This window comes from Urocitellus parryii, chromosome X (assembly GCF_045843805.1).
Source record: "Urocitellus parryii isolate mUroPar1 chromosome X, mUroPar1.hap1, whole genome shotgun sequence".
Lineage (NCBI taxonomy): Eukaryota > Metazoa > Chordata > Mammalia > Rodentia > Sciuridae > Urocitellus > Urocitellus parryii.
This window is the reverse complement of record NC_135547.1, coordinates 107,379,349-107,523,527: the sequence shown is the minus strand read 5'-3', so window position 1 is coordinate 107,523,527 and position 144,179 is coordinate 107,379,349. Positions and strand designations below refer to the sequence as shown.

Here is a 144,179-nt window from a genome sequence, read left to right as displayed (position 1 = left end):
CAAATCCCCAAGCCAAAAAAATGAAAGAAGGAAAAGTAGTGAAGAAAGGAAGGAAGGGAGAATAAAAGATACAGTGGGAGGGAGAGAAAAAATAAAAATTTCGATAGCTGAAATATATTCTGTAGACTGAAGCATCCCTGAACTTGTGGAACAACCAGTAACAAGTATATTTATTCAAACTTTAAAGCTGAAGTTTTGTGGATAAGCAATTCTATGAATATTGAACATCTTTTTAAATAAGAAAATCCCACACTGATTGATTTTTTCGAAAGCCTAGGTTTGATTGAAGTATATCTCCATGAAGCATATCAATTGATGTAAAGCTTTTATTTTTTTTTAAGAGAGAGTGAGAGAGGAGAGAGAGAGAGAGAGAGAGAGAGAGAGAGAGAGAGAGAATTTTTTTAATATTTATTTTTTAGTTCTCGGCAGACACAACATCTTTGTTGGTATGTGGTGCTGAGGATCGAACCCGGGTCGCACGCATGCCAGGCGAGCGCCCTACCACTTGAGCCACATCCCCAGCCCAAAGCTTTTAAATTTTAAAAAAATTTTAACTGTTTCCTCATTTTTGTGTGTGTGTATGTGTGTCTACATATTTAGAAAAAAATACACAAGCCATTATTTTATTTATTTTTTGAAGTATTTATTTTTTAGTTGCAGTTGGACACAATCCCTTTATTTTATTTATTTATTATTACATGGTGCTGAGGATTGAACCCAGGGCCCCCCCAAACGCTAGGGTGTAGTGAGTACTATACTGCTGGGCCCACAACCCCAGCCCACAAGCCATTATTTTAGACTAAGCTCTGTGCTACCCTCCAACAAACCATACTAAAAATCAAAATAGAGTTACTTGTACTAAAGATCCAAGTCACCAAACTAAAACTAAGTAGTTTTCTTGGCCTTTCCAGAAATCAAAATGACAGCCAAATTTCCAAAACCAACTGTCAGTATGACAATGAAGTTCCCTCTACTTTAATCCTTATAATCCTTACAAAAAATAACTGAGAAAGTAAGCTGCTGCTAATCAATTAGTTATTTTTCTAACGTTCTGGCTGCCTGTCTCCACTTTACAAGGGAAGTAAATTTGAAAATGTCCAATCCACTGTACTCTGTCTATAAAATCAACCTCTTCTGCTCAGTTCATTGGATCACATTCTGTTTTCTAGAATTAAGTGTTGCCCAATTCTAGAATCACAAAATAAAGACTATTAAGTTCTCCCAATTAAGGGGTAGGAATGTAACTCAGTAAGTAGGTAGAACATTTGCCTAGCACAAGTAAGCCCTGGATTTGATTCTCATTGTTGCACAAAAAATCCTTAAACTATGTTTTTTTTTTTTTTTGTTATTCTGTTTTTGACAACACTTGTAATCTTCTCAAGGAACAGAAATACGAATAAGATCACTTTAAAAAGAGTTTTCTCTGGTATTTTTTCAAAATAAATTTAAAACAGCCAACAATTCTGTCAAAGTCTGGCTTCCACAAACCCACAGAAGCCCCTTGAGCCTTGAATTTGCATTCCTATTTAATTTGTTCCTGAGTCTCTGCTGTGACTATTTAGTGTGGGAAAATACAACTATTTTAACTAGTGATCCAAAAGAAACAATATTTTTGGTCACAATTCCTCTAGAACTGGAGTTAATAAAACTACATTTGAACTTACTATAAATTTGCAGTGGGTATTGGTGAAAAGACTAATACATACATCAATTGACAGAATAGGATATGTCTAAATAGACCCACACCTATATAAGCAATCATATATAGTTGTCAATGGACCTTTATTTTATTTGTTTATATGTGGTGCTGAGAATCAAAACCCCAGTGCCTCACACTTACTAGGCAAGCGCTCTACCACTGAGCCACAACCCCAGCCCAGCAATTGATTTTTTTTTTCTTTTTTCTTTTCTTTGTATTTTTGGTACTGGGAATTGAACCCAGGGGTGCTCAACCACTGAGCCATATCCCCAGACCTTTTTCTAACATTAATTTTTTTTTGGTTGTAGGTGGACACAATACCTTTTATTTTATTTTTATGTGGTGCTGAGGATCGAACCCAGTGCCTCAGGCATGCTAGGCAAGCACTCCTCTTCTGAGCCATAATCCCAGCCCCCAACAATTGATTTTTAACATAAAAAAGATCAGTTGCTCTTTAACAACATTAAGAGTTTCAATTTTTTAAAAAAGGCTGTTAAAAAATAAAATAATAAAACAGATTAGGATAAAAATATGCAACTGCATATCTTTGTTTTTGCACTAAAGATTGAACCGAGGTCATTTAACCACTGAACTACATCCCCAGCCCTTTTTAAATTTTTTTAATTTTGAGACAGGGTCTAAGTCCTTAGGGCCTTACTAAATTGCTGAGGTTGGTCTTAGAATTTGCAATCCTCCTGCCTCAGCCTCCTGCATTGCTAGGATTACAGGAATGCACTAGCAAGCTCATTGTAAACTGCATATCTTATAAAGAATCAACTATATTAAAGAATAGTCTAATTTTGATAATGAGAAAACAAAACAAATCAATTTTAAAATAGGCAAAAAATTTGAAAAGATACTTAACCAAACAAGACATATGTATGTCAAACCTGTAAACAGATGGTTTAACATCATTTGTTGAGGGAAATGCAAATTAAAATCACAATGAGCTACTACTTTAACACATCTATTAAGATATCTAAAATTAAAATGACTAAACATGGGATGGGGGAAGATGGTGAAATGAGAAAGACATTATTACCCTGTATAAGGGAATGATTGCACAAATGGTGTGACTCTACATCATGTACAATCAGGGAAATGAAAAATTGTGCTCCATTTGTGTAAAACATAAAATAAATTTGTTTTTAAAATGAGCATACTGTTGGTGAGAATGTGGAACAACTGGAACTCTCAAAAATTTCTGTTGGAAACGTAGAAATAATGCAACCACTTCAGAAACTGGACCTTTAGCTGGGCATGGTGGTGCACCCCTATAATCTCAGTGGCACTGGCCACTGAGGCAAGAGGATCATGAGTTCAAAGTTGGCCTCAGCAACCTGGCAAGGCCCTAAGCAACTCATGAAGACGCTGTCTCAAAATAAAATATAAGAGGGCTGGGGATGTGGTTCAGTGGTTAGGGCCCCTGGGTTCAATCCCTGGTACCCAAAATAAATAAATACAAAGAAATTGTACACTTTATTAAACAAACATACACCTACCACATATATGATTCAGCTATGCACTCCTAAGTATTTGCCCAGTGAAAAAGAAATGAAAGCATATATCCACACAAAGACTTGTATACAAAGGTTTGTAACACTTTCACTTGTCAGTAGTCAAAAACTCTTACCAGAATTAAAGATTCATGTTGCTCACTGGGAAACAGAAGTTAGTGAAAGGAAATAGGTTTATTCCAGGCCAGCACTGAGGAAAATAGAGGAAACTCTTTTCTCAAATATCCATCTTCCAGGGGCTCAGTGACGCAAAAAACTTTTATGGGAGAAAATGGAGTAAAATAAGACAATGAGCAGGAAATCTATGGGCTGGGTGGGGCTTTCCTCTCCAAAGTACACTTGTCTCTGTATCCTCTTCTCCCTCTCAGGAATGTGGAAAGGAACCTTGCTCAACCTCCTGAGGACAGCATCTGCATTCTCTTTTCAGACAGACAAATTGCTTTTCTGCAAGTCAATTCATATGAACTGAGGAGAGGAGAAGGCCTTACCAGAAGGGCTCCATTTAAAATTTAGAATACCCTGGGCATTGTGGCCAATGCCTGTAATCCCAGCAGTTCCACTCAGGAGGCTGAGGCAGTAGGATCAGGAATTCAAAGTCAGCCTCAGCAAAAGCAAGGTGCTGAGCAACTCAGTGAGACCCTGTCTCTAAATAAAATACAAAATAGAACTGGGGATGTGGTTCAGTGTTCCAATGCCTCTGAGTTCAATCCCTGGTAACCTAAATAAATAAATAAAATTTAGAATACTATGTGAAAGGGGTGGGTACTTAAAAGATTAGGGAAAAGATTGCAGAGAATGGTTGGAAATAATGCTGTTAAACACTCTTCCAAGCTGGGCGTGATGGTACACACCTGTAATTCCAATGACTCAGGAGGTTGAGGCAGAAGATCACAAGTTCAAGGCCAGCCTCAGCAACTCAGTGGGGGCCCTAAGCAACTCAGTGATGCCCTAAGCAACTCAAGGAAACCCTGTCCCTAAATAAAATATTAAAAAGGGCTGAGGTTGTGGCTCAGTGGTTGAGAACCCCCAGATTCAATCCTCAGTACAAAAAAAAATAATCCTCTAGACAGAAGTACTCTATTACACTAGAGCACCTGCCTAGCAGACACAAGGCCCTGAGTTCAATCCCCAGTACTATAACAAGCAAACAAACCTGGAAACAAATGTCCATCAATAAGTGAATGAACAGGGGACAGGGATATAGCTCAGTTGGTAGGGTGCTTGCCTCGCATGCACAAGGCCCCCTGGGTTCAATCCCCAGCACCACAAAATAATAAATAAATAAATGAATATAAAAAGTAAGTAAATGAATTAAAAAATGTGGTGTATCATACAATGGAATATTATTAAACAAACAATAAGAAATGGATTCTTGGGCTAAGGTTGTAGCTCAGTGGCAGAGCACTTGCCTAGCACATGCAAGGCACTGGGTTTGATACTAAGCACCACACAAAAATATGAAAATAAAATAAAGGCATGCAGTTCATCTACAACTATGAAACAAATTGTTTTAAAAAATAAATGGATTATTGGTACATACAACAACATGGATGAGTCTTGAAATAATTTTTTAATGAAAAGAAAATGTCAAAAAATGAGTATATACTATATGATTCCATTTAAATGAAACTCTAGAATATACTAACTAATCAATAGCAGCAGAAAGTATATCAGTATTTGCTTTGGGATGGAAGATTCAGGAGAGGTTTACAAAAGGATACAAAAAAGCTTTTGGGAATACAATGTTTATTATTTTGATTATGGTGATGACTTCATGTGTGTATAAATATATCAAAACTCATGGGCCTGGGGATGTGACTCAAGCGGTAGAGCGCTTGCCTGGCATGTGTGCCACCCGGGTTCAATCCTCAGCAATACATACAAACAAAGATGTTGTGTCCGCCAAAAACTAAAAAGTAAATATTAAAATCTCTCTCTCTCTCTCTAAAAAAAAACTCATAAAATTTTACCCCTTAAATATGTGAAGCTCACTGTATAACCATTATATCTCAATAAAGTATTTAAAATAATATACCTTTTTATTTCTTCAACAGAAATGTTTATTTCTGCACTGTTAAATTTGGCTTCAGTGCAAGAGATTCAAAGCAATAAGCAAAATGAGGGACATGGTCAAACAGCAGCTGATTCATGAATTAAAAGAATATATAAAAAAAAAACTTGAATCAAGTAAAAAGATAGTATAGATAGAGGAAACAATTTTAGGAATAAATGCAATCACTCTCAATTTCATAAATTATTTCTTTTTTTTTTTTAGAGAATTTTTCCAATATTTATTTTTTAGTTTTCAGCGGACACAACATCTTTGTTGGTATGTGGTGCTGAGGATCGGACCCGGGCCGCACGCATGCCAGGTGAGCGCGCTACCGCTTGGGCTACATCCCCAGCCCCATAAATTATTTCTAAATATATTATGCTAGTAGCCTATTTTGTTCCTTGAAGTTTTTTATTATTGTTTAACACTTTGAAAACAGAAATACCCACATCACATCTCAATAAGGAAGGAGATAGCAATCATTGTAATGAGTCACCAAGAATTCTAGCATGTTTTCCAAAGTAAATTAGGACTAAGAGAAGAACAAAAAAAAAATCTCTTTCAGTATTGAGGGTTGAACCTAAGAATGTTTTACCACTGAGATACACCTCCTGCCCTTTTTAGTTTTTGTTTTCAGACAAAGTCACTCTAATTTGCCCAGGCTACACTCAAATTTGCAATCCCCCTTCCTCATTTATTTTTTTATTTATATATGACAGCAGAATGCATTACTATTCATATTATACATTTAGAGCACAATTTTTTATATCTCTGGTTGTATACAAAGTATATTCACACCAATTTGTGTCTTCATACCTGTACTTTGAATAATAATGTCCATCTCATTTCACCATCATTTCTAATCCCTTCCCCCTCCCTTTCCCTCCCACCCCTCTGCCCTAACTAGAGTTCCTCTATTCCTCCCATATTTCCTTTCCCTATCCCACTATGAATCAACCTGCTTATATCAGAGAAAACATTGGGCATTTGTTTTTTGGGGGAGGATTGGCTAACTTCACTTAGTATTATCTTCTCTAACTCCATCCATTTACCTGCCAATGCCATGATTTTATTCTCTTTCATTGCTAAGTAATATTCCATTGAGTATATAGGCCAATTTTTTTTAATCCATTCATCCACTCTGTAAAAGGATTGACTTATAACCTAATTCCATGTCAAGACCACTCAGCGTAACTCTTACTTAGAAGTAATTATACTTCCTAGGTGCTCTACGTGAATTGTCAAATATTCATTACTGCGATTCTGTGATAAGTACTTTTTTAATTCACATTTTATAGGTGGTGAAGCCATGAGCAGACAGACTAAATGACTTGCTGCTCCTCACTAGGCAACTGAGGTGGGATTTTAACTCTGGCAGTCTGATTCCAGAGTCCTTCCTCAGAACTAGGATACTAATCATTTCATGTTAGGATTTTTAATTTTATTTAATTTTTTTTATTTTTTATTATTAGTTGTTCGAAACATTACAAAGCTCTTAACATTTCATATTTCATACACTTGATTCAAGTGGGTTATGAACTCCCAATTTTTACCCCAAATGCAGATTGCAGAATCACATCTGTTACACATCCACGTTTTTACATATTGCCATACTAGAGTCTGTTGTATTCTGCTGCCTTTCCTATCCTCTACTACCACCCTCCCCTCCCCTCCCCTCCCCTCCCATCTTCTCTCTCTACCCCATCTACTGTACATCATTTCTCTCCCTTGTTTTTTTTCCCTTTCCCCTCACTTCCTCTTATATGTAATTTTGTATGACAATGAGGGTCTCCTTCCATTTCCATGCAATTTCCCTTCTCTCTCCCTTTCCTTCCCACCTCTCGTCCCTGTTTAATGGTAATCTTCTTCTCATGCTCTTTCTCCCTGCTCTGTTCTTAGTTGCACTCCTTATATCAAAGAAGACATTTGGCATTTGTTTTTTAGGGATTGGCTAGCTTCACTTAGCATAATCTGCTCTAATGCCATCCATTTCCCTGCAAATGCCACGATTTTGTCATTTTTTACTGCAAAGTAATACTCCATTGTGTATAAATGCCACATTTTTTTATCCATTCATCTATTGAAGGGCATCTAGGTTAGTTCCACAGTCTAGCTATTGTGAATTGTGCTGCTATAAACATCGATGTAGCAGTATTCCTATAGTACTATTGAGATATGGTTTGTACTTCCAGCCATATTTGTTTATTTATGTTATTTAACATGATTTGTCTTTCATCTTTGATTATTTTTACCCTTTACTGTACTACCTCCCACTATTGGTTTTCGGTGGGGTTCTTTTTTTTTGGGTTTTTTTTTTTTGGAACTGGGGGTCAAACCCAGGGCTTTGCGAATGCAAGGCAGACGCTTGGCCACTGAGCTACATCCCAGCCCCCGCTGTTGGTTTTCATTGTTATTTTTCATTTCCTCTTCCTGTAATGTTTTGCCAAGGATGTTTTGAAGAGCATTTGGAATTCTGTTTCATTCTTCAAGTCTGGGAAGTTTTCTTGTATTATTTCATTGAATAGATTCCTCATTCCTTTGGTTTGGACCTCTATACCTTCCTGTATCCCAATGACTCTTAAGTTTGGTCTCTTTATGTTATCCCATATTTCTTAGATGTTCTGCTCATGGTTTCTTAACAGTCTCACTGAGCTGTCTATGTTCTTTTCAAGTTGAAATACTTTGTCTTCATTGTCTGATGTTCTATCTTCTAAGTGTTCTACTCTGCTGGTAGTACTCTCATTTGAGTTTTTAATTTGGTTTATTGCTTCCTGCATTTCTAGGATTTCTGTTTGTTTTTTATAACCTCTATCTCCCTGCATAGTTGATCTTTTGCTTCTTGGATTTGTTTATGTAATTCATTGTCAAAGTGATCTTTCATTGTCTGATTTTGCTGTCTAATGTCTTCCTTGAGACTCCAGATCATCTGAAGCATGTATATCCTGAATTCTTTATCTGATATTCCATCTGCTGCAGATATTACCACTTCTAAAGTTGAGTTGAACTGCATTGCTCGTGGTCCTTTCTTTCTTTGTCTTTTCATACTGCTCACGTTTCTTTCTGCTTTGTGAAACTGTTGTGTTATTGATTTTCCCCCTATATATTTATATTGCTCTTGTATAGTTGCAAATCTCCCTTTTGTGGAGAAAGACAATGTTAACAGTTCCCAATACCAATAATACATCATCTAAGCACACGTTTTCCTTATTACTACATTTATAGCTAGACTCTATGTCTACAAATGTTGGTTTCCATTATCATTTACAAATATAGTCATTAGTTTCATGAAAGTCATACCATTTCTGGTAGCTTGAAAAGAATAACTGAATTTCAGGTGTGGGATGTTATGTTTGGGGGAAAAGAGTGGGGGTATGGGGTTAATCTAACTTAGTAACTTTGGAAAGCTCTAACCAATAGATGGGTAATTTATGGAAGACTGAATAGATTCAAATTCCTATCTGTATTTATAAGATTACCCTACTCATAAATAGTAAAATTTAGGGAGTTGCAAGTGGGATAGAGGGAGTAAGAAGGAGAAAAACAAATAACAAGGAAAGAAAGAGAAAAAAGAGAGTGGGAAAAAGAAAATAAGAGAAAAAAGAAAAGAAATAAAAGTGGGGAGGGAGGTGGGGCATATGCTATTCTTCTATATCATATTATTCTGGTGATTCAGTTGTTAAAGACCTTTTTCATGCACAATTCATGGTGTCACATATGTTGAGGTTGTGAGGACCAGAGGGGGAAGGGTAGAGGAGACTGGATGAATGGATGAAAAGAGAGAGAGAAGAGAAAAAAAGAAAGAAAAAAATGTCTCTCAGAACTCTGTTTTCTTTTCTTCCAGTTGGTGGTATTGTCTATTCCTAGCGTGATTCTCTGGGTTCAGGGTGGCGGGGGTAGTCAGTGTGAGAGGACTTGAGCTTCCAACTGTGGCCTCTCTACTCTTATTCTCTGAGATGTAAACCAGGTAGGTGCCTGATCCACTGCAGAACCGAGCTGGTAGCCACGCCCACCGGTTGGTGGGTTTTAAGGGTTGGTGGGATTTTCCAAGATGAGTTCCATCAGTTTTTCTCATAAGGTGTTTGATGAGGAGGGGGGTGTTGGGGAGACCTTATGTTTGTCCAGAGCTCGGTCAGGTGACTGCACGGGTGGGCGGCGGCCCCTTCTCCAGTTGGGGTGGTCTGTCTACGGTGAAGGCGGGCGGCTGTCACATGGTAGAATTTTTTAGTTATCATTCTCTCAATTCAAGTGTAATTGAGATAATTCAGATCTGAGAGAACATTAAATTAATAAATCGTGGCCTTACAACCAAGCAATTGAACTCCCTCACCCAGGTAATTGGTTTTTTTGCCCCTCACCTGGTCTTCCATAACTACCTCTTAATTTCCAAAGAGCAATTAACAAATCCATTAAATATTGCCCAACAGAGACAAGATTCACACAAAATCTAGTTCTTTATTAACTTACGTTAGCAGTCTCTGCAGGTTAGAGCATTGGCTGAACTTTGATTCCTCCTATAAAATACAAAATGAGAAAGACATAGGTTTTTCATTTTCTCATAACCTTGAAGTGGCTTTACTAAATGACCTTCATTAAAAGGTGACTAAAAGTAATAATCTTTTACTTAAAATAAATATTTAATGCTTATAATAGAAATGTAAACAGAGCAATGAAGTGTGATTTCTCAATATGTTCTTCCTCACTGAAGGACATTTAACTAGCTTTGATCCGTAGTCACAATAAACAGAGTGCTAACCTAATATTTCTAACAATAAGGACACACAGACAGGAAAGACAAACTATAAAATAAAACTTATTTGGAAAAGAAGCATAGCACCATTACATTTCTAATACTAAAGTTTTTTTTCCCATTAACTGAGGAAACATAGCTTTATGAAAGTCACCAGGTTGATCTAGGGGTGTTAACTTTCTTTGGATTTTAATAGAATAATTTTTTTAAAAAAATTGTTTTGTAGTTGTAAATAGACAGAATGCCTTTATTTTATTTACATATTTATTTTTATGTGGTGCTGACGATCGAACCCAGTGCCCCACACATGCTAGGCAAGTGCTTTGCCACTGAGCTACAGCCCCAACCCCAGAATAAATTTTTTTTCAGTTGACGTGCCTTTTTTTTTCCCCTGAATTCCAAAGTCAATGAGCAAGTTGATATTCAACTTTGAGTGAAGGGGGAAAAAAAAGGTATACCACTTATAAACAGCTGATAATGAAGGTATTGCCTTTCTTTGTTGTGCATTTCACAATCAGATTACATAACCTTTCAGGATATGGCAGAAGCAACATATTTAAATAACATAGGCTAAGTACATAAGAATACTTGGTTTTTCAGCAAGGGTGGTTTGAAGTGGGCCTTGTTACTTCCTGTCTTTCCTCTTAGGGAGGAGAATAGAAAGAGAAGGGAGAGAGAGACAGGGATGACAGAAATGTTCTTATAGGTTTGCTCAGAGAAAGTCATGAATGTGCTCCTATTCATCCCCCCAACTTAACACCCACACCCACACCCACATTACATAAGGAACCCCATACAGATGAAAGAAGCTCTTTATATTGCCTTGAAAATGACACAATAATTGTGTGCTTCTCAGCTGTCTTTTCCTGTATTTACATGCCCAAAGCCACACAGAATTTCCACTTCTTATCAAACCCCAACCCTTCCTCATCCCACACCCACATTCTCTTAATACCATTTCCTTGAGAATCAACCATTGTGGATGCTGTTGCCTGGTTTCTAATATTGTTCACCTTTAAACCAAATATATTACACTCAAGGAGAAACATGTGTCAAGCTTCAAGCAAATATTTGCTGAGAGCCTGCGTAGGCCCACACCTTTACCTAGTGCCAGGTGGACAAAATACAGAAAATGCTCTCTTAAGCAAGAAACTATAACCCTGTCTTTTGTCAGTAATGAGGGATTATGCTCTCTGCTTAATCACCTTAGCCTTAAAGTTTTCCCTATCCCTTCCAGATAAAACAAGCCTGAATTGTGTCTCCACCTTATTTTTTTATTTATTTTTTTTTTTGGTACCGCGGAGTGAACTCAGTGGCACCCAACCACTGAACCACATCCCCAGCCCTGTTTTGTATTTTATTTAGAGAAAGGGTCTTACTGAGTTGCTTAGTGCCTTGTTTTTTGCTGAGGCTGGATTTGAACTCATGATCCTCCTGCCTCAGCCTCCCTAGCCACTGGGATTTTAGATATGCACCATGGTGCCCGACTGTGTCTCCATTTTAAAGAATAAAACTTCTGGAATTAGAAGTTCTGAGACCTGCACTTAAATTCTGGCTGAGTTCCCTAATAATTTATACCACCTATGTAGACAGGTCACTCTTGTTCATGATTAATCACCCCCATTTTGATACCATTAACTTCATTTCAGATGATGATATCTGTAGGGCATGAAATAACATGTGGGGCATGTTGCATCAGGAAAGAGGAAACCTAACTTGCTACCCGCTTCCCGGTCCTGGGGCCACATCTGGCTAAGATAGCGCCTGGCGATTAGCCAGAAGGCTTGCCGTGGGTAGTGATGAAAAATCAGATGACCTGTAGGATAGGCTCAGAACCCTTCCGCACATTATGACCTGTAGGATGGGTGTACACGTGAACTCTCCCCACCCTGCTGGCCTTTATCCTGATTGGCTCCTGTACATTATATTAGCTGTGTGTGTTTTCTCATTAAATGAGGTCCTGCTTTGACTGGTCTTCCTGACTCGTCTGATTGTCCTCCGGGAGAGGAGGGCTGGGTGCGGGCGGTCAGTCGGCCTTTTCCTTTCTTGGTTCGTCCTGGTCGGGGTGTGCTTTCCCCATCTCTCCCACAGGTCAGGTGGAAAGGGGGGTGGTGGCTAAAAAACCCAACAGATATCTTTTTATAGCCTTATTTTCAAATTTTGGGTTGGGTACTACTAATGCCACAAAACCAGGAAGGAAGATTAAGCTAGTGGAAAATCATATAATTATTGAAGAAAATGTGCACTTCTGGAACTAAGGAATGAATTGATATTCCCAAACTATGATTTTATCTAATCATAGAATCAATTTCTTTTATTACCCCTCAATTAACTTTTACTCCTGAATTTTGCATTAGGTTTTCATTTTAAGCCACACTGAATTCTTTCTTTTCTTACCCAAATCTCCAGAGTAAAATTCATGTATGTGTGTCTATGTATATTACACATACATACCTCAAATAAACCTTATAAACCCTGCCTTTTGTCAATTTAGAATGATGAGAAGTGTGATACAGCAGAAGCTCTAGAAAGTGGTAGAACTTTCTCAAGAGGTGTGCCAAGGACACAAGGAGAAAATACTTGTTTTCTGTGAGAAGACCTTTCTGTCTTCAAAAGTTTTAGGTGTTCTGATGGTTTACAAAGGACTCTGCAAAAGAGCAAACGTACTGATGGAGAAGCAGGGGCAGCAAACACATCTTAAAACAAAAAAGTAGCCAGGCTTGGTGTTGCACACCTGTAATCCCAGTAGGTAGGGAGGCTGAGTCAGGAGGACTGCGAATTCAAAGCCAGCCTCAGCAACTTAGCAAGGCCCTAAGCAACTCAGTGAGACCCTGTCTCTAAATAAAATATTAAAAAGGCCTGGGGAAGTGGCTCAGTGGTTGAGTGTCCCTGAGTTCAATCCCTGGTACAAAAAAGGGGTGGGGGAGGGATGAATTAAGCATTTATTTAATTTTTTTTTAAGAGAGAGAGAGAAAATTTTTAATATTTATTTTTTAGTTCTCGGCGGACACAACATCTTTGTTTGTATGTGGTGCTGAGGATCAAACCCGGGCCGTACGTATGCCAGGCGAGCGCGCTACCGCTTGAGCCACATCCCCAGCCCTGAATTAAGCATTTAGAAGTCCTATTGCTTCCCAAGATCAATTCAGGTATGAAACTAGCATAACAGGTTTTCCTTCAGACTATACTGAACTGAGTACAGTCAGGGTGAGATCATAAAGCCATATTCAGCCTCTCCAGATAAATAATCAGCATCCCAACCCTTCTGCCTTACATTGGAGACATCTCCACATAGTCCCAAAAGTGGTCCTTGCCTTTAGGTGCTCAGAAAGCATAATAATGGTATCTACAAAATGTCAATATTCTAATTCCTGGAAACTGTGAATATGTATCCTTACATGGCATTAAGGTTACAAGTTGAATTAAGGTTAATAATTAGATGACCTTATGATGGGAAATTGATCCTAGATTATCTGCTGGGCCGAATGTAATTATGGGCATTCTTAAAAGTGGAAGAGAGTAATGTGATGTGAGAAATACTGGGCTAGACTCACAATGCTGTCTTTAAGGTTGACCTGAACCAAAGAAAGTAAGCAATCTCTGTGGTTGAAAAAGAAAACATATTCTCCCCTTGAGCCTCCAAAAAGATAATGAAATCTTCTCAATACCTTGATTTTAGCCCATGAGATCCATTTTGGAATTCTAGCCTCAGAAGTATAAGATAATAAATGTGTGTGTGTGTGTGTGAAGTCACTAAATTTGTGGTAACTTTCTACAGCTGCCATGGGAAACTAAATAGGTAGCATATGACCTGTTTGGGTTTTTTTCTTTTTTTACTTTCTTGGATTTTGTTTGTTTGTTTGTTTGTTTTTTGAGAGAGAGAGAGAGAGAGAGAGAGAGAGAATTTTTTTAAATATTTATTTCTTAGTTTTTCAGCGGACACAACATATTTGTTTGTATGTGGTGCAGAGGATCAAACCCGGGCCGCACGCATGCCAAGCGAGCGCGCTACTGCCTGAGCCACATCCCCAGCCTCTTTCTTGGATGTTTATAAATTTCTTGCTTTTTATATAAAGGAAAAGTGGTTTTTCTGTTCTTCCTTACTTATCTTATTCATCTTAGGTTATGAATGAACAGCTATCCTTTCCCAGGTCTTTCTTTAATTTTAAGCTTTATTTATTTATTTGTTTGTTTGTTTATTTATTTATTTATTATAGCACTGAGGCTCCAACCCAGAGCCTCACCTGTACTAGGCAAGCAATCTACAACTGAGCTATAGCCCCCCAGGCACCCCCCACCCCAGGTCTCCTCAACTTAGTAAGACCCAGTCTCAAAATAAAAAAAAGACTAGGGCCAGGCATGTGTGTGGTGGCACATGCCTGTAATCCCAGCACTTTGGGAAGCTGAGGCAGGAGGATCACAAGTTCAAAGCCAGCCTCAGCAACCTTGAGGCCCTAAGCAACTCAGTGAGACCCTGTATCTAAATAAAATACAAAATAGGGCCGGGGATGTGGCTCAGTGATCAGTGCCCCTGAGTTCAATCAATCCCCAGTACCAAATATAATAAATAAATAGATAAGAGCTAGATGTGTGACTCAGTGGCAAAACACTCATTGGTTCAATTCCCAGTATTGAAAAATTCTATGGACAGATTCATATGGATATAACTCAATATAAAAGTTAAAATTTTTTATCCATCTAGGGGCTGGGGTTGTGGCTTAGTGGTAGAGTGCTCGCCTAGCATGCATGGGGCACTGGGTTGGATCCTCAGTACCACATAAAAACAAAATAATGTGTCCACCTAAAACTAAAGATACATAAATAAATAAATAATTTTTAAAAAAATTTTATTCATCTAAATGAAGAAATATAAAGAAAACATACAGAGAAGTTGAAACCATAATGAAGGAAAAAATATTGGCCCAAGACTCCATAGCCTATGTAAACTCTGTTGGTAATTTTTAAATATTAGTAATACATGTAAATAGGCAGATTGGTACAAGATGTTAAGTGAAAGCGTTCGTCTTTCCCTTCTTCCACATTCCCTCTCTTCAAAGGCAGCGAATGTTTAAAGTTTCTTCTGTTTTATTCTAGAATTCACACACACACACACACACACACACACACACACACACACACGTACATACACATGCATGCTATGCTTTGGATGTCTAAAACTCAAGTTAAAATCATATTGCCATTTTTTAAAATTTTGCAGTACTGGGAATTGAGCCCAGGGGAGCTGTACTATTGAATTACATCCCACTTTTCCAGCCCTTTTATTTGATTTTGAGACAAAGGTTTCTAAGTTGCTGAGGTTGCCCTTGAATTTAGGATCCTTCTGCCTTAGCATTCAGAGTAGTTGTGATTACAGCCATGCACCATCACAAGGTGGTGCCCGGCTTATACAGCCATTCTAAAAGTTTTAAGAAGTGAGGTCTTAAAAAAGTTCTAGACTGTGAGGACTTCACCCTCATGGTGTCTTTATAAAAATCATTGATGTTGTTATGAAAGGTTGGGTTTGGGCCCCCTCTTGCCCTCTTGCCTCCTGCCACATATTGACTCAACAGAAGGCCCTTGCTAGATGCTGGAACCTTGATATTGGACTTTCCAGCCTCCAGAACTGCGAGCTAATAAATGTGTGGTCATTAAAATTACCCAATATTGGGTATTCTGTGATAACAGCATAAAATGGATTAAGACAACATATATACACACACAAGGGTTCATTCGTGATAAACCTGCTGTTAATTTATTTTATAAGCCTTTCATAATTTCACATATATAGTCTTCCTTATTTTTAGTGGTTGTATAGTATTCCATCCAAAGGATATTCCATACTTTGTCTAACCAGTCTTCAATGATAAATGGTAGTCATTTCTTCCCCTCTCCATACAATAATGTTATAACAAACATCCTTTTGAACACACCTTGAAAACTTTTGCAAATATATCTCTAAGATAAATTCTTAGCAATAGGATTTCTGGATGAAAAGCACGTTTAAATGATTGGTAGCTAGTCCCATACTGCCCTTCATAAATGACTGCCAAATAATTCTATCAGTTGACACTCCCTCCAATAGACCATAGTGATGCCTGTTTCCTCACACTATCACTATCACTAGATACCATAATGTATTTAAAAATGTATTGCTAATCTTATAGGTGTTGCATAATGTTTCATTATTTTGATTTTCATGAACAAGGTTGATGCAATAATATTTTTGCAAATGAGTAACTATTTGGTGGATCACATGCTCATTTGGAGGAATAATAAATCAATTTATATGAAAGCAAATACACACACACACACACACACATACATATACATATACACATACACTGGAGATTGAACCCAAGGGCACTTAACCATTGAGCCACATCTCTAGTCCTTTTTGTATTTTATTTAGAGACAGGATCTCACTGAGTTGCTTAGAGCCTCATTACTACTGAGGCTGGCTTTGAACTTGTGATTGTCCTGCCTGAGCTGCTGGGATTATAGGCATGCACCACCACACCAGATGCTAATATATAATTTAAAAATTAATTAGCAACTACAGGGCATGGTGGCACATGCCTGTAATCCCAGCAGCTCTGGAGGCTGTGGCAGGAGGATCAAGAGTTCAAAGCCAGGGGGCTAGGGATGTGGCTCAAGTGGTAGCGCTCTCACCTAGCATGCGTGAGGCACTGGGTTTGATTCTTAGCACCACATAAAAATAAAATAAAGATATTGTGTCCACCTAAAATAAAAAATAAATATTAAAAAAAGAGTTCAGGGCTGGGGATGTGGCTCAAGCGGTAGTGCGCTCGCCTGGCATGCATGTGACCCGGGTTCGATCCTCAGTACCACATACCAACAAAGATGTTGTGTCCGCTGAGAACTGAAAAATAAATATTAAAAAAATTCTCTCTCTCTCTCTCTCTCTCTCTCTCTCTCTCTCTCTCTCTCTCCCTCTCTCTTAAAAAAAAAGAGTTCAAAACTAGCCTCAGCAAAAGTGAGATGCTAAGCAACTCAGTTAGATCCTGTCTCTAAATAAAAAAATAGGGCTGGGCATATGGCTCAGTGGTTGAGTGCCCCTGAGTTCAATCCCCTGTACAAAAAATAATAATAATAATTAATTAGCTACCAACAACAGACAGTCCTTTAATCTCCTTGGGCCTCAATATTCTCATTCTCAGACTCAGCATATTGAGCTAGATCATCTCTGAAAATATATTTATTCCATGTCTGAAAGTTTAATTGAGAAAAGAAGAAAGGATCAAAGGGAATCACAATTATAAATAGTAAATAAAACTATAATTTGTAAATATGAAATATTTTAAAAGACAAAAATGATGCACAGTGCCAGGACAGAATTTTAGTCATCTCTGATGTTTTCAGATACTTTTACTTTTTTCGGGGGGGGGGGGGCTGAAAATTAAACTCAGGGAGTCCACATCCCCAACAATTAACCACAGAGCTACATCCCCAGCCATTTTTTAATTTTTTTTTAATTGTGAGACAGGGCCTCACTAAGTTGCTTGGTGTCTCAATAAATTGCTGAGGCTGCCTTGAACTTGGAATCCTCTTGCCTCAGACTCAGGAATCATTGGAATTACAGGCCTATGCCACCACACCCAGCTCTCATTTTTATGCATTAACTTTTAAGTTAGATGGTATCATATAAGATCAAACCAACGTATTTAAATAAGAGGGAACTTTCATTTAAAAAGTATTTGTTACCTGAGGCAGAAGAATCAATTGAGTCCACGAGTTTGAGGCCAGCCTAGGCAGTACAATAAAATTCCATCTCATTAAAAGTAAATAAAATAAAAATCATATTCAAGGGGCTCGGAATGTGGCTCAAGTGTTAGCGCACTCTCCTGTCATGCATGAGGCACTGGGTTCAATCCTCAGCACCACATAAAAATAAAGTAAAGATATTGTGTCAATCTAAAACTAAAAAATAAATATTTTAAAAAATCATATTCTGGGGCTGGGGATGTGGCTCAAGCGGTAGCGCGCTCGCCTGGCATGCGTGCGGCCCGGGTTCGATCCTCAGCACCACATACCAACAAAGATGTTGTGTCCACCGAGAACTAAAAAATAAATATTAAAAAAAAAAAATTCTCTCTATCTCCCTCTCTCCTCTCTCACTCTCTCTTAACAAAAAATAAAAAAATTAAAAAATCATATTCAAAATCCCACTCATAAATTGATAAAAATCATAATTTGGAGTCATAGAATTTCCTGTTTTATAATAGTATCATTGTGTTTAATAAATTGCTGTAATAAACCTATAGATAATATTAATTTTTAAAAAGTAAATAAATAATATAAACATTATTTGTTACTTTTCAGAGTCCCTTCTGATTTTACTGTTTATATTAGATTTGGAAAATGAAAAAAACCCAAAATAGTGAGACCCCGGGAAAGGGAAGTGAGAAGAAAGCCATACATTGAGACCATTGATCCTTTCCCAATACATTCTTTCCCAGTGACAAAACAAACCCTGGGAAAGAGGCATGTGTCTATCAAACCTAGAAAGGCAATCTCTGGGAAGAGGCCAAAGCATTAATCCTTCCATAAACAAATCCTTTCCAGATGCCAACCACTGACCCCAGGCCCTCCATGAGGTCCAGTAAGATAAATCCCAGAGACTGACCAATGACCTTAGACTCCCTCCCATTTTGCCCAGTAAAACAGACCCCAAATTCCTGAGCACTAACCCCTTCACTGATTGATAGAAAAAAAACAAATTCCTGGGTGCCCAAGAAAACTGATGCTCAATAGACCACCTCTCAGGCTAACCTATATAAGACCAGGCCCTTCCTTTGTCCAGGGGCTCATTTTTCACTGGGAAAGTGGGTCCCACCACGGCAATATTTTGTCTCTGCATCCCCTGTTCCTGTGTGAAACTTCATTCCTGAATAAAGCACTCAGCTGATATGTGAAGTTTGCTTTCATCCTGGTTTTTTTGTGCTAACAGTTTATGCTATAATTTTTTTGAGGCTGGTACCAAAGTATGTACAGATTTTATTTAACATTAGTTTATATATTTATTTTCAAATTTATATGGTCTTCACATTTGTAGAGACAGGGAATATTAATCGATTGCCTAAATATATTACAATTTGTCTAGCCATTTCTCCAAAGGAGTATTTCAAATACTTTCCAATTTTGAATAGAATACGATGTGAAAATGGGCTGGGGCTGTAGCTCAGAGGCAGAGTGCTTGCCTAGCATGTGTGAGGCACCGGGTTCAATCCTTAGCACCACATAAACACGAAATGAATAGAATAAAGACATGCTGTCCATGTATGACTACAAAAAAAAAAGATGTAAATGTCTTTGCACAACTGGGTCATTTTCTCTTCTTTTGAAGTATATCCTTGGTATATATGGCCAACATTCTATCAGCAATGTATAAAAAATACCTTTTTCCCACAACCCTGTTAACAATGACCCATTCAAGTTGATTTATATTTACTAATTTAATGTAACTAATGTAATTTAATGTAACTAAGATGACACTTCACAGTTGCTCTAAGTCATGAAATTTAAAATTCTCCTGGAAGCTTAACTTTCGAATAATGATTACTTACTCCATATATTTCTTGTTGTATAACTTTACATTCATATTCCTTGAACATTGCTTCCATTAGAGTGATTATTACTTTTAAAAACCAGTATCTCTTTCTCATATATTTTGAGACTAAAACTTCTGTTCCTACATATTAAGTAGGAATATGATTCTTGCTCAGTTGCTCTCATTTTATAATTTATATGTTGTCTTACAATATTCTTTTAGCACAGACATTTTTATTACTTTAATTATCAAGGAATTTTACTCCTTCTAAAGCTAATTTAAGATCTGTGATTTCATTTTCTTCTAGTTTTGTTTATAGATGTTTTTAAATATTTATCACTTTAACTAATTTAAAAATGTATTTTGAATGTAACAAAATATATTACTGCATATTTATTTTTCTCCATATTCATATCCATTTTCCTTAACCCAATTATTAGTGATTCATTTTTATTCCTTAATGTCACCTGATTTGCCATATATTCATCTTAAAATGCTTTTAGTCTGTCTCCAGAGAAGGGCCCTAGGCATTCCCAGAGAGGAGGGGGAACTCACTCAGTACTAGCAAAGTTCTAGTCCTGAGAACTGAAAAGAATTTTAGCATGAACCAGAGAAAAGGTAGACGGAGGTTTACTTAGGAAGGGGGATACACATTCAAGGGAGAATGCAGGCTGTCTCCAGAATGAAAAGTAGCCTTGATTTGGGCTGGGGGGTCCAATATTTATAGAAAGGCTGTATCAGGGACCAGACTGGAAGTGGATCCAGAGTGGAGCTGCACTCCCGCCAGTTTTCCTGTGCTTGCCTATTTCCCTCATTATACAAGCACACTGGCCAAGGACAAGAGCCAAGGCTTAACATCTGAATCTCAATTTGCTTAATTCTGCATTTCAATGGCTTGATTCTGCATTTTAATGGCTTAAGGGTGTTTCCCTAAAAATTCTGTATTTCTCTCTCCTTATCCTAAATCCCTACCTCAAATCTACCTTTTATATGTATTCTACTTCAACATTCCATTTTTTTTTTCTAGTTAAGATAGTACCATGGGCTGGGGATATGGCTCAGGCAGTAGCTCGCTCGCCTGGCATGCGTGCGACCAGGGTTCGATCCTCAGCACCACATACAAACAAAGATGTTGTGTCCGCCTAAAAATTAATTTTCTCTCTCTTAAAAAAAAAGGATAGTACCAGAAAATTGTGACAATTGTTTAAAATTTGACACAGTAAATCTTACACTTTTATCTTTTTTCTAAAAATATTGCTTGGTGGCATGTTTTTCATAAAAAGTTTACTACAAATACTCAAGTTCTGTTAACTACTCTGTTGAAAATTTAATTAATAATGTACTGAATCTATAAATTAACTTGGGAAATATCTCTTTATCATACTATCTTCCCAAAGAAGAATGCATATATTTTTTCTTGTGTTCAGAGTTATCATTTCTGCTGTTTGAGTTGCCAAATCTTCCTTTAAAAATTACAGATGTGTCTCACTAGATTAGTACCTAAAACTTAATGTTTTTATTATTTTCTACATTTTTAAAGCATGAATCAAATCCAGACTTGTTTTGACCATATAATCACTGAATATTTTGTTGATAACACAGCATTTTCCCATTCATTATCTCATTTGAGCCTCCTACAAATCCTGTAAGATAGGTCCAGTTCCAGGCATGTGACTTCAGAGAAGAAGATTTGTAAGAAGTTAGTCCAGGGTCGTTTAGCAAATGACTACTGGAAATGAGTTTTAGGACTCCAACCTAGACATCTTCTGACCTTCTTATTGAATTGCATAGGAAAACACTGAAACACTATTTTTTTTTGTTGTTATTATTCCCTATTATAATTTCCTTCAGAGCAATTCAAATTCATGAAAAGTCACATGGTGGAATTAAGAGCACAACATCCTGGCATGATAATTTATTAATGCTGTGTTAATCAATTAGCAAGTCTCAAACTCTTTGAACCTTAATTTTCTTAGCTATAAAATTGAATACCACTTGTCACGTCTACTTTGTAAGGCTTCAAAGATAAAATGACACAAATATACAAAAGAACCCCCAAATGTTACTTAGCAAAGTCACCAAATTTCTCTTAATCTATTTTCAATGTAGAAAATTATAAGTTATCTCTAAGGTTTCTTCCAACTCAAATATTCTGTCATTCAAGACTGCTAATTAGAACAGTCATTTATATTTAAAGATACAATATTGGGCTGAGGTTGTGGCTTATCAGTAGAGCACTCGCCTAGCACATGGGAGGCCCTGGGTTGGATCCTCAGCACCACATAAAAAATAAATAAATAAAATAAAGGTATTATTTCCAACTACAACTAAAAAAAAAAAATTAAAGATGCACTATTTGTACTTGATAATTGCAATTTCCACCTCTTACTGAAGGTGGCAATGCTAGTCTCTATAGAGAAAAAAATATTGTACAATGGAACAGCAACCTTATTATTTGTTAGATTTCCACAAAATCCTTAGTACCTCTTGTTAACATTTCATATGATACCTGTATATTTTTTTTTCAATGGAAATGAAGTGAAGCTCTGTTTTGTGTTAGAATGTGTTGTTGTTTTAAAGGCACACCACTGGTGTGACACTAGTACTGAGGTTAGAATTTCTGTCCAGTTATTTTTGCAACTCTTCCAAGATAATTTTTTTATGCTTTCTTGCCATGTTATGACATTCTTGTTGGCTATCATTGCATCCACGTTAGTTAAGTAGGTTAGAAGTCATCCTGCTTCCCTGTCCCTTTTTATTACCTATGTAAATGGTAATGTCAAGTATTTAAAGCAGAGAAGAGTTCATGGAAAGGGTGTAAGGTGCTCAGGTCTATCTACATGTACTTGGTATACCTTATTAAGCAGAATTAACCTTTGGGCAAAAATTGGGAAGGTCATATCATTTTTCCTCCAGTTCCTAACTTTTCTCTTGGAGCTCCTGCCTAACCTTTTGCCCAGTTCTCTCCTATCAGAGAGAACCAGATTTGAGAGGCAGAATGTAGAGGAAAGAGCATGGCTTTGGCATCAGAAAGCCTGTGTTGTCATCTTTACCACTCTTAATTTGATTTACTCTAAAGCAATCATTTGAACTCTGAGCCTTGGTTTTCTTGCTTAGAAATTGAGGTTAATGGTAGCTAACTGAAGACTGCCAGAAGATATGACAATTAGGAAAGTATTGCATAATTTATCTAAACATAAATATCTAATGTATTGCTCCTTATAACAATTTGTAAATAACCTCAGGGCCTTCGCACATATAGCTGGCTCTGCTGGAATGACTTATCCCCTATTTACTCTCAGGATTCTCACTTTTAAAAATTGGTTAGCATTACCTTCTTAGAGTCTCTATAGCACTTATGCTTACTTTTGTTTAGTCTTTACCATATGTTGCTATTCTAGTTTACCTGTTGCATCTCTCTCTAAAGCAAATGGAGTCTTTTGAGAGCAGAAACTTTGAGGATGTGCATCATAGTATGTCCAGAAAATATGGGATGCCCAATAGAGAACTAATACAGAAAGAAGCTGGTGAACAGATGGGTAAAACAAATACTGGTAAAATAATAATATAAAGCTGACTATGAGATGTGTTATGGGGGTTCAAGGAGGAACAGGTCATGTAGGTTTAGGGAATATACTTTATAGAAGAAGTGGAATTAGAGATAGGCCTTGAAGAATGAGACCATTTTGATGGACAGAAACAGGAAAAGGCAGAATCCCAGATGGCTGGAACAGCATGGTGTAAAGCACAGAACAGGGAAAGAGCAAGATGTCTCCAGAGAATGGGAAGCACTCTCCTTGGCAATGGTTAGAGTACACATGGGGAAGTTGTGATACATAAGGCTCCAAAGATAAACAGGAGCTTACTCTGAATTCAGAGATGAGGAAGTGCAGAATTCAACCTCCTACTTGGCATATGTGAACTTCTTCCCTTAAGTGCTGGAAGTGAGCTCCTCCCCTATTTCTTCTAATGCATAGGCCAGGGCATCTTTTCCTCCATTAGTAAATAGCTTGCATCAGGGACTTGTCCTGGGACTATCAGAGTGAACCTCTGTTCACAATTTGATTGCCTCTTACTCCCTACTGGGTCTTGTGACTTCATGACACTGATTCTTATCTTTAAATAACCAAGATCAACCATATAGATAAGGGCCTATTCTGAATTAGATATTTTAAATCTATTTTTTAGTTGTAGATGAACACAATATCTTTATTTATTTTTATGTGATGCTGAGAATCGAACCCAGTGCCTCACAGTAAGAGGCAAGCTCTCTACCACTGAGCTACAGCCCCAGCCCCCTGAGTTTGATTTTTAAAAATAGTTACTTGATTTACCATGTAATCCACACATAACAAATGAAAGTAATGCCAACTGAGTCATGTAGAGAATAGTAAAGTGGGCAGGAGTGTGGGAAAGCTGAAAGAAGCTGATTATTGATCATAATCAATAAAGAATGGAGCCTTTCAGTAGGGGAGTGGGGTGGTGGGTGGCAAGTTTTGTAGGACAGAAGAGGCACTATTAGTGGCAAGATCAGTCTTTTTTTTTTCAGTCCTTAAGGACCTTTAATAAACTTATGCATCTCACTCTAGTCAATCCTGATCAAAGCAGAACTTCTGGTGCCTTAATTGGTCTTGCCCTTTTAGTCTCAGACCAGTGCTTGCTGTTATATTGACACCTTGCCTCTGACCTCTAGTATGTTGGCCTGATATATGATTGCATACTTATGTTGCTTTCCTAATATGCACAGCACTTTTCTCATTCCATAAAGTATAGCTCTCCTCTGGATCAGCCAGCTCTCCACTGTGGGGCCATGTCATGGCCTAGAGATTTCAGCTATGGCACCATATTGAAATAATAGTATTGATCCAGAGCAAGCCCATACCCACTGTGTTCCTTTAAACTCTGACATTTTGACTGGTAACAATCTTAAAAGTCAATCCTATAGACAAGTTAGTCCCTCTGTTTTGTGGACCCATCTCTTCTAACTCTTTATTAGTAGTCACCACTACTACCATCCCTGCTAATCCAAACATGAGTATTCAAGACATGAAAAGAAAAAGGTGTACTAGGTGGCATTACTAGCCTCATTTTTCCAGCCCTACTGGCATGCACCTACTTGTCATGGTGTCATCCTGAGTAAAGTTTACTTTTCTGCCCCTTGACTTTGGGCTTAGTCAAATAACTTACTTTAGAGAATGATATCTGAATGAATTTCCAGTGTGACAGTTACAAGTCTAGGCCTTAATGGGCTTGCATGTTTCCACTTATTCTTTTACACTTTTGCCATCACCATGTAAACACATCCAAGAAAAGCAATCTCATTGGTCCAAGGAAGTTGAGAACACATACCCATATACAGTCTGCTGTAAGAATAAAGGTCACCCTCATTGCCAAAACCTCAAGTGGGAACTCCCAGCTGAACCCCACCTAGATCAGCAGAACTCTAGCCAACAAGCAAATGCACAAGATCTTCTTTCATACTCCATCTATCCCATGTCACCACTATTGACCAGATCATGGTGATCACTTGACCACAGGAAGTAAGAAAGGGTTGAGATAGTCAGATCTTCTTCTTCAAGGTTTGATTTGCAAAATTGATCATAATCAATAAAGGATGGAGCCTTCTAGATTTGGAGACTGTGGTGTCATTTGGAGCCCTGTGCTACCTGAGGAATGGTTGAGAAACCAGTCTTCAGAGTGAAGTAGGAAAATAGAAAAGATGTTGAAAGAGTTTTAGAAAAGAGTGTGCCAGAGGGAGTTTTGTTTTTAGTTAGCGTAAATTGTTAGTGATTTTGTTCCTTGCAACTGAAGAACTAAGATACTTTCCATAATGACAGAGGAGGAAATGTTATCACTGTTTACTAGTGATGAGTGCTTGTTTCCCCAAATGCTGAAGTATAGCACCAGAGAAGCACTCCGAGGCAAGTGGAGAGTGGAAAGTGGAAGGCTTTATTAAAGGACAGCAGAAAAGACTTCTCCCCGGAGGAAGAAGGGGACCAGAAAGGCGAAAGGCGGAATCCGTGGAAGGGGGAGGTCTTCCCTTTTTTATAGCTAAAGTCTTCTTTCAGCTTTCCCACATTCCTGTTATCCTTTGTTTCCCTTTATCTTTCAGTGTTAGAATGCAGGTGGGAAGGCCCAAAGGGTAGGAGATAGGTGGGCTGGAGGAGTAATCTGGGCAGGAAAGGGCCTGGGGAAGCTTTTGATTAGCATTTCCTTGTTTGCTGCTTTAGGATGGGTTCCAGGGCATTGGGGACATTGACATTTCAATTTCCCCAAGTGCTGCTTTGCTTTCCAGGACTCCATTCTCAATAATGGCCTCCATTTTCTTTATCTTACTTGAGTTAGACCCGATTTACCTAACTACCTTAACTACCTATCTTTAAATCTGGCTTCAGAAAGATGGCATCCAGGTGCATAATTAGATGGTATTCCCATCTAATTGACATAAGCTTCAAATTCCCATCAAATATGACATAAGATATTTACCATTGCTTTCATAGACAAAAGCAAGTCATTGGTTAGGTGTAGACTCAGGGCACACAAGATGTTAGGGATTGGATATGAGTTATCCCCCAAAAAGCTCAAGTTTTAGGTAGTGCAAGAATGTTCAAAGGTGAAAGGATTAGACTGTGAAAGCTATAGCCACATTGGTGAATTAATCCATTTGATAAATTAATAATTTGAATGGACAACTGGGTGCTAACTATAGGCAAGTGGAGCATGGCTAGAGGAAGTAAGTCACTATGAACATGTTTTGTTTTGTTTTGTTTTGTTTGTTGTTGTTGTAATTGGACACAATACCTTTATTTTATTTATTTATTTTTATGTGGTGCTGAGCATTGAACCCAGTGCCTCACACATGCTAGGCAAGCGCTCTACCATGGAGCTGCAATTCCAACCCAGGATGTGGTCTTATGGACTATATCTCTCCCCATTCCCTTCTTCTAAGGTGCCATGAACTAAGTAACCTTTTTCCATCATGCCCTTCCACCCTTATATTCTGCCTTACCTCAAGCCCAGAACAATGGAGTTGGTCAACCATGGACTGAACCTCTGAAACCATGGCCCAAAATAAACTTTTCCTCTTCTAAGTTGTTCTTGTCAGGTATTTTGGTCATAGCAATGAAAAGCTGACTAACATAGAAATTGGTACAGAGAAGTAGGGTCATTGCTATGACTAGCCTGGCCATGTAGTTGAGAGGCGTTTAGAACTGGTTTGTGGGAGGTTAGAAATGTTTGGAGATTCAGGCTGGAAAAGGCTTAGAATATTGCAAGCAGAACTTTCTGGGTGATTCTGACAGAAGCTCAGAACAGATTGCCCACAGGAAAGAGAACAGTAAAGACTGCACATGAGATTTCAGATGATACCAAGGACTCTATTGAGAATCGGACTAGAGGTAGTCCAAGACTTTTTGTAAGGCTAAATTTAAAGGTGATAGACAAATTAATTTGGTGGAAGAAATCTCAAGGCAGTGTAGCATTCAGTGGTAGCATGGATATTGCTATTAACTTTTAGCTAGGTTTAGTGTGATAAGTGGAAGCAGATAACAGAGTGGAAGAATTTCAAATATTTATAGTTTGGTCAGAAAAATGTGCATAATATTAGGGCCAATGAAAATGAAGAGATTACCACCACTAAAGAGAAACTAAATGTTTTTCACAGAAATATGGGAAAATGCCTTGAGGGTATCTTATCAAACTGCAAAACCCTACCTGTCACAGACTCAAAGGTGTAAAAGTAAAAAACTCCTTTGGGAAGAGACCTTGGGGCAACCTTGCATGGGGAAATCTAAAAAGTTGCTTCCCTATGATTTGTTTCATTATGTTCAGATGTCTAGCACTCAGAGGCCATTGCAGCTATGATCTGAGGGGTGGCAACTAAAACAGGCAGCAAACCTTGATGTCATCCATATGGTGCTGGTTCTGCAAGAATGCAGAATGCTGGAGTTAAAGGGTCATGGAGATTTTCACTGTGATTTCAAAGGAAGGCTTGGGAGGCCAGGCAAAGTGTAACAGGGTCAGAATCCCTGGGGGCTACTGCTAAGAAGGCAATGTGTGAAGCTGTGAGATAAACTGAAACTAAAATGGAGAACCCAGGAATTAAGAGATGCCAGGAATGCGAAATGCCAGCTAAGGAAAGCTGTAGGAAGGGAGCAGAACCAGATCAAGAGACAGATCATGTGGGCTACAACTGGCAAGGTTGTAGGGCTGGGGCTGCCCAAGCCCTTTGGAGATCACATCTCACTGCCATGTAACGCAGAGTCGGACATGGAGCTACAGGTCTTAATATTTGCCCAGCTGAGTTTCAGTCTTTTTTTTTTAATATTTTTTTTTAGTTGTAGATGGACACAATACCTTTATATTATTTATTTTTATGTGGTGCTGAGGATTTAACCCAGTGCCTCACAAGTGCCAGGTGACCACTGAGCTACAACTCCAGTCCTGGGTTTCAGTCTTGCTTTGCTTCCATCCTTTATTTTTATGTCCCTATTTCTCCCTTTTAGAATGGGAATGTTTACTCGGTTCCATTGTATATTGGATATATGTAACTTGCTTTTGAATTTTATAGGGACTAACAGCTAAGAGTTTCTCTTTAGTCTCAGAGGAGAATCTGGACTTGGAATTTGGGTAATGTTGGAACTATTAAGATTATAGGGATCCTTGGAGATGGAATGAATGCATTTTTCATTGTGAGCTGGGCATGAACTTTTGGGGGCCAAGGATCAAATGTTATAGTTTGGAGATGAGGTATCCCATGAAAAGCTCATGGGTTAGGCAATTCAAAAATATCATCCAGTGATGCCGCAAAGGACACCACTTGAAATGGGGTTTGTCCCTTTAAGCTTCATAATCACATAGCTGTGAATCATAATTTAACACTGGACATTCTGTTTCTTATTCCTGAATACATGCCATTCTGGATCCATATTGATACTGCCAGTTACAGGTACTGAGTCCTGCTTCCCCATATGTTGAAGTTTGAACATTAGAGAAGCATGCTGAGGCAAGCATATAAAACAGGGTTTATTTAAAAAGAGGTAACATAGACTTGTCCAGCGAGGGAGAAGGGGGCCATAGCTGGTATCCTGATATCCCAAGAGTCGAGGTGTTCCACCCTTTTTATATGTCCTAGGATTCCTTTGTTCTCCTGCTTTCCCCCCTTATCTTTCTCCTTCCTGCATACCAGTCTAGGCCCAGGAATGCTCAGTGGGGTGGCCAAAAGGTGAGAAATAGGCTGAAGGGGGAAGGGCAGGATGGAGTAGACAAAGACACATTAACAACCTTATAGCTCCCTGTAGGGAGGGGAAATTTCTGGGACAGGTTACCTTGGCAACAGGTTGGAGCAGGGGCAGGTTTTTGATAAGATCCCTCAGGGGACAGTCTCCAACTTCCCAGACTCACTCAAAATTGGCCTCCTAGATCCAACCTGACTCCATTTACCTATCTATACTGACTACCTAACTACCTGTCTAATATCATTGCAAGATGCTCAGATCAGAGGTTTCCAATGCTTGAAACAACATGGGCTCTGTAACCATGTAATATGCAGGTATCCCAAAGTGTGTACACATAGACACTACATCAAAGCAAATTCTCTTCAATGGAAATAGATAGCATATCACCCTATCCAGAAGGAGGAATCAGGAGTCATACAAACTTATGTTTTCTACATTGTACAAATACTAATTTACAAACAGAGGTTGTTTCCCCTTTAACCATGTTCCTCTTATTATGTTGCCTAACTTCAAACCAATGATTGTGACATCACCATTTCCAGGCAGTCAGACACAAACTACAAAAGAGAAAATTTCCATTTGTGGACAAAAGTGCTGTTAACCAGCAATTGGGGGAAGGGGCATGAAGGGGAGGGAGAAATTAAGGTACATTTGAAAATGTAAATAGAAAATAAACTTGAAATTGTTCTTAATGGTAGGGAATTGGGAGCCAATTGTCTTTAAAAGGAGAAAAAACTATTTTATTCTCCATAAGTTAGTGACTTCATGTTGTGCTAATAGTTTACAAAATAGCTAAAATAGTCTTAGCTTTTAACAATATAATTTATTAATTTAAATAATTATTAATAAGTTAATTATAACCAAAAAGCATTCCAGTAAAATCAATGTCATTATAAGCAAGGAAATATACCAATGCAAGCAATGTGGCCAACAATAAGGAAGGTTAAGTCTGGGGAAATGGCAACTGAAAGGGGAAAGTGGTGATTTCTCAACCAAGGTAATGAATGCCTAGCAATAAGCAGTCAGATGAGGATGAGTAAGTGACAGAACCATCCATATCTATCAAAATAATCTCTTTAAAATAAAGTCTTTAAAATACACTTTATTTTGAGAGCAGTTTAAGATTCACAGTGAAACTGAGCAGAAAATACAGAGTTTTCCCCACATGGACCCTACCCCCAGAAATGCATAGCCTCTCTCATTATCAACATCTTATCCCAGAGTGGGTGCATTTGTTACAATCAATAAATCTACACTGAGGTCTGGGGTTGTGGCTTAGAGGTAGAGCACTCACCTAGCATGCATGAGGCACTAGGTTCAATCCTCAGCACCACATAAAGCAAAATAAAGACATTGTGTTCGCCTATAACTAAAAAATAAATATTTAGGAATTGTAGTTCAGTGGTAGAGTGCTTGCCTCCCCCAAACCACATATAAATAAGCAAATAAAAAATTTAAAAAATTTAGAAAATATAAATAAATATTTTAAAATAAATAAATCTATACTGAAACATCATCATTCATAGTTTGCATTGGGGTCACTCCTGGTGTTGTAAATTCTGTAGATTTGGACAAATATATATTGACATGTATTCACCATTATAGTATCATACTGAGTATTTTACTGACCTAAAAACCTCCTGTGCTTCATTTATTCATCCTACCTCTCTTTGCATCCATGATTATCAAAGACCTTTTTCCTGTCTCTATAGTTTTGCCTTTTCTAGAATTTCAAATAGTTGGAATCATGCAGAAGGCAGCTTTTTAGACTGGCTTTGTTCACTTAGTAATATGCATTGAGTTTTCTCCATGTCTTTTCATGACTCAAGAGCTGATTATTTTTGTACTGGGTCACTGAGCCACATCCCCACCCCTTTTTGTGTGTTTTATTTAGAGACAGGGTCTTTATTTAGAGACTAGGGACTCCCTAAATCCCTGAGGCTGGTTTTGAACTCAAGATCCTCCTACCTCAGTCTCCAAAGCTGCTGGGATTACAAGGGTGTGCCACCATGCCCAGCTCAAGAGCTAATTTATTTTTATCACTAAATAATGTTCCATTGAACAGATATACCACAGTTTGTTTATCCATTTACCTACTGGAGGACTTCTTGTTTGCTTCCAAAGTTTTGGAAATTAGCAATAAAGCCACTGTAACTATCCCATGCAGGTCTTTGTGGGGACATAAATTTTCAACTCACTAGGTAAATATCAAGAAGTGTGATTGCTGGATCATATGGTAAGAGTATGTTTAGTTTTGTAAGAAATCATCAAATTGTCTTCCCATGTGTCTGTAACATTTTGTGACCTCACCAGTAATGAATGAGGGTTCTTGTTGTTCTAAATCCTTTCCAGCATTTGATGTTCTTCTACAGTTTTAATCCCCATCTCTAACTTCAAGAGATTAATGACAAGGATGAAGACCTAGGTTTTGTAAAAGTGGTGAGGAATGGGGCATTGAGACAATGGAGTACTGAAAGTATAATAGAAAGTTCTCTGAAAAAAATTACTTTTTAAAAGTCATGGCTAAATTATTTATACATATTATGTTTATATGTATTCATTATATTAATTTATACAAATAATGTTTATAATATCTTTGGGGAAATAGTATTGTTGGTTGATTATAGGTTAGGTATGCTCTTTTTATTCTCATGAATAGTGATAAATACAAAAGACATACGTGTGCATCTCACCACCTGGTGACCATTTATTTAAGTGACCTTGAACAAATTACCCTGATTTTTGTCCTTATTTATTTCATCTCTAGTAAGTATAGTTGAGCTACACAATCTAGGGAGCTCCTTCTGATTCTTTAATTAATAAAAACTAAATCCATACATTGCTTCACAAAGCAGAAATGCCTCCCAAAACAAATGTGATCCCAGTGGAATATTTCAAAAAGGTGTAGTACTTTCCCACTAAAAAGATAATACACTTCAATTAAAATCATCATTCCTCTTTCCCTACATGCCATTAAGTAGTGAATGATACGTTTTCTTCATAATCAAGTCTAAATATGAAGTCTAAATAAATAAAATATAAAGTTGTTTTCAGTAGCACATTGTTTAAAGAGCAAATGAATGACTGTGATCTCATTGATTCAATCCATTGGATATGCACTTCATTCTTACTATATTACTTGTGCAGGAGGCTGAATATTCTTTCCTTTGTATGATTTGAATGTTGGATGAAGTATTGAAATGTCAATGCCTCAAAATTATATAAGTAAAATAATTGAATAGTGGTTAAGGCTTCATTCTGGGGGGGAGTGTACTGGGGATTGAACTCAGGGGCACTAGACCACTGAGCCACATCCCCAGCCTTATTTTGTATTTATTTAGAGACAGGGTCTCCCTGAGTTGCTTAGGACCTTGCTTTTGCTGAGGTTGGCTTTGAACTCACAGCAAGGCTTAATTTTTATCAGCATCCATGTTGCTTTACTTCTATCTATATAGTGGCAAAAGGCAAGAAATCAAAAAGTACATCGTTGTCTCTCTTTAGTAGCCAGTGGTTCCATCTTAACAGAATCAACTATGATTTTAGGGCATTCCTGGTATCATTCTTGTCCCAGAACCTTATTAGGAACAGGTTTTTGAATGGAACATGTCTCAAATTGTACTAGTTACAAGTTTTCCAAAAATATTTGGGCGATTATAAAGTTTCATATTTGTAATTTTCTGAAAAACCCAGTGCCTTTGTTATAACCAAATATGACCAAGAATTAAATTATGGGGGCTGGGGTTTGGCTCAGTGGTAGAGTGCTTGCTGAGCGAGTTCGAGGCCCTGGGTTTGACCCTCAGCACTATATATAAATAAATAAATTGGGGCTAGGGATATGGCTCAAGCGGTAGCACGCTTGCCTGGCATGCGTGCGGCCGGGTTTGATCCTCAGCACCACATACAAACAAAGATGTTGTGTCCACCAAAAAACCGAAAAATAAATATTGAAATTCTCTCTCTCTCTCTCCTCTCCCCCCCCTCTTAAAAAAATAAATTAAGATATTATGTCCAACTACAACTAAAAAATAAATATTAAAAAGAATTAAATTATGAAGAATAGAGATCACATCAAAATTATACTGATCAGGCTATTTATCTATTGCTGCATCAAAAATGACTTCAAGTTGGGCATAGCGGCGCATGCCTGTAATCCCAACGCCTAGAGAAGCTGAGGCAGGAGGATCTCACATTCAAAGCCAGCCTCAGCAAAAGCAAGGTGCTAAGCAACTCAATGAGACCCTGTCTCTAAATAAAATACAAAATAGGGCTGGGGATGTGGCTCAGTGGTTGAGTGCCCCTGAGTTCAATCCCTGGTCAAAAAAAAAAATGACTTCAAGCCACGCATGGTGCATATGCCTGTAATACCAACTTCCTGGAAGGCAGGAGGATCACAATTTCAAGGCCAAACTGGGCACTTTCAGAGACCCTGTCTCAAAACAAACTTAAAAAGGGCTGGGGATACAGTTCAGTGCACAAGGCCTTGGGTTCAATCCATAGTACCACCAAAAAAAAAAAAAAAAGAAGAAGAAAACTCCAAAACCAAGTGAGTCTGTGGATTCACTGGACTCAGCTGTGTAGTGTTTTGTTGCAGGTGCTATCTAAGGTCATTCAGTAGCTGGGTTGCTCATTCGGCAGCTGCAGTTGGCTGGGAGCTTGGCTGGAGCTAAAATATCCAAGATGGTTTCATACATTTATCTAAAGTTGGAGCTGGTTACCTGGGGTGTCTTTGTTTTCCCCAACATGGCCTCTTATTTGGTTGCAGATTACACTGAGTTCCAAGAGGGAAACATTCACTTCTGCACAAGTGCTATTTTCTTTTTCTTTTTTTTTTAATTTTTAATATTTATTGTTTTAGTTCTCGGCGGACACAACATCTTTGTTGGTATGTGGTGCTGAGGATCGAACCCGGGCCGCACGCATGCCAGGCGAACGCGCTACCACTTGAGCCACATCCCCAGCCCACAAGTGCTATTTTCGGTTCCTATCATGTTTCCTATTATCCCACTGTCTATGCATATCAATGGTCCAAGTCAGAAGGCCATTGTGGGATGGCACAATAAAAGGACTTTATTACTAGAAAGCATGAGTCATTAGGAGCCACTCATTTGGTTTTTCAGTCTACCATATTTATTCATTCTTTTGATAATCACTTATCATTCTTTTGATATCACTTATAGTTCCTGGGATCATAATAATGATCAGGACAAAATTGCTGGCATCAAGCAGCTTACCTCATTGCATTTATTGGGGTGGGGTAAAAGAGAGTGGCACAAATAAGCCTCCTTAACAAGTGCCCAAGATGATTCTGACATAAACTAATGTTTGAGAACCTTCTTCCTTAAGCCTTCATCTACCATTTTTTAAAATTTAAAATTAAAAAAAATTACTTGCCAATGGATCATTTATTTATTTATTTGTTTGTTTATATGCAGTGTTAAGGATCAAACCCAGCACCTCACACATGCCAGGCAAGTGCTCTACCACTGAGCCACAATTCCAGCCCCTTATCTACCAATATCTTAAGTAGACGACTTGATTCTTAGCAGAGACCTGAGGTTTAGGAAAAAGGGACATTAACAACTCATAAAACACAGAGCTCTTTTTACCTCAGGGTTTTACTACAGTTTTGTCAAACTCTACCCAGAGCCTAATTGTTCTCAAAGTGGGGTCCCTGTATCAGCAGTATCAGCACCACCTGGGAATTTGTTAGCAATGCAAATTCTCAGACCTCACCCATGAAACAAATTGTGGGGTTGTGGCCCAGCAACCTGGGTTTTAACAAATCCTCTAGGTGGTTCTGACACAAGTAGTTTGAGAACCACTGCCCAATCCTATTTTTTTTTATGAGTTCAACATTGTGTAAAGTGACACACAATTTTAGGCAGTCACGTTTAGATGATTAACATGCATGTGAGTGGATTCTCCAATCTGCAAGTGGAAGAGAGAGGCTCCCAATTTGGCTATTTTTTTTTTTCAATTAGCAATAATCGCGCCTCGGATAAACCTCATTGGCTACGATACTGCCACTGCGCAAAGCTCCAATTTGGAGCTTTGTTTTTAACAAATACATTTAAATTCTTCTTTTTTTTTTTTTTTTTTTTTTTTGTGGTGCTGGGTATTGAGCCCAGGGTCTTGTGCATGCAAGGCAAGCATTCTACCAACTTGAGCTATATCTCCAGCACCCCTATTTAAATTCTTTTTTTTTAAGAGAGAGTGAGAGAGGGGAGAGAGAGAGAGAGAGAGAGAGAGAGAGAGAGAGAATTTTTAATGTTTTATTTTTTAGTTCTCGGCGGACACAACATCTTTGTTGGTATGTGGTGCTGAGGATCGAACCTGGGCCGCACACATGCCAGGCGAGCGCGCTACCGCTTGAGCCACATCCCCAGCCCTTAAATTCTTAATCTGTTTTTAACTCCCTCTAATTAGCAGAGGCAGATTACTCCATATATCTGCTTAAAGCATTTCAGTTCTATAAAATAATAAAGTGCCTGGGTTTTTATTGTAAATCTTTCTAGCACTAACTTTCCATGTTATGGTTTTCCTATCCATACCAATTCATATTCAAGTCAATAGAATAGTCAGGAGGAATTAAGGTAAGGCTAGTTTTCCAAATAGACTAGACTAGAAAAAGTAAGTGCTACAGCTCAGGAGAACCTGAGATCAAGAAGCGATGCCAGAAACAATAACAAAAAAAGATTCTCTAGGGAAATGTAGGCTTTTTCTGCTTATATAAATTCTGTGTAAGTTAACAAAGAACAGGAAAAACTAGAGGAATAAGCGAAACACCTAGAGACACTCTAAAGGGGCTTAACTTTGATTTCCTGCTCTACTAGGCAGAAATTATCATAGCAAGCCTTAGATGACTCAAACTACTTAAATCATTTGCCTGAAGAACTTTGGTTCTTCACCTCTAGATCTCTTTGGTAGAAAACAGAAATGACAGGGATACTGCATCTTGCCTTTCATGACACAGGCATTACATCAGTCAAGTCACATTAACCCATCCACGTCAGTATCAGTGACATTTTCCCTATTTTACACATGAGCAAAAGGAAACCCTGAGAGGAAATGAGTTACACAAGGTCAAGAAGAGTAAGAGTTGAATGGCAGGGCCAAAATCAGACCAAGTCTTTACATTTCCACTTAAGTGTTTACTCCTCTGCTACTTTGCCTTCAGATCTGCAGTGCATGGTGGGGAAATAAAGGTGGACCAGCATCCCATCTTTTCTCTTTTAGTCCATTTTCCTTCAGCTTCCATTGCCTCCATCTGCTGTAAAAGGTTTGCTGCCCTAGGTTTGATGTCAGGAGGCTGAAATTCAAGTCCCGGTTCTGCCACAGAGGAGGGCTGGTCTCAAACAAGTCTATCACTTATCCTGTTTGGGCCTCAGGCCATTGTTTCTTCCAATTCTGTCTCAGTAATAGTATGAAAAATGGAATCAGAATAGGTATTGGTTGATTTTTACATTTATGTAAAATTTGGGGGGCTGGGGTTGTGGCTTAGTGGTAGAATGTGAGGCACTGGGTTTAACCCTAAGCATTACATTAAAAAAATAAATAAAGTTATTTAAAAAATTAAAAATATATTTTGGACTGCAGCTGGGGCTTGAAGGGGTGAGAAAGGGCAAGCAAGAGAATAATTCTAAAAGGGTAAGAGAAAATAGATTTATGGGAGTTTAGAGTAAATATTTAGAGTGTGGAGTTTAGGCAGGCTAAGGTTGATTCTTCCACTTAGGATGCTTCCTTTTGTCCCTTGTCTTTTAGAGGGCACTTAGATGTGTGTAACTCCTGAAAATTCAAATAATATTTTGGCTTTTCAGTTTTGTTTTGGTGAAAGGATTGAGGATGTGGGGTACACACTGCTGTAGGAACCAGAGGACCAATAAATTTAAGGATCTATCATGTACATACAGTGCAACTTATTTTGAAATGACTGAGTTCTGATCCCCACTGTGCCGCTAAACAAATAATTTGCTGTCCTAGTAGAATCTGAGCCAAAAGTGTGTGAAAGTTCAAACATGGTCAGGGCCTTTTTTTTTTTTTTTTAAATAAATGGATCAATGTGATAGATTTGGCGCTTTGTTTTTACTGACTTCTAGAACCAAGGAAATCTTTATTTATATATCACCTATTCAATTAATGCCTTTCACAATTTTTAGAGGCAAGTTGACCTAGTTCCTCAACATTTACCTATATGCCTTTCTCTTTTTCCTCTTTCAAGAAAATTCAGAAATACTTACCCATCTGCCCTTCTACCTCAAAGCAAGTCAGTTTATTAATAGTTATCAAGTCCAGTAGCTCCACAAGCAGGCTTCATTTGGAACACCAGAATCTAATGGCTAAAAGGAGTATAGGAAAATTTGCTTCCAGAACAACTGTGGTGTAACTAAATAAATAAATGGAGAAGTAAGGTGGTATAGAGTAATGCAAGAGGAGGAAAAAATAGAAATGATGTTCCAAAAATACTGGGAGATTTGGGAAAGGGATGGAAAGAAATGAGAGAGCTTTTGAAAACTGATAAGCACATATGATTTACTAAATCAATTTAGTGATTTTTCAACCAATATTTCTTAAAAGTGATACACTAATATAGACTGTATAGAGCACGGAAAGACAAAAAGTGTTTAGGAAACATAATACATACAAATATATATAAAATGTATCTATATATGTAACTTATATATTTATATAATGCATGCACGCTCACATACCCACAATCCCCAAGTTGTTTGGAAATTATTTCACATTATGGGTCTGGGTCCAACATTTGAAAGCCCCTAGAACACACGACTCAACAGGATCTTGGCAAGGTAAATTCAAGGTCAAGTGAGAATCCCTTTTCTCTCCCCTTGACGGTCCAAAGCAGTTAACGAGGGGAGCGGAAATGGCGTGTGGGGGAGGGGACACAAGACAGAAGCCCAGCCTGGAGCAAGGGCGCCTCAGGACAGGGAGGTGCTGGGTGTTTTCTGTGTGGTTGGTCAATTGAGGGACTCGGGGAAGTTGCTTTTGAATGTTTCCCTTAAATACTAAACCGAAAGAATTACGGTATTTCTTGATTCTGAAAAATCTACAAAGGTGAGGGATTCGCATTGCTCCTTGCAGTGGTCCCATGTGGGGCCAGTCCCAGTAGGCGAGATTATAACTATTATTAACAGGGGCCAAGTGCGGGAGGTGGGCGGGGCGTGGGAAGCGCGGGAAGGTCGGACCCCCGGGAGATTCCCACCGAGATTCACGTCGTTCTCCGCATAGCCCACCGGGAGGAACAAGCAGTTCTTCACTTTTGGACCCATTTGTGGGCTCGGGCGGACTTTTGTTCTTTCTGCGGGTCAGAGGAGCTCCGAGCCAACGGCTAGTACTCGCCTCCGCCCCAGACACTGCAGCAGGCCAGCCAGGCAGCGGGCTCCCGGGCCTCCTCTCACGTGACCTGCTGCGCGGGCCACCGCCTCCGCCGCGCCCAGACCCCGCCCCCACGACGTCTCACCGCCCTCTGACTGTCCGAATGTTCTGTTTCTTTCCGTGTTCGCTAATTGGCCAGCCCAGCAGACAGCGCCCCCCCCTCCACCACGCCCCCGAAGCCGTGGGGGAACGCTCTGGGGGGCGGAGTTTGGGCCGGAGGGGCGGGGTGAGAAGGCTCCGCGCGGGTAAAGGGGCTGCCTCCAGCGCGGTCCGAGTGTTCAGCAGACGCTCGCCGTCTTAGCCTCCGGTCTCTTCGCCCGCCCCTCCCCCGCCCACCGCGGTCACCCGGGAAACCGGCCGCGATAGCCGGCCGACTTGAAGCTGGTTTCATGGCAGCGGCGAAGAAAGCAGTTTTGGGGCCATTGGTGGGGGCAGTGGACCAGGGTACCAGCTCGACACGCTTTTTGGTGAGCCTGGGGTGATATCTGAGGAGGCGCTGAGCCGGGGCGGGAGCCTGAGGACGCTGGGGCTGGGTATCGCGTCCCCATCCCGCTCCTCTCGCGGCCCTGAATTCTGATGGCCGGGCAAGGGGGGAAGGCCGAAGAGGGGCTTGCCACGCTGGGGCTGCCCCGCCCGGGCCTGAGGAACTCAGCTTCCCAGGACCCCGGAGGCACAGTTGAGCAGTTGCAGCTTTGTTCGTAGAGCTGGGTCACGCACTAATAGGGGGACTCTTTGCCCAAATAGAACGAGGATTATCTGAGCATCCGACGCAGAGCGGCCCGCGTGCAGCAGGGGACAGGTGGCCAAATTGACCGCTGCAGCGGTTTTCCCCAGCAGCATTTGGCCTGAGAGGCACAGGACGTCCTTGGATGGAGGGAAAGCTGTGTCACGGCTGTGGTAGCTCAACCCAGCGTCCTTTCCAGCAGTAGAAAGAATTAAGTATTAGCGTGATGATGCGTTGTCATTCTCTCCCACAGAAATTGCAGAGGGTAGCAAACTGAGGGGGTGGCTGAAAAAATTAGGAAACAGTCACACTACACTGCTTTTTCAAGAATCTATTCAACTTCAAAGATTCGAAAATTTTGGTTTGGATACTTTACCCATTATAAACAAATATTGTCCTCTCAGTGCTTCCCAGCATAATGTGTCAGGGAAATTCTTTGTTTCTTTATTTACCATGTATAACAGTAGAGTTTTACCATGTAAGAGTGCTATTTAAGTAACTCTGCTACCATTAGGAAAGTTACTCTTAATGTAGAATTGAGTTCATGCTTTCAATGGACATTTGACTAGCCTGGCAAGTTGATGTAAATATTTAGTGATTATTTAGCTCCCTCTTCATGGTACTTCGAATCATTTTTCCTGTTTTATTTGGCATGTATGTGTGTATATATGCATTGTGTGCGCGCGCATATATTATTCTATTTAGCTGGCACTTGACAAAAAAATGCATATGTGCTTTGAAACTGAGAAACTTTCAGTCCACTTTTAGTTTGGATCTTATTTAATAACATACCCTGGTTTGAGCTGCCACACTGACAAGGCATAGTTCCATGTTTTCTGTATTGTGTATCTTTTGATCACCCAAGCCAGGTTTCATTTTGTCTTAAATTTATATAAATGTTCTAATCCTGAATCTTAAGTAAGTCTGCTTAACTGGATTTGATTAATATATAAAATACACAATCATTATTATCTTCCCAACTTAAGACCATTAAGATGTGTGGGTTGAGTTTTAAAGCCATATTCAAAAATCGCTGACAAAAATGCCTGTAGGGGTCAGGAAGAGGGCCAGCAGATTGGAGGCTAAGGGGATAGCCAGTAGCCAGTAACTGCTAAGTAGAAATGCAAGCACAGGGCTGCTAGATCTTCAGATTGTTTAAGAAAGCCAGTAGTTTAGAGTTCTCAGTGAACTCTTCCAGTTTTGGGGGAGGGGGTACTGGGGATTGAACCCAGAGGCACTTGACCACTGAGACATATCCCCAGCCCTTTTTTTATATTTTTCTTAGGGACAGGGTCTCACTGAATTTTTTAGGGCCTTGCTAAATTGCTGAGGCTAGTTTTGAGTTTGGAATCCTCCTGCCTTAGCCTCAGGAGATGCTGGGGTTACACGTGTTGACCACCCACCCAGCTGAACTCTTCAAATTCTTAAGTGATGGCAACTATTTTTTTAAGCATGGCAATTGTTCTCAAGTTTATACAGTGTTTGCCCTATGTTAAAATGGATACAATATTTCACAATTTTGTAAGCTTCCTTTTAAGGAGTCAGCCTGCACATGCTTGCCTTCCTTTTTTAGTTTTTCATTGTTGCTGTCCATGTAGCCTAGTGATGGTGGTTATCCACTACAGGTTGTTCCTAGTCCTTATGATTCTGTTGCCAAAAGGCATCTGTCTACACTGATAGAGAAAGAATTGATCAACTTCATAATGCCACAATCATTTGTTCAGCATGTAACATGAACAATATGAACTTTGAAAGACTGGGTTCCCTTTACCAATTTCCACAGGGCATAATCTCAGGCAGTAAGCTAAGTTGCAAATTCAGAAGATTCCCATCCTGCTTAGAGAATGATGTATAAAAGTTAATCAATAAAATCATCTGTTCCTTGAGAAACAACCAAGAAATAACTCTTCAGAGACAGATAAAAGACTTAAGGATCATAAGTGAAAGCGGAAAAACTTGGGAATGGTTTAGCAAGGGAGATTTTTCCCTTTGGTTATAAGGAAGAGGTTGCTAAACCACTCCCTGTGAAATGCAGATAATAGATTTGCTGAACCAGTGCTTCAATCACAAGGTGATTCCCGGGAGTTATTCCAGTCATATTGTTCTACATTGTAATTATGACTCAGGAGAGAATATAGTGGATAAGAACTGTCATAATGAAGCTTATGAATTTAAAAGCATTTAATTTCCTGGCCATTATTCATCAATTTGCCTTAGGTTTCACAAGACCAATAACCTCTTTCTTCTCCCCTTTTCTTTATTAGTAATATTAGCTTTCTCCCACAAAGAGAAAAAGCCTTATTTGTGCTCTTTCATCAGAGTAAAATGCCTCCTCCCCTGTCCCCATATCTGCCTCTTGAAATTCTATCCTCTCTAAATACTGACTCAATCGCCACTTTTTAGTAAAAAATTCCTTAGTTGGATTTTCTCTCCCACCCTATAGCACTTTTTTATACCTCTATTAATAACTCTTTTAAAAATATTTTTAGTTGTAGTTGGACACAATACCTTTATTTTATTTATTTTTATGTGGTGCTGAGGATTGAACCCAGGGCCTCACACATGCTAGGCCAGCACTCTTACCACTGAGCCACAACCCCTGCCCCATCTATTAATAACTTTTATCACCTTCTCCCTTGTATTTGTATACCTTCTATACTTAGGAGCAGAGGCCTCCTTTTAAAGTTTGTTCTTCTTTGAATTCCTTAAAACATCTTGATCAAAATGACAAATGAACACATTTTGTTATAGAAAGAACTTCATACATGTTTATTGAATAGATTTTTTAATTTCTCTTAATAGGTCAACCAAATTTTATCCCTGGTTTTCTTTCTTATGTTGCCAAAAAAAAAAATCTGAAAACTTTCTGACTTGGATATATTTGATTAGTTAATTTATTTTAGTGTTAGACCTGTAATTTTAAAATATGTTCATTTCTTCATTAGGTGGAGCCCTATGCATATGTTTTGAACTGGAGGAAAATTTCCACCTTGGCTTATAGGAAAGTGAACTGAGGTTGGCACATGGTTACTCAGATTTCAGAATAGGAACTTCCTGGAAAGAATATTAGTGTAACAGGTTTTAAGGAGGGGCCATTTCTTTTTTTTTTTTTTTTTAATTTTTTTTTTAAGAGAGAGTGAGAGAGGAGAGAGAGAGAGAGAATTTTTTTTTTTTTAATATTTATTTTTTAGTTCTCGGCGGACACAACATCTTTGTTGGTATGTGGTGCTGAGGATCGAACCCCGGTCGCACGCATGCCAGGTGAGCGCGCTACCGCTTGAGCCACATCCCCAGCCCGAGGGGCCATTTCTTTATGAGACAAAAGTTTCAGCTTTAACAGTCAACTTCCTTTTTTAATTTGGTAACTTAAATTTTCCCCATTACAGAAAGGCTTGAAATATGTTGTGACTTGAAATTTATCAGGTATTGTGTTGGGGACTTCTCCAGCATTATCTCATTTAATGTGATGTAGATGGTATTAGTAAGCTCCTTTGCTGTGGCTGAGGATAGTGTCCAAGGTCACAGAGTAATGTTGGAACTAGGATTTAAGTCCAGATCTATCATACTCTGAAACCAGTCCTCCTTACTACTGCCTTGGGATCCCCAGCTACCTGGAGTACTGTGAAGAGGAGATGGAAGAATGGGGAAGACTATCTCCCCATCTGTCACTCAAGTGTCAGTTTTTTTTAAAATATATATATTTTTTGAGAATTTTTTAATCTTTATTTTTTAGTTTTCGGAGGGCACAACATCTTTGTTTTTTTTTTTTTTTTTTTTGTATGTGGTGCTGAGGCTCGAACCCCGGGCCACACGCATGCCAGGCGAGCGCACTACCACTTGAGCCACATCCCCAGCCCCTCAAGTGTCAGTTTTGATTATGGGATTAGGGTTACAAATGAATGGCTCTTCACCAAGAAAAACATACTTGCTAATTGGTTTCACAAAATATAAAAATGTTGCTTTGGATAAGAACTTCAGGTTAAGATCATCTTGTGACTCATATTCAGCGGGTCCTGGGCAGGGCTTAGGTGTGTCACCATGGATAATGGTTGCATAATCATTCTGTTCCAACAGCCAGTGTGTATGAAGAATGACTAGAATTGTAGTTCTGTGCTTGTTTTGGCAGGAAACATTGCCTTGGCCCCAGATGTCTCACCATACCTAGAAATCTCATAAGGTTTATGGATAGATTTCCACCTTTGTTGCTTCAATTTATTTAACACATATTTATTAGGTACCTGTTATGGGCCAGAGACTGAGAAACAGTAAGTTTCTTAAAACGAATGTGGCTTGCAACTGGAATGAGACCACTTTTATAACAACTGGAACTTGTGATTCTTTTGTTATTTTTTTCTCCACTACATTGGCTTGTTTTCTTGCCCATTGTATTATACAAGGTGGCATGAACACATTCTCCTCAGACAGCTGCCACCTGCATTTTTCCTCTTGTCTCTCAGGCCTAAATTTTTATTGATTGATTAATTGATTGACTGATACTGGGGATTGAACTCAGGGGCAGTTGACCACTGAGCCACATCCCCAGTCCTATTTTTGTATTTTATTTAGAGACAGAGTCTCATAGAGTTACTTAGTGCCTTACCGTTGCTGAGGCTGCCTTTGAATTTGCAATTCTCCTGCCTCAGCCTCTCCTTAACTTCTGGGATTACAGGTGAGCAACACTGTGCCCTGCTCTCAAGCCTACTTTCATGTTAAAACATTTCAACTTTGAGCCCCTTAAGGATCAAAACAGTGTCTTTATTTCTCCCAAAGGCATGTAATAGGTGATTATATCATGAACTGACCTCAGCAGTGAGGGGGCATGTAGGGCTCAAATGTGTTGACTAGAAGTCTTGTATTAGAAGAATAGCACAATAAAACTTGAAAGGGTCTTTGAACATAACATATTTGGCAAGTATAACTGTTAGATACATGCATACCATATTTAATATGATTTCATGTAGAAGAAAAATATGTCTTGTGATGTTTTCTTTTTCTTAATTCTGTGGCTTGTTGGAAGATGCCATTAGGACTTTTCTGGTAAATTTTGCAATGTGAAATATTTGTAGTTTGTATTTGTATTCTTGGTCATTCAAATTTATGCAGTCATGGTGTTCTTGAGAGAGTTTACATTCCTGAACAATGTCTTATCACATAGTGAAGTTTGTTGTGCCATAAAAGACTAGTCTAGTGGGGAAGTCACATGGGGAGGGAAATGAATGTGCAAGTTTATGATGGGATGACCGAATTAGTAATAGGATGAGAGAGGCAAACCTATAAGACATTTATTTAGTTAGGAGAGCATTTTGTCTGTCCACAATTCTCCTTATGAGACTGGTAAGGCATGCATTTGTTTCAACAGGTTAATTTTTTAATACATTTATTTTATTTATTTTTGTGTGGTGCTGAGGATCGAACCCAGTGCTTCACATGTGCTAGCAAATTTTCCTCCCACTGAGCTACAACTCCAGCCCCTCAACAGGTTATTTTAAAACGTATTGTATAAAAACAAATTTTCTTGTTTCTTTAATTTTTAACTACTTCCCTACTCCAAACCTAGAATTGAGTCATAATTTAGGCATGGGGTGAATATACACCTGGTGACTTGTACCACTTATAGGTACTAGTGGTAATAAAATACAATAATGTAACAGTAATGGTAGCAGCTACAGTAATAGTAATATCACTTGAGTGTATACTGTGTATCTGCACTTTACTAAATTCTTTTCCTACATTAACTTCCCTTGTTTCTTTTTCTTTTTCTTCCTCCTCCCTTTCTCTTCTTCCTCCTTCTCCTCCTGCTGCTGCTTCTCCTCCTTTAGCCCAGGGCCTCCCACATGCTGGGCAAGTATACTACCACTGAGCTAAAACCCCAATTCCTCTTCTATTTTTAATTGTCCTTCCCCCAAAACAAAATCTGGAATTAAGACATGATTTACGGTGATGAATCTAGAACTGACATATTGATGTTGGTGGTGGTTGTACTAATAATAGTAATAAGTAGTAGCAGTAGTAGTACCAACTATAGTGATAACATTTATATATAGTATGATGTGTATGCATGTGTATATACATATATATGCATACACAATATATATATATATATGTTTGCTCTGTGCTAAATAATCTTCTTAAATTATTTTACTCAGTCCTTTTACAGGTGGAAAAATTGAGCCTCTTAAACTGTTGACATGGGCAGGACTGGGGGCTTGACCTTCCCAAATCTGTGTGCCTCTGAGCCCTGTGTTCTTCACCTTTACATTATGGCAGACATGAAATTCTCATCTGCCTTCCTGGCCCACATGAAATTCTGAGAATGAATCTCTTTCTTTAAACTTATGACCTAAAAATAGAAGCAACTGACTGCTGGACATCTCCACTCTAACAGAGCAACACCTCAAATACACAATATCTAAAATGAAGTTTGCAAACTCATTACCTATTCCTGTCCTGCAGCTACTGCTCTACCCTGTCCCTTGGCTTGGAAACATTGCTTACTTATTTGTGCTAACCTAGAATCTATCATCCCTGAGTGTTCCTTCTTTTCCTGTGTATACTTCTGCATTTACATTTCACTCTTCTCAATCCCTATTTCTGCTGCTGTCCTAGTTGGAGTCTTGTGCAGCTCACCAGGATCTCTACAGACACACTTTGACTGCTCTCCTGGCCCCAGCCTCACCTCCCTAAACAGTAGCTAGCAGTGTGTACCCTCGCCCACTTGTACACCCTGTATATCTGTACTTTGTCTCCCACATGAATTCACTTCTGTTTAATTTGAAGTCCTACTTTAGAAGTTACCTGTTTGGGGAGCTCTTCTGACTCCCACGTCCTAATCAGAAGATGACTTTTCTCCTCTTCATAGCCCTTGGCAGCCCTATGCAATTATAAGGCTTATTTGTATTCACTGCCACTTAAGGGGTGATTAAGTGGCAGTGAATACAAAAAGTATTGAATTAGTATTTAAAAAACATGGTGCTTAGTTCTGTTTTTCAGTATTGTCTAACCTCCTGGATCTCACCTTGTAAATATGAGAGTATTATATTAGGGCTTTGGGTTTGAGTTGGTGGTGTCATTTAATTTTCACCTTGGAACTCCATTGCTAACCATTTTTTTTCCTGCTCCCTGTCCGTCTTTCCCAGCTTCTGGAGGTGCAGTAAGCACATTCTGAAAATGTGGGCCACAGGATTTCTAACATGCCTACTAACTCCCATGAACTGCTGTGTCTTAATTATTCCTTTTAATTTCTTTAAAAAAATTTTTTGTAGTTGTAGACGAACAGAATGCCTTTATTTTATTTGCTTATTTTTATGTGGTGCTAAGGATCGAATCCAGTGCCTCACACATGCTAGGCAAGTGCTCTGCCATTGAGCTATAGCCCCAGCCCTTAATTTTTTTTTTTCTTAAAGATACTCTTCTAGTCTATATTGTTGTATATCAGAAGCTTTAAGTGACCTTTAAGTTTGGTGAATTTCAAACTTGAAAAGTGAGTTAAAAAGTAAGGAGTATCTGTAATTCTGCAATGTTTGGCCATTGCCATCAAATGATTTTTAAAAAATATTTATTTTTTAGTTTTAGGTGGACACAACATTTTTATTTTATTTTTATGTGGTGCTGAGAATCGAACCCAGTGCCTCACACATGTTAGGCAAGCACGCTACCACTTGAGCCACATCCCCAGCCCCCATCAAATGATTTTTAAACAAATGCCCATGCTAGGCATTTTATAAAACAAATTATACAGCTATTGTCATCTTTAATCTGCATGCTTTTTGAAATCTTAATGAAACCCAGCTCGTATTCTTGCTACTGGGCAATGTGTTCTCATGTGGAGATAGTTACTCTCCATCATAGAATCTTTTTTTTTTTTTTTAGAAAGAGAGAGAATTTTTAATATTTATTTTTTAGTTCTCGGGGGACACAACATCTTTGTTGGTATGTGGTGCTGAGGATCGAACCCGGGCCGCATGCATGCCAGGCGAGCGCGCTACCGCTTGAGCCACATCCCCAGCCCCTCCATCATAGAATCTTGTGGAAACATCATTAGCTTTCTTTCTACCTTTTTCCAGCTGCAGACAAAAGGACATCCAGGAGGCTTCATTATAACCCTTAATGTAAACCAAGATAATGTAAGAAAAAAGTACTCTAGGAGTTTGTGCAATACAATAGTCATTAGCCACATGTGGCTAGTTCTGGGCTGGGGAGTGTAACATGGTGGGAGAATGCTTGCTGAGCATGTATGAGACCCTGGATTTGATATATATATATATATATATATATATATATATATATATATATAATGTATGTGTGTATATATATGCTAGATTTCAAAAACAGCATTAAAAAGTGAATGATCTCATTAATAATTTTTTAACATTCATCACATGTTGAAATAATCATGTATAGGCATATTGACTTAAATAAAATGTATTATTAAAATTAATTTCACTGGTTTCTTTTTACTGGTTTTATGAGAAAACATAAAATTACACATTTGGATGCCTATAATCCTAGCTACTTGAGAGTCTGAGGCAGGAGGATTGTAAATTCAAGGCTAACCTGGTCATCTTAGTTAAGACCCTGTCTCAAAATAAAAATAAAAAAGGATTGGAGACATAACTCAGTGGTATAGCACTTGTGTGAGGTCCTGAGTTCTATCCCCAGTACCTAATTACATATTTGACTTGGCGTTTATAGCTTGCATTATATTTTATTGGAGAGTGCTATATTGAGAAGTTTCAGATTCTGAAAATATTAAACCTATAAAGTATCCCACAAACTTGGTAGTGTACCTGCCTAAGGTTCAGAGCTCTATAAAGTAGGGTTACAAATACTGTGTTATTGGATGGCTTCATGTTTTACTTAATACAACAAATAGAGCTTGCTAAAATTCTTCTGTTTTCTGTGTCTATTTCAAACGCCTGTGAATTCATGTTTAGCACGAGGTCCTGAAGTTCATTTAGCTAAAACTAGGAGATGATGGAAGAGGGATCCCAGTTCATTCAGAGTCCACTCTGTCTGCTATGAGGTCTTTATTAATTCAACCAGCAAAAAGGGACACCTCATGTCCCTTGACCCAAACTCCTTTGGGGAATTTAGAGTTAAAAGGGAGCAGCAGTGATATGAATAAAAATAATATAATTGTTGTTGATAATTCTTTTATTTGATTTGATAATTTTTCTTCTAATAAGTGCTTGTGACAGACCATTTTTTAGAACTTTAACAAATATTTGTGGTGCACCAGTTCTATGCAAGATACCTTTCTAGGTCTTAGGCATGCTCCAGTGAATAAAACAGAACAAATGGAGCTGACATCCTAGATCTCATACCTTAATGCAAAGTTATAATTGCAGGGATGTTACTTGGGGTTCTGCCAGGTGTCTTTTATTTAGAATGTGTTGGATTAACCTTTGACTTGCAAGATATTTTATCTCCTCTGAGAACTTTAGAATTTGCCCTCTGGGTTTCATTATGTTTATCCTTTTTTCCCAGAAAAGAGGGTGTGCATATGAGGAGGGAGGGAGGCAACAGGTCACAGTGTGTTTTCTCTTTCTTCATCTTTTCTTTTTTTTTTCTTGCTTTAATTTACATTGGAATTTTTTTTATTATTTTTTTTATTGGTTGTTCACAACATTACAAAGCTCATGACATATCATATTTCATACATTAGATTGAAGTGGGTTATGAACTCCCAATTTTACCCCAAATGCAGATTGCAGAATCACGTCGGTTACACATCCACAATTTTACATAATGCCCAATTAGTAATTGTTGTATTCTGCTACTTTTCCTATCCCCTACTATCCCCCCTCCCCTCCCCTCCCATCTTCTCTCTCTACCCCATCTATTGTAATTCATTTCTCTCCTTGTTAATTTTCCCATTCCCCTCACAACCTCTTATATGTAATATTGTATAGCAATGAGGGTCTCCCTTCATTTCCATGCAATTTCCCTTTTCTCTCCCTTTCCCTCCCATCTCATGTCTCTGTTTAATGTTAATCTTTTCTTCCTGCTCTTCCTCCCTGCTCTGTTCATAGTTGCTCTCATTATATCAAAGAAGACATTTGGTATTTGTTTTTTAGGGATTGACTAGCTTCACTAAGCATAATCTGCTCTAGTGCCATCCATTTCCCTGCAAATTCTATGATTTTGTCATTTTTTATTGCTGCATAGTACTCCATTGTGTATAGATGCCACATTTTTTTTATCCATTCATCTATTGAAGGGCATCTGGGTTGGTTCCACAGTCTAGCTATTGTGAATTGTGCTGCTATGAACATGTGGCAGCATCCCTGTAGCATGCTCTTTTAAGGTCTTCAGGGAATAGTCCGAGAAGGGCAATAGCAGGGTCAAATGGTGGTTCCATTCCCAGCTTTCCCAGGAATCTCCAAACTGCTTTCCAAATTGGCCGCACCAATTTGCAGTCCCACCAGCAATGTACAAGAGTACCCTTTTCTCCACATCCTCGCCAGCACTTGTTGTTGTTTGACTTCATAGTGGCTGCCAATCTTACTGGAGTGAGATGGTATCTTAGGGTGGTTTTGATTTGCATTTCTCTGACTGCTAGCCTTTGTTGAACAGGTAATTTTCTCCCACAGGAAACCTAGACATGGTAACTCTTTAACTAATTGAAAGTGATTTCACTGCTATAACTACAGTGATTTGGGGAGTTAATTTTAATTAAAATATGCATTCTAAGTGCTTTGGTACTCAAGTATAGGGACTACCAGGTGAAAATATATAAGAAAAAAATCTGCCAATTTTTTTAAAAAAAAGTTAATGATTCAGTAGCACTAAAATTAGGGAGGATTATGTAGCAAGCAGTTCTTTGTTAGCATTCATCCCTTGATTCTCATGTTTTATCTCAAGGGTCAGGAGTTTATGATAAGGATATCACAGAGAATGCTTGGTTGGTTGGGGCCAGTATATACTTAGCTGATTGTGCTGTTTCCCTCTCATGATAGCTAGAGGCATTGCAGCACTTCCCTTCAAAGGAATCCACACAGTATGCATCCTTGCCTGTGTGTCATGTGACCCTTCCTGACTATATCTCCAACATGAGTGAGGAATGAATCCTTAAGCCATAGCTATTAGTATTGTATCAGCTCACTTTTATTATTAAGTTTTCCTATTCTTAAAAGGAAGTTCATACTATTAGTTGGTTGATGTATTAAATTTCTTAAAACCAGAGTCATTTTGGTTTATTAAGGAATTTTCTCTTAAATTTACCTTTACCCTCAATAAGTTTCATTTCTTCTAAAGGAAAGTTATTTCTTTTGATTTCATTCAGGTTTTTTGTTTTATTTCCTTTTCTAAGGAGAATTTAATTCTTTCTTTTTCTTTAGTCTCTATGTTGCCTACTCTGGCCTCAAACTCCTAGGCTTAAGTGATGCGCTCACCCCAGCCTCCCAAGTGGCTGGGACTATAGACATGTGCCCTTGACCCTGGCCAGGAGAAGTTATTTCTGATGCTGTCTAATAACTTTTACAATTCCATGTGAAGAGAAAATCTTGTGTAGCATTTAATCTGATTGGACTTTTTAAAATCTGTGAACAAGAACTTCAGTTGCTGAATAAATTTAGACATGTTTAATATCTTCTTGCATTTTTACACTAATATTGCAATATGTTTTTTCAGGTTTTCAATTCAAAAACAGCTGAACTACTTAGTCATCATCAAGTAGAAATAAAACAGGAGTTCCCAAGAGAAGGGTATGTTTCCTAATTTGATTTGTGAAGACAAATTGTGTTTATTGGTTCATTTTACCCTTCCCTGTAGATTTGTAAAGTAACCTTCCCTGGGCACCCTCCTGAGAAGACTTGAGGGATTGGTATTAGTCAAGAAAAAAAGTAATAACTTTAGGTCAGTAAAAAACGTGGGTAATTCGTGGTTTATGAAATCAGTGACACAAAAGGAATGAATAATAAAATAATAAGACAAAAGAGAGAGAGTGTGTGTGTGGGGGGGGCAGTGGTGATGAGGGCAGGGAGAGAAACTGAACAAGATATAACCTTCCAGAACATGCTCCCAGTGACATACTTCCTCCAATTAGGCCCTACCTCCTAAAGTTTCCCCCACTTCCCAGTAGTGCCACCAGCTGGGGACCAAGTCTTCAACATATGAACCTTTGGGGACATTTTAGATCCAAATTGTAGTAATTATTAAATATCTGAAATTTTATATTTAGTTTTGTGTTCCCATCATTGCCATATGGAATTTTTACTAATATGAGTGTAAGCTTTTTAAAAATAAAAAGCATGTATATCCTATCACTAATATGAAATAATCCTTTTTTATTTTTTAAATATATTTTTATTCTAATTTGTTATGACAACAGAATGTATTACAATTCATATTATACATATAGAGCACAATTTTTTATACTTACTTTTTTAGTTGTAGTTGCACACAATAACTTTATTTCATTTATTCATTTTTATGTGGTGGTGCTTAGGATCAAAGCCAGGCAAGCACTCTACTGCTGAGCCACAAACCCAGCCTAGAGCACAATTTTTCATATTTCTGGTTGTATACAAAGTATACTCACACCATTCGTGCCTTCATACATGTACTTAGGGTAATGATGTCCATCTCTGAAATAATCCTTTTTTTAGAATAACATGTGAGAATTGTAATTAAATATAATGTTGTACATTATTTAAAATTTAATGACACTCATGATACAACCCCTTTAAAAGCCATATGGTAGTTTCTTGTAATGTTAATCATATATCTGCAGCATTTCAATCTTATAAAAGCATATAACTATAGAAAGACTCACACACAAATGTTTATAGCCATTTTATTCATAATAGTCCCAAACTGGAAACTGCCCAGATGTCTGTCCTCAGTACAATGGATAACAGTGGAATGCTATTCAGCATTTTTAAAAAGTGAGCTGATACTTTCAACATGGATGAATCTCATTGAAGTAATGGATGTTGAAAGAAGTACAAAAAGTATATACTGCATGGCTCACTTTATCTGAAATTCAAAAGTAGACTAAATTAATATAGGATGATAGAAAAGTGATTGCCTATGGGGTATCTGATTGAATTGAAAGGAGCATGAAAGAACTTTCTGGGATATGGATTGGGGGAATAGCTCAGTGGTAGAATGCTTGCCTAGCATGTGAGAGGGACCCCAGGTTCCATCCCCAATACCCAGGTGTGGGGGAGAATTTTCTGGGGTATGATAATTTTTTTTTATCTTGTCTGGGGTATTGATATTTTATATATATATATATATATATATATATATATATATATATATATATATATATATATAATATATATATATAATTTGTCCAAACTTGGCCAATTGTCAACTTTAGATACATGTGTTTGAGTCTAAACTTTACCTCAATTTGAGAAAAAAAGAAAAATACAATGTCTTAACAAATTGTATTATTTTTTTCCCAAGAAAAAATGTTTTGTTTTTTTGGTACTGGGGATTGAACCCAGGGGCTCTCAACCACTGACCCATATCCCCAGCCCTTTTTATTTTATTTTTAAATTTTTATTTATTTATTTTTGATGGTGCTGAGGATGGAACCCAGGGCCTTGGGCATGCTGGGCAAGCACTCTACCAACTGAGCTATATCCCCAGCCCCTTTATATTTTATTTTGAGACGTGTCTCATTAAGATGTTTAGGGCTTAGCTAAGTTGCTGAAGTCACTTCGCAGCAAAAGGCAGCGTCCCTGGATGGGCTCAAACCACCAACCTTTCAGTTAATAGCCGAACTTGCTAATGGATTGCATCACAGAGACTGTGGTTCTCCTATTTTTAAAAGCATTCCTTTGTTAAATATTTAGGAGCATTAGAATGACTGTCTATAGGCCTGATCCTAGTACAATTTGGAAAGAGGATACCTGGTTCTTGGAGGGATGAGAATTAAAATACTGGGTTTTTGAAAAAAAGAAATGTTCCACACAAAGCTTAAAGCTCAGGAAAGGGAAACATTTAATCTGGCTCCAGGAAGGCAGAGAGAAAAGGTGTTTGGAATTCCATTGCTATTTCCAGAACCTCGAAGTAGAATTCTTTTAGTATGTATCATTTCTACTTTGGCCTTCCTTAAATTGCTTGTTAAATTGTTTGTTACTCCCAGCCTTCTCTTCCTTCTCATTTTTTATTAGTCTTCTACCCTTCTGAGGTGCGGGACCTTACCAACATTTTACTGGGATTGAGTATGAATATATGGATCAATAATTCATCTACATGAAATAGTTATTAGAAGTTTAAAAAATTTCCCCTAAATTTCAACAAAACATTTTGGGGAAAAAGTGTGGCAAATAATATTACTATATGCCAGGCGTGGTGACGCACCCCTGTAATCCCAGCAACTCAGGTGGGGGCTGAGGCAGGAGGATCATAAGTTCAAAGCCAGCCTCAGCAATTTAGCAAGGCACTAAGCAACTCAGTGAGACCCTGTCTCTAATAAAATATAAAATAAGGCTGGGGATGTGGCTCAGTGGTCGAGTGCCCCTGAGTTCAATCTCTGGTACCAAAAAAAAAAAAAAAAAAAAAAAAAATATATATATATATATATATATATATATATTACTAATGAGTTCCTTTTGATTCCAAAATATATAATTTATAAGAATAATGTATTTTCATCTACTTAGAAGTAACTAATGAAACATGAAGATAGTTTATCAAAATTCATCAAACCCACAGAATATAAAGAATTGGGGAACTAATACGTCTTATTTTTGGACTTGAGGTCTCCTTTAAAATGATTGATTGCTGTGCAAAGAATAATAAAAATGTAAGGGAAAGCTTTTCTTTAAATCATTTCTTTAGACTATGGGATATAGATATATTTTGTTTATACACCAGCCGCATTCATAAGTTAACATTTTTGTAGAAATTAGTTACAATTATATTGCTTTCTTATGGATTAACCAAACACATCCTTTTTTTCAAAGATGGGTGGAACAAGATCCTAAGGAAATTCTGCAGTCTGTCTATGAATGCATAGAGAAAACATGTGAGAAACTTGGACAGCTCAATATTGATATTTCCAACATAAAAGGTATTTTAATGGAATATTATATTTTTGTGGTATGACTCTTAGTTGGATTCATTAATTCATTTTTCAGCTCACAATGAGTACTTATGCAGGGCCAGCCATTTCTTTGGAAACTTGAGGTTACAACTGTTATGAATAGGAAGATTTAAGTTCCTGTTCTGGAGCTTTTATTTTGGTGTGTGTGTGTGGGGGGGGTAAGACAACTAAAGCAGACAAATAGAAGCTAATTTCAGATACCAGTAAACTCCATGCAGAAAATAAAAACTTAAAGTGATGTGGTGGGGTATACCTAGAGGGGCTTACTTGAAATTGGGTATAAAGGAGGCTACACTTTCTGACATTTCCAAGGCCATAAGGGGTCAACCAGTCATGTGACTATTTGGGAGGAAAGAATGTTTAAGGCAAAGAAAGTGACATATGCAAAGACCCTGAGGTGAGAGTGAGCTTAGGACATTCCAGGGTCAGAAAGAAGGCCAGCATGTCAAGGACAGTAACAGAAGGTTCAGGTGTGAGAGTGGCTGAGTAGGTGTTTCAGTAGGAATTAAACTCAGGAAAGTGGGTAGGGCCTTGTCAGCTGTAGTTAGTAATTTGTTATTCTTAGCATCATAAGGAGCCATTAGGAGATTCTAAGCAAGGTGGCTAGGGATGGCTTGCACTTGAAAGACAATTCCCCAAATGCTCTGTGGAAAGTAGACCATATATGGGTTTAAGTGCAGATACAGGGAGACCAGTATAGAGGCTGAAAGAGGATGGTGGCTTGACCAACAGTGGCAACACAGAGGTGGGGAAGAAGAGCCAGAACTTGCTGATAGATTGGATATTAGGTATTTGAGAAATGCATCAAAGGTGATGCTTGTTTATTTTTTCTATTTTGTAGTCCTGAGTATTAAATTCAGGACCACATGCATGCTAGATAAGCGGTGTACCACTGAGTCACACCCCCACCTTAATGCTTGGGTTTTTAAAATTTTTTCCTGGAGGTCCTGAGTAGATGGGACCTGGATAGATAGACCTCTTATTAAAGGGAGAAAAACTAAAGGAGCAGGTTGGGGGAGGGGTGTTTGAAATCTAAATGCTTTGCTTATAAAATTTCCTTGCAATAATTACTTGAGGGCTGGGGCTGTAGCTCAGAGGCAGAGCGCTCACCTGGCATGCCAGGTGTGAGTCATTGGGTTCGATCCTCAGCACCACATAAAATAAAATAAATTATTGTGTCCACCTATAATTAAAAAACAAATATTTAAAAATAATTACTTGAAAATGTGAGATTATCCAGGCACAGTGTCGCACTCCTGTAATCCCAGCAGCTCAGGAGGCTGAGACAGAAATAACGTGAATTCAAAGCCAACAGTGAGGCATTAAGCAACTCAGTGAGACCCTGTCTCTACATAAAATGTAAGATAGGGCTGGGAATGTGCTCAGTGGTCGGATACCCCCCGAGTTCAATCTCCGGTACCCCTCCCCCCAAAAAATTTATTATAACAGTTCTGTCTGAATTCCTAGTATTTTATTACAATATCTACATTTGATTTTCACACACAGAGAGAGAAAATAATCCAGTCATCCAAGATTGATATAACAGCATAAAGGGTAGAAGCATGATGTGGTAATTGCTTTTTTATAGCTATGTTTTTCAAGTTCACCATTCAAGGATAGTTCTGATCTTCTTAGTTTGGCCATAGTAGTGGTGCCTTGATTCACATCATCTTAGCTCTAAGAATTGCCTTCACTCCTGAGACTTTCCCATATTTGTATAAATAGAAACTCATTTAAAAATAAAGACTATGCATAATCACATCATTTAGCAAGTCTGTAGAAACCTATCGTATACAGTGTACACCTAGGTATACAGTGGGGGCACAAATAGAGTCATGTAGCTAACAGTCAAATGGGGGAAACATGTTAATCTTATAATCACAATGAATGAACAATCAGAACAATAGTAGCTTCTGTTATTACAGAGTTTTAATAGAAACACGTAGGTACAATTTGAAATTTTATTAACAGGTTTTTTTTTTTTGTTGTTGTTGTTTGTTTGTTTCGTACTAGGGATTGAACCCAGGGGCGCTTAACCACTGAGCTATATCCCCAGCCCTTTTTTTGTATTTTATTTAGAGACAGGGTCTCACTGAGTTGTTTAGGGCCTCACTGAATTGATGAGGATGGCTTTGAACTCATGACACTACTGCCTCAACCTCCCAAGCTGCTGGGAATACAGGTGTACACCACTGTGCTTTGCTATTAGCAGTTTTTAATATCATGTATCTTTTGTGGTATGGGGAATTTAACTCAGAAGTCCTCTACTACTACATCCCCAGACCTTTATTTTTTATCGTGAGACAGGGTCTCACTAAATTGCTGAGGCTGGCCTCAAACTTGTGACCTCCTCCCTCAGCCTCCCAAGTCACTGGGATTATGGGTGTGTGCCTCATATGGGGATCATTCATGTTTTAATCATACACTTGTCTTATCCCTACATCTAATTTGGGGTACTTCAAACTTAAGAGTTGCAATCACTAAATTTTAGATGAGTTGTACATCAAAGTGATTGCTCTTGATCATTTCTTAAAGCTATGTTTACATCTCTCATGTTCTAAGCAGTGCAGATAAATAATAGGCAATCAGAAACACTGTCAAAATAGTCATTCCCAAGACATAGGTGATCTACGTGGCTTAAAGTCATGTTCAGAATGTGGAGTACAGGGGGACTGACTATGCATTGACATTGTTATACCTTCCTTACAGTTAAGTTGGGCTGTAATATGTTATTCCTTCTGCACCCACTCGGGTGCCACTCATTTTTCCACTTTTTGTGTGTGTGTGTGTGGTTTATATGAAGATGTACACAACTGCCCAAGGGACTTGTCTTCTACTTGCACTAACTGGTCTGTAATTGAACATGAAGCCCTCTTCTTTACACTCCTCTTTCTTTGGCCAATGTGAAACCCCTACCTGAGCCAAGGTGACCCAGCATTTTTTTCTCTCCATAATTACCAGCCTATGGCCAGGGATGAAAAGTGTCTCACAAGCCCTTCTATACAAGACCAGTTGTGTTAATCTTTTCTTCTGATAATTTATTGAATTGGCATTGCCAATGGGCAAGCTTTCACTTTCCTGTGTAGAGATCTAAATCTCAAATTGTTAAAGCTCTAAAAGATCTTCACTAATACAGACCAATTTCCTCGAGCTGCAATGAGGGAAGGGGACTTACTAGAGATCATGCTGCTGTTTAGTGTTCAATAGCATTAAAGTACAGCTCCTGTAATTCCTAGACCAGTGCATTTTTTCCCCTGAGCTATGCTGATGATAATCTCAAAAACCATTTATTTATATATTTGCTGTGTGGCAGGTAAATTGGCTTTGCCAGCTGATGAGTGATGCATTTATTATCTTACCTAGTAATTATTAACAGAGCTCATCATACATATCTGGTTGTATTTCCTTCACAAATTCCTGCTTCATTGGTTTTAGTTGTCTTCATCTTTCAAAAAGTCTGTTGATTTCAGATTACTATGAACAATGTCCTCAAAATTAAAATTCATTCTCAAATTTAACTGTACATTCTAGCCCAAAGCAAGAAAATATTCTGCTTCTTTCCTACTAAACTTTCAGTCAAGCACCTGTGTCATAGGACTGAAAGAATCAGTAAGTATAAAGAATTACAATAGCAAATATTCCCATTCATTCTCTTTCATGCAAAAAAGCAAAATAAAACATAAACTGTGTTAGTAACAAAGGCTCAGAATTCTAAAGAATTAAATTCTCTTGTATCTAAAGCAGTTACTTTGTTCTGAGAAAAGGAAAACTCACAAATCCATTCCTTCACTGCCTTACCCTACCCAACATTTACACATTTCTGTCACTCCCAGCCTTCTCTTCCTTTGCATTTATTATTAGTATTTTTTATTTGTTGATAGACCTTTTATTTATTTATATGTGGTGCTGAGAATTGAACCCTGTGCCTCACACATTAGGCAAGTGTGCTACTGCTGAGCCCCAGCCCCAGCCAAAGTTCATATCTTCTGTATGAAACTGTATAAAGTTTTTGGGGTTTATTTTTTTAACCTGTTAATTTTTGCCTGCCTCTATGTGGTGCAGATGAACTATGGTGGAGAATTACAAAACTTGCATATATTATTCTGAGAAAGGGGATGAAAATTAGGAGCCATTAAAAATGGCATATACATTGGGATTAATAGTCATGAAAGTTTTTTTAAGACATAGATTTTAGGGTAAAATAGGAAGAGGTTTGGAAAAACTCAGTCATTGCAAAAGACCTGTGTGCCTTGGGGAGAAATGGGTAATAAAGATGTGCTGGCTGAAATGGGTAATAAAGATGTGCTGGCTGAAAGAATACTGAAAAGCTATTTTGCTGGACTTTGATTGTCTGCAAGGAAAGCAATTTTACTTGGCATGAAAGAATAGAATTAAGATAGAGGAGATTGAGTAGTCGGGGAGGATCGCATGACCAAAGAATCAGATGGAAATAGCTGTAGATTAGAATCTGTGTACAAGTCCAGGAGGAGCCAATAAAGAAGGTAGCACTATTTGATGCCTGTCCTAATGGTGACTCAAGAATTGTAGCTAAGGGAATAGCCAGCTGGTTTACAGGAAAATTAATGTAGTAAGGAGAAAATAGGAGACGTTATTTTACCATTATAATTTATTCTGATTTTGCATTGAAAAGTTGTCACTAAATTAACAAGTTTACAAAACTCCACTGTAGCAACCTACTGCCAAAGTCCCACTGTTGTACCCACAGAGCTTCTGGGAAATTCCTTTATGTGTCTGCTTAACTGTGTCCCATTTTCTGCAACTATTATGTCACTCTCTCCTCAGTAATGATGATAATGGCAACTGCAGTAGGTAACATTTAGTACTTACTATGTGCCAGGTATCTGTTTTAACATGTATCGACTTACCAGTATAACCCTACTAGTAAGGTAGGAACTTTTTTGCCCCTTCATTTTACAGGAGACAAAACTATGACAAAAGAAAATAGGAAACTCAGAATTGTAATTTGAACCTCAACTGTCTGGCTTCAGCGCCTAAATTCTACTGAAGAGCCCCAAACCCCTGCAAATTTTTTTTTTCTTTGTAGAACTAGGAATTGAATCTATAGTCTTGCGCATGCTAGGCACTGAGCTACACCCCTAGCCATTTTTATTTAGTTAATTTTTTTGAGACATTTGAGACATGGTCTTCCTAAGTTCTCCAGGCTTGCCTCGAACTTTAGATTCTCCTGCCTCAGCCTCAGCCTCGAAATTAGCTGAGATTACAGGTATGTCACCTCTCCTGACTGCCTCAAACTTTTTTTTTTTTGTACCAAGAATTGAACCCAGTTACACTCAACCTCTGAGCCATTTTATATTTTTTATTTAGAGACGGGATCTTGCTGAGTTGCTTAGGGCCTTGATAAATAGCTGAGGCTGGCATTAAACTCACACTCCTCCTAACTTGTTGCTTCTGAGCCACTGGGATTACAGGTGTGTGCCACCATGCTCAGCCCTGCTCCAAACTCTTTGATACTGCTTTTGCTTGGCCTCATTTTAGTATATAACTTTGCCTCCTACTGCACAGAGAAAGGTGAGTCTCTAGGACCTTAATTCCTTCATTTCTTATTTCTGTACTTAATGTGTGGATTTTGTGCCCCCCTGTGCCCCATTTCCTTAATCATAAGGGAAATAGATTCTGTCCCACTTGGGGCTCCTCCCTCTGCCTGTGCTATTCATGCCACCTCCTGTCTCTGCACATCACAACCATGTCCCTTTGAATTTCAGCCTCAGTCCTCATTTTCTCTCCTTTCTTCCTATAATTGTTCTATTTGTACAACCAACTAACCCAGGATCTCTTACCTTTAACTTATGCCTCTAAGTATCTTTGGGAGAGAAGTTCAGTCATCTTTGTACCTTGTACCTCTACAAAAGGTGTCAGATGAAGCAAGTAAATCCACATTGGATAAATGGTATTAGAACAAGAGAACTGATGGTCATCCTCAGCTCTGAGCTACTCCAAACACTGCTAGAATAGTGTATTTTATTCTGCGTCTACAGTTTGAATGATATGGACAGATAGTTGTATATTCCCAGGAGCTGTAGTAAAGGAACTTGTCATGTGGAAACAGAGGCAGCTGAGGAAATTGGATTGTTTAGCCTGGACAGTGGAAGGGAAGACTTAAGCTACAAAGCAGCTACTTGAAGTTTTTGAAAAACTGGCATATGGAAAGAAGATTAACTTTATATTTTAAATATCTCCAATGAATATGGCTAAGATCTGTAGGTGGAAGCCACAAGGAAAAGGGTTTTTAAATTTTATTTCTGTGGTGCTAAGGATCAAATCCAGGGCCTCATGAAATCTTAAGCAAATACTCTACCACTAAGCCTCAGGATTTTTTTTTTTAAATACCAAAGTTGACTAGTAGAGATTGGTCTGCCTTGAGAGCTGTAGTATCTTGTTACCAGAAGTACAGTCTGTGTGGTCACATGACAGATGATTTTAGAGGAGATTTATGCATAAAAGTGTAACTGATTATATAACCTTTAAGGTCTGTCCTCATCTTAAATTCAGGAAGTGCTCCATTCTTTGGCTCAGAGTGTTCTGGGATGCATGTTAGAATGACTTAGGGAGTTATAAGAACTAATACAATGTTCAGATCCCACCCCAGATCAGTTAAATTGGAATGTTTTGACCAGGGCTTAGACGTTGATTTTTTTTTTTTTTTAAGAAGCTCCCCAGTTGATTTTAAACTACAGCCAAGTCTGACAATCTCTGATTTACCAGAATCAAATGGATCTGAATAAGATGGTAGAGATTTATACTTATAATGTTATTGTAAATATATAGCACCTGAGTTATGTGTAGTTAGTATAATGTAAATGCCATTACATATTGTTTGCGCCTAATTCAAACTCTTAGGTTTTGTGACACATTATTAAAATATGGAAGTAAAACTTTATTTCAAACCAATGATAATATGAGGTTGCTCAGCATGAGGGATTTTGTCTGGGCTACTTCTTAAAATTTAGGTATGCACCCACACATTTTCATACATATACACAACCACACACATATGGGAAGGGAAATTTTTTATACCAATTGGTAAATAAATGAATGAGGTGAATGTTGGTCTGCTCAGAATAATAAATTAGGTATTATAATCTTGGAAAGTTATTGCATTCCTTAAAGCAATCTCAGAGCCTTTCCTTTGGGTACTTAACTGACTATCTGTGTGCTAGTGTTGAAGCTACAAGGCATATGTAGAAATAAAAAGAAAAACTTGACATTATGTGTTTGTTTTTCTTAGGGCCACTCAATGAAAACAAATTTAATACCACTACAAATCTTCCAAAATTTTGGGGGGAATTGTTTGTTTAGTTGTGCCTATAAAAAACGTTGAGAACTGTTCTCCTAAAGCTAATTTTCTACTCTCTTTAACTTTTGCTTTAAAGCTATTGGCGTCAGCAACCAGAGGGAAACCACTGTAGTCTGGGACAAGTTAACAGGAGAGCCTCTCTACAATGCTGTGGGTAAGCCATTATGCTTGGAGGTCAAGTACAGGGCCTCTTCCACTTACAAATGTGGTCACACCAAAATATCTTGCTAAAAAAGTATGTAGTCATGTTTTATATAATCTGGGATGAGTAGAAGAATTCTGAATATTTATTTATAATATTATTTATTTATAATATTTATAATATTCAGATCATATTTATTCACACATTGAATTAACTTTTTCCCATATTCTTTCCTTTTGTTGATTATTTGTATTACAAAAATGGGTGACTATTACCAGAACTGTTTTATAATTCCTGTTTTTATGATATCTAAATGAGATTCCACATCTTCCTACCCTCAAATCAAAATTACAAATGTTCATAGTCACCTATCTATAAAGTGCTTGTGTACTTCTTCTTTCCTTTAAGAATCAGATTTACTTTTCTGAGATTATAAAAAATGAAATATCATAATTTTAGCTGCTTATGCTACAAATTTTGCCATTTTGGCATGGGTTAAACAACTCAAATCTCAAATATATTAATTTTAGATATCACATCTTAGATATACATGACCATGGTTATTTTTCTAGCATGTAATAATTAGTGAACACTGAATGATACTGCCACTTCCTAAAAGGAAAATTGTGTTCTAAGTCTATAATCATTAAAACACTTCTGTCAGAAATAGCAAAGCACAATTTTTTTTAATCAGTAAAATAACAGGTTGTAGGATAGGGAATGAAGTAGAAATTGTCAGAGATGGGATTGATTTATAGAGTAGGCCTTTATTTTCCTTTTGAGAATGGCTCTGGCTATGTTGCCCAGGCTGGTCTGGATATCTTAGGCTTTTGAGCGCTGGGACTACAGGTCTGCACCCCCACCCAACTAGAGTGAGCTATTTTTACTTTATAGTTATTTTAGTAATATAGTTACATTAGTTTTGATTGGGATAAAGCAATATTAAAGCAAACGATATGTGAAAAGGGTATATTGTAAGAGTACCATAAATTCTTTTATAAAGAAGTTAAGATATTGGGCTGGGGTTGTGGCTCAGTGATAGAGTGCTTGCCTAGCACGTGTGAGGCACTGGGTTCGATTCTCGGCATCACATATAAATGAATAAAATAAAGATCCATGAATAACTAATAAAATATTTTAAAAAGAAATTAAGATATTAAATGTTAATGTTTATAAGAAAACATTTAGTGTATGTTCTATATTTGTGATTAAAAAATACTCAAAAAATTTCAAAAAATTGTAACCAAAGATTCTATCACATAAAAGTACATTTTTTAAAACCTTTTTTTCTCAATGTCATGAGCAGTTTTTTTTTTTCTTTTTTTAGGTTGAATCTTCTTTATTCTAGCAGTTGGTTATTTTCATTCTTGAATATATGAAGTAATTGTAGGAGGAGCAGCCATTTAGCTCATGAAGACATGAGTTTTGAATTATAATTTCCTATCAAAATTTTGAACATACTTTATTTTTTGATCAATTTTTCACTCATAATTGTAATGATAGTTTAATCCAAATGAAAGACTTTTAACACTTAGGGTAAAAACTGTTTTTTTATATGAGCTGGGTTTTTTTAATAAATAAAACAAAACTATTATAATTTTAATAACTGGTATTTAGGGGAATATTTTTCGTATATTAATATTAGCTAACTTCTGGAACTAGTTAGGGTTTGTTGTAACTTAGGATCTTTAAAATGGGGAGTACCCCTTAAATGATTAGGAGAGTCATAAGTTAGAAATAATGATATTTTTATTTCTGGCCCCTGGAGATACACATGCCTGGAGGCCATACTCATAGAGATCAGATAACTTAGGCAGGGAGAGATAGGAAGGGACCTATGGGCCAACACCATAATTGTATCCAAAACTTTTTCAAATAGATTGCCTGTGGGGAATTCTGTTTTATGGGTTTAATGCAAGGACAAGTTTAAAGAAGTCATTCTTACTGAAAGGTGGTCACTGGCATATTTGTACAGACCATGTGGGGCATGAGGGTCAGTGGGGCCAGTCAAGTTGGCCATATGTACTGTCCCTTAGGGAGGTGGACACCAGGAAAAAGTGATATAAGGCAAATATCTGGATCACCTATGTCCAGGAACCAAGATAAGGTGTTGAACTAGAAATGTGTCAAAGGTGACTAAGCCCTGTATGAGAAAGTTAAACATATTTAAAATGGATGCTGAGAGAACATAAATGATAAAAGAATTCACAGTAGAATTTTACTTTTTTCCCCTAGTGAAAGGAAGGGCCTATTTAGGGAACCAGAAAGTGCCTATTAAATTCTAAATTTTGAATTGTAAAAATGGAACTTTGGAATTTTGATACCAGAGATGGGAACTCCTGACCCAGTGACAATAGAAATGAAACTGGGTCAAAGATTATGAACACACAGTCAAAGCTTTAATTGGGAAGATAAAAGCAGTGGTAGTTTCTCCTTGAAGAGAAAGGGGAACAGCAACTGATTAAGAGAAAATTCAGGCTGAATAAAGAAAGGAGCTAGCATTACATTGCAAAGCTGAGGTAGGACTGCTAGGGTGTAGTATTTTTCCTCTAGTCATAAGTATGGTCAATTTTTTTGGAGTTTCTTGTGGAAGATCCTTGGAGACATCTTGGTATCATCTTGTTTCTGTGGTAGAATTTGATTAAAAGGGTAAGGAAGGGCATAGTTCAAACATTGTTGAAGTTGGGGACAGTAGGGAAAGATTTTAGGAGGTAATAGGTTATGGATAAAGGTCCAAGAGTGTATTCCCTCTTGTTCCTACCTATCTCAATTTGAATTATCATATTTAAATAATGCAACTAGGTTAATTGAAGTCAGGTTTACAGTGAAGATTTTAAGTAAATACTTTTTCACAAAAGTTTTCTATTGTGTGCTTTTTATTTTCTTTTACCTCTGTACCTCTCCTCTATTCTGTGTTCTTTGGAATATTCAAATGTACCTATCACAAATGAAGAACTTTCCTTTTCTATACTGAGCTACATCTATGTTTTGAGAACCTCTAATATGTTTGATATTATTATATTATAAAGGATCTAAACTTTATTGGTTGTTTTGGCAAGTACTTTATAGTTTTGGAAAGGGAACAACAGAAAATTAGGGAGTAGTTGATAATTGTGTCCTGTTAAGTGGATGGGAATTAGAACAAGTCCATATCAGTATGGATTTTTTTCCATGCCTGTTATAGTAGAGGTTCATCTTAATTTGGACTTTACAGCATGTATTGGATGGCATTAGGAAAAGGGAAAATTGAGGAACAGCATGACCAAGCTTTGAAGTTAAAAATATGTATATATATTTTACCAGAATGAAAATTGATCAGATTCAAGCATAGGTTGACTTACATATTATTTTTAATAGAACTAATAGTGATGATAATGCTCAATAAGTCCTAACTGCTATTATAGTAGGATTGTACTGACCCTGTGAAGTAGATTTACTAGACTTATTTTATGAATTAATTACAGAAACCTGTATAACTTATTTAATATCATGTAGCTTTTAGTTGAAGTTAAGCCCAAAATGTGTGTTCAAGTTTGGATAGATTTGGATCTGTAAGAGCACACTGACAACCATGCACAGAATAGTAGACTTAATACCTTGGACAGCTTGGGACAAAAAGGGTCATGAAGGAGAGTTTAACATGCCATGGGTGGAATGTGTTATTTCAAACACATCATTCTACTGAGAAACAGCTAGAAAAATGAAATGAAATTCAGAGGGACTAGAAAGAAGGTTACTAGAGAAGTGATAAGTTATGGGACCAAGATAGAATAGAGAAAGGGAGCCCTGAGAGTTAAGCCTGGCCTGATATTTGGGGTTGCTTATCCCCTAATGATATCCATGGGTTCTGAAAGGAGGATCTGAGAGGCTAAGCAGCACTTTTTATAGATAGGAGTGAAAAAAATGGAGTCAGGTGCTGCCAAGAATGGGGATGAGTATTGGTAAAATCCCAGACTTAGGATTGGGACTGTGAAGAGTCAAATCCTAAAGATTAAAATAATATGAAACTCTGATTGAATTAATATTATTTGAGATTGCTAATGCTACTAGCCTTTCAGAAACAGAAGTAAACCACTTCTTGGTAAAAGACAACATTACATAGATTATCTCTAAAAATTTCCATATGTAATGTCTACTTTTCAAAAATAGCCACACATATAAAACAAGACAGGAATGAAAACCAACATGAAAGAGTGATATTAAAGCTAAACTCATAGGAAATTCCAATATTAATCATCAGATTTTTTTCTGGTACTAGGAATTGTATCAGGAGCACTTTGCTGCTGAGCTACATCCCACTTTTTTTTTAAGAGAGAGAGAATTTTAATATTTATTTTTCAGTTTTCGGCAGACACAACATCTTTGTTTGTATGTGATGCTGAGGATCGAACCTGGGCCGCACGCATGCCAGGCAAGCGCGCTACCGCTTGAGCCACATCCGCAGCCCCCATCCCCACTTCTTTTTATATTTAATTTTGAGGCAGGGTGTTGCTAAGTTGCTGATGCTGGCCTCGAAATTGCAGTCCTCCTGCTTCAGCCTCCCAAGTCACTGGGATTACAGGCATGTGCCACTGCATCATCAGATTTAAAATAATAATAATAATAATAATTAACATGTGCAAGGAATTAATTGATAAGATTGATATTCTTGACAAAGAATTGGAAATTAATTAACAAATGGAAATTTTAGAGCTGTATTAAGAACTCACTTGATACATTTTACATCAGAATAGACACAGCTGAAACAAACCAATGAACTGAAAGAGAGATAAGAAGTAAATATCCAGACTGAAACACAAAGGAAAGTTTAGAAAATACAGAAAAAAAATCCAAGTGAAATATGGGCTAAGGTGAGAAAATCTAACATTGTAATTGGAGCTCCAGAAAGAAGGGAGAGAGAAAATGAGGAAGAAATAATATTTGAAAGAAAATTAGAAAAAGTTTTCCAAAATTGGTTAAAGATATCAAACTGCATATTCAAGAAGCATTATGGTGCCCAGACAAGAAAAATACTTAGAATATCATATATAAACATATACTGACATCTGAAGACAAAAAGGAAAATGTTAAAGTAACCACAGGAAAAAGAAACATAATCTTCAAGATAGCAACTCTGGGGAGTTTTAGGTGATTTCTTAATGGAAACAATGCAAAGTCATGATGTGATGAAATAATCTTTAAAGTGCTGAAAGAAAAAAAATCTTCCTAGAGTTCTAGATCCAATGAATATATCATTCAGAAATGAAAGTAAAATATAAAGGCCAAGACAAAAACAAAGTACTGTAGACTGGTAATTTATAAACAACAGAAATGTGTTGGTCACAGTTCTGGAAATCTGTAAACTCAAGAAGAACAAAGGCAGCAGCAAGTTTGATGTCTGATCAGGGACTTTTCTTCATAAACTGCCTTCTGTGTATTCTGACATGGCTGAAGGGTCAAGGGAGTTTCCTCAAGCCTTTATTTTAGGCTACTGATCCCATTCATAAAAGTTGGCCCTTGTGATTTAATCACTTCCCAAAGGTCCCACTATGTAATACTATTGCTTTGGATGTTAGGTCTTAACATACAAATTTTTGGGAGACCACATTGTTCATATTGTAGCACCCACTAAAGGAAAAGCTTAACAGTGTTAAGAACAAAACTAATAATCTCAAATGGAAATGTGGAAATTCAGGAAGGAATGCAGACCACTAGGAAGGGTAAATATGCAGATTTTGACTGTATAAAGTGATAACTCATTTTGATGCTTAAAACATTTTAAGAATTAACACATTTGGTAACAGTTCTATGTGAAGGGAATTTGGTAAATGAATCTATAGTGTTTAAAGGTCCTTGTGTTATCAAAGATGCATGTTATAAGCATTAAAAGAAGAGTGAGATATAATAAGTGGAATGATATTTTAAAAGAAGGAAGGGAATACGAAACAGGACAAGTAGCAATTTTTTCTTTTTTTTTTTTGAGACAGGTTTCTGTAAGTTGCTGAGGCTGATCTTGAACTTGACATCCTCCATCCTCAGCTTCCTGAGTAGCTGGGATTACTTGTGCACACAAGTAGCATATAAATCTAAATATGTATGTAGTTATATGTAAAATGACAAGATTCTCTGCCATAAAATCTAGCAAAAGATTCAATTAAAACTGCCAGTGAGGGCTGGGGTTGTGGCTCAGTGGTAGAGTGCTTGCCTAGCATGCATGAGGTACTGAGTTCGATTCTCAGCACCATGTACAAATAAATAAAATAAAGGTCAATCAACAACTAAAAAATATTTTTAAAAAGTGCCGGTGAGTTGCTTAATCCAATGAGAATGAAGAAAAGGAAATATACAGCTTGTATGTTTGCATATTGGATATGGTATAAAGTTGAAGGGAAAAAAAAAACCAGAGATGTGAGATTTCTATCCTGAGATACTGGAAGAAAATTAAGTCATATATAAGGGATACCAATCTGGGATGAAAAAATAGGAAAAAGTAGCTGTTTTGGATGAGGTAAGTATTAGACTTGAGATCAAAGCTGATTTTTGGGCCATTAGAAATTTGGTTGTTCAATATGTAGACTTGAAAGTTGATAATAGATGTAGTCATATCAATTTATTTTATGTGAATTCACTGTAGAATGAATATAAAATTATGCAATGGAAATTTAGGTGCCTTTTTATGTTCCAAGTTCTGTGATGACCCCTAAACAAATAATGACAAACCAGGTATACACACCAACCAGAGGTCCTTGCCTCTGTGTCTCAGAAGTTCCTAAGGATATGAATTTTGAATTTAGAAGGAGAAAGGGGAACAGAACAGGAGGAGAGAGAAGTAATTAGTTAGAAAACCAAATCACCAAGTAATTGCAAGGATAGATTCTACATCTGGTTTTATTTCTTCAAAGAAAATACTAAGGTGTCATATCTTCATGTAAGTCTTCAGTTAAAAATACCATCATAATATAAAAACTTTAGAATCTTTATTCTAAAGGTGGGATTGATGGAATCGGATTTTATTTTCCTTTCCTTCTTTCTTTCTTTCTTTTTCTTTCTTTCTTTCTTTCTTTTTTTTTTTTTTTTTTTTTTTTTGTCATGCTGGGGATTGAACCCAGGGCCTTGTGCATGTGAGACAAGCACTCTACCAACAGAGCTATATCCTCAGCCCTCTGGAAACAGATTTTCACATACATTTGTCTTTGAGCTACTTTGGTTTTATTTATATCATAGTATGTACGTTTCCCTCCCCCTCCCTCTCCCCCACTATCAGTTTGAGCTGCTATAGTAAAAATATTATAGATTGGATTGCTTATAAAGCAGACATTTACTCCTCACAGTTCTGTAAGCTACAAGTTTGAGATCAAGGTTGTCAGAAGATCCTGTGTCTGGTGAGGCCCTGTTCTCTGATTTGTACATTTATACATTTCTACTTGTATTCTCATGGTTGGTAATAGACAGCAAGAAAGCCAGCTTTCTTCTATCTTTTTGTAAAGGCTCTACTTCCATTCATGAAGGCTCCACCCTCATGACCTGATTATCTCCCAAAGGGCTACCTCCTAATACCATCAAATTAGGGTTAGGATTTCAAGATGTTAATTTTGGTAGTATATAAACTTTCAGTCCACAACACTCTCTTTGTATGTTTTTTTTCTTCCTTGTCTCCTCCTCTTGTAAATTTCTGACACTTTAGGTCCATCCTCTTCATTTTTGTCTTTTAGTAAATTAAGTAACTGATGAACAATATTTATTACAAACAAGAAAATGAGAGGAGTAGTTAATGTTTCTCTTTTTTTTAAACAAAATTACCTTTTATGTGGCCTTATACTATGACTCTGGTGTCCTTGGTAAGCAATAAATACCTTCATCCCCAGTATGATAACAGGGAAATCAAGATAAAAGAATTCCAGGGTACTGTGGATAGGATGTGGATGTTGAGAGGAAGTTGAATATTGAGAAAAGCTATTTGTTCTTGATTGCAATAAAGGTGTGTTTGTTTACTGATATCTTTTCTAACAGATAACAATTATAAGTATAGGAGAAAAGTTTTGATGGTCCATTGAAGTACAGATGGTTTGCTTTAGAAGTTCTGTGTATTTTTTATAGTTTATGCGTTAATTCTGAGATTAACAAGGTAAATTCTAGTGCCACTGTGCCATAATGCAGCCATTTACTATGATGACTTCATTGGTGGAGTCACAAGAGCTTTGGGGCCCTGAATCTGAAGCAGGCCTTTGACTTCTCTCCCCTTTCTTCAGTTATCCTTGTCTCCCTGTAACTTTTGTCTTTCCCTTTTAGCATTATCTTCACTGATACTCTTTTCCAAAAGATTTCTTATGCTCACTCAATTTTCTAAGCCTTTTCCTTCCAAATTCAACTTTTATTAGTGGTCTACATGCCTTGCTGTCTTCAAACCATACACTAAACTGATAAACACAAAACTTATCCAAGTGATTCAAATGCAGAGTGGGAGAAGTCTTGAGTCCATAATATTTAAATGTGCACACACACACACACACTTATTTCATTAATGCTACCAGCAAAATGTTCAAACTTAACTAGGATTTTTGAAGAATTTCCCCTTATTGGCCAGGTTGGGTCACTCACCACTGCAATTGTTTATTATACATGGTACACTTAGTACAATATGACTCTCACTATGGTAGCTTTCTACAGACACAATTAATGTTTTAATGTAAAAATATCAGTCATAAAAAATCAGTCATAATAAGGGATAATATCCAGTGAGACAAGAGTCACTGGTTAAACACTTTTGGTGTATTGAAAAACCATCCACAAAAATAATTTCTTTGTAAAACTTTTTCCTTATTTAAATGGTATTGAAGTTTTTTTCTAACATGTTGGATTTAAAGTTCCCTATAATATAACTGTGCAACTGTTAAATTTTAAACATTGTTCATTCTTGCCCTCCTTTTTTGACTTATCAGTTAATTCTGAGCCAGTTATTAAACCTCTCATCATCTGTGAGATCTGAATGAACCTTGAGCTCAATGCTTTTATATTTTTTTGTAGAACTGGATTGTTTCAAAAAATTAGCAAGAAAGAAAACCAGAGATGGCAAACCACCTAAAACTACTAAGTGCACTTGTGTGCATGTGCGTGCGTGCGTGCATGCGTGTGTGTGTGTGTGTGTGTGTCTGTGTGTGTGTGTGTGTGTGGCGGGGGGGCGCTGTTATGGTCTCTTTGGAAGGGAGAAGATATTTTATCTTTGTAAAATCTAGGACATTCAGCTTCATCAAACTTTATTCTCAATTACTTCAAGACTTTTATTACCTAATTCTTTGAAAGCTTTGTAACTCCTTGAATCCTGAGAAAAGTAATACTACTGTATTTTGTAGTGATTGAATTCTTCAACACTGGCTAGTTTAAATTTTAAAAAAAGTCTTAGCGTTCAACATTGAGGTCTTTAATCTTTAATATTTCTTTTTATCCCATTTAAGACCCACATCATAGATATTTAATTCTGGATTCAAGAGTCTGAGTTCAAATTCTGGATTTTCCACCTCCACCTATTCTATATCTTTTCCTTTGACAGTTAAACTGTGAAAATTTAAAGTTTGGACATTGTAGGCGTAAGGTGAAGATCAGTGAGTTAATTCATGTAAGGTACTTTAACTCTGGCAGATTATAAGGTACTTCAGTAAGTATTACCCATGGCTACTGTTCTGAACTAGCCAATAGCCTTTAAATTCAGAATGCCAAGTAAAGTTTTATAACTGGATCATTTTCCTAGGGGAAATGGAAAGCCTATCTGGGGTCACCTACACTTGGGCCTGTCATTGGCATTTTGGCTTTTATATACCTAAGAGCCAAAGTAGATTCCTTTCTGCCCCATGTGCATGTGTTTATACACACACACACACACACACACACACACACACACACACACCCCTACCTCTTGAGGAAATAGGTTTTAACTTACTCCTTACCTCCACACTTTCCCACCTATTTCTCAAAATGTCATCAAGTAAGGGACAGTCATCAGTATAGTGTCTTAGCCCTCACAAATGACCTCTTACCCAACTTAATAATTTAACTTATGGCAAGTGGTAAACAGTAGTTAGATCTATTTTACAATTATATTAATGGGGAAAACTCGATAAGATGGTGTGCAACTGTTGGTCCTGGCTTAAGATGTGTTTCCATAAGCTGGAGTCTCCCAGTCATTTCTTTTCTTTTTTTTTTTTTTTTAAAGAGAGAGTGGAGAGAGAGAGAGAGAGAGAGAGAGAGAGAGAGAGAGAGAGAGAGAGAGAGAGAGGAGAGAGAGGAGAGAGAGAATTTTTTTTTTTTTAAAGAGAGAGTGAGAGAGGAGAGAGAGAGAGAGAATTTTTAATATTTATTCTTTAGTTCTCGGCAGACACAACATCTTTGTTGGTATGTGGTGCTGAGGATCGAACCCGGGCCGCACGCATGCCAGGCGAGCGCGCTACCGCTGAGCCACATCCCCAGCCCAGAGAGAGAGAATTTTAATATTTATTTCTTAGTTCTCTCGGCGGACACAACATCTTTCTTTGTATGTGGTGCTGAGGATCGAACCCGGGCCGCACGCATGCCAGGCGAGCGCCCTACCGCTTGAGCCACATCCCCAGCCCTCTCCCAGTCATTTTACTTCTTTTCAAGCTAGAAGTTCTTCAGGACAAACCCTCCCAGTGGAGATTTACTATTTGCCTTTGTTTCTGGTCAGCTGAAAGTAATTTAGATGATATCTAGTGGTTTGATTTTTGGCTTTTATTTTGTTTCTTAGGTGCTTTTTACTTCTATTGTTCTGACAATCCCCAAATTATGTAAATTTGTGAGGTTTATTATTTTAAATACTCCAAAATAATGTCTTTCTCTGTACTATTACTACATAATTAAACCATGGTTCACGTGGACTAAGGCTACTACATTTCTCTTCACTCTTAAAACTTTTACCAGTACTAAATCTGACATGTGTTGGGTATGACTTTATTTAATACATACATGTTTCAGATCATCCAATTTTTTAACTTATTCATTTGATAGTCTGGACCATTTAATTCCAATATACTTACTGTAGATAAAGGACATATCTTCTAGAAGAAGGTGTACGATTGTCTGGACTCCCTGGTATCTATTTTCCTTCAATTGTTTTTTTCCTAATCACTTTGGAAGTTAGCAATTCCCTATTCTTTTTAGACATGCTATTCCTTTCTGTGGAGGTGGCCTTTACCTCCAGCTACCTTACTAGGAAAGTGCTTTCTTGGGGCTATGCTTTCCCAAAGGAACCCTTTTGTGTCTTATAGCAGATGGCCACAACAGATTGTAGCATGCTCCTTAGCATTCCTTTCTAACATCCCTTGGGGATGTACACCCTCATAACATCATGCATTGTTTCAATTCAGTGGTCAATAATCAACTGAGCCACTTTTCTAACTATGATGCATGCATGTGGGCAGGTAGGAAAGAGTCACTTTGAATAAGAAGCAGATATTTACCTGGTCTTCATCCAAATGGAAATACTATTGAACCAGATGTTCAGACTGCCTTTCCTTTTTTCCCCTTCTACTCCATATCTCTTCCTTTTCTACACTCAACATGTAGAAAGATTTTCATTCTGATGAACTTGCCCAACTGATCTAAAGTTCCTAAGTGGTCAAAAAGAGTAAATAGACCTTGAACCTGGCCATCTCTAGCATGAACTGCCATTATTTCTCCTAATGCTCCAGCTGCTCCAGTTTCTCCTGGCCCTTCAGTTCCAGTTGCCGTTGTTCCCTCTGGTGCTTCAGTTCCAGCTGCTGGTACTTCCTCAGGTATTGGTGCTCTGGCTATTGCTTATGTCCCAGCCTTCCAACTCAGATGTGTTGGGGGAAATTGACTGCTGCTGCCAGATCTGGATCTGTCTTCTTTTGATTGTTCTCAGAAAGTACTTGCACAAGCACCTTAGTCCTCCAGCTTGGGGTCTTCTCTTTGGCTTTTGATCTCTTATTCTGCAAATCTAATTCTGTTCATCTTAGCTTCTTTAATGAGTTTTCTAATTTTTTTGTTTTTAATTCAATTAATTATGAGCATTTGTGAATTGCTTGGTAGTTATCAACCACTGACATGTCTCCTTGGCAATTTTACTAATTCATTCCATGCATTTTAATTGCCTTAAAGTCTTTGGCTATAAAAACAAAGTAAATATTATGACAGCCTTCTGTGAGCATGGAACAATGGAAAGAGAAAGACTTCAGAAACCATCAAGTCTGGTCTCCTTATTTTCTATTTAGGAAATCCAGATCAAGAGGGTAAAAGACTGGTCTAAGTCACAAAGCTATTGGTGACAAAGCCAAACAAAGAACTTGTAGTTCATGATGTCACATGCAGTGTTTGATTCTTTCTGGTGAGGATTAACACGCTGAGCACCACTATTGTCAGTCATAACTACAAACTTTCACGTGAAGAATAAAAGTCCAGTTACTAGAGTGATCCTTGTTAAGGAACAGTAGAGTTACAGAGCCACTGGGACTCAGGGAGCCATCAAAATATCTTAAGAGATTGAAACCCATCTAATATTATAAAGAACATGTCCTATGAAAGAGGTTCTCAAGTTTTAGTAATATATTGGATATCTTGAAATCCTCTTACACAAAAGTACAGAGGTTCAGGTTTTATCTAGGCCTGTAACCAGTATCCTGGTGCATAGGGCCTAAATATGTGATATGAAAGTTTTTCAGGTGGTTTTGGCTTGCTTTCTAAATATGAACCATTGCTATGGAGTCTACCAGTATTTTTCAAGATAGGACACTTATTTAGGTCTGGGCCCATTCCCAGACCTACTATCCCACAATTTCAGGGAATGGGGCCCATCATGAAGCTTCCTGGTGAAAGGTATGTCCATTATTAAAATATGAGAAAACACTGGTCTAAGAGGCTTAAGTCCTTAAATAAAGGGGCTAGAGCAATGGCTTTCAAATGTATTGTTCATGTCCTTTTTTTTTTAAGAGAGAGAGGGGGGGGAGGGGGGAGGGAGGGACGGAGGGAGAGAATTAAAAAAATTTTTTTTTTTTTTAGTTATCGGCGGACACAACATCTTTGTTTGTATGTGGTGCTGGGGATCGAACCCGGGCCGCACGCATGCCAGACGAGCGCGCTACCACTTGAGCCACATCCCCAGACCCCGTTCATGTCCTTTTGGCAAGAACTATATTTTACATTGTGGTTCAGCAACCCACATAACTAAAACAAAAGTTTCATAATATTTATCTTATCTAGTGCACTGAACTCAGTATTTACCATTCTAATCTATCCTATTTTGTTTTTAAATTAGGCAATCAGACCCACTAAATTGATTTTTAAACTCATACCTCACTGTAGTTTGAAACACTGAGGATTGAGATGTGCCTGTTAATGTTACATATCACAAATTTAAAATTTTTCGAATTCTTCCACTTTACTGTTTTCTATGCTAGTAATACCTGCTAGGGTTGGTTGCGTGAGAGGAAGTTCCACTTTTTTTTTCCCACAGTCATACAGTATTTTCACTGTATGTACGTATAAAGTGGATTGCCCTTGTTCCCTGGGCATAAGAGATCTTGCCACCTCTATGATGATATCACTACCATATCACTCAGTATAAAATAATAGAAAACTCCAATTAAGTGAAGTGGGGGAAAAAAGAATTACTTTGCTAATACAACTAGTCATCTAAGGGTAGCATAGTGCTATTAAGTGCTGTTTGATTTCAAATTCAGAGATCCCCCTCAAGTCTGTCTTTTCCCAGATGGCTCCTGATGGGGCACATTGAAATCTCCCTTCATGAGGGTAGCAGGCCTACACCAGACACTGCATACTTAGCTGGGAAGAGTTGTGCTTTCAGACTTCCTATAACTTTCTCTTGGGCTCTTTGATCACATATTTTCTTCTGAATCAACCCCTGAGATCCAGACCCAATATTGGAGCTAGAGGTAGGGTCAAAGCTCAGGTAAACCATAAGGCTAAGGGTGAAGGAGACCTGATTTACTAAAGAGAATTTGAGGTACTGGTTCTAGACTTAGGAGGAGTAGATGCTGGTTAGCAAATGCAGATCTCGTCTATAAGCCATCTGTTTTCATAGTCATCTTTTCCCTCTTATTTTCTTGGTTGTGATGAGTCTTTTTCTTGCTGCTTTTTATACCTATGGAAACCATTATTGTATCCTAAAGTCCCCAACTTAAATCTCATGGGAAGTAGCCTCTGCCAGAATCAAGCACAGGGCCCTCAAGAGAAATGACAGTTTAAGTAACTAGAAAGAATTGATTAAAATGTACCACAGTTAAGAATGGATTTTAAATGAAGAGAACAAAGTAATATAGTTAAAAGTAAACAAAACTAGACTATAATAACTGTCAGTATTCAAATGTGTAGTGGGTAAGCTTGTATTATCTTCCCTGGAATCCTTTAAATAGAATATAGGCCTTGAGTTTTTTTAGGAGGTCCTAAAAATATTGAGTGACCATTAATAGATTTAGTTAAGCACAAGACTTAAATATGACAAATAAAGCTCATTCAATTGTATTTATTACCTTTCACAATTGTTGTATGTACTATTTAATGCTTTCTCTTCCTCAAGCCTGATGTCATGAAGCTTTCTACTAGGGGATCAGAAAGTATTTGATAGCTATTTAGTGAAAATAATGTTGACCTCTTAAAATGGCCATTTTTGCCCCTTGCAATCCAGCATAGGGAAAGAATGGTGTCTTTTACATGATTCCATTAACCATTTCAACTGAAAGTTTTTAATGTAAATAAGCATTTCATACACGAGAAACTCAATATTTTGTTCTTTCAATAATAGGATCAGGTTCTCTTTGTCACAGATTGCTACCGAATTTTCTGAGATACACATATTATCCTGGGCTGTGCATTTTACACTGCCGACCAGACTGCCTAGCTCTCAGGTCTTCCTTGCATTCATATATGCGTAGAAAATCCATACTCCAAGCACTTCTTTCATATTTTTTTCTATGAAAAGAATAAAAGAGGCCTAAGGTTTGTATTGTTCTCCTAACTTGGTTTATAATTTAGCATAAAAGCTTTAAATTCTCCTTCATAAATTTATCCTCTCCTAACAATATGCCCATTCATTTCTAATTTTCTAATTTCTGTCTATTAAAAGCTATAGCATTTCAATTGCTTATGTAAACTAATCAGTCTCCTATCCTTGAAAGTGATTTCATTATGAAGTTTTTAATGAAATTTTTTTATATATATTATTGTATTTTGGTCCATAGTGTGGCTTGATCTAAGAACCCAGTCTACCGTTGAAAATCTTTATAAAAGAATTCCAGGAAATAATAACTTTGTCAAGGTAAGAGATCTCTTTAAAAGTATACTATATGAATGTTTGTTTAAAAAAATGTTTGCAGTTTCACCAGAAAGACTATCTGGGCCTTATATCTTTTGGCAAAAAAGATAATTATTTTATACAATTTATAGAATATTTCTTACAGATAACTGAGGCCAAATCAAGTCTTTGCCTTCCTCTCTTCCTAACCCATAGTAGGTTTGAAAATAATACTCCAATTGAAAGGCTGGAGGGGATTATAATGAGTCTCAGTGGCTTAAGCCATATTCCCCAAGGGGTGCTTTCTGTATTTAAGCCATGTTTTCTGAATTCATCCATATTGTTTCCTGTCTGGATTCAGGGGGAGAAAGTAGAAAATACTCTAGCACTTGGTTGAATACCTTTTCCATTTTCTTCATATGCAGAAGGCTAATAAAAATTGCCAAATTTTCAGTCCTTGTGTTGATCTCTCTCTTAAGATAAATGAAGGGAGAGAGAATTTGGGGGCAAGACATTTTTCTTAGGAAGGTCAAGATCAAGTTCTTCTAGAATCAAAAGGAAGTTCCCTTTTTTCTGTTTTTTCTTTTTATATCCTCTTTTTTGTTGTCAGTGGGACACTTAAGGCATTTTCTTTTGCTTCTTGGATCCAAAAATAGTGATCAAATCCCATTATTTGCAGTGATCTAGCAAACCATTCCATGCCCCTCTCCCTACCCAATAATTTCAGGCTCCTCCTGAAAAACCCCTTGCCCATTTCCTATTCTATTCTTTTTGTCACTCTGCCTAACCCTCACTCCCACCTGCAGCTTCACTCTGCTTCAAGGGATGCATGTTTTTCTTCTCTACATTGCCATTTAGGCAACTTTTACATTTCTTGCCTTCATCATAAAAATGAGATGTTATATACTATCTCACTTTTGACTTTGTGGAATCTTCCTGGGTCATCCTATGGCATGACCCTTGGTCCTTCAAGTCAGATAATAATTTTTCCATAAGTTATTTTCTTCCATTATTTCTGAGCATTGATCCTTTTTTCTAGGAAAGCTAGGAAGCCTTGAGTTAAGATCTTTAACTCGTAGGTTGCATTGAAGTAAATTCTTTGGTTTTCTTATGAAACATGAGATAGAAGGGGAAATGTTATCACTTTCAGCAGTTAGGTGCTAAATGAGAATAGAGATCGAAGGGAAAGATACTTGTATTATTTTTAGGTATGAATTTTCTTAACCACTTAACTTTAATCAGCATTTGCAAATAAATTTGATAGTAAATATTCCAACAGAAATAAGAATTGGACCTGATCCATTCTCAAGGAAGATTGATAAGCCCATATGTAAACTAATCACTATCCTATCTGTGACTGTGATTTCATTATGAAGTTTAGCCTTTATTTATTACCTCTAGCCTTTTATTCAATCCACATTCCTTCTGTTCACTGTACTTGCTGACTTGAACCAGCTACTTTGTGACACAGAGCAATTCTGTGTCACTTTACTCTGGTGTGGCTTTGAGTTCTATTTTAGTTTCCAGTAATTTTATATTATTATATTATTTGAATATGTGTATGTGTGTATATAAACAAATGTATTATTATTAAGTTTCGTGTTGGAAAAAATTAAATTTTCCAGCTATAGTCATTTTTATGATTCGATGTAGTTATGATTTAATGTAGTCTCTGTGAATGGGTTAACTATCATTTTTGTGAAATATAAAATAAACTGCAGAGTTTTGGGTTAGGTTCTACATATGATGGTAATGTATTGCAGAAGTTCACATCTACATTGTCAGTATCTAATTATAGGACATCATGTCATTTAATTTTCTCTTTACTTTGCTACGTGGATGTTCTTTGAACTCAAACATAATCACTCTGATCTTTGTTCATGAACGTGCTTCCTGTGCCATGAGATAGGAAAAGTATTTCATTCATAATACAATGGGATTGCCTTTAAAACCAGTGAATATTTTGTGATTTGTTGAGTTCTTTGGTTTGGAGGTTTTATTTAAAACTGTTATAAATTTAATTTTCTGACCGAACTTCATAACTGTTTTAGTCCAAGACAGGCCTTCCACTTAGCACTTACTTCAGTGCAGTGAAACTTCGTTGGCTCCTTGACAATGTGAGAAAAGTTCAAAAGGCTGTTGAAGAAAATAGAGCTCTTTTTGGGACCATTGATTCATGGCTTATTTGGGTATGTTTAAATACAATGTATACGTGGAGGATTTTTTTTCACAACATTTTTAGACTGCCTTGCCTATGTATTTTCTACCACATTTTAAACTTTTAGTTAGCAGCATTCCTGACAAAAACCACTCAAGGCAGCAGAACATTTCAGTCTCCGTTTGAGAGTCATTTTTGTCTACTTTCTCTTTATTTTTTCTTGCCTTATTTCAGTGAAAATGGTGGACAACTATCAAACCATATCTCATATATCTATTATTTTTAGGATAAGTAATTTAGATATAGCTTTTCTCTTCTTTGCCACTAGCCATTTCTTAAGAAGAAATAGCTATTTAACACTACAAAACACTTAGGGTACTTTTGTCATTCGCTTTCAACATCACACAGATGTCTTTTGTGTAATCAAGCCATAATATGAAGGTAAATCAGAGTGGAAATTTCTGTTAATCTTTTTGCCTATGCTGAACATGGACAAGTAAAACTTAACATTTCAAATATTTCCAACAGGTATCTTAAAAGTACATATCCTGTGGTGCTTCTCCCTCTCCCTCATTATATTATTTTAAAAATATTTTTATATACCTTTATTTTATTTATTTATTGTTATATGGTGCTGAGGATTGAACCTAGGGCTTCTTATGTGCTAGGCGAGTGCTCTACCACTAAGCCACAACCCCAGCCCTCATATTATATTATTTTTATGATGATTTTCCAGTATTTCCAAGAGTAATATAGACAGTAGTATAATGAACAACTTTAACTGTGAGCCAGGGACAGTGATCATCAACCTGTGGACTATTTGTTTCAAAGATACCCATATATTCTTTTCTTCCTGCAGATAATTTTAATGCAAATCCTAGACATAATATTTTATTTGTAAATATGCAAGGTTACAAGGGAACTTCAAGGGAATTTTGTCCCAAATCTCACTTGCTGGATCCACAGAGCAGGTCTTTCAGAACCACTTCTAAAATGAGGTGCCTTCTCCTATACTTGGATGGGGCAAGTTGGGCTTTGTGCTCTGGGCCAGGTGTTTTTCCATGTGTGAGTCATAATTGAATGAGTAGCTCTGACAGTGTCTTGAACTAGAGTGAGACAAGAGTAAGAACTGTGAACTGCAGGAGACTGGAGGGAGCACATCTTGGTTTTACCCGGGTGGGATGCCATTTACTCACTTTTGTTCCTTCTCATCTCGTATTGCTTCTGCATAAAGGAAGATAGCATTGCTTCTAGTTCCAGTGGGAGGGTATTAACATGGAGAGTTTAAAACTCCACTTTCAGAATATGTGCTTGGGTCAGTACAGATACAGCCCAATGCCAATTGTCATAAAAAAGAGAAAAATAAAGCAACAGTGACATGGGGCTCTCAAAAATCTTCAGGAGGCAGATATTTCTATTTATTTCACCCAGCCAAATTTAACGAGACTCTGAATTTTCCAAAGATAAGATGAAAACAAAACTGATTTTTTAAACCATCAATTAACTGCAGTTGCACTATTACAGTAAGCCATGAGCCACATGAGGCTGTGAATACTTTAAATGCGGTCAGTCTTAATTGAGATATGCTATGAGTATAAAATACTTAGCCCAAAACAAGAAAGTAAAATGTCTCAGTATCAATTTTTTAATTGATTACATGTTCAAATGATATTTTGGATCCATTGGGCTAAATAAAATCTAGGGTTTTATTAAAATTAATTTCATGTTATTATGTTTTTAATGTGGCTACTAGAAATTTTGCAATTATGTACGTTGTTTCTATTTCATTTCCATTGGACACTGTTGAAAACTAAAAAGCTATATAATTGAGACATTTCTTTCTTTTGTTTTATGTGCTCTGTTGCTGATTGTGGCCCTTAACAATGTGTGAATTAAGTAGCAAGTAAGTACAAATTTAACCTGGCTTTTTATCCTGTCTAGAGTTTGACAGGAGGAGTCAATGGAGGCGTCCACTGTACCGATGTAACGAATGCAAGTAGGACAATGCTTTTCAACATTCATTCTTTGGAATGGGATAAAGAGCTCTGCGAGTGAGTTGTGTTTTGTCCAAAGGATAGCTTTCCCAATACTTTACCTATTTATAACCTAAATCACACTATTTTCAGATGTCAGTGAAGCACTAAAATTTAACAGTTGATATGAGGCATGCATGTACAATAAAGAGGCCAAATTAACTATTCTTCATGGATTTGGTCCTTCTAGAAATGTTCTTTGGTTTTGTGTGTGCCCTTAAATTTTTATTGGTTCTATTGCATAAAGTTAGATTATTGAATATTCAAGTATATTTTCATTACTCTCTATACTCAAATATATCCATTTTCTAATTTAAATTTTTCTTTGAACATATACATATGTTTCTAGATGTTTATTTAAAATTGTTATATACCCAAACTTACTCTTTTTCAGTTTTTTTGGAATTCCAATGGAAATTCTTCCCAATGTTCGGAGTTCTTCTGAGATCTATGGCCTAATGGTAAAAAAATGAAATAAAATAAATGGAGGAGGGAACTTTGTTTTTTAAAAAACTTTACCATTCAGAATTCAGCAGCCAATATTGTTGTATTATAGTTTGGAGATTTGTGACTTTGCTGTGAAAGTTGGTAGTATGTTAGCTAAGAATTTAGTATTATTTAAATAGTTTATAACTAAAAACATTAGAATTCTTCTTACCAATTGATTTTATATTCATAAACTTTAATTGGCTTTTCTTTGAAAAATATTAGTATTTTTTAAGTATGAACAGTGGTGTGGGAATGTTTGAGCCAGTTTATTCTTTCAATCTAAATAACTGTTTTGTAGTTGTGATGTCTGCTTTTAATTTAGAGAATGACTGTTCACATTTTAATGGTGTTCTTTTTTCTGTTGAATCTCTTTTAATAGCCAAAACATTGTTATATATTATATTCTTAGCCTGAGAAAAATTTATGGAAGAAACTGAAAACAGAGAATCTAGTCTTGAATTGGGATGACTAATGAAACTGATATCCATAATGGACATTTTTACTTTTGTTTTCATTGAAACCCAGGGAAAAAAAGTAGTTTTAGCAAAAAGTGTGCTTAGCATCATTGAGAGTCTATGATAACAAAGGAGGAATGAAAACCTCTAAGAGGATTGAACTGGTATTTGAGCACAATATCGTGGAATTTATGATAAAACTTAAAAAATAAGTTTAAGATGAAGTGTAAAAAGATTGTGTAGACATTTCTTGAAAATTTTAGAAAATCCATTTATAGAGTTACTAATCATGGAGTTGAACACTAAGTGCTCTGGACAAAGCTTGAATAAGAATTCTGAACTGTTTCATTTATTATAAAGCTTTAAGGCAACACAGAATTCTTTTCATTTTTTTTTCTGTTTTTTTATTCAACATGGAATTTCTTAAGGGAGACATAGTCACTGCTTATCTATAATAAAAGCACTTTTGTGGTTTCATAGCTATCACAAACTGGATCAGAGAAAAAGAAACTACTCTTGAGAATTAGTTTCAGAGAATGATTGAAAGAAAACATTTAACTGGCCTAGTTTTCTCTTGCATTTAAAATATTGTGCTTCTGTCCCTTTTTCCCCCGTGCTGACTATAGAAAATCTCTCATAGCCTGGTGAGTAGGTTGCCCACCAATTATGCTACCCATTCATTTGGAAAAGATACAGTGCATTTCCATTTATATTTAGACAAGTGGAAGTCTATTTACTTAATATATGGATCTAGAATGTTCATGACCCTCCAAAAATATTATAAGCTTTAGTCATATTTTAGATTTTTTTAAAAGAGTTTAATTTTGTTTTTTCATTTCTTTAAAAAGTTTTCCATAGACTGAGAGTGATGGTTCTAAAATAAAAGACTTAGGTAGTTTCCTGGGATGAGAGATTCTAATATTATCTGTTACAAAGCACAGTTGTGATGTGCTTTGGACTTTAGCATAAAGTAGGGAAATTTTGATACAGTTTTTAAATGTCCTGAACATCTATCTTACATGATACTTTAAGCAGACTTTTAGACAAGTTAGTTGGAAATGCACTGTCACTTTTTCTGCATGCTTCATCAGAAGACACTCCGGGAATCCTCTAAATGCTCCCCACTGTGAAGAAAAAGGAGTGCTTTACATGCCTGAATACACAATAGATCCTGCTGAGAGTTTGATAATTTCAAAAGTACAAGTGGACTTCTTGTATTTAAATATATCAAGATTTAAATTCTTAGGGGTGTAACTCAGAGGTAAAGCACTTGCCTAACACGCACAAGGCCCTGGGTTCCATTTCTAGCACCACAAAACAAACAAAGAAGACATAAAACCTAGGTTTTCTATTGATTTAGTTTAAGCCTTTTTATGGAATTTAGGCTTTACTTAGTATCCAGGTTCAGATTCTCAAAGAAATATACAATAAATAAAAGTAGCAAGTCTTGGGGCTGGGGCTGTGGCTCGGCCATAGAGCGCTTGCCTAGCATGTGTGAGGCACTGGGTTCAATTCTCAGCACTGCATATAAAAAAATAAAGGTCTATCAACAACTAAGAAAAATATTTTTTTTAAATAAGTAGTGGGTCTTTAATTTAAACAGAAGGCATGAAAGAAATAGAATAATACCAGATATCTAGAGGGCATTTTTTCCTTGTCATCATAGCTATATGAGGAAGGATTTTATTCTTACCCTCACTTTAACAGATAGGGTGCCCAAAACTCCCAGGATCCAAGAGACTTGCTCACAAATGGCAGAGGAGTGAGTCCAAAGCTTTAATTTGCTCTTCCTGGTACATCATTATTACCTCAAGGATTATGTTTCTTAATCCCCCTAATTCCTTAAAATCAATAAAATGTGCTTTGTATTAGTGGTTTTTTGTTTGTTTTTGGCAATGCTAGGGATGAAACCCAGGGCCCTGCTCATGCTAAGCAAAGGCTTACCACTGAGCTAAACCCCCAGCCATAGTAGATTTTTTAATTAAATTTATAGTATCTACAACCAGCCACTTCAATCTCAGTATTCTTCCTAGAATGTTGGCCATATTGATCAAAATAAAGTCCATTATTCATTTCATAATTTAACTGTTCCTTATCTAAATTTGAAGAATGATGTTTGCTATGAACAAATATCTAATACTTGTATACTCTTTGTTTCTTAAGAGCAACTTGAATAGAAAGAAGAGTTGATAAAAATACAGCCTTCCCCCAAAATATACTCCATGTTGGTTTGATAGCTGTTTAAAGGATATATTAATCATATAATTTTGTAATAAGTTGAGGCATAGAGAGGTTTCAGCAGCCTGCTTGTGCCCTAACACCAACTAACCAGGAATAGAGCCCATGTCTCCCGACTACCAGTCCAGTGTTCCATGTTCATTCTCCAGCACCACGTCTGTTCTCAACGTTCTAGGTATACTTCTAGTATCTGTCTCTGTACTACTCATGTAGTTGAAACACTTGCTTTGTCTTGTCTGCCCACATCCTCTGGCACGTTGCTCTCTCTTTATGTCTATTCCTGTTGCAATAATATTAGCAGAGTCAACAGTTTGTGACTGTTCATAATCCTTTTTTTAAATTTTTATTAGAAAGCTGGGGCCTTGGAAGGTGTGCCAATATCTGGGGTAAGTTTTGTCACCAAACATCTCCCTGATGCTTCTCCTTTCCCACTCTCCTCTGTGTAGTGGTTTTCTTCCTCTATCTTAATCAGTCAGCCTCTCCCTAAACTGGAGAAAACCAGTGAGAGTCACAAAATTGGCTAATTTTTGTTCTTTTTTGACAGTGTGAGTCATTGAGAATCTTTTGAAGAAATTAATTTTACCTCTCCCTTCCCATACCTATTATATTGTAGGGTATGGGTATTAACAAATGTGGGGAATGGCCAAATGGAGGACATGCAGGAAGCATAGGTAGAACGATAAATAAAAAGAAATTCTGTCACTCTTTTAAGAAAGAAATTAGTAATGTTGTTTTAGTGTTCTTTACTATCATTTTATACTTTCAGTGTCTGGGGGACCAGTCTGCTGCTTTGGTGGGACAAATGTGTTTCCAGGATGGACAAGCCAAAAACACGTGAGTTTAAGAAACAGACTTAAAAACCATTGTGATGTGTGTTTGTTTTTCTCCTTTGGTGCTTTACGGAAGAAAAACTTTTTAAAGTTCATCCAGACTGCAAATCAATACCTTACTCTCTCCAATATGAATATGTAGTTTTTAAATTATTCTTATTTATTTTATTTTGTGATAACGAAGATTAAACCCAGGGGTGCTCTACATCTCAGAGTTGCCCAAGCTTGCCTCAAACTTGCTATGCTTCTGTCTCAGCCTCTGAAATTGCTGAAATTAAAGATATGGGCCACTATGCCCAGCAAATGTGTACTTTTTATTTATTTATTTATTTATTTATTTATTTATTTATTTATTTATTCATTCATTCTTTTTACCATTTGTTTTTCTCCGTCTCCTTCAAATAAAATGCATTACACCATATGCAAACACACTGGTGCAGTTTGGAAAGATCTGAGTTTATAGTTTATTACCTTTTTCTCCACAGGAACTAAATTTAGGTTCATAGTATTCTTTTTTTTTTTTTAAGAGAGAGTGAGAGACAGAGAGAGAGAGAGAGAGAGAGAGAGGAGAGAATTGTTTAAGTTTTATTTTTTAGTTTTCGGCGGGCACAACATCTTTGTTTGTATGTGGTGCTGAGGATCGAACCCGAGCCGCACACATGGCAGGCGAGCGCGCTACCACTTGAGCCACATCCCCAGCCCCGTATTCTTTTCTTTTTATGGGAAGATTGGTGGGGCAGGAGAGAGGGCTGGGAAGAGGTGAGGTAGAGCCATAAAATAAGGTACAATTTTGAGCATATTACTTCTACTCAAGTTTTCAATGTAATCACAAGCTCATATTTTTAAGGTTATTTTCCTGGCACTGTGCTTCCCCTACTCCTAATCTAAAGTGTCTTCTATGACAAGAAGTAGAAAGAATGAAGGAAGTAGAGAAGAGTATTTTTCTCCTAATCTTATCTCCTTACTACTTACCCGTGTCGAGTCTGGAACTAGCCTCTTACCCACTTTAGGGTAAGAAAATGGATGCTCAGAGAAAGGTCATAGCCTTGACTTAAAGGCAGAGCCAGATCTCAAGCCCACATCTTCTCAGTCTGGTGCTCTTTCTTTAACACCATTAATTGTATATGAAGGTAATCTTTTAAATTTTAAAGAAAACACTTGTCAATTACATGTATTTATGAACAGAAATAGATATGTCCCAAAGGCTGAAATAATACTGATTATAACACAGGCTCAGCCAATGGCTATTGGGTTATATATAATGTTCCATATATTTAAATGACATTATATCATTTCATCCATACATATTGTATGATTATCATTTTGTGGATTGGGGAACTAAGAATTAAATAAGAGAACTAATTTACGCAGCATCACACATTCAATGAGTGTGAAATGTATTATTTGCATCCCAGTCATCTCATTCCTTAGCTGGGGCTCTTACCCTCCATACTTTACTGTCCATGTGTGGAAAAGATTTCTATTTACCTAGCAAGAGGCAAAAGACTCTTTATATTTAATGGTTCTCATGATGATGTATTAATTTTCTCATCAGTTTTTACTTCAGTGAATAATGGAATGGCTGGGTGCAGTGGCTCATGCCTATAAACCCATTGACTGGGAAAGCTGAGGCAGGAGGATCACAAGTTCAAAGCCAGCCTCAGCAACTTAGCAAGGCCCTAAGCAACTCAATGAGACCCTGTTACTACTAAAATATAAAAAAAGGGCTGGGGATGTGGTTCAGTGGTCAAGTGCCCCTGAGTTCAATCCCTGGTATAATAATCATAATTATCATCATCATAATAATAGAATGTCTAACAATTTTAATAAATGTACTTATAGCCCAGTGGTCCAGCAGGGTCATCAGTCCTCACGTAACAAGTATAGCATTATTTATGTGAAAATTTGTTGGGGATGGGGAAATATGAAAATTCTTTGCAGGTCTTGGTAAGGTTACGATCAAGGAGCACTTACGTCAGCTTGAGTAAGGGAACATATTCTCTGAATCCTAGTTTCAGGCAGCTGTTTGAGGAGTCATAGAAAATGAAGATATTTTTGCCTTATTTCCTCCTCTGCCAGGAACACTAATGCTAGGAAATCAGATGCTGTCTCTGTATGTCAAGTGCCTACCATAGTAGATAACACATGGTAGGGACTCAATGAAATAGCCTATTTTTCCTTCTTTATTTCTTTTCCCCTTAAGCATTATCAGCCATATCCTTAAGTGTAATCAGTGAAGTTAAGGAGTGCATGTTTGAGTACCTCTGTTGCTACTACAGGTTGGAGGAGGGAAGTAACAAATTGTAAAACCCTAGATTTCATATTTTTTTTTCTCTGAGAGAGAGGACACAGATACACAATTATATATCAATCAGAACTTACCTGCTATAAGAAAATTAGAAGTAATGCTTTTAGATTTCTTTTTCTATTTTCTTTCCTTGGGGGTGGGTCAGTAGTAGGGAATTGAACTAAGGGGCACCTTGCCACCAAGCTGCAGCCAGAGTCCCCCTTTTTTTATTTTCAATATTTTAAGGCAAATTCCCACTAAGTTGTTGAGGCTGGTCTTAAACTTTCCATCCTCCTGCCATAGCCTCCTGAGTAGCTAGAATTACAGGCATGCACCATCACATGCAGCATGCTATTTAAAGCAAGAGAAGGGTTTTAAAGCAAGAGAAGAAAAGTCACAAAAGATTGTTAGGGGCTGGGGATGTGGCTCAAGTGGTAGCGCGCTCGCCTGGCATGCGTGCGGCCCGGGTTCGATCCTCAGCACCACATACAAACAAAGATGTTGTGTCTGCTGAAAACTAAAAAAAATAAATATTAAAAATTTTTTTTTAAAAAGATTATGTTAGTAGCAAGATGTTTTACAGAATGAGCAATATTGGAGAGTGTAGAAAACATTGAACAATGATAATAGGGACATTGAAGTCTTAGTTTAGAGAATGTAGAGAACCTTAGAGTAACGTAGTAGAAAATGGAATTAGGGTCATGTTATGAAGCCCCAAATTTCAAGCCAAGAAGCTTTTTCTTGATACGTAGTGGGAAACTTTTGAAGTGTGTAGAGAGATGGTGGGAACTTTCAGTTAATTATATGGCAGTCCTGGCTTAAAGCAAGGAGAAACAAGAAAAAAGAGACAAAGAGGCCAAGGAAGAAGCCACTATAGTATCCCAGTGATGAGGATATGGACTCACCAGAGGAGGACACAGAAGGAGACTGTAGGTAGATGTGCATAACACTGCAGAAATTAATTATGGAGTCTAGGTCTTGGGACAAAGTGGTTAGGCTTAGCCAAAGTAAGGAATAGGTCCATGTAGAAAAATTTCTGTTAGGAGTATTACTGTTTGTGGTACAGGTAGGTAATATATCACAAATACTTAAAACTGTGAAATAAGTTTGATATAAAGGGCTGGGGATATGGCTCAGTGGTAAAGTGCTTGCCTGGTATGCATGAGGTCCTGGGTTCAAATCCCCAAACACCCCCAAAAAAGTTCAATATAAAAGTTGAGATTTTTAAAAAATTTCCCCTATAAAGAAGTAATAGGTATAGGTGACATTACCAAGAATAAGTATACAGGTCAAGGAGATATTTAGGACAATTAGGCACCAGAATACAGAACTCAGAAACGTAGAATACAGTATTCATTAGTGTGGAAAACCACAGTAGGGATATTTAAAACTGAGGCATGGTCAGCAATGCAGAGTACTACAAAGAGGTTATGGAGGCTGAGAACTGAAAACAGACCATTGTATGTAGAAATTAGATCTTTATTTGGTTATCTCCAGAAGGAAGTTTTAGTAGAATGCTCAAGATGGAAGCTAAATTGTAAATGGTCACAAGAGATGTGAGTAGAGACATGATGGAATGTGTTTTCCAGAAATGCAACCATTTAGGAATAGTGACAGAAGTACAAAGTTTGTGGTGTTCACAGAATTATTGAACATTTTGGGAATTTTGGTTTTATTTTTAAGTTATAATAAGACCACAGAATGTTCCTTTGGAGTCTGAGCAGAGAACAGATGGAAGTTGTAAAATACATGGTAGATAGATGATGGGCAGAATGAAGTTCTAAGAGGCTGGAAAAATTAGGGTTGAACAATTAGTTAATCTTTCCCATTCTCAGCAGGGAGAAAATGACAGGCAGCACAGAATTTAATGGAAAGCCCATCACTGATTTAGGGTGGGAGAACAGATTGTGGCTGCTTCTAATTTGTCTTTCAGTTTAGCTGTATTTCCCAATCTTTCTAGAAAGAACATGGATTCTTTGAATATTAAAATACATTTTTCAGGGACTGGGGTTGTGGCTCAGCAGTAGAGTGCTTTCCTGGCACATGCAGGGCCCTGAGTTCAATCCTTAGCACCACATAAAAATAAATGGAATAAAGGTATTGTGTCTAACTGAAAGTAAATAATAAATGTTTTAAAAAATTACATTTTTTCAGGAAGACAACCTCCTCTCCCTAGGGACACTGACTAGTATAATACTGTCTTTTACCTCCCTCCCAGCTTTGCTCGAGGCTACTTGCCCTGCCCCTGTGTGCCATCTTCTTTACCTTTGCAGAATTAGAAAAATCAGATATATTTCTGGGATATTTAAAATGGTACAATGTTGAGACAAGTTATGTAGACCACATAAATGCTGATAGCTTCACATGTGTTTGATGACTGAGAAGACAGAATAATATAATTTAAGAGGAAATTAATTGCCCGTGTACTGCTTTGAAAGCTACAGTCTAAAGGTACCAAAAAATCTCTTCATACATTGATAAAACTTATAATTACTAAGTATATTAATTGAAGAATTCACTTCAACACTTATACACAACTATTCAGTATAAAGAGTGTTTAAGCCACCAGGTATGGTCGTGTATGCCTGTAATCCCAGTGGCTCAGGAGCCTGAAGCAGGAGGATTGAAAGTTCAAAGCCAGCCATAGCAATTTATCAAGGCCCTCAGCAATTTAGAAAGACGTTCCAAAATAAAAAAGGGCTGGGGATATCACTTAATAGTTAAGCACCCTGGGTTTAATCCCCAGTAACCCCACCCAATAAAGAAACAAACAAACAAAGAGTGTTAACTGAAAAAAAATTAAAAATAGGGTGTTTAAATTGGTACCTGCTTTTCCCTTAAAAAGAATGGAATTAGCTAGGCATCATGGTGCATACCTGTAATCCCAGCCCCTGGGAGGCAAAGGCAGGAGGATTGCTAGCTCAAAGCTAGCCTCAGTGACAGTGAGGCACTAAGCAACTCAGTGAGACCCTGACTCATTTAAATAAAATACAAAATAGAACTGGGATGTGGCTCAGTGGTCAAGTGCCCCCGAGTTCAATCCCAAGTGTCCCCCCCACAAAAAAACCCGTGAAATGAATGACACATGCTTGTAATTCTAGCCTCAAACCGCTGAGGCAGGAGGATCACAAGTTTGAGGACAGACTGGGCAGTTTAGCAAGACCCTATTTCAAAATAAGATTATTTTTGAAGGAGTGTGGGTTGTAGCTCATTAGTAGAGCACCTCTGAGTTCAAATCTCAGTACCAGTACCACCCCCCCCAAAAGAAAAAACACCATGAAATGATAACTAAATTTTATTTTATTTTATTTATTTTTTGTGGTGCTGGAGATTGAACCCAGGACCTTTGCATACGAGGCAAGCACTCTACCAACTGAGCTATATCCCCAGACAAGATAATACAAATGGAAGAAATGATTTACAGTAGAAGGGGTAGAGAGAGAAAAGGGGAGGGGAGGGGAGGGGAGGGGGGATAGTAGAGAATAGGACAGACAGCAGAATACATCAGACACGAGAAAGGCAATATGTCAATCAATGGAAGGGTAACTGATGTGATACAGCAATCTGTATACGGGGTAAAATTGGGAGTTCATAACCCACCTGAATCAAACTGTGAAATATGATGTATTAAGAACTATGTAATAGGCTGGGGATGTGGCTCAAGCGGTAGGGCGCTCGCCTGGCATGCGTGTGGCCCGGGTTCGATCCTCAGCACCACATACAAACAAAGATGTTGTGTCCACCGAAAACTAAAAAATAAACATTAAAAAAATTCTCTCTCTCTCTCTCATTCATTCTCTCTCTCATTCTAAAAAATGTATCCTACTTAAAAAAGAATTTTAAAAATGCATATTAAAAATAACTATTAATGATAGAGCTAAGCTGGTGAACTCCATTGGTGAGTGGCTGTTAAGTGATAATGTTTTATTCCACATGACTTAGTAACATAACTGCAACGAAACACAGAATTTGTTGTAATTTAATATTTTTAAGTAAACACAGCCATGGGTGATGACCAAGTACTAAATACTATAGCTACATTTTTGTTCCATTATACCAAGTAAATTTTCTTCTAGACTGATCTCTGAAACATTCTGCCATAAAGGGTATATGATACTTGGTAGCTTTCAGGACTTGCCTAAAACTTTAATATAATGAGTTCTGTTGTACTAAATTAAATGTCAGTTTAGATCATTTGTATTTTAAATACTTTATCATTTGTTTTAAATAAAATTGTCATACTCTTCATTCTTCCTTCCACTTATAGGTATGGTACAGGATGTTTCTTACTATGTAATACAGGCCATAAGGTTGGTTTTTCTTTTAAATAAAAAGATTGATGACAGTCTTCTTTAAGTTCATATGAATAATGCTTGAATATAATTTGCTATTAATTGACTTTTGAGACTTAAGTTTTTACTTAATCTTTATCAGTGTTTAACTTAGAGTTCAATAAAAATGATGAAACTCATGACATTTGAATGATTTTTGTATAGGAAGAACCATTTATGTTCTTTCAATGTATGTGTATGTGTGTTTTTTAAAAAATATTAGTTATTGATGGACCTTTATTTATTTGTTTGTTTATACTTGGTGCTGAGAATCAAGTGTCTCCCACATGCTAGGCAAGCACTCTACCACTGAGCCACAACCCCAGCCCCTATGTGTGTGCTTTTAATTGTGTTAGTTGAAATCTAGACACTGATCTTGGGGCTGGGGATGTGGCTCAAGTGGTAGCGCGCTCGCCTGGCATCTGTGCGGCCCAGGTTCGATCCTCAGCACCACATACAAACAAAGATGTTGTGTACACTGAGAACTAAAAAATAAATATTAAAAAATTCTCTCTCACTCTTTCTTTAAAAAAAAAAAAAAAAAGAAAGAGGGCCATCCTTCCCAACAGTCCCTATCAGTAGATGGACTAGACACTGATCTTGTCAGATTTCTAATACAAATCTAATTTGGAACAAGTAATAAACTTGTTGCACAATTCAAGTGTTTTTAAAAAAATATTTATTTAGTTGTAGATGAACACACGGTATTTTTAATTTATTTTTATGTGATGCTGAGGATTGAATCCAGTGCCTCACACATGAGAGGCAAGCACTTTACCACTGAGATACAGCCTCAGCCCCTCAAGTGTTTTTAATACTGATGATTTTGACTAATATTTTTTAAATTGACCTATTGATTAAATTATTTTGAAGCTATCATTTTAAGATTTTCTAATTATTTTTATTGAGATATAACTGATAATTAAAAATTGTATACATATAAAGCATATAGCATTATGAAACTATGTCAGTTTAGATTTTAAAAATATGCTATGTTTTAATTTTCTCCACATTGACGTGTTTTATTTTTCTTTCTGATAGTGTGTATTTTCTGAACATGGCCTTCTGACCACAGTGGCTTACAAACTTGGCAGAGACAAACCAGTATATTATGCATTGGAAGTAAGTTCTTTTCAATCAATATGAATGATATGACAAACATTTAAATAAAATGAAAATTATAGTGTTTTCTAATATCTTTTCTGCTAAATATAAATATATAGGGCTCAAAAATTTCCTTTTCTTCCCCTTTGCCTTTGATTGAGTGGAAATATCCTGGGACTGAGCTGGGGATCACTACTTCTAGGAGACCTTGATTATATTGTGTCCTTAATTATTATACCAATTAATTGTGTCACCTTGGGAATATTATTTGACTCTGTAATGTAAGTTTTGTTTCTACCCTTGAAGTTTAATGAAGGGATTGCCTTACTTGAAAAAGTCTATTTTTATAACTGCACAGTTTTTTAAAGAGAACCCCAGCGCATATAAAGACAGAACAGATTTCTTCACCTGTATCCTCGTTAAAATCAGTTCTGTGTAAAATTTTTTGTTTTTTGTGTAACATTTGATGCAGAAAAGAAATTGAGGTAATTTACCCTATTCGTTACTGGAAGTATTTGTTTCAGACACTTGTAAATTTTAGATGAATATATCAGCCAAATCCTATAGGATATGGTAAGTTTGTGTGAGAAAAATTAGAAACATTTGTTTATAAAGTCAAAGAAGCAATATTCTTTTTGTAAAATCAGATATATTTCTTATGAGCATTTCTACACAAATAATTTAGGAATGGCTACCTTGTAACATTGATAATACTATTGATTCGAAAACTTTTTAAGGTCCGTTTTCTAGAGTGTCTGATAATAATTTGGTTAAAATTTCAAACTTATAATTATAGTTTTAAAATATTTTCTTGTTCATTAGGCTTAGAACATGAAGAATATTACTTCATTCCAGGTTTTCTACACATTTCCCTACCCCCACCCCCTATAAACAGTGTAATCTCTCCCTCTAGTCTCTTCCTTTGGAGAGAAGAATTTTTGAAATACTTGCTCTGTGTATTTAAGGTATCTTAACATTCCTCAGAACTTAAGATCCTATGAGCCCACTTCCTCTCTTTTCCTTCTATGGAGAGTACTTAGCATGACAGTAGCAACATAGAATATGCACTTGATCAGTTTTACCTATGATGATGATGATGATGATGATGATGATAATGGTAGTAAGATGTTCTCTTTTTTTCCTTGCACAGGAGACAATTAGCAGTTAGAATTAGTTTCCTTAGACTTGGCAAAGACCTCAGGGATAGGAGACACCTGATCTTAACTTCCCACCCAATAGGAAAGCCTTCTCTTGGTCTCCTTACCAACTTGTTTGAAGATGGCACCCAAAACTACTTTTGTAATTTTTTTTTATTATAACATTATAATTATACATAGTATTTGGGTTCATTTTGACAAAGTTACACATGCAAGAAATTTGATTTCAATTCTTGTCCCCCTCTTTTACTCCAGTCCCCACTCTTTTCTCCTCCTCTATGCTACTGATCTTCTGTTCAACCTTTTATTTATTTTTGATTGGCACTTTCTACATATACATAAACGTGAAATTCTCTTTGGCACATTTATGTATCTATATAACATGATTTTGTTAAATTAATTTCATATTTTTTCAAAACCCTTTCCCTTCCTCCCTCCCTCCCTCCCTCCCTCTGGTTCTGCATCTATTCCACCGATCTTGCTGTCTTCATAATATTCAATCCCCTTCCCACTGCCTTCTTTCCCTTATTTTGCTCTAGCTTCTACACAAAAACACTTCTTAATACATCTTGCAGTGGACCTAGTTTGTTTGTCAAGTGTTCAAACACTTGGAGGCAGCTATCAGTTTGTGTGAGTCTTGCTCCTCCAGGATAAACTGCCCCAGTGCCTGATATCACATGATTTCTAGATGCTTGGTAGTTCTGAGCTCCCTGTAAGAAATGCATTCCGATTGGCCAGTCAGTGTCTTCCCAAACAGAACATAAAATCCTACATGTAATCTGACCTGTGCTCAATAGTGTGATTTTTGCCTCTTAAAGTATAAGTACTATTTTTGATAATCTAGTCCATGAGTTCATTAATTTAGTCTAATAGTTCCTTCATACATTGGCCTGGAAATATGCTAAAATACCTACCTCTCTTTCAAATGAATCATTGTCAAACCATGTCTACTCCATTGTATGTACAAGATTTTTTTATTATTCTAATTTTAGGTCTTTGTTTCTTTCTGTTTAATTTCACAATAGATATTTAAGCTTATTCTGATATAGTCTGAATTATTTTTCATTGTTTGGTCTATTACTCTTAAATTTTGTCTCATCTGGAGACTTAACAAGCATATGTTTCATGATTTTCTTTCAATTCATGTAATATTTTTAGATTTATAGAATTTTAAGACTGAGAGAGACATTACATTGGATCACAGGACAACACACTTAGTATACTCTCCTTATTGTTTTACACACAATCTAAAAATAGAGAAGTGAAATTGGAGTAACTTGGTCAGTATAATTTTTGACAGGCAGTGAGTAGCAGATAGATCCAGGATGCAAATTCAGGTTAATGAACATCAAGGTTTCATTGCATAGGACACCCCATTTACTATCTCCCTCTTTCTAAGTTTGGATATGTTAGGCATCAGCCTGAGTCCTGTGTTGTTTTCATTGCAGACTCACATGTGTCCCCCCACCCTTTGTCTGCTAATTTAGCAGTCTCAGCAGGAGCAACACACACAGAGAGGAATATGTTTACCTTGCTAATTTTAGTTGATCAAATTATTTTCATTAATGTTTTCAATAAATGAACATTAAAGAACTTTTAAAAAATTAAACCACATTAAAAAATAGGAAATAATGCTGATAAAACTTTTTCTCAACAAATTCACACCAATTCCTTTTTTAAAAAGTGCTTACAAAATATATATTGAATAATCAAGTCTTTAACTTGACAAGTTGTCAATAGGCTTGGAAGTCTGAGATATTAAAATTTTACTTTCTACCCTCTTTAAAAACTGAAACTGTAGCTACCCTTCTTTAGTCAGTAAGCCTGCCTTGATTTTCCCTCTGCTGGTTTGAAAGTAGCATGATGCAAATCTATTTTGCGGGGGTTTAGTAATCTTTTTCTCTTTTGTTTGTAGTTTGAAATTTTTAAGATATTATTTAACTGTATTTTTTTTCTATCAGTGTATATAGTTATTTAATATTTTTAATCTCCCAAGGATTAAATTAGAGAACCTCAAATACCTTACCCCCACTATCTCCACCAGCAATCAATATTATAAGTTTTCATTTCCCTATTATCCTTCAACATAGAATAATTACTAATATTTGCTTCACAGTGAAGTAATTCATATCTACTGACTTGTATCCATTTCTGTGTCTAGTATCATGTCTTTGATTTTGCCCCTTTTTTGTCCTCATCCACATAATTTTTCTTGCTAAGGGACATCATTTTATATTTCACTTATTAAGATTATAGTATAGTAAGCCTATTTTTTTTAAGTTTGTCTTTATTTTGCTCTCCCTCTGAAGTGGGTATAAAGTCCTAGATTTAACAGTTTTTCCCACATCCCTTCTGGCTGTTTTTATGCTAATGAGACCTCCTGTCATTTCTAAATGTGGTTCCTTTGTAGATAATCTGGTTGGTTTATTGTCTGAGAGTTTTTAATATTATCTCTTTATCATTGATGCTCTATAGTTTTACTGTGATGTGCCTGGGTTTGGATTTATTTTTATTTATCCTGTTAGGTGCTTGGATCCAAGTCTGTCTTCAAATCTGGAAAATTCTCAGCAGTTATTTCTTCAAATATTGCTCCTCTACCATTACCTCCATCCTCTTCTGGAATTGCTATTGGATGAATGTCGGAACCTTTCAAACCATCCTCCATGTCTCTTAACTGCCCTTTATATTTTTAAAATCTCTTTGTTTCTCTGTGCTGCATCCTTGGTGAGTTTCTCAGTAACTATCTTCCATTTCCAAATACTTTCTTTAAAAACAAACAATAAACCTCTTTTGTATTGTAAAACTTAAGATACATACAGAAAAATTCATCTAAACATCACTGTACAGCTTAACAAATTGTTATAAAGAGAAGATCATGTAACCTGTGCTCAGGTCAGGAAATAGAACACTGCCAACACCTGGGAATTCCTATAAGCCACCCTTGCTCTTCCCTGAGATAAATCCTGCCCTGCCTTTTATCATTAATCACTTCCTTACTTTTCTTTATAGTTCTAACACTAAAATGTACAACCCTAAACACTAGAATTGAGTTTGCATGACTTTAATAGTTTATATATTAAAAATGTAAATGAGATCAAGAAAGAGCTCGTGCATGCATGTCTGAGCCAGATACTGTGGCTTCTTTTACTCAGTATTTGTTTGTGAGATTCATCCATGTTGTTAGATATAGCTGTTTTTTTTTTTTCATTCTTTCCCATTGCTACAACTTAGTATGTATTCAGTGTTGATGACATTCAAGTTTTTGATATTGGCTCTTATAAAAAATGCTGCTGTGAACATTTTTATATATGTACATGTACACATTTCTGTAGGGTTAGAATTTCTGTGCCATGGAATGTATCTTCACTTTGAGTAGATACTGAAAACCATTTCATAAGATGTAGTAAGTTGTACTCTCACCAGCCATTTATGGGAACACTAATTTATTCATCATCTCCGTTTAGACTAGGATGTATCCCAAGTATTACATTTCTAAATTTAATTCAGTATGTTAACTTACATGGTTTTTATTTGGTTATTTTTCAGATCAATCCGATTTTGTTTCATTCCTCTTTTCTTTTGATTATAATTTCATATGTGTTTTTAATGGAAGTCATGCCTCAATTTATCTCTTTGAATACGTTCAGCATATTTATTTTAATGTCTTTGTCAGACTAAAATGATTTCTATTCCAGGTGTTCAGTTTTGTTGGCTGATTACTTACCATAGATTTCTTCATGTAGTTTAGAATTTTCAGTTCCAGCCTCCTCATAGCCTTAGTCAGCAAGAATAGACAGTTACTTTATTTTTCCAGCATCCATGCACAAGTAGGAGAGCGCCACCTAGCCCGTGGCTTCAAGCATTGAACCTGATTCTGTTTCTTGTCTTGCACAAAGCATTTTGGACACCTTTCCTCTGGAGGAACCAGTTCCTGGCCATTTTTCCTACTCCATGACACAACCAGAAAAATAAGTCAGAACCCATCATGCTTCTGCCTTCAGTCCTGCTCAGTGGTACATTTTCTCTTCCATCCATGTAGACATTATTCTGTATTTCATCATGTGTTGCTTTAGTTCTTTCTCTGTTCCCTTTGTGTTTAGAATAAATGGGATTTTTGAAGTACAAATTCACTATCTTTGTTGATATAAACATCTGCATCTTCTTTTTTTAACCCCAAAGAGGACTCTTCATATTTTTTTTCCTCTCAAGACCCTGTCAGGTGATTCTAAACATGACATTTTAACATCTCTGATTTCTTATTTTTATATCTGTATAAGGAAATTGGGGCACATGATCCTTAAATTATTCTACAACTTTAAATTTGTCCTACCCTTTCTAGTTTGGAAAATGTTTCCCAGGGGTGGAAGATACTGGAGCAAATAGAGCAATTGAGTGGTTCTGCTTTCCTCTGTCATCTGCTAATAGTACACTATCTTCCTGAAGCCGTGCTTTCCCTTTTCCTTGTTCCTCTTCATTTTCTAAGTATTGCTTCATAAAACAAAAATCCTTTGGCGGGTTGTGGGGGCTTCAATATAATTATGAACTTGAACTTACTTAGGATATGAGACTTCCATGTTTGGGATCTGGGATTCCTGAGGTCAGGGTATTTGTCTGTATTGTTCATTCCTCTATCCTAGCAGGCTGGCAGACAGACAGTAAATATTATTTAAACACCAAATTCTGTTTTTATGCCATTTTTCTTTTTAAATATAACCTTCAAAGAGGATTTTTTTAATATCACCTCATTGGTTTATTTAAATGTCTTTGCTCATCTATTCTTTGGTTTAATTTATGATTATAGTATTAAGATTTCCTTTGTGAGAGCTTTTCATTCTTCTTGAGCTAACTTTTGCATTTTAGGTATAATCCTATGTAGTAGTCATTTATTGCTATATAACAATATCATCACAAACATAAGTGGCTTAAAATAACACATTTATCATCTCTCAGTTCTCATGGGTCCAGGCACAGCTTAACTGGTTATGCTGTTCAGAGTCTCATGAGGCTGCAGTCAAGGTGTCGGCTGAGGCTGTGGTCTTATCTGAGGCTCCATCTGCTTCCAAGCTCAGGCAAGCTATTGGCAGAATTTCATTCCTTGTGGTTGTAGAACTAAGAGCTTCAGTTTCTTGCTGGCTCTCAGCTGGAGGTGACCCTCAGCTCCTAGAGGTCACCTAGAGTTCCTTGCCACGTGGGGTTTCCCAACAGAGCCTCTGCTTCCTCTAAGCCAGAAAGGGAAGGGTTTTCCAGCAAGGCAGAGCAATGATCTTATGTATCATAATCACACTTACATCATTGCATACATAGTATCACCTTTGATGTGTACTGTTGGTTAGAAGAAACTCAAAGGTCCCACCACACTCAAGGAGAGGGAATCACAAAAGAGTATAAACACCAGGAAGTGAGGATTATGGGGACCACCTAAATTAAGAGTTTGTCAAAATTTATAAACATTATTTATAGATTTTCATAATGTACTTTCTTGAGAAGTATACCTTCTGATCAATAAATGCCATTTTGAATTTTAGTTTCCTCACTTATTACTGAAATATCAATGAAATGGACTATGTTTCAAAATTATGTCGCCCCAGCTCAACTCTGTAATCCCCTTTTCTCTGTGGTTAATGTTGCTATGGAAGCTGGGCACAGTGGCACATACTTGTAATCCCAGTGCTTCAGGAAGCTGAGGCAGAAGGATTGAAAGTTCAGGGCACCCTACACAACTTTGAGACACTGTCTCAAAAGAAAAAAAGGGGACTCAGGATGTAGTTCAGTGGTAGAACCAACCCCCTTCCAAATTCAATTCCAGTACCTCCAAAAAAAATTCCACAGAGCCAGACACGGTGGTACACAACTTTAATCCCTGCTACTTGGGAGGCAGAGGCAGAAGGATCATACATTTGAGGCCAGCCTGGGCAACTTATCAAGACTGTGTGTGTCTCAAAAATGTTTAAAAAGGCTGGGAGTCTAGCTCAGTTGTAGAGTACTTCCCTAGTATGTATGAGGACCTAGATAGAATCTCCAGTACCACCCAAAAAAAAAATGCTGTGGAGTTAGACTTTGCATTTGTAATCTAATATATACAAATTAAGTACAGTGTAAATTATACATGTAGGATACATAGTACTTCAGTATGCACAAAATTGTGTTTACCATGCCTAATGAGTGGTTTTAAACAATTTTAATGATAATCTTGATTTTACATTATTATCTCCACTCTCACCAACTGCCTTTTGAGATGCAAGTCTAGCGCATTCTGAAGTATTCTTCTTTGTACATATACTGTTGTGACAGTGGCATTCATGTCAAGGAATTTTGGAGGAATCGAGTTCATGCACTTGCTATGATGTTACATCAGTGCTACTTGATTTTTTTAAAAATTTTTTAGTTGTAGTTGGACCCAATACCTTTATTTCATTCACTTATTTTTATGTGGTGCTGAGGAGCAAACTCAGGGCCCCAAGCATGCTAGGCAAGCTCTCTACCACTGAGCCACAGTCCCAGCCCCACTATTTGATTATTTTCAGTCTAGTCTTCCCATATCCTTTCATTTTCCAGACTACATTGTCTAATTTTTATATAATTTATTCCTCATATCATTTAATTTATTCTTCATTATACCCTCTCAGTTCCATTGTGTCTTCCTTAGAGTACAATTGTGTGCATGTTTCCCAGGGGGTCAAGACTCATAACTAGGGCTGCTTCATTTTTGTAGATACTGCACCAAAGTATTGGATTTTTATATTTTAGGTTTGTGGTAACTTAATTAATAACAAAGTGGACAGTTACATTCTATCACATCATTTTAGGTTTCTGTTTCTGTTTTCTTGTCCAGCTTCAAAATTTTATACCTTTCATTTTATCCCCTGCCTCTGATTTCAGAAAACTACATTTTTGTGTGAATTTTAAAGGTTTCTCTCATTTTTAGTAATTTCTGTAAAAGCTAAACCATACTGTGTATTATATCCTGATACCAAAATTTTATACTTCTTTCAGTTCAGTGTTTTTAATCTATATTTTATTTTCTTATATTCACTCTATTTCTTTGATTATAGCACAATACTTCTATATCTCCTGATGACCAAATTTAACACTTTTCTTCTGAAGTCTTGGCAGTGGCTTTGTATTTTGTTTCTTTTGTTTTAAGTCAAAGTAATGCCCTCTGCTTGTCAACCGATTATCAAAACCTTGATTTTCATTTTGCTAAAGCCATATTGCCTCCTCTTTTTTTAAAAAAAAAATGTCTCAAGTACATAGTATTCTACCATTTTCAGTGGAAATATGGTATATCAGCACTTGGTTTCCCAAAGTTTTCCACTAGCTAATAGGCGTGGAATCACCCTGCTAGACTTCTAGCAAAGTAACTTTTAAAAATTCATAGTTGAATTTAGTTCAAAATTCACTCTACTTGCCCTAAACTATTGAAAATATATGTGTTTCTTGGTTAGATCCGAGTTGTGCATAGTGTCTTTTGAGAGCAGAAGGGGAAAAGACGTTTGTTTTATGAATGAGGTCTAGAACTGTGCTGCCCAATATGGTAGCCACTAGCCATATCTGGCTATTGGGTATTGGTAATGTGGCTAGTTTGAATTGAGATGTACTGTAAATTTAAAATATTTACCAGATTTCAGACATAGTACAAAAAATAAAATATCTCAGTAATTTTGTCTTGACCTTGCAATCCTCCTGCCTCAGCTTCTCAAGTCACTAGGATTATAGGCATATACCACTGCACCCAGATGTTTAGTTTTTTTTAATGTGGTAAAAATTTACCTATGGTTCTCATTATATTTCATTGGATAACACCAGACTAGTAGTATTTGACAGCTACTATCTTTGAATTGTCTGCTCCAAAGGAAATCCAAAGGTAAAGTCTCTCTAAAAAAATTTTTACTTAGTACTCCTGAATAGTCCCACTAAGTATCTAAATGTAAACATATCAAAGATGGGAAATATACTAATAAGATTCACTGGGAGTAGTGAAGTAGGTTAAGGTTGCTACTTAACTGAATTGCTTTTGTCCTGCCCTCTTGTTTTTTTTTTTTTTTTTTTAACTGGGAGGAAGGTTTTTTGTTTTGTTTTTGCCATGCTGGGGATGGAACCCTGGCACTTATGCATGGATAAGCACTCTATCATTGAGTTGCACCACAGCCCAGTCCCAGTTTTAAAGCTTCATTATCTTTGTACTTTTACGTAAATATGCTCCACATATAATTATTTGTAGTTAAAAAGCCATTGTATAAATAGAACAGTTATGGTATTCTGTGGCTTTGTAGTAACATATAGTGACTTCTTATAGAATGTATGAATGAAGAACTTTATCAGTACATTCATCCTCTGATTTGTATATATCTTGAAAAATGACAACAAGAAGGGATGACATTTGTAATTCAGTTAATTGAACTGACAGGTTTCTACATTTACTATCATGTGACATTTGATTTGGAGTGACTCAGTGGTAGTAATTTACATTGAAAATCTATATCATCAGAGCAAAATATTTTTTAAAATTCTTGTTGATTCACGCTGATACTTTTTCTGCCCTTAATGTCTTTTTTATAATAGTTTTAATTTTTTAGCTATAGATGGACATAATACCTTTATTTTATTTTTATGTGGTGCTGAAGATTGAACCTAGTGCTTCACATGTGCAAGGCAAATATTCTACCACTGAGCTACAACCCCAGCCCTATAGTAGTTTTATTGAGATTTAATTCACATTCCACAAAATTTACTCCTTAGAAGTATATAAGTTACTGGTTTTTAGAATATTCACAGATTTTTACAACCATTATCACATTATCCTCAAGAGAAACCCCATAACTGCCATCCTTCACCCTAAACAACTACTGATCTTTCTGTCTCTATGGCTTTGCCTATGCCAGATATTTCATATAAATGGAGTCATGCAGTACATGATATTTTATACCTGGTTTCTTTTACTTTGCATGTTTTCAAGGCTTCCCCATTGTTGTACTTTATTCATTTTACTGGAAAAATAATATTACATAGTGTTTTCACATTTTTATCCATTCATCTGTTGATGGAATTTGGCTGATATCTGTTATATAAATATATTTTTTGGTGATATTAGGAATTGAACTTGGAGCCTTATACATGGTAGGCATTGAGTTACACCCCTAGCTGATATTTATTGAACACTTTAACAAAGTTAGGGCTGGGGTTGTAGCTTCAGTGATAGAGTACTTGCCTAGCATGTGAGGCACGGGGTTTGATTCTCAGCACCACATATAAAGAAAAATAAAGGTCTATCAACAACTAAAAAAAGAAATTAACAAAGTTAATATTTTTACATTAAGAACCTTCACATGTATTCTCATACTGAGCCTTACAGTAATTTTGTTTAAGTACATATTGTGATAGTCACTGTCATTTTACATGTAAAGAAATGAAGTGCAGAGCTGGGTGCAAAGGTACACACCTATAATCCTAGCAACTCAGAACACTGAGACAGAAGGATCATAATTCAAGGCCAGCACAGGCAACTTTTTAAAAAATATTTTAGTTGTAGATGGACATAATAGATATTTCATTTACTTATTCATTTTTATGTGGTGCTGAGGACTGAACCTAGTGACTCACAAGTGTGAGGCGAATGCTCTACCACTGAGCTACAACCCTAGCCCCAGCACAGGCAATTTAGCAAGACCTTGTCTCAAAAAAGAGGCTGGGAATATAGCACAGAGATAGAGTACCCCTGAGTTCAATCTCTTGTCCCACAAAAAAGGAAGGAAAGAAGCTCAGAAAGCCTAAATAATTTGTCTAAGATTACATAGAAAAGTTAAGTTCTAGAAATGGAACTCAAACTCATTTTATCTGACTCTGAATTGTATTTTTCATCCTTGTGACACAGCCCCTACCTCCAAATCCATTGGTGATTGATTGGTCTTAAAGAATAATTACTTTGGAGCTAGTGTCTTTAAACTTTTTGGGGGGGGGGTATTAAATATTGAACCCAAGGGTGCTTTGCCACTGAACTATATCCCCAGTCCAAAAATAATAAAAAAAATTATTTTTGCAGTGCTAGGGATTGGACTCAGGGCTTCATGCATACTAGGATTTTTTTTTTTTTAAATTTTGAGATAGGGCCTTGCTAAGTTGCTGAGAGTTTCACTAAATTTCTTAGGCTGTCCTTGAACTTTTGCTCCCTGTCTCAGCCTCTCAAATCACTGGGATTTTACATCCACCACCATGACCAGCTTTTTGTTTGATTTTTATATGCTATTGGATGTGGAAAATGGATTTGAAGAAACTTATTTTGACAGTACTGGGGAATGAACCCAGTGACACTCTACCACTAAGCTACATCCCAAGCCTATCTATCAATCTATCTATTTTGGTACTGAGGATTGAACCCAGGGACACTTAACCTCTGAGTCACATCCCCAGCCCTTTTAAATATTTTATTTAGAGACTGGTTCTCATTGAATTGCTTAGTGCCTTGCTAAATTGCTGAGGCTAACCTTGAACTCACGATCCTCTTATATTAGCCTCCTGAGTTGCTGGGATTATAGGCATGTGCCACTATGCCCAGCTATTTTATTTTCTTTTATTTCGAGACAGGATCTCTAAATTGCCAGGCTGACCAGTCAGTCCTCCTGCCTCAGCCTCCAGAATAGCTGGGATTATAGGCATGCATCATTGTACCCAGGTTGAAGAAACTTAATGCGGCCTCTCCCAATAACTTTGTGAATAAAATGGAAATTTACTCTAGGTGATAGCATGCCCCAGTAGCTTAGCAACAAATAAAAAATGGTAAAAGAATCAAACTGCTTAAAAGATTTGACAGGTCCAAGAGTATCTGGAGGGCTCATTTTTCCCTATCCCATGAAAAACTTTTATTAGTGAACTATATTTATATTAGAAGTATTATATTCATATTAGAAGACCTAATTTATTGTATTTATGGAATTCCCAAGGTTGAATTGCTTGAAATTTATCCATTTGCTAGTGCCATATACAGAGAATAGGGTCAATAAAAATGCTTTGTAGTGCTAACGTATATTCTGTCTTGGATTTCTATTTTCCCTCAGGGTTCTGTAGCTATAGCTGGAGCTGTTATTCGCTGGCTACGAGACAATCTTGGTATTATCAAGTCCTCAGAGGAAATTGGTGAGTATGTTCTAACAACAGGTTAGAAAATCTGAAAAATGAAAACTTCTAATATTTTATCTCTGCATAGATTGCATTGCCACACAGGTGTTGAGGTGGGCCCCTATTATAGATTTGACTTAAACTATATTGTGAAGGTTTCTTAAACAACAAATTGATATAGTTAGCAGTAGTTATTAATAAACTGGAAATGGAAAGGGAGGGCATAAAAATTACCCAAATATAAAATCAAACACCAGAGATTGCCCAAATTTGCAGGTAAAGCAGTCTACTTACATTTATCTGATAAGAAAGAACTTTAGCTGTATGCTGTGACACATGCCTCTAATCCCAGTGGCTGGGGAGTCTGAGATAGGAGAATTGTGAGCTCAAAGCCAGCATGAGCAAAAACTAGATGGTAAGCAACTTGGTGAGACAGGAAAATACAAAATAAGTTGGGGACGCGGCTTAGTGGGTGAGTGCTCCTGAGTTCAATCCCGGCACCCTCCCCTCCCCCAAAAAAGAGCTTTAACCACTAGATTACAGTGAACATTAAAACTCTTTACTAATATGGTTGTAGTCAATTGATGAATAATTAGTTTGAACTTAGCTACTCACTCTCCACTTGTATAGACACTTGTATAGACAATCAGAAATATTTAGGCACAGAAGAGGCCACTTTATCTTCTAATCAGCAACCTTAAAAAAAAACAATAGAAAAGAGCTAAAATACCTTAAGGAAATGATTCCAGTTCCTTGATTTCTTGAGCTGGGTTATATTTTAGTGGGGGATGGGTTTCAGTGTAAAAAAACCTTTTTGTTGCTCCTAACATACTTCTATAATTAGGAACATTTGGCTATCCCAATGAATTGGAAACTAAAACCCTGAAATAATTTTGAAAATAGGTATATTTATTCAAAATGTAGGATATTTGTGTGATTTTTGATCTTTTTCTTTTTCTTTTAACTATTAGAAAAACTCGCTAAAGAAGTAGGTACTTCTTATGGCTGCTACTTTGTTCCAGCATTTTCAGGGTTATATGCACCTTATTGGGAACCTAGTGCAAGAGGGTAAGTATTGCTATAGTTAACAATAATTTACTATGTATGTCAAAATAACTAGAAGAGATGATTTTGAATGTTCCCAACAGAGAGAAATGATAAACATTTGAGGTGATATATATGCTAAGCATCCTGATTTGATCATCACATATTGTGTGTGTATATTGAAATACCACACTATACTCCATCCACAAATATGTAAAACTATTATCAATTAGAAAATAAAGAAGGTAAGTATTGACAATATGGTCTACTTTTTGGTGTTTTGTTTCTTTTAACAAATTAGTTAATAGTTTCCTATTTTCTTTTAAATTAATTTTTTAAGAGAGAGAGAATTTTTATTTATTTATTTTTTTAGTTTTCGGCGGACACAACATCTTTGTTTGTATGTGGTGCTGAGGACCGAAACTGGGCCGCACGCATGCCAGGCGAGCGCACTACTGCTTGAGCCACATCCCCAGCCCTAGTTTCCTATTTTCATGATTTTAAAATGTTAAGAAAACCTTTCCTGTTTGGAGACTCTAACTTCAGAACTTTAAACTACAAAAAGTTATAAATCAGTATACTATAGCTTCTGCTATATTCATATTCATGATAATACTGTTATCCTTTTTCTTCAAGGCATCTACAAGTTGTATAGCAAAGGGCCATCATCTAAATGATTTGATTTTGCCTTACTGCCATCTATTTAGATGGCTCATGAACTTTTCCATATGTGAATGCAGGAGTGTGTACTATAAAGACTTTCCAAGTTATTTTATGATTATATTGAATTTTCTTTCTCTGAATGTTTCTGTTCACCAAATTCACTCTTTGCATATTTGGGACATTTCAAATGGATGACTTATTCATAACACTTTAATCTGAAAATGTTTTGTGTATTTTTAGGATAATCTGTGGACTTACTCAATTCACCAATAAATGCCATATCGCTTTTGCTGCACTAGAAGCTGTTTGTTTTCAAACTCGAGAGGTAATAAATATTGGCCTGTTTTCTTGTAAATTATTCTCTATTATGAATTTTAAAATGATATATTAATGCCTGAAATTTGTTAAATGCCAAAAGTATGCTTAATAAAAAAACAGAACTAGTATAAACAAATCTAAATATGCTTCCCTCCTTTCCCAGCTTTTATTACTAGGCATTTTATAATTTCAGGGAGTCTGAGTGGTACATAGTAAACAGAGGAGACAAAACAGACATAGACTTATCAAGCCAGGAAACTAGGGTGCAGAACAGAATCATATGGCTTGCTGAATATCATAGTGCAGAGATAAAATGAGAGAAAAGATTGACTGTGACCAGATCAAGGAGGGCTTGGAAAATGAATATAAGATATCTCAATTTCATATTGTAGGCTTTGGAAAGTTCCTTAGGGTTTTTGAGTGGAGGGTTGCTATTTTCATAGATGTTACTATGAAGTAGTTTCATAATGTTAATTGCATTGGTTTATTTAAGATTTTGGATGCCATGAATCGCGACTGTGGAATTCCACTCAGCCATTTGCAGGTAGATGGAGGAATGACCAGCAACAAAATTCTTATGCAGCTGCAAGCGGACATCCTGTATATTCCAGTAGGTTAGTAAGTCTTCATTCCTTTAACTCCAGAAGTAATGGTTCCTTCAGAAGAACTTAGGCATACATAACTGCAAAACTGTTGATGTATCTTTTGCCCCTCAGTGAAGCCCTCCATGCCTGAAACAACTGCACTCGGTGCTGCAATGGCAGCAGGGGCTGCAGAAGGAGTTGGCGTTTGGAGTCTTGAACCTGAGGATTTGTCAGCTGTCACGATGGAGCGATTTGAACCTCAGATCAATGCTGAGGGTAAATATAAAGAATGAAACTTTGAATGGTATTCTGTGAAAATGACTTCAGTTTCAGGGGGTTTGCCTTTCTGTTTACTTTTTAAGTTAAGGAACAAAGTAAAATAGCAAAAGTTACTATTTCAGATGTGGCTGCTAAGCCATATTGGGCTATGCTAAATAAGTGTGGAGGAAAGAATTGTTTCCTTTTAAAAAACTTCTAAAATCACTTTATTTTTTTTCAGTTGTAGATTTATACAGTGCCTTTATTTTACTTATTATCTTTATGTGGTGTTGAGGATCGAACCCAGGGCCTCACACATACTAGGCAAGCACTCTACCACTGAGCTATAACCCGAGTCTCTAAAGTCACTTTTTAAACCATTCATTTCTACACTGTTTAGGAGAATAACAAAGTGATAAATGAGATATATTAGCCACCCACCTCTAATGTGTATACCAAGTCACCCTCAGTGTGATGGCCTGGCTCCTAGAATATGATTAGCTGATTTAAGAGACACTCTGGTAATGTTTTAGCACAACAGGACTACCCTAACAAAGAGTGGCAGCAATTTAAATAAATGAGCATTAAATATCAGATTCACTGTCCTCAGCAATTAAACTAGACCAAAAGCTCTGCTCAACATCTTTATTAAAATATAGTGATACTTTTCTTAAAGATGTGAATAGGAAAATATGATTTTATTTATTAATTTGATTTTATAACCTTTTATGCATAAAAGCATCAAAGTGGATTTTGAGCTTTTGGAAAATAAATTTTCAAATGCATTTTTCTTGAATTTTCTAGAATTTATACTAGAGTTTCATATATAATAAAATGAGTTATAATACTATAATTTTATAGTCAGACATTAGACCATGTACCAAGATGTAGAAATTTGTTTCAAAATCTGATATTCTGTCGGAATTTTTAAAATTTTTTTTAAACTTTTTTTAAAATAATTTTTTAACCTTTATTTATTGATTTTTATGTGGTGCTGAGGATCAAACCCAGGGACTCGCACATGCTAGGTGAGTGCTCTACCGCTGAGCCATAGCCCCAGCCCTGGAATTTTTAAATTTTTGTAATACTGGATAAAATATGAAGTTCAAATTTTTTTCTTCTGAAAAAACATACCAGCTTAATAGGCAGATAATATTCAGAACATGTATGTGGCCTCTAAATGCTTATCCAACTTTTAAAGCAAGGAATTTTTGAGCAAAGGATAAGATGATTGTTTCCTTAGGTGAGCCATCTTTGCCATCATTTAAGGCCTTAGCCTGGAGTTGATCAGTTCTGCCAGCTTTCCTCCCTTTGACTGATTTCTTCCCACTATCCCCCACATACTAATAGGCACCTACTTCATCCTTTCAGCTAACAGTTATTTAGAGCCAACTGCATGTCAGAGATTGTTACTTTCATGAGGCTACAAAGATGTAAAAGACCAAATCCTTTCCCCTCAGGAGACTCACATAAACTGGGAGAGGTAGACCAAACCATAAAAATTCACTTGGTAACCAACATCTTAAGGGATGTGCGAAGGCAAGGGTGGGCATGGGGTTACAAGTGGGACATTGGAAAACTTTCTGAAGCTAGTGATCTTTGAGCCTTATCTCCTGGGAGTTTCAGGTTTCAGGAGCTGTGAAAAGGCTGGGGAGGCTTGACAAAAGGCTAGTCTTACACATGATTTGGTAGACTTTAGAGTATAGCGTCAATGTTCATTTTTGTTTAGTCCTCCTGTTGTAGATTTTCACCTTAAGAAATCTTGCTTTCAGATGTCAGGGGAGCCTCACAGGAATTCACTTTGAATCTTGTGAGAAATCAGTATTTGCTAAATCCTTTAACTGGACCAAAAGCAATTCTAGTTTTTCCACATCATACTAACCCCTTCTCCTCACATTAGTCCCCTCTCCCTGGAGAGGGGAGGAGGGGGAGGGGGAGAGAAAGAGAAATCAAATGGGAAATGGGATTCCGTTTTCAAATTGACCACCACTTATTTCTGAATAGCCCTGTCTTCATAGCAAGTAGTCTGTCTCCCAATCTCCCTTCACCCTGCGGTCCCATGCTGAATTTCCCATGATGCTTTTTTCTCTACAACACTCTATAACATCTAAGCACCGCCCATTAACCTACAACCATGTGCTCCCAAATCTGAGTCCTCACTTTAGTGTAATGTGTACAACAATGTCAAGAATACAAAGTGATGCCAGGCACAGTAGCACATACCTGTAATACCAGCAACTCAGGAGGCTGGGGCAGGAGGACCACAAGTTCAAAAGCATCCTCAGCAACTCAGCGAGACCTGTCTCAAAAAAGGGGTAGGAATGTAGTTCTGTGATAGAGCACCTCTGGGTTCAATCCTCAGTACAAAAAATAATCATAGTAAAATGCAGAGTGATAAGTATGACACAGAACACCTCTGCAAATTATCTTTCATATCTGTTTTCTTTTTCCTCCTTTCAAATTCTAGAAAGTGAAATTCGTTATTCTACGTGGAAGAAAGCTGTGATGAAGTCAATGGGTTGGGTTACAACTCAGTCTCCAGAAAGTGGTAAAATATTTTCATTGTTTATTATTTCTATATTTTCTAAGTATATTAAACAATTTATCTACGTATCTGGCCATTCACACTTACTTAGCCAGGCTGTTCTGAAGAAAAGCATTATATGTCCAAAGTTTCTAATATTTTGAAAGCACTTTAAAGTTCTTAACATAAAATGGAAATTATCAGGTTAATGTAAATTCTTTAACTCTGTTCTGTCATATCTTTCCTTATAAGTTTATTCCTGGCACTTCAATTGATAATTAAATATTCCCAAAGTAAAATTATTTCTAGTTTATTCTTAATGAACAAAAAAATCAACTAGAATCCTCTCTTTCTCTCCCTCCCCTTTCCTCTCTCTTGTCTTATCTTACCTTTTTGGGAGGCTATCTTTATGAACTGAACCAGTAGAACCTATTTTAATTTCAGAATATATTCTACTACTTCCTATCCCGATTCAAAGTACTTAGGAAATTTATACAATGGGAATACTGTAGAAACAGGAAGAAATCTACCAAACATTGTAAATCAGAAGTATTATAATAGATTGAGATAGGCTTTTAGCAGAAAATTAAGGACTATTTTACTTTTCAAATCATTTAGGCAGGAAGATATTTAGCCCAAGTAAACCATTTAGATTTAAACAGCCTCAAACTGCCTTTAATTAAATTCTATGATAAATACAAGAGTATAATGAACAAAACAATGGCCAATAATATGATTAGGAATATATTTTAATGGAGAAGATTTGTAAATGAAATATTACCTGCCTTGCAACCCCCAAAGTGAGTATAGAACCACTTTTGAATTTTTTAAAAACAATTTTTGTAGTTGTAGATGGACAAAATGCTTTTATTTTATTTTGTTTTATTTTTATGTGGCACTGAGGATCGAACCCAGTGCCTCATGCATGCTAGGCAAGTGCTCTACCACTGAGCTACCCCCTAGAACCACTTTTTAAAAATATTTTTTAGTTTTCGGTGGACACAACATCTTTATTTTTATGTGGTGCTGAGGATCGAACCCAGTGCCCCACATATGCCAGGCTAGTGCGCTACCACTTGAGCCACATCCCCAGCCCCCTAGAACCACTTTTAATGTATCTGGCTTTTAAGACAAGCCTCTAGAACAATCTATCACCACAGCTCCGTGTGTGATCTGTATTTTCAGTCCTGATGTTCCTACTTTTGGAGCTTTCGTTTTTTTTCTCCAAAATGAGCTTGATATCCTTTTTGTTCTCAGATTCAGCTGCCTTTTCCAAGATGACAGCCAAGCCTTTCTTTCAAGACTGCAATTTTGAGATCCTTTACAATTACACTTCTTAGTCATACTTATTTTTTTTTAGCATAATGCTAGTTATGTGAGATGTATGTATTATATGTGATGTTACATTATATACATATGTTATGTGAGATGTAATAGATGTGGTACCTGACTTCTTTTTTAATTGTCCTGAATTAATGAGAAGTTGGGTTATAAGATTTCTTTTAGTAGGTGAATTTTTGTTAATAGCACAATCTTCCTGTCTTCCTCCTTGTATGCCATACCTTGTACTCTCACAGTTCTCTATATTGGTAGTTGAAGATATAACTTTTAATTGCAGAATTCCCCCCAAATCAATTTTCCCATTTTTATGTACCTATTTCCCATTTCCCATTGTTTATATACCTATCAATTAATTTAAAATGCTAAGAAAAAGTTGGTAAAAACAAACAAAAAATTACATTTCTTCAGTTCTGCTTATCAGCATTGATGACAAAAGTAATTTGAGTTTTTGAGAGTTTTAGATTTTCTTTTGTTTTTGTTTTAGCTAGACAATAGTAGCGTTAAGGTCAAAGTTCTAAAAACATGATTTAATATGTGGGGTATTTCTAAGCTGTTTATTAATAAGCTCCAAATAATATTTAATTAATAAATTGCTAATTATATTCTTTTAAGCTATATAACTAATATAATGAGCTATGTGATAATAGAATTACAAAGGGCCCTATTTTAATAAATTCGAAAGGATGTTAGAATTGCTTTAAATTATGGGAAGAGTATTGTTTGCTTGATTTCCAAAGCACTTTGTCAACATTAGAACAGTCATTTATTTTTTGCTTGTAACTATATTTGAATGCATTATTAATATACATTTGTTATGTGTTTTAGATGTAGAAGTGATTGGAGGTTTGATGTTTTTTAGAGAAGGTTTATCACAAACAACGACTTGGTTTGGGCTCCAACCCACCATAATGGCATTTTGAAAGCAGGTCAAATTGGTTTATATATATTATACATATCAAATAGCAAGCATATTACATATATAACTATATATACATATACTATATATTATCTAATATGTATCTGTATATTACTAGTATATGTATATAATGTAATATCATATGGGTATATATATATGATAATATCAATATGTATATTAATTATATATATGATAATATATCAATATATTTATATTAATTATATATGATAATCTTAGACTTATCTGCATCCAAGAGTTACTATCAACTTAGGTGGGATATTTTTAATGAAGTTATTTCTCTTGGTAGAATTAATGAGAAATAGTTTCATTAACACTATATATACATATATGAGTGATATAAGTATATATGTAATATATAAACATGTATATATTCCACCAAAAGAGAAATAGCCTCATTAACATTATATATAAATAGCAACTCCTGAATATAGATAATCTTCAGATCTTTTCAAAATAGAATTCACTGTAGGAATATCCAAAAAAGCAGATGTTGTACCTTAGCATAACTTATAACTTGCTGTAAGAGAACCAGAACATAGATTTTCCTTTTCTAAAATCTAATTAAAATATGGTCCCTGTTTTATTCAGCTTTTCATTGCTGTGACCAAAAATATCCTACAAGATGAGAAATAATTTATTTTATTTAATAATTTTTTAGTTGTATATAGACACAATACCTTTATTTTATTTATTTATTTTTATGTGGTGGTGAGAATTAAACCCAGTGCCTCACACATGGTAGGCAAGGACTCTACCACAGAGCCACAATCCCAGCCCAGAAAAAATTTATTTTGAGCTCATGGTTTCAGAGGTTCAGTATTTGGTTGGTCCTCCATTGCTCTGGTCCCCAGGTGAGGTAGCACACCATGAAGGAAGGGCCCAGCAGAGGAAAGCTGCTCAGATCCCAGCTGAGTTAGGAATCAAAGAGAGTCACAAGGGGCCACAGGGAAGATGCATGTTTCCAGGGCATGTCCCCAGTGACCCACCTCCTCCAGCCATACTTCCTCGTGGGTACAGGTACCACACAGTCCATTCACACTAGGATGGACTGATTATGATTAGGTTACTGATCTCACAATCCAATCATTTCACACCTCCAGACATTCCTAAATTAACACAAGAGCTTTTGGGGAAACCTCATATCCAAGCCTTAGCAGTCAGTATAAATAGGGAACAAAACCCTATTTTATTTGAAAACAAAAATAACATAAACAATGACAAAGTAGGGAAAATGGATAATGTCCTTCTAATGAAAAATTACCTCTATGGGGAAAGAAATGCATGGTGAGGGAGGAAAAATCCTTTCCTTGAAAAGCAAAGAAATTACTGTCATTAGTTTACTGTATCACACAATACACCCACAGAGAATCTTTAACCACATTTCAGTGAAGCCCCTGTCTAATGGTTATGCTTCCTCAACTCTTAGGCATTGTTTTTTAATAAGCTTCTTCTTTAAAGAGTTTTAAATATTCTAGGGGTTAGAGATATAGCTTGGAAGTCCTAGGTTCAATACCCAACACCAAAATAAAAAGTACTATATATTCTAAATATATAATCTATTTAAACTTTATTTTAATAATGTTATTGTATTTAAAGGTTTTTTTAGTTGTTATTTATTTATTTATTTATTTATTTATTTATTTGCAGTGCTGAGACTCAAACCCAGTGCCTCACACATGCCAGGCGAGTGCGCTACCACTGAGCCATAACCTCAGCCCATTATTGTGTTTTTATGCCTTTATTTAATTAATTTATTTTTATGTAGTGCTTAGGATCGAGCCCAGTACCTCACACATGCTAGGCAAGTGCTCTACCACTGAGCTACAACCTCAGTACCCCCCCTTTTGTTTTACTTTTTTAGAAAATATTTTTTTAGTTATCAATGGACCTTTTCTTATTCATATGTGGTGCTGAGAATCGAATCCAGTGCCTCACACCTGCTAGGCAAGTGCTCTACCACTGTGTAACAACCCCAGCCCTAAATATGTAATATTTAAATTTAAAAAATGGGTATATATAAGGAATGTTCTTTAAAAAAGGATTCCAATAGATATCAGATTAGAAAATACAAAAATAGTTGTTCTTGGGTAATTTTAAAATGTAGATTAATATATTACAGGTACATTTCCTTACACATCAACATCTATTTAAAAATGAGACTGAATCAATGTTTTAGCAAAGAAAGGATTTGGAATTCATTTTTAATAGACTAATATAACTCTTCTCTGACAGCCAAAGGATGTATAATTTGAACTTTGGTGAATATGATCATTTAGTATCTTTGGGGGAGAAAAGCCCAAAACTCATCAGCCTCCCAAAAAGTTCTCCATAGGCTCTCTTTGGCTTTGCCAGTGGAAGGCTAATGTTGGTCTATATGTATTATGTTCTTGGCTACTTGTGGCATGGTCTCTGTATTGTTTGTTATCTGTCATAAGCCTTTGATATTGATTATATTTTTGATTTAAAGTAATAACTCTTTGCTAGCTTTTATGAATATGCTATTTTTATAACTTATTTTGTTTTGCTATCATGTGATTCTTAACATAAATATTGTAATTATGTGTCTCTCTTTTGGTTTGCTTGACTGGAATTCCCTTCTACTTGGATGACCACAGGTGACCCTAGTATCTTCTGTAGTCTGCCCTTGGGCATTTTTATAGTGAGTAGCATGGTAATGTTAATCGGAGCAAGGTACATCTCAGGTTAGTTACTCTTTAAATTAGACAATTGTTATTAGTTAGCTTTAATGTGTTTATGTATAATTCAGCAGAAAGTTTTCAGTGTTTTTCATTCTTTCTGTGTTTAGGAACCTGGAAAATCAATGAAAGATATAATTATATCAATTAATGTTTTGGAACAATTGGAATTAAGGACTGACATTGCTTAAATTTTTATTTTTAGTAGATAGTTTCTTTGAGGGGCTACATTCTGCTGTCAGCTACATCAATAAGTTAAAGTGGAAGAGTACAAATGTTAATGTTTAAATGAAAGGACTTTCAGAGTGACTGATGAAAGTTAAAGTGTAATTTTGACATTAATTAAGTATATAAATTGTTTTTCATACTTTTGAAAATTTGCTAAACAAGACTTGATAGTTCATTTCTGGCAAGATTCTAAGCCAGAGCATGTTAGTAGAGTTCTTATAAAACTCTAAAATCAGAGAAGATTTGTAGTCACTTCTATTTTAGTTAAAAGAATATATTTGGTGAGCTGAAATTTTAAAATTTATTATGTAAATTAGAGATTAAACAAAAACTGAATTATTTTTGCATATTAACAGCTACTGAATATTCTTGTAAAGTAAAATGTCTCAGCATATTATGAAATGCAAAACATAATCTGTGTTTATTTAAATAGTAGTCATTTTGGAAGTTTCTCCTGATGATAGCTCAGTTTTTCTTCAAATTACTGGCTTAAATGGAAACAAGTTGCTTCTTATTTATATGTTTCCATGAAAGTAAAACATTTTATAAAATCATAATGATTACAGAAAGAGTTAAATTATCTCTCTTAGTTAATATGATGATGACCTGGATTTAAAATGCAAATTTTAAACATATTAATGTGGGAGAAACATCTGTTTGTAGAAATTTGAGAAGTATTTATTTTGTTTGGCATCGTCAGTTTAGTGCTGTGTGTTATGAAATGAAAATTACATATCAGAACATTATATTATCTTTTAATGAAAAATTTGAGTTACTTGCATGAAAATTTAAAACTAGATTTCATATTCAAGTATACTCAAGATAATTTTTTTTTCAAATCATCGCTTGTGTACTAATAGTATCCTGGTATTAGTGTTAATGTGCTAAGGGATTCTGTATACATAAATCTATATGGAATTAGAAAATGTCTGTTCTCTTTCTGCTTCTCGGGAATGTTTAGTGGAAGACTCTAAATGTTGCAATGAGAACTGTAATTTAAATTTATAGAGAAATATAAACATACACTTTTAGAAACTATTCTGTTACTTTTCATTATCCCGAGTATTTTGAGATGCATAATGATGGTATGTATTCAAATTGGTAGGCTTCTAGAATGCATATTGTCACCATCTTTAGGTTCTTTTTGTGACATATACCAAAATTCAAGAATAGTGGAATTGTTTGCCTTGTAAACAACTAGCAACAGTAGTTGTATTTGCCAATTTTGGAATAGGCTTAGTTACATTTGTTGCATTTTAACTAGAAGGCAGTATTTTGAAATCATTGAATTTGTAGCTCAATAAATGATTGAATAGTCTTCATTGCTTTTACTCCTGAATTTCATATATGTCTTATTGATTTATATGGTTTTTGTCCCCTATTTTAGGTATCCCATAAATAATTCCAACTCATGGATTCCCAAGATGCAAGCTTTTTATGTAATGAGAGAATCCAGCAATTCTGTCTCTTAATGTGATGACACTATTCATAGACTCTGATTTTATTTATAAGCCACTTGCTGCATGATCCTCCAAGTAGACCTGTGGCTTGAGATAAAGAAAATGCCGCAGAAAGAATGCTACAGAAATATTTGGTGTGTTTTTTTAACACTGACAGTTAAGGTTAGGCCAGCTACTTTTGGGGCTGACCCCCTCCATTGTCGTAACATCCTGCCCCATTCCCTCTAAGATTTAGGAAGAATTCAGATCCTGTCCATTGGAGTCTTTCATCAAACATATTCAGATGCTAACGGAACAGGATTTTGATTATCTGCACCTTACATGCCTGATTAAGGGGTTAATACTAACCTGTTAAAAAGAGTGATTTTTTTTTTTTGGTTTGCCAAAAGTTTTCTTTTCTATATATTAGAAAACCACATCTTCATTGAATGTTTAAATGTAAAATTCTACTAAAATTATTAAGACAACAATTTAGTAGCTCATAGTTTGGATATTTTTCTGAAAAGTATTTGCCAAAACTGAAATGCTTCAGTATTTTACATTGTCTGACTAATTAGAGTGACTTTTTGTCTGGATCTTATAGGAAAGGATGTTTTCTTTTTCTTATTTCTTCCATCTCTCCTTTTTATATTTTTTTACTTTATATGTATAACATACATGCCTATATATTTTATATACTACTGGTAGCCCATTTATAAATTTAGGAGCACATTGTATTTAGTAGGTTAACATGGCTGGTTTTAAGTGGACTACTATGTATATAAATAGTTTGGGGAAAACAGCTGTATACATGTTTGGGCAACGGTTATGCATATTATTTAACCAAGAGAAATTTTTCTTAAAGAGCCAATATTTAAAATTTAAGTATATCTCCTATGTCAATAAAAGAAAATGTACTTTATTATGATTTCAGCTATATTTCTTATACTTTACCTTTTATTTAATTGTCTAGCTGGATATATCTTTAAAAAAGAAAACTATGGAATATTACAGTAAACATTGTTCTCAAACACAAGCGTTAGTCAAAATAAAATTATTTTTTGTTTCAATTAATCTTTTATATATTTGGGATTCTTTTGAGGGATTGAGGGAATGTCAGATTTTAAAAACAAAAGGAAAATGTAGGAATAAAGACAATCTTTCAATCTGGAAATGCTAGAGAATTATCAATGCTCATTGTCATATTACAAATGAAAAAAGTTTTACCATTAGAAATGCCTTCCAGTGAAACTAATTATTTCTCAAAATATTTAGTATTATATAAGAATTCACCTAGTTTTATTTTTTTCTAGTAAACAAGAAAATATTGCCTCCTAATTCTTTTCTTCTATCAATGTCGAATGGGAAAATATTTATATGTTGATAAAAGAGGTTTTGTTTGGAATTCATCATAGTTTGTATCTACCGTTCTGATTGTGCTGTTTCTAAATTATTAAATGTGCTGGGTTTTATTGATGCTGGCATTTAAGTGACACAAATACTAAAGAAAGGTACTGTGAAATTATCACTTTTTGGCAGGGATACTTTTAAACATAATTACCTTTCTACAAAGGTAGGTTGAGATAATTGTAAATAATGGTGCAAATCACTGTTCAGATAATCTTAATATTACATTAATTTTTTTACAGATTGCAAGATTTGTAAATGTTTGAATTGTACACATTGATATTTAATGATAAATTTACACAAAATAAATTGACCCCTCATTCTTACTTGCATTTCTCATTTAGATCAAGTTAAATTAACAAAGATGTTTCAGCAAACTTGAAACTCAGCTGTTAGCACTTGATCAGGCATACTCGGAAGAATTAAACAACAGCCGAAGAAATAGTTTCTGGAATGATGAACACCTTAATCAGTCTATTAGAACAGACTAAAATGTTCCATCTCAGCATTTCCAGCCTCTCTCTACCTGGGTTAGTCAGTGGAGTCTAGTGTACCATTGTTCTCTCAACTCGATAGCCAACACCTCAGTCTTTTGTTCTCCAACTAATCAGTAAAATAAATAATGCATCTTTTCTTCTGTGATGATATCTTAAGAGTTTTTCATGCATTTTTGAAGTGTCCAAAGCCCAATACTTTGGAATGTTTATTGGTATACTGTAGCCTTGTGCAAAATGAAAAGTAGAAGCTATTTCAGAGAAACCACCCAATAAAAATTGTCATAGCATAGAAACTAATGACATTAACAATAGGGTAGGAACTATTTATCCCATGTTTACTTAATAGTAATAGATGTAAAAATGTTTTTATTCTTTTTAGTCATACATTTACAGTAGAATGTTTTTAAAAAATTTTTAGTTGTACATGGACACGATACCTCCATTTTATTTATTTTTAGGTGGTGCTGAGGATAGAACCCAGTGCCTCACAGGTGCCAGGCAAGTGCTGCACCACAGAGCCACAACCCCAGCCCAGTAGAATGTATTTTGATATACATGACTTCACATTTTTGTGGTTGGGCATGATATGGAGTTACATTGGTCATGTATTCATATGTGAACATAGGAATGTTACGTCCTAATCATTCTGCCGTCTTTCACATTCCTATCTTTCCTCCCTTCCTCCTCTCCCCCCATTCCCTCCTGTCCAATCTGGCGAACCTCCACTCCTCTCTCCCCTGCTGCCTATTGTGACAAAAATTATTTTTAGCAAACTGTTTAATAGCTTGTTTTAACTAATATTTAAATGTTGAAGTTTAGTTGATCCCTTGTTTTTGCAACTTAACAAGTATCTTAATATATTCGCATAGTAAGCAATTAGAAAAATGAGAAAGCAGTTTGGTTGCTACATTTTCTATACTTCATAGGTTTGTGTCTTAAGTCTTTCCTATAGGCAAAAACCTCTTAGATTTCCCTGTATTGGATTTAATGAAAATGACCCATTAAATTAAATTTGAGGGCTATAAAAAATCCTGAGAAGAAGTAGTTTAAAAACAAATTGCTCATGTGTAAGGCCCTGGGTTGCTCCCTCACCATACAAAACCCCACGTTGCTTAACTAGGCCAATATCTTTGATTACCGATTTTTCAGTTTCAGTTTTACCTAATGACATAACAATTAAGAGGATGGTAGTTCTTTTATTTTTCATTATTAAATCTCATAGTATTTATCTCATTGGTTATTTATTATTGTATGACTAGTTGACAAGTGAATTTTGTAAAAAGCAAATATTTAGATCACCAAAGTAACCATAAAAAGGAGAGTAGATAAACTGTGGTATAGCTGCTCAAGAGAAATGTGTAGAAGAGAATGAAGATACTGTCTAAAAATAAAATTCAAGATAAGTGAAAAATCAAGGTACTGAGAAGCACATTTCTATTAAAAAGAAAAAAAGCCTGGGAGTGTTACCTAGCATGCATGGGGTCCTGGATTCCATCCCCAGCACCCCTCCTCCAATAAATAAATTAATTTATTTAAGTTGTAAATGGACACAATACTTTTATATTTATGTGGTGCTGAGGATCAAACCCAGTGCCTTCCACTTGCAAGGCAAGCACTCTACCACAGAGCTACAACCCCAGCACAAATAAATTATCTTGCTTTCAGGAATACAAAAATGATTAATGGAGTTCTGGGCACAGTGGCATACATACCTGTAATTCCAGGGGCTTGGGAGGGTGAGGCTGGAGGAACAAGTCAAAGCCAGCTTCAGTAATGGAGAGGCACTAAACAACTCAGTGCGACCCTGTCTCTAAAATAGGGCCGGGAATATGGCTCAGTGATCAAGTGCCCCTGTATTCAATCCCAGCTACCTAAATAAAAAATAAAAATAGTGTTCATCTTCTGGGACAGAATGGAGGGAATGAAAATTGGACATTTGGGAAACAAGGATGGGAAGAACTTTCACTATATATTTGAATCATCTTACTATCACTATATATTTGAACTATCTTAAGTGTTAGCATGTATACTATTGAATCATGTTTAATATATCCACTATTTATAAAACTAAAATTTGAACTTAAATTCAGAAGTCATTGCACATGAATAATTATAGCATTATTCGTAATAGCCAAAAGAGGAAACAACCCAAATATCCATTGATGGGTTAATAAACAGAAGTTGTATATCCATATAGTAAATGTTATTCAGCCATAGAAATGAATAAAGTACTGTTGTGTCTTGAAAAGATGGATGAGCCTTGAAAATATTATGCAAAATGAAAGAACCCATACACAAAACACTACATATTGTATGATTCCTTTTATATAAAATGTTCAGAATATATAAATCCATAGAGACTGAAAGTTTAGTGATTGCCAGGGGCAAGGAAGGAAAAATGGGAACTTACTGTGTATGGGGTTTCTTTGGGGGGTGATGAAAATTGTCGAATTAGATGTGAAGGGTGCCAAAATTTGTGAATTTACTAAAAACTGACTTTACTTGAAAGGGGTGCATTTTCTAATATATGAGTTCTATCTCTAAAAGTAATTTAAAATATCAGAGGTCATGAGTTAGTAATCTACATGCCAAATTCACTCCCACGGGCTCATTTAAAACAAAATTATTTTTAAAATTTGCACTATGTAAAGTAACAAATACCTAGTCCCTGATGGGATGTGAATTTGAGATCCCTAAAATGAATTTTATTTATTCCTTGAAAAATGGAAGTTAGTAAGTTTGACTCTCCCCTCTTTCTTGGTGGTGCTGGGGAACTTTTATTCCACTTCCATTAACTTACTGTTTCAAGTGTTTAATATTGGGGAAAAACTAAGGTGCTTTTGTCACTGATGCCTTTCCATTCACCCTCTAGGGATTTTTATGGTATGCTCAATAGAATATACTGATAATAAAGGATGCAGATAACTGGTCCCCACTACCCCCACCAAAAATAAAAAAACAACTTAATAAATGAAGAGGAAGTCTTCTGAAAGTATTAACCACAACATTATCATAATTCTTAGTAACTTGACTTTTTCTTAAGTGAAAATTTTAACTGCTATTTCCTAATTTCCTTAAAGATTTAATTTTATCTGTTTATCAACTTCTTCCCAACTTCTTTAAACTGTCAGCCTTTGATTAATTTTCTACTAAATGTGCTCTTTGTTTTCTACAAAGCTTCTGGAAGACAACAGTAGGTTTGTTTGTAATATACTGCTTTAAAACAAAGTATAAAAAGGTGTTGGGTTTGTAGCATAGTGGTAAAGCACCCCTGGGTTCAATCCCCAGTACCAAAAGAAAAAGGGACATTGGAAAAATAAAAGGTTACAAAGAATGGAAAAATCATCCATAATCCTAAAATAATCCCTGTGGTTATCATTTTGATGCCCCCAAGCCTTAAGGGAATATTTCACACATCTTGAATATTCATAAACTTTATATAAAGATTTTTTAACATGTAAGATTATATGAGGTACCATGTACCTCATACAAATGAACATGAAGTATAAAACATGGTTAGAGATAATAACCAAGTTTAGAGTGGTTACCTCTGGAATGGGGGATGGAAAGGATCTTCCCTGAAGCCTGAAAAGCTGTTTCTAAAAAAATAAAGAGCTACAGCAAATATCACAAAATCTTTAGATTTGACACTGCTTAATGGTAAGTACACATGTATTTACTATATCCCCTACATTTATGTGCTTGATCTATTTATGTAATACTTGATCTATTTCATATTAAAAAAGATATATTGCCTTCATGATTGTTTGAATCTAAATCTATCACTCACTGGCCATCAGTTTAATTGTTTATCCTGACATCCTTCTCAATTAAAAAAGTTTGAAATCTTGTTTCCCAGCAAAAAAATTTTTAAGCACCTCAAATACAGAAGAGGTATAATTTCAAATATATCCTAAAATTATATTTGAAATTATATCCTAAAAATAATTTCACCCTTAACCATTCACTTGTTATGAGGTGAATTTTAAAAGTTCAAAAATAAATTCCCATTTGTTTTATTTTCTACATAGTGCCTTCCACAATTTTTAATAGCTATACATTTGTAAGCTCACATGTTAAGGGTAGAAAATTTCTGGATCAAAAAGTCTCATGTGAAAAACAATTGTGATCATCCTGTTGGATTTGAATTTAGATGCGAGGCCTCTTTTTTGAGAGGTGGTACCGGGGATTGAACTCGGGGGCACTGGACCACTGAGCCACATTCCCAGCCCTATTTTGTATTTAGAGACAGAATCTTACTGAATTGCTTAGCATCTTACTCTTGCTGAGGCTGGCTTTGAACTCTCGATCCCCTGTTTCAGCCTCCTGAGTGTCTGGGATTAAAGGCTCGAACCACCATACCTGGCACAAGGCCTCTTATTGCAAGGTTCTAGTTCAGTACGGTCCAAAGGAAGCACTAATAAAACTGGAATTTGTTTTTTTTTCTGAACATGTTTTCAAAGGATCACAAAGACATGGGGTAAAATAAAACAGTAGCGTGATAATCAAAATGGTTAACAACTGCTATAGAAGGGAAAATTGGGCTCTCATACAAACCAATTATCCAATTTCACCTATGCTGGTTTTGTTTGTTTGTTTGCCATTATGGTGTTTGTTATTTTAGTTCTCTTTGCTCACACTCAGGGAAATGTTATTGTTAGTTAGTATTAGCTAATTTATTTTTTTAATTCAGTAACTTAAGAATTGTGTGTGTGTGTGTGTGTGTGTGTGTGTGTATATATATATCTTTAGTCATTACACACACACACACACACACATTTTTTTCTTGGTTTGTGGTTAGGATTAAGTACCTTCACCAGATTTTTTTTGTAACCTGAATGGTATTCCAAGAGATAAAATATACTTGGGCTTTCCTGTGATAAATTCAGTATAAGGATGCCTGACCCACATCTAAGGAGACTGTTTACCAGAGAACTCAAAGGGCCTCAGATATTTTCACCTGAAAAACTGTCCTAGGGAGAATTAAATCAAATCTTGAGGCCCTAGTCTTCTAAAGTAACCATCTGTGTTAGCTAATTGATTTTAAAAGAATAGTCATGAGTAGTGACTAAAACAAAGTTGTCAGGATCCTTCTGTATTTCAATGTTATCTTTATCCATTCCATGGACAGAGTTAATTCTCTAATTCTATGTGTTAAATATATATGTGTATATGTATATCCTGTAAAGTTGTACTTCTACTCCCCAACACACACCAAGTAACTTGGGGTTACTGGAGATTGAATGCAGAGGTTCCTTACCACTGAACTGCATCTATAGGTCTCGCTCACCAAGTTAGCTTTCAATCCTACTGCATTAGCTTCTCGGGTTGCTGGAATTACAGGTGTGTGCCACTGTGCCCAGGCAGAGTATCTATTTTTATTCAATATACTCACATGTGAGCATACGAGAGTTCTGTAGACTTTCTATTAAGTCTGTACATTTAGAATACCCAAGATCAGGGCTATTCTATGGGTTACAGAATGGAATAAGTATTGCTGAAGGGACAGCTTGGGAGACTAAAGCAGGAGGATCACAAGTTCAAGGACAGCCTGGGCAACTTAGCAAGACCTTGCCTCAAATAAAAAGGGGCTGGGGATGTAGCTCAGTGGTGAAGTGCTTGCCTAGCATGCTCAAGATCCTGGGGTACCACAAGTAAGACATTATTGAAGGGAAATTTTTACCAGGTGTCCAGTGTACACATTTGTTCTTCCACAACAGTACATTCCCTTTCCTTCTCTCTCAGACACACAGATGTATGCTAGGGCTGAGGGCCTATACCTATTATAATGGCTTCATATACTCTGGAGTCTTGCATTTTATGGCTGTCTCCTAATTAACTCCAATGTCTATGTTTAGCTAATTGAACTACTCTTTGGTAACCACATGGGCCTCCCCCACAAAAAAAGATTGGCCTTCAAAATTAAGGAAAGAAAATCCTCCATCCATACTCTTGTCTCAGATTTTTGGCTTGAGCCAAGAAATTAAGTAGCTCAAGGCAAAGATTCTTGCCCCCATCTTGAAGGACTGAGGAAGGTACAGTGTAAAGCTGTATTAACACAGGTTTCTTTTATTTGGTCATAGTAGACAGGACTTCAAATTTAGTGGTGCTGTTTTTTTTTTTTTCCAGTTGAATCTGAAGACACCATAATGCCAATAAAATAATTATAACATACACACATGCCAAGTCGTTTATGCTGAAATGTGTCAAGTATCACATTTATTAAGGAATAGGCCATACAATATTCCCAATCTTTTCCAAATCCATCACTTGTAGTCTAAACTTTTATCAGCTTGCTAAAGGCCATCTAGAATAGTATCTGGTTACCTTTTGAAAAGCTGGTTTCGTGTAAGAAACAAATTTTACCACTAGATGGAGCTGCTCTCCACAGTCAAGGATTCTCTGTGACTGTGGGGAGCAAGTGATGTAGAAATTGCTCCCAGCAGCAAGTGATGTAGAAATTAGTCTTTGGTAATCAAAGTTAAACAAAAGCACCGTTGGGAGATGTACACGGTGCTTTCATGCTAGATGATAAAAACCAAAAGCTTAACTGATGCCATAAATTCACCTACACTCTCCTGCATCTTTGCTTTTCCTTAGACTTTTCAATATATCATAAGTCAGGTTTATAGATATTCATCTTCATAACTTAAAGTTCATCATTTAATAGTTGAAACTTTGGTAATTACACACTATGTACTTGCCTACATTTATTCAGTCACAAATATATTCTTGGTTATGTCCTGTTTTATTTTTGAAACTTTAAAATATAAAAACCGGGGCTGGGGATGTGGCTCAAGCGGTAGTGCGCTCGCCTGGCATGCGTGCGGCCCGGGTTCGATCCTCAGCACCACATACAACAAAGATGTTGTGTCTGCCGATAACTAAAAAATAAATATTAAAAAAATTCTCTCTCAATCTCTCTCTTTCTTAAAAAATAAAATAATAAAATATAAAAACCTGGGGGCTGGTGTTATGGCTCAGTGGTAGAGTACTGGCCTAGCACGTGCAGGAAGGCGCTGGGTTCGATCCTCAGCACACATAACAATAAATAAATTAAATAAAGGTATTGTGTCCATCTACAACTAAAAAAAATTAAAAATAATATAAAAACCTCTGTTCATAATTGATTGTTTAAATACTATATGTAATAGAATCAACCAATTCCAAGGCAAAATACAGTCCCCATTATAGTCCCAATACAAACCAAATTATTTTTCACTCTTATTATTTTTGCCTTTCACCTATTTGGTTGTAGAAAATTTTAAAGAGAAAGAATCTAATAATCCATAAACATGACCAAATTAAAATAAAGTCGTGTTAACTGTATAGCATAATTATGGTCTCAATATGTGGCAAATCTTTTTTAACTATTATCATTGTCATTAGCTTCTTACATATTGAACTTTACAAAGCTATTAAGAAAGTTTTCTATATTACTATAAACCATCAACATTTTGATCAAATGTTCTAAGCACCATAAGCACCGTAGCATTCAAATATATTAAAATCTAGCTAATTTGGAAAAAGATGAATAATCTAATTTATAGGATATTATGTAGTTAAAAATGAATTCATACAGTTGTATGAGACAATGGGTATACTTGTAATATAAGATCACAATAAGGGGGCTGGGGTTGTAGCTCAGTGGTAGAGCGCTTGGGCGGCACATAAAAATAAAATAAAGGTATTGTGTTCACCTACAACTAAAAAAATATTTAAAAAGATCACAATAAGTTCATGTCAATGTTAAAAAGCTATAAACAGGATTAAATTCTTTTAATCATAAAACAGTTATTGAGCCAACAACTTCACCATCCTAATCCCAAAGACATTTTTTTGAGTAAAGCATATTTTCCATGGAATTGTTTTTATTTAAAATAAGAAATTTAAATTTTCTTCTTTAATATAGTACTCTTAAAAGTATCATGAACTACATTGGAATTGAGCAATCCAAATTAATTATTATCCAAGGGAGGTAATGACATTCATCATTGCATTACACTATTAGTGAGAAATTTAGTTGTAGATGTATGGATGGATGCTAAAAATACTCACCATAAAGATGTAGTCAAAGAGATTGTCTTGCTTCCCAAACTGTTTTTGGAGTTCTCTTGTAGAAAGTTATAGAAAAGCTTTTTTATTTAAAACATAAGTAAGATGTTAACTTGAAATACAGTGAATGGCCTTAGGGTTATACTGTTTTTTCCTCTACTTTCAGGTTTTTAGGTTAAAGAATCATGAATTTTGTTTCTAAATATTACTATAGCAGTTAATTTTAGTCCTCTAGGAAGTGATTAGAGAAAGGAAGGTATAATTTTTCTTACCAAGGTTTAGTAATCAATTGACTATGGTGTATCCAAATGAACTTGGCAATTTTTAATATTTATTTTTATTTTAGTTATAGTTGGACATAATACCTTTATTTATTTATATTTATGTGGTGCTGAGGATCAAACACAGAGCTTCACAAGTGCTAGGAAAGTGCTCTACCACTGAGCCACAACCCCAGCCCTCAACTTGGCAATTTTAAGTGTGCATTCAGGAAGATTTTCCTGAAATCAAAAGAAAATTATCCATTCTGCTATCAAATATTGGGTTAGTACTATAAAATATATGTACTTTATTAATACATTTTACATAAATATCTTCTTAGAGTAATGCATGACAAAAACTAAGTGAATGATGTTTTTGGCATTAAAATTTCAGTTAAGGCTGGGTGAGGTGGCGTATGCCTGTAACCCAGCGGGTGAAGAGGCTAAGGAAGGAGGATTGGGAGTTCAAAGTTAGCCTCAGCAACTTAGTGAGGCCCTAAGCAACTCAGCAAGAGCCTATCTCTAAATAAAATATAAAAAGGGCTGGGGGTGTGGCTCAGTGGTTAAACGATCCTGGGTTCAATCCCCAGTACCAAAAAAAAAAAAAAAATTTTTTTTTTCAGTTAAAGGTGATTGTAGATTTTGATATACAGTAAGTTGTGTGTATGAGTTATCTATTGATTCATAATAGACTACCCCAAAACTTAGTAACTTGAAACAGCAGCCATTTTACTGGTCACAATTCTATAGACCATTAGTCTGCTCTGGCCTCAGTAGGGGCATTTCTCTTGGTCTCACTTGAATCACTCCTGGGCCTACAGTCAGATGGCCCATAGGATGGAGGCTGGTTGGCCCAGGTTGACCTCACTCACACATCGGCAGGAACCTGGGCTGTTGAACAGGACAACTCAGTTGTTTTCCACACTGCCTATGCAGCAGGATATCTCAAACATCTTTCCCCTGGTGGCTGAGTTCCAAGAGGGCAAAAGTGGAAATTGTAAAGCTTCTTGAATTCCTGGCCTAGGAAACACCACAATGTGACTTCCACTGTTTTCTATTGGTCAAAGCAAATCAGAAGGCCAGACTAGATTGAAGGGAAGGGAAAGTAGACTTAAGTGCATGATAAAAGAAAGAGAGAGAGAGAGAGAGAGAGAGAGAGAGAGAGAGAGAGAGAGAGAGAGAGAGAGCGCGCGAGAGAGAGAGCGAGCTGCAAACAGTTTGTGGTTATATTAATCTATCACATAGGGTTATTCAGATCAACTTTCTCATTGTAAATATCAAAACAAGACCTTTAAAGTGTTGAGATGAAAAGACAGTAATGAACTTCTCAGGCAATTTAAAATATTTGGATGATAGCCTATAATCAGAGAGATGAGCTATTGGAGCATCAAAGATGATCAGGCTTCATGCTTGGGGATCCAGATCCAGAAGATCAGAACCAGGATGTATTCAAAATACAGGGAATCTTACAAGGGATTCTCGAGGTTTATAGAAGGGTTAAAAAGACCACAACCTCAGGATAAGGACTGGTTCAATTCTTTCACCCCCTATCTGAGGAGAAGGCTGCCTTGGATCTGAGCAGAGCAAGAGAAAAAGAATGAAAATGTAATGAATCCCTGAGAGGGACATATCTTCCCTTATACAAATGTGCACTCCAATGAGCAGGGGCCATCAGGCCCTGAACTTGGTTGATGCAACTGGACTAGAAGTGCTCTCAGGCACATGACTGAATTGAATCACAAAGTCTCTTCATCCTAGGTCTTGGGAGGCCACCAGAAAAAAATTCTTCAAAGGCAATGACCAGCACAAAAGTCAGATAGTACTAGAAAACAAGGCACCATGAAAGAGAACCTGATAACATATATTTTAACAATTTCAGATATTTTCTGACAAGTTTCAAGGAATAAATGCCTTGCAAGAAAGAAAGTTATAAAAGGCAACATAGCCAGTTTGAAAAAGAACGAACCTGAACTTCTAGGAATGGAAAATTCAATTACCAAAATTAAGAATACTGTGGCTTGCCGGGCATGGTGGCACAAGCCTGTAATCCCAGTGGCTTGGGAGGTTGAGGCAGGAGGATTGCGAGTTCAAAGCCAGCCTCAGTAACAGTGAGGCACTAAGCAACTCAGTGAGACCCTGTCTCTAAATAAAGTACAAAATAGGGCTGGGGATGTGGCTCAGTGGTTAAGTACCCTGAGTTCAATTCTTAGTACCAAAAAAAGAAAAAAGAAAAGAAAAGAAAAAGAATACAGTGGCTTACAATAAGGGAGGGAAGGGAAAAGTAGAAGTTAATTGGGTTAGACACAGGGAATGAAGAGAAGGGAGGAGAATGGGAATAGGAAAGATAGTAGAATGAATCAGACATTACTTTCCTATGTTCATACATGAATACACAAATAATGAAACTCCACATTATGTACAACCACAAGAATGGGATCCTAATTAGAATAAGTTATAGTCTATGTATGTATGATATGTCAAAGTACACTATACTATCGTGTATAACTATAAAGAACAACAACTACAAAAGAATCTGGTGGCTTACAACAGATTGAACATATTAAATCTTCCACTAGTAAACTGGAAGGTAGATCAGGACAAATTACCCAATTTGGAGAACCCAAAGAAAAGAAGGTGGAAAATCTCTGCCACCCCAAATGGGAGTTCTGGAATGAAGATTGCTAAAGGAGTCCCATATAGGGAAGAAATGTCCAGGCCTGAGTATCACCATCTGCTCAGTCATTGTCCAGAGGCCACCCCTTGAGAAGAACATGACCTCTGTTCAAAATCTGAAAGGGAGACAGTAGAAAGATTTTGACATAACTTTCCCATGTTCATATATGAATTCATGACCAGTGAAACTCCACATCATGTACAACCACAAGAGTCGGAAGTGATACTTCATGTATGTATGATATGTGAAAATATTTTCCACTGTCATCTATAACTAAAAAGAACAAATGAAGAAAGAAAAAACCAAAATTGGAAAGGGCCCTGAGGAACTAATAGCTGGGAATCATACATAGGTAATAAAACTATCAAAACTGCAAGGGATTGATAAGCATAGAAGATTGGACAGTGAAGAGGCAGTGGCTGGGCAGTAACATTGCCAGAAGCTTTTAGGATGATGGCCATTCTAGCTTGTCCATACAGGAGTGTTCACTTTATAATAACAAATAATTTGTTTAGTTTTCTATTCATTTCTTATGTAGTTTAAAATTTGGGGGGAGAGGGGTACAGGGATTGAACCCAGGAGTGCTTAATCACTGAGCCACATCCCCACCCCCCCTTTTTTTAAATTTAGAGACAAGGTCTTACTAAGTTGCTCAGGGCCTTGCTAAGTTGCTGAGGCTGGCTTTGAACTCATGTTCCTCCTTCCTCAGCCTCCCAAGCCACCAGGATTACAGGTGTGTGCCACCATGCCCAGCTTCTTGTGTACTTTTCTATCTATCAATTATATATTACAATAAAAAGCCAAAAAATCAAGCAGAGGCAAAATCACAAGCCTACTCAATACTTGACCCTCTTCCTTAATATTTTTTTCTGCATAGTATTTATCACCACCTCACACACTAAGTATTTTGTTAAATTACTTTGTTTGCTGCCTATTTCCCTTACCCTCTTCTAGAAATGTAAGCTCCATGAAGACAGGGATTTTTTTCACATTTGTTTATTTTTAACCTCCAGTGCCTAGGAATGGGTAGCACATGTTAAGTGCTGAAAGGACATGTATTGAATGAATGAATAACTGAGTGAATGAATGAATGAATGAATAACATTCTAAGAATTTACCTTTAGCTATAAGAGAGACTATTCTAAGTACATTGGGAATGACACTTTAGAATGACACTCTATGAATGATGGTCCTCCTGATGGCTTAGGTAATGATTTTTCTCCCCACGTGTGGTGATCAGTCATTGCAGTTTGGCATGAAGGAAGGAACGTTAGCCATTTTATCTCCTGGAAATTGCCCCTGGAGTCACTTTTCGGCTTCTCCATTCTCCTTAATGGTTGAGGCAAAGTGAGGAAAGCTTAACAGAAATTGTCAGAACTCAGAGTGCAATTCTGGACATAGTTCGTACTTATTGCAGTCATCCAACTATAAACTCCATCATAGTGGTTTTCTCCTAATATGGCCATTGTGGTGTAACCAGAGAACGCTATTGAGATTCATAAGAAAAAGTCTACATCAAACTCATAGTTAGTAATTTCCTAGTGAATTATGGGAAAGTGAACTTTCCGCTTCCTATTGGATACACATTTGTATTGTTTGATTTTTAAAAAGGTTTAATAAAGAATTGCAACTCTATAGAGAATGGCATAAAACTAAAAGCAAATCACAACTCGTGAGAATCCTGACGAAAAATAAAACACATTTTTAAAACATTAGAGGAAAACAACGTGTGGAGGGGAGCATATTAATTAAAATCTTGAATTGTCTGCTTGGATTTGACACACAATGAGTTATGAATCAGTTATTAATTGTTAATAATTTATTTGATTGCATCATTCCCTCATCTAGAAAATAAGCAATCCCTACCTCTTAGAGATTGTGAGGATTAAATAGAACAATACATACAAATTTCATAGAGCATGGATGTCAGAACAGCTGCTCAATAAATACTAACTAGTGTTATCATTTAATAAGCAGGAAAAATAGTAATGAAAAGGCACATAAAAGGAAAGGGGTTACTGAGTTTTTTTCTCCTTTCCTTTGTACCCTCTGGTTCCTATGCCTGTGTCAAAATGTCCGATGCCCAAAGAAGCCAGATAAGCAATGTAAAGAGGGAAGAGGGAAAGTAGAGAAGAAAAGGAGGCAGAGAACTCTGTAAAACAAGGATTATATACACTGTGTGAATGGGAATTGTCGCCATGAGGGGAATAAGGTTGCAAGATCCATCATGGTGGGAGTACCCAGTGGAGCAACACCACTCACTTCATTATGCCTCGAAGGGGGTTGTGGAACTCCAGACCCCCCCACTTGCTTCCTGGCAATGAAGTGTGGTGCTAATGGGAGGTGGTGGAAACTTGAAGGGGTGAGACCTAGCGAAGACTTCCACATTGAGGACCAAGACTTTAACAGGTCAGCTCTAAACTACAACAACAAACTAGACATATGGGGAATAAGAATAGATTACATTAATTTTGGAATCTTTTGGGAAATAAAATCATTCCCAGAGCTTGAAAAAGTATTACATTTCTCTACAAAGGACGAGCCAAGAGTTGAGTCAAGATCTCTTACTTTAAGGAAAAATGTAAAAAAAAAAAATTAGAAATTTTTTAAATAAAGCAAAATGCCTAAGAGGTTTAATATTGTGTATATTAACAGTTTATAAACTGTTGCTCAGGTAAGGGAATAGGCAAGCAGCAATAATATTTATTTAATTGTTACTATGTTTGCAGCTTAGGTGTTTTAGGTGCTTTTTCATACAATATTACTTCTTGTACTTTCCTAAATACCCTTTAAATTAGTTACTATTATTTCCCCACTTAAACTAGACAGTTTATTGTGCTAAGAGAATGTTTTTTCCCTGGTGTATATTTTTCCATTTTTACTGCTTTGGGGGATTTATGCTTTGAGGGAAGGGAAAGAGATAAATGTTTCTAAATGCAGTGAGTGCGGAAAAAAGGAAAAGAAAGAGGGAAGCTCAGGTTCTGCTCCTTAAAGAGACTTGGGAAGAAAACTTCAGAGCCCCCAAAGAGTAGTCAAGAATGAGAAGGGGCAGATGACAGAATGGTACAAAGAGGTTGCTCCTAGGACTAGAATTTTCCCCAAGAAGAGACAAACTTCCTGAGTCCCTAGCAGCTGCTCAGAGAAGGGTGATTTGCCCAAGGTCAAAGAGTGACAGAACTGAGTGTGTCAGACTTCAAAGCCAAATCTCTTAACCACTCTCCCAAACTTCTTAGCACTGTTGATTCTATTCTGATCATAATCAATTATTTTTCTGTCATATGCATTCCTGGGGCCAAAAATTGGGTGATGTGCTGGGCACGATGGTGCACACTGGTAATTCCAGTGCCTTGGGAGGCTGAGGCAGGAGGATCACAAGTTCAAAGCCAGCTTCAGCAACTTAGTGAGGCCCTAAGCAACTCAGCAAGACCCTGTCTCTAAATAAAATATAAAAAAGGGCTAAGGATAGTGGTTAAGTGCCCCTGGGTTCAATTCCCTGGTGCCAAATAAGTAAATTAATAAATAAGTTGGATGATGTACACATGCAAATATGCTACCCACAAATGGTAATGACCCAGTCTATGGTCATGTGCATTGCTTCCACCTGTCTTAAAATACTGCTAGAGTTAGCTTAGATTCCACATACTAGTCTATGACACAGACATTCTTCCTACTATATTTACTTCCAAGCCTTTATTTTCTACCTCAGTACCTTCTGTCATTAATACTTATTATCAATCCATAAAGCTTACATGACTGTACCTAAGTAGATGACCCTAAAGTAACAATTCTTATCCTATCAACCACAGAAGATTTATTTGTTCTAGGGTTATTTTTTTTTAATCACTGGTTCTCTAGGGGGATTTTAGAACTGCTTTCCATGCCATTGCTTCTCAGCTAACTGGCAAAATAGCCTGAGCAGCCTTTGAAAGTGTTAGATGCTTGATAAATGTCTAGAACTTTTATTTAAAAATGAGAACAGAAGGTGATCCTTCCTCTATGAATAATAAAATACCACAAAAGAAAAGAATCTGTTGTCATACTTGTGGTTAAGAGGACATAGTGTGAGATATACTCAATAATTTAGTTTAACAAACAAATTTCTTACTCACCTGTGCTGGGAACACACAAGAATAGAAACAATGGGCAACTAGAATATCTCCATAAATTTTGTAAATAAAATGGAAAGAAAGAAAAATATTTCCAATAATTTTGACTGCCATTTAAGGAAGAGATTGGCAGTTAAAATTATTGGAAATATTTTTCTTTCAAAAGATTAAAGAAATAAATCTTTGTGTCTTAAACTTTTGAATATGTCTTCTTGTACATCTGTCATCATCATAAGAAGAATGTGCCTTACTTAGCTCACCATTGGGATCAAGGACAATGAGACACATGGAGTTGACCCTGATCCAGCTTAGAGCAGTAGACTCCTTGGCTGATCTACAGCATGTGAGCAAGAGCAATGTTTTGTCATATACTATAGACATTTTGTAGTTTGTCATTACTTCCCATATCTATTCTGAAGGGAGGACATTTTTAAAAAGAAATCCTACATAAACAAGTGTACAGTGATCCAGGATGCACTTTGAGTCAGCCACAAGATGTTTGATAAACCAAAAGATAATTCAAAGAATCATATTAGACACACAAACCCACAAGAAAAGAAGCTGCAGTGATTCTAGAATTTTCTATGAAATAAATGCATCAAAGGCATGGGATGGGTGAGCATCAATCAATTCCATGCTTCAGTCTTGAATACTTAAATTTTTTTATTACCTCAGTACACACTAGATCAAGAACACCAGGTCAAGCAGTTGGTGTTCATAAGCTAGTGTATTGACCCTATATAAATGTGAATAAATTCCTGGGATCACAGAAAATCCTCTCTCTCTCTCTCTCTTTTTTTTTTGGCAGCGGGGTGGGTGGCGGTACCAGGGATTGAACTCAGGGGTACTCAACCACTGAGCCACATCCCCAGTCCTTCATTATATTTTATTTAGAGACGGTCTTGATGAGTTGCTTAGTGCCTTGCTTTTGCTGAGGCTGGCTTTGAATTTGTGATTCTCCTGCTTCAGCCTCCTAAGCTGCTGGGATTACAAGTGTGCACCACGGCACTTAGCTCCTCTCACAGTTTTGAAGTCACTCACTGTTAAAACAATGAAACCACATGTGGCAATTTGTTTCAGTAATGGTCTCCAATTTGGTCATGGCTCTCTATATCCATGTTCTTGTACAATGATTCTGAATTTGTCCAATAGACAAGAGTAAATGAGATGCAGGCAAAACTGGAAAAGTGGCAGAACTTAAGGGATGGTCTTCTTTTGTTGATTTTTGGAGCTCTGACAATACCATGTAAAGAAGCCAAGCTAAAAGATGAGACCACAGAGAGCAGCCACCAGGCCATGTGGGCTGAAGGCTCTTAGCTGACCTCCTAGCTGACTGTGTTCACAAGTGTGAGCCTAGAACTACCCATTTGAGCACAACCCAAATTTCCATGCCTCAAAATCGTGGATAAAAAAAAATATTGTCATTTCATTTTGGGAGTGGTTTTTTTTATACAGTTTCAGCTGATACACCATGTGAATGACTCACATGGACAACCTCATGTGAATACATTTGCCATTCTTCTCCAAAAGAAAACATGGATTGTTGCTACCTCTAGGAAGTTTGTAGAAACCTTAATAAAGGTAATAAACAACAACAAAAAAAGTTAAATGTTTAAAGAAACCATCCAATGACCTGTTTAAAAAATAAGTTAATATTGAAACTTTGTGAGATTTAGGAGTCAATTCTGGTGTTTCCCTCTCCTTCAGAATTAAAAAAAAATTAGTTGTTGATGGACCTTTATTTTATTTATTTATATGTGGTACTGAGAATCGAACCCAGTGCCTCACATGTGCTAGGCAAGCACTCTACCACTGAGCCACAATCCCAGCCCCTCTCCCTCAGAATTTATGACAGAAACACTACCAGTTTCAACTGATGGGGACAGATTTTTCAAAATAAGGGAAGGCTGTTAGATTTCTCTTTTTCATTGGAAAGAGATAATTCAGGTATGAGCACATACTATTATTCAATACCTTTACTTTTTTTTTTTTTATGTAGTGCTAGGGATCAAACCCAGTGCCTCATGCATGCTAGGCAAGCACTGCAACACTGAACCACAATCCAAGCCCACTTGTGTTCTTCTTATCAGCATGGAGGAGACTTTTGGACCTGCATTTCTCCTCCTAGTAGTACCTGGTTGGTTGCTGAGGAATGAGCATATTCTATTGACTTGAGCCAGGCACCGTCAGAGCAGCCTTAGGCAAATTACCCTTCAAATGAAAGCATATGGGGGTCAGTACAGTAGGCCCAGCCTATAGTTATCCACCACTGACATGTACCCACCTCCAAGGTCTGTTTTTATCCTGTGTAAATCTGAAATCCATCTCCTTTTCTCCATTTTCACTGACCCCAGTCTTGCCCAGACTCCCACCTGGAATGCTAAATGGGGATTGCTCTTAACCTGTTTCCTTGAATCCACAGTGGCCCCACTCTGATCTGGGCTCCACATGACATTCACAACAATCATTCTTTTATTTATTCTGTTTAGATATACATGACAGTAGAGTGTACTTTGACATATTATGCATATATGGAGTATAATTTATTCTAATTAGGATCCCATTCCATATTTTTGGTACCAGGGATTGAACCCATTATAAACTCTAGAAAGCAAAGAAGGCCGAACATTGCTCACTCTTGGAGCACTAACATCAAGCACAGTGATATGCTGGCACATAACTGATACGCAGTACGTATTTGTTGATTGAATGAATGAGTTTGATGTGTGGAGTTGCAATTATACTTGGGGTACAAAATCTACTTGATTAGATATTTACTGAATGAATGAATAAGCCTGGGATGGGGGGTTAGAAAATGGGAAACCCTATCTTACATGGTGTTGAATATTGTTCCTTGCACAATATAAGCCAAATAACTATTTTTGGAATAAATGACTAATGATAAGATTTTAAAGAGATTACAAAGACTATGAACAAAAAGAGAATAAGAATTTGTTTCCTTTATATTTGAAGTAATCATGAATTATGGTCTCCTTTGTGTAGGCATGGAACTGATTTGTAAACAAAAAATAAATTCAGTGCTAGGGTATAGCTCAGTTGTAGAGTACTTGCCTATTATGCACAAGGTCTTAGGTTTTGATATCCAGCTTCATAAAAAAAGTAAATAAATAAACAGTTACTTCTCTGGATGTGAAACAGTAAATAGTGGTGAAAATACCCCATGATCATAATTTCCTAATATTTCTATAATGTCTATGGGATGAAATTTCTAGAGTTAGACAATACTAACACCTCCCCAGTTTAGAAATGAGCATAAGCCATATAGTGAACTTTTCTTAAACATAAATAGAAATCAAAATAGAACACATATATTAACCTGTTACCCAATTGTACTCCTTGTTAACCTTATTTAAAGTTTCATCTTTTTTTAATATTTATTTTTTAGTTATAGGTGGACACAATAACTTTATTTTATTTTTGTGTGGTGCTGAGGATTGAACCCAGTACCTCACGAATGCGAGGCGAAAGCTCTCCCTCTGAGCCACAATCCCAGCCCCTAAAGTCTCATCTTTTTTGCTTGTTTATTGTGCTGGGGATGAACCCAAGATCTTACACATGCTAGGCAAGCACTCTATCACTGAGTTACATTCCCAAACCTTCTTGTTTTTTTTTTTTTTTTTTTTTTTTTGTTGTTGTTTGTTTTTTAGACAGGATCTCACTAAGTTACTGATGCTAGCCTTGAGCTTGTGATCCTCCTGCCTTGGCCTCCGGAGTAGCTGAGAATATAGACATGTGCTATTGCATCCTGCTTTATCACCTCTTGAATATACACAAATATATAAACATCATCAGGGTCATAGAATATCCACCCATAATGTGTTTGGTTTGTTTTTTGAGATAGGGTCTCACTATGTTGCCCAGGATGGTCTTGAACTTTGGTGAGCTCAGGTGATCCTCTCACCTTAGCTTCCTAAATAGCTGGGGCTATATTGTGTACCACAGGACCCAGCTCTCATCCTTAAGGGTTTGTTTTATTTCTGTTGTTGTTGTTTTATTTTCGTACCAGGAATTGAACCTAGGGGCACTTAACCACTGAGCTACATCCCCAGCACTTTTTATTTTTTATCTTGGGACAGGATCTCACTAAGTTGCTTAGGGGCTTGCTAAATTGATGAGGCTGGCCTTGAACCTGGGATCCTTCTGCCTTAACCTCTTGAGCTGCTGGGATTATAGGACTATGCCACTATATCTGGCTCCATCCTTAAACTTGAAAGTAACTCATTTGTGATACAATTAAACCTTCTGCTGCAGATGGTCCAAATTGATCACACCTTTCTGTATCCACGCCTTTGACTGGGCCCCATGTGTACTGAGTTAAGAATTGAAGAAATAAGAATATTTTAATAATTTCCTTTATCCTTGGAATCATGGGCAATAAAATAATAGTTTAAGGTTCTATGTTTGGGGTTCATTGTTTTACATAGCAAAACTAACCACCTCAATATGACACTAAAAAAGTTTTCTAAATGTTAATCTGATATATCACACCACTATTGGCCTTGAGGAAGGAACCATCAACTCTGCGGGGTCAGGGTCTGGATGAGGAGATGCCTTTCAGAAGAGAAGTCATTATTTGTTCAGAAGTTTGGTCAGACATCTGTGTGTGTATGCACATGCATGCACACACATGCATGTGTATGTTTGGGGTAAGAGGAGGCAGGGAGAGACTGAGTGTCCATGAAATTACATATGCTTTTGTAGAGTCTAATCTAGTGGCAAGTTCTAACCTTATTTATTTATTGGTACCAGGGATTGAACCTAGGGGCACTTAACCACTGAGCCACATCCCCAGCCCTTCTTTTTAAAAAAAAAATGTTTTTTTTTAGTTGTAGTTGGACACAATACCTTTATTTTATTTATTTATTTTTATGTGGTGCTGAGGATCGAACCCAGCACCTTACACATGGTAGGTGAGCACTCTACCACTGAGCCACAACCCCAGCATCCCCCGCTCCAAGCCCTTTTTATTTATTTATTTATTTATTTTTTCCTCTGAAGCAAGATCTCAACCCTCATTTCCCTTTTTAATATTTTATTTAGAGACAGGGTCTCACTGAGTTGCTTAAGGCCTTGCTAAGTTGCTGAGGCTGGGTTTGAACTCACCATCCTCTTGCTTCAGCCTCCTGAGTGGCTGGGATTACATGTGTGAGCCACCACACCCAGCTTTTAACCTTATTTTAAAAATTCAAAAACACTCTAAAATATGGAAGCATGAATTGGGGACCTGGGGCCATACATGACACTGAGAGTTCTAAGTCTCTAGGGAGGGAGAACTGTTGGCAGTCATTTGCTCCCAGTTGAATTTTTTTCTGATGCCTATTCAGCATGTTAGTGCAATCCTCTGGTTAGGATGCAATCTCCTTCACATCGTTAAACAGTGATAAATAGGTCCAGATGCTTTACTTTAAAAGGACATTTTAGTTAATGTTCCTTGAGGAGAGGCAATAGTAACCAATGTTGCCCATTTGTCTGGTCATTCTGGGCTCCAGATGGCTTCATCAATGCTTGAAGAAATAGGAATGTTTTATTGAGCTGCAAGAATAAATATTTGCTGAGCCATTTCTACCACTTTGGGAGGGGTTTTAAGGCAAAGCCTACAGCGTTTCTGGTAAAACTCACATGAAGTGTGACAAAGCAATCAAAAGTGCTCTCTACTGCAACAGGATGAGCTAGCTGTTTTTGTTTTCCACAACCAACAATTTATAGAACTGTTCTTCTGCCTACTAGCAGAAAAGCACTTTGGAGTATTACCAAGTGCATTTGCAAAGGAAGTAGTTTCAGGACAAAGAAAATAAATATACACAATATGTGTCTCTGAGATCATTAATTAAATATCTCATCCAAAATCCTTGCAAATGGGAGTACCCTGTTAAAATGCCAGCAGGAGACTGCTTTGATGGCGCTGTTGGTTTAAAACCTTGAAAAACATTTCTGTAGTTTGCTTGCTTAGTTGTAAGCGATTGCTCTTGCAATGCGATATGATTGTAAACATTATTTCACAAAAACACTTTTTAAAAAGCTTTATTTGTATTGGCAGTTGGAGCACAAATAATAAATCCAATTTGAAGTAGCTGTGGTAGATTGCAAACATGGCCAAAATTTGTTTCTTCCCTTCACAAGGTGTAGTCTATTTCTCTAGCAGAGGAATCAAGTTGACCACATGACTTGCTCTGTCCAATGGACACTAAAATATGTGAGGCAATCAGAGGCTTAAAAAGTGTTTGCACATTGAGGCTTGCCTCCTCTTATGTTTTTTTTTTTTTTGTACTGGGGATTGAACTCAGGTGTGCTTAAACACTGAGCCACATCCCCAGCTCCATTTTGTATCTTATTTAGAGACAGAGTCTTGCTGAGTTGCTCAGGGCCTCACTAAGTTGCTGCAGCTGGCTTTGAACTTGTGATCCTCCTGCCTCAGCCTCCCAAGCCACTGGGATTCCAGGCATGCACCACCACACCCAGCTTTCTTTTGACTTTTGAATGGAAGCCTGCAATTGCTATGTGGAGAAACTGAGATAGATTGCCAAGGAAAGGAAATTACATGGCCTAGTCACTGCCCCTAGTACCCTGACCAACAGCCATTGGGTGAGGCTGGGCACGTGACCACAAATTTGCATGAGTAGACCCAGGTGAGAGCAATAAAGTCAACCCAGCCCGGAATCATCCAGCTGATCCACATTATTAGAGACTAAATAAATACTGGCTTTACGCTACAGAGTTGTGGGAGAAGTTGTGCAGTAGAGAGTGATGGCTATGTTGCTTAAGCTTATAAAAAGGATTCATCGGAAGATTCTTGTGCATTTTGAGGTCGAACCAAGCGGGGATAAAAGAAGATATCCTTGGGCCTCAGAAACAACCAGAATCAAGGATTTGAATATCAGCATGAAAACAAAACCCATATTGTCTGGTAAGCAATGAAAAAACCCAAACATCAACCCAATCAGATTTCCCAGTCCATTTTTTTTAACCCATCCCCAGTACCTCCTATTTTACTGTTTCTGTGTATTCGGTTTTCATATTTTAGGATTCCCTCTGGGTGCAGTGGCACACTTAGCAACAGCGAGAACCTGTCTCAAAAAACAACAACAACAACAACAAAGAGCTGGAGATGTTGCTCATTGGTTAAGCATCCCTGGGTTCAATACCTGGCACAAATATAAATAAATTCCACATATAAATGAGATCATGCAGTACTTTTCTCTCTGGCTTATCTCAATCAGCATAAGTTTTTTTTTTTTTTTAGGTTTTTAGGTTTTTCCGTGTTCTTATAAATGGCAGGATTTCCTTTTTTTTCTTTTTCTTTTCTTTTTTTTTTTTTTTTTTTTTTTGTACCAGGGAATGAGCCCTGGGACACTTAATCACTGAGCCACATCCCCAGCTCTTTTTATTTTATATTTTGAGATACAGTCTCACTAAATTGCTGGGGCTGGGCTTGAACAACTGATCCTCCTGCCTCAGCCTCCAGAGCCACTGGGATTAAAGGCATGTGTCACTGTGCCAGGCCCTTTGCCTGACTTTTAATCAGTTATTTGGGGGGTTTGATATTGAGTTATGTGGGTTCCTTATCTCTTGGATATTAACCTTTTATCATATAGCTCACAACATTTTCTCCCAACCCCTAGGTTGCCTTTTCATTTTTGTTGAATGATTCCCTTGCTATTCAAAAGTTTTTTTAGTTTATTATTCTACTTATTTCTGCTTTCTATGCCTGTGCTTTGGACATAATAACAAAAATCAATCCCAAGACCTTGTGAACAATTTCACCTGTTTTCTTCTAGGATTTTTGTGGTTTCAGTGGTTTTGGATTTTATGCTTAGTTCTTTAATACACTGTTTTACTTGATTTTTGTGTATGATATAAGATCAGAGTCTGATTTCATTCTTTTGCATGTAAATATTCAGTTTTCCTAACACCATTTGTTGAAAAGGTTATTTCCCCATGAAATATTCTTGTTGAAATAATTCTTGTTGAAATATTCCCTTGTTGAAAACTAGTTGATCATATATGCTTGGGTTTATTTCTGGGCTTTCTATTCTGTTCCATTGGTCTAAGTATTTGTTTTTATGCCAATATTATATTGCTTTGATTACTATAGATTTGTGGTAGATTTTGATATCAGGTAGCAGGATACTTCAACTTTGTTCTTTTTGCTCATGCTTGCTTTGGCTACACAGGATCTTTTGTGATTCTATATGAATTTCAGGATTTTCTTTTCTATTTCTGAAAATGTCATTAGGATTTTGCCATGAATTGCATTGAATCTGTAAATTGCCTTGGGTAATATGAACATGTTAACAATGTTAATTTTCAAATCCATGAACACAGGACATCATTCTGATCATTTGTGTCTAATCCCTTTCATTGATGTTCTGTAATGTTTGTGTGCAAATCTTTCGCTTCTGTGGTTTAATTTATCCCTAAGCATTTTTACTACTTTAAATGGGATTATTTTCTTGGTTTTATTTTTTCAGTAAAAATGTTCATTGTTATATGGAAATGTTGCCAGTTTTTGTTTTTTATACCCTGTAAGTTTACTAAATTTGTTTATTCTAATGATTTGTCTAATGAAGACCTTTAGGGTTTTCTATATATAAAATTCTGTCATTGGTGAACAAATCATTTAACTTGTATCCCATTTAGATGCCTTTCACTTATTTTTAATTTTTTTAAGTTGTAGATGGACACAATATCTTTATTTTACTTATTTATTTTTATGTGATGTTGAAGATCAAACCCAATGCCTCACACATGCTAGGCAAGTGCTCTGCCACTAAGCTACAACCCCAGCCCTCACTTATTTTTGTTGCCTAATTGCTTTCACTGGGACTTCTAGTACTCTGTTAAACAAAAGTGATAAGAGTGGGCATCCTAACTTGTTCCTAATTTTTACATGAAAAGCTTTCAACTTTTCACTATTATGTTAGCAGTGGGTTTGATGTAAATGGCCTTTGTGATGTTGAGCTACATACAATGAAATGCAGTGTACAATAAGATACTGATATGCCTATTAGAATGACCCAAATCCAGAACAGTAACACCAAATGGTGGTGATAATGTGACTCATCAGACACTCACTAGTTGGCTGGTTAGAATGCAAAATGATACAGCCACTTTGAAAAGCAGTTAGAAGTTTCTTATAAAACTAAACATGTTCTTTTGTATTAAGATTTTTATTGATTCTTTTTAGTTATATATGACAGTAGAATCCATTTTGATATATAGGCATGGAATCTTATTCTAGTTAGGACCCCATTCTTGTGGATATACATGATGGTGGGATTCACTGTGGTGTATTTATATATGTACACAGGAAAAGTATATCAGATTCCTTCCACTGTCTTTCCTATCTTCCTCCCTTTCCTTCATTCCCCTTTGTCTAACCTACAGAATTTCTTTTTTTAATACCTGTATTTTATTTTTTTTATGTGGTGCTGGGGAGCGAACCCAGTGCTTCACGCATGCTAGGCACATGCTCTACCACTGAGCCACAACCCCGGCCTCTAACCTACAGAATTTCTGTTCTTCCCCTTTCCCCCCAACTTATTGTGGATTAGCTTCCACATATTGGTGAAAACATTTGACCTTTAGTTTTTCTTTTCTTTTTTTTTTTTTTTTTTTACATTTGGCTTATTTCACTTAGCATTTACTGGCAAATGTCATAAAGTCATTCTTCTTAATGGCTGAGTAATACTGTTTTTATCACATTTTCTGTGATATATATATCACATTTTTTTCATTCATCTGTTGAAGGGCACCTAGGTTGGCTCCATAGCTTAGCTATTGTCAATTGTTCTGCTATAAACATTGATGTGGCTATGTTCACCGTAGTATGCTGATTTAAAATCTTTTGGATATCTACCAAGGAGTGGTAGCGGTTCCATTCCTAGTTTTTTGAGGAATCTCTGCTTTCCAGAGTGGTTGCTCCAATTCAAAGTCCCACCAACAATGAAGGAATGTACCCTTTCCCCCCACATCCTCACCAATATTTATTGTTCCTTGTATTCTTGATAATTGCCATTCTGACTGGAATGAGATGAAATTTCAGTGTAGTTTTGATTTGCATTTCTCTAATTGTTAGAGATATTGAACATTTTTCATATACTTGTTGACCATTTGTATTCTTTTGAGAAGTGTCTGTTCATTTTTTTTGTCCATTTATTGATTTACTAAACATGTTTTATCGTATGATCCAGCAATCATG

General features: G+C 36.6%; 1 protein-coding gene and 1 pseudogene across 8 annotated transcripts; one reads left to right on the top strand and one right to left on the bottom strand.

Moving 5' to 3' along the window:
* Positions 1 to 34,778: 34,778 nt before the first annotated feature.
* Positions 34,779 to 34,858, bottom strand: LOC113178640 (U4 spliceosomal RNA; annotated as a pseudogene).
* Positions 34,859 to 38,480: 3,622 nt separating this feature from the next.
* On the top strand, positions 38,481 to 118,977 carry Gk (glycerol kinase). Of its 8 annotated transcripts, XM_026402617.2 has the most exons (22): positions 38,481 to 38,680; positions 50,569 to 50,642; positions 53,862 to 53,968; positions 61,414 to 61,491; positions 73,158 to 73,241; positions 76,683 to 76,759; positions 78,787 to 78,924; positions 80,835 to 80,944; positions 81,321 to 81,387; positions 82,497 to 82,514; positions 84,459 to 84,494; positions 84,875 to 84,942; positions 91,493 to 91,535; positions 92,598 to 92,678; positions 104,869 to 104,947; positions 105,901 to 105,997; positions 106,877 to 106,961; positions 107,448 to 107,568; positions 107,671 to 107,814; positions 110,264 to 110,344; positions 115,214 to 115,300; positions 116,910 to 117,962. In XM_026402617.2, the coding sequence occupies exons 1-22, from the start codon at positions 38,603 to 38,605 to the stop codon at positions 116,918 to 116,920; spliced, it is 1,764 nt and encodes a 587-aa protein (XP_026258402.1). In that variant the 5' UTR covers positions 38,481 to 38,602; the 3' UTR covers positions 116,921 to 117,962. The 8 variants fall into 8 exon arrangements, with proteins under 8 accessions (XP_026258402.1, XP_026258406.1, XP_026258407.1 ...); XM_026402621.2 differs by lacking the exons at positions 115,214 to 115,300; positions 116,910 to 117,962 and adding an exon at positions 118,713 to 118,977; XM_026402622.2 differs by lacking the exon at positions 73,158 to 73,241.
* Positions 118,978 to 144,179: the final 25,202 nt, after the last annotated feature.

Bases quoted from the DNA above. Each gene is read 5' to 3' on its own strand.
- Gk (XM_026402617.2), top strand. From the start codon at position 38,603: ATGGCAGCGGCGAAGAAAGCAGTTTTGGGGCCATTGGTGGGGGCAGTG. The intron at 104,948-105,900 runs GTGAGTATGTTC...TTTAACTATTAG, and splicing joins CAAGTCCTCAGAGGAAATTG to AAAAACTCGCTAAAGAAGTA. The intron at 105,998-106,876 runs GTAAGTATTGCT...GTGTATTTTTAG, and splicing joins TGGGAACCTAGTGCAAGAGG to GATAATCTGTGGACTTACTC.